At 37.8% G+C, this 121,896-nt stretch overlaps 3 protein-coding genes across 9 annotated transcripts; 1 reads left to right on the forward strand and 2 right to left on the reverse strand.

The window, feature by feature from the left end:
- Window positions 1-8,109: 8,109 nt before the first annotated feature.
- c5h18orf54 (chromosome 5 C18orf54 homolog) lies at window positions 8,110-61,080 on the reverse strand. 4 transcript variants are annotated; one of them, XM_028802566.2, is made up of 8 exons: window positions 60,916-61,080; window positions 38,311-38,608; window positions 33,857-34,747; window positions 32,933-33,074; window positions 29,253-29,361; window positions 12,008-12,151; window positions 11,772-11,833; window positions 8,110-8,362 (listed from the first exon to the last, which is right to left on the reverse strand). In XM_028802566.2, exons 2-8 carry the CDS (start codon window positions 38,588-38,590, stop codon window positions 8,251-8,253), a joined length of 1,740 nt encoding a protein of 579 aa, XP_028658399.2. In that variant the 5' UTR covers window positions 38,591-38,608; window positions 60,916-61,080; the 3' UTR covers window positions 8,110-8,250. The 4 variants fall into 4 exon arrangements, with proteins under 4 accessions (XP_028658399.2, XP_051783979.1, XP_028658398.2 ...); XM_051928019.1 differs by lacking the exon at window positions 60,916-61,080 and adding an exon at window positions 44,620-45,057; XM_028802565.2 differs by lacking the exon at window positions 60,916-61,080 and adding an exon at window positions 40,861-41,081.
- Window positions 43,832-65,844, forward strand: LOC114652261 (stAR-related lipid transfer protein 6-like). Of its 2 annotated transcripts, none has more exons than XM_051928026.1 (8): window positions 43,832-44,177; window positions 48,558-48,628; window positions 49,486-49,560; window positions 49,667-49,716; window positions 53,695-53,821; window positions 60,332-60,449; window positions 62,411-62,504; window positions 65,229-65,844. In XM_051928026.1, exons 2-8 carry the CDS (start codon window positions 48,581-48,583, stop codon window positions 65,374-65,376), a joined length of 660 nt encoding a protein of 219 aa, XP_051783986.1. In that variant the 5' UTR covers window positions 43,832-44,177; window positions 48,558-48,580; the 3' UTR covers window positions 65,377-65,844. The 2 variants fall into 2 exon arrangements, with proteins under 2 accessions (XP_051783986.1, XP_028658401.1); XM_028802568.2 differs by having other exon boundaries at window positions 49,466-49,560; window positions 65,229-65,843.
- A 14,326-nt stretch (window positions 65,845-80,170) lies between these two features.
- poli (polymerase (DNA directed) iota) lies at window positions 80,171-118,593 on the reverse strand. Of its 3 annotated transcripts, none has more exons than XM_028802572.2 (11): window positions 118,414-118,593; window positions 111,524-111,640; window positions 108,564-108,728; window positions 107,793-107,942; window positions 104,745-104,981; window positions 94,194-94,372; window positions 87,575-87,666; window positions 84,359-84,492; window positions 83,832-84,037; window positions 82,051-82,176; window positions 80,171-81,377 (listed from the first exon to the last, which is right to left on the reverse strand). In XM_028802572.2, the coding sequence occupies exons 1-11, from the start codon at window positions 118,559-118,561 to the stop codon at window positions 80,583-80,585; spliced, it is 2,349 nt and encodes a 782-aa protein (XP_028658405.1). In that variant the 5' UTR covers window positions 118,562-118,593; the 3' UTR covers window positions 80,171-80,582. The 3 variants fall into 3 exon arrangements, with proteins under 3 accessions (XP_028658405.1, XP_051783974.1, XP_028658406.1); XM_051928014.1 differs by lacking the exon at window positions 118,414-118,593 and adding an exon at window positions 118,365-118,383; XM_028802573.2 differs by lacking the exon at window positions 118,414-118,593 and having other exon boundaries at window positions 111,528-111,642.
- Window positions 118,594-121,896: the final 3,303 nt, after the last annotated feature.

Genomic DNA, 121,896 nt, shown 5'->3' on the forward strand with positions numbered 1-121,896 from the left:
TGCCGCACCCACCACACGACAAACCACCCGGATTGGTACCCGAGTGCGGCTAGTGTGCCAATCCAGCCACCAACCCCCGACGTTTCGCAGCAAGTTAGAGGACCTGCTTGCACAGCTAGATGCAGATTACTGTCATACCTAGGACAAAGCAAATTGTAAGTGAAGTCAAACAGAGTCACTTCTGGCGCTTATGGGATTCGAACCTTTTGATTAGCGGCCCAGATCCCCAGCCTCAAAGCCACCACTCCACCCTAATACAAGAGGCTGACCTTTTAACCCGTTGCGGGATGAACATCAATGTTGCGACCCACAAACTCTATTCCTAGCAACCATGGAAGCAATCCAGCAATAAATAGCGATACTTGCGAAAAACAGAAATGGCATCCAAAACAATTCAAAATAAATATTCATAATTCGAACCGTACAAAACGTTCACGCTTGCACCGCCAGAACTAGATTACTAGACAAAGAAAACCCCTAAAAAGATCTAAAAATGTTTCAAGGACACAAAGGGAAACTTGTAAATAATAAACAGCCACTTCATAATACTTTCTTTCTTTTCCTTTTCAGTGGGGGAATGTTTTAACTTTTTTCCTCAACATTATGATCTCACTAATCCCAAGCAACACAATTACAAACATCATGGCGAAGTACAACAAATTTTGCTCATATCCATCACCAAATGCATAAGTGTATTTAATATTAAATTATTAAAAATGTTGCATTTTAAAAAGGAATTGATTACTTACCGGCTATTCTGCATGCTTTAACTTACACATGGTCCGAAAGAACAGAAGCGATCAACTGCTTTAAATCGTGCCATACCTTCCAATGCATTCAAAACTATTTTTTATAGTTTCTCCACATGATTACACAACGTGGTCCAAGAGTGGCGGAGTCCTGCAAAAATACTTTCTGTAATGTAGTAATGTAACCTCTGTGCTTGTATTTTGGACGCCCTTTGATATTTCCTTTTTAGAGCGCCGTAACTGATTGATCCAACGTGCAACAACTTCATGTTCATTGGATGAATAAAATGTACACGTGAAATTGACTGCTCTTAAATTTTTTAAATTAAGGAGGCGGCTGAGTGACATTTTACAGTCACAATTCGGATGTGTCCTCGTCATCGGGTTATCTGCAGCTAGACTCTGTTTTCATAGGCTAATGGAGTATTGAAATGCAAATTGATGTATTTGTATTTAAAAAATAGCACACAATATCAAGAAAAAAATATCCAAAAATGAAGAACTGCTTCTAAACCATTTTAATCGCGCACAAAAGCTTTAAAATGCCTTAACTGTAGAGCTAAACAGTCCAGTCTGTCATCAATGGCCGCGTTTCAGTTTCGCTGTGAGAGACCGCTCCCGCCCGCGCCACTTTGAAGTTTGCTTAGCTCACGTGGGGTCAGGGGTTACGGCTCCCGCTCACTCCCCACTTATTGGATTTAAACAGACACACGCGAGGATCCAAACTGGACAGTTTTCACGCGTCGGAAGACCGACCGATCGATCTGGAGAAGCACCCGTTTGCTGAGATGTAGCGCCTTGATGTTAGTGCAGTTTTAGGGGAGACGTGTTATAGATGTGGATAGAAAAACACACGTCAAAAGAGAGTTGCAGTGTATGAGTGTGTATTTTGAAAAAACAAAAAAAAACAAAACACTGAACATCTTATGTCAGGTGAAGCATGTGGATATCGTTCTCACTAAACTCAAACCACACTAACCCCTGACATTAACTTCCGTCCTAAACTATTCTTGTGCAGCGGCTCTACAAATATTGTGGAACGTCTAAATAGGTGAGTACTGTTTGTATGACCCCGTTCATTGTAATGTCTTTATTTCTCTCTCTGGTGCCGTCCGGCAACATTACAACAGTCCAGTACCCAGCATATCACCTGAAAGATAGTCGCGACTGGACAGGTGATTGACCGCAAAATGTTCACAGGTGTGCTGGGCTCTCCCATTCCAGGAATCTCTGGAATATTCTCGTTGCAATTCCGGGAAGGTTTTGTGGAGACTTTGGGGTCATTATAAATGCAGCCTCAGGTGGAGTGCTGAATGTGTCACGGAATAGGACACGCCACGCTAGACGATGATCGATGAAACCAGAGGCGGATCTACCACCAGGGCGATCTGGGTATGGCCCATGATTCCGCACACCCTGCTTAATGAAACGACTGAGAGCCACCGAAATAGCCAGGGGGGACACCAACCGTTGACCCCATTCGCTTGATAGAGCGATTGAGTCTTGCGCCATAATCAAGAGGGAAAAAGCAGCGAAGCATTAAACAACCTAGTGTCCTCCATTTTTAAAAGCACGATCTACTCATGGGGTGGGATCATAATCCGGTTTTGGGGAACGCTAAACGAGTGGAACAGCGTATTAAGTGACTGTCATTTGTACCCGGCGTTTCCAGGGTGATTAACAGTGAGTGGATGACTCTGCTAGAACAAGGGTGGGCAAACTCAGTCCTCAAGGGCAGCAGTGGCTGCAGGTTTTTGTTCCAACCCATTTGCTTAATTAGAAAATAATTCTTGCCAGTAATTTCATTTTATGGCTTGCTAGTGCTTTATTTCTGTCATATCAGGTCATTTTTATATCCTAGATTTTTTTTTTCCTTTCTAATGAATATCTTCCAAATGATGAGTGGAAAAAGTAATCGGGGCAGATAAAGGCTGAAGTACACTTGCTAAGCACATTTTTAGGAATATAATACTATGGGGGCCTCCTTTTGCTCTCAAAACAGCCTCAGATCTTCATGGCATGAATTCCACAAGATGTCATTTGAGATTCTGCTCCAATATGACAAGATTGCATGAATAAGTTTCTGCAGATTTATCAGCTACACATTCATGCTGTGAATCTCCTTCTCTACCACATCCTAAAGGGACTGCACTGAAGAATGTCTTGTCATGTTCATTACACCAGTTTGAAACCACTTTTGCTTTGTGACATGGTGCATCATCATGCTGAAAGTAGCCATTAGAAAACTGGTAGATTGTGGGCCTTGAAGGGACACACATGATCAGCAACAATATTGAAACAGGCCATGGCAGTCACACAATGATCGATTGATATTAATGGGCCCAAAGCATGCCACACCATTACCCCCTATCACCACCACCAGCTTGGACTATTGGCTCATGGCAGGCTGAGTGTATGGTTTCATGCTGGCAGAACCAAATTTTGACCCCCCCCCCCCCCCTCCGTGTGCCTTATTAGAAGGCGAGTATTCATCAGACCAGGAATGTTTTTCCAGGCTTCAGCTGTCCAGTTTTGGTGATCCTGTCAATTGCAGCTCAGCTTACTGTTTTTGGTTGACAGGAGTCAAGCTGTAATCTCCTGCTGTTGTATTCCATCCATCTCAAAGCTTGATTTGTTGAGCATTCTGAGATGCTTTTCTGCACACAGTTACTGTAACATTTCTGTCAGCTTGAACTAGTCTGGCCATTCTCTTCTGACCTTTCTCATCAGCAAGGCATTTCCATCCACAGGACTGCTACTCACTATTTTCCACACAACTCTGAGGAAACCTTAGACACTGTAGCAGGGGTCCTCAATCACAGTCCTGGAGGGCCGCAGTGGCTGCAGGTTTTTGTCCTAACCCCGTTGCTTAATTAGAAAGCAATTCTTTCCAATAATTTAATTTCATGGCTTGTTAGTGCTTTAACTCTACTATGTCAGGTAATTCTCATGTCCTAGATTTTCTTCCCCTTTCTAAGGATATCATCCAAATGATTTGAAGGCTAAAATGGATGAGTAATTCTCAGTGCTTCACTTTTTTCTCTTCACTTTCCATCCAAGTATTTAATTAAACCCAATAGTGCATGATACATACACACAGGTGGAAATGGTAACAAGCTAAACGGAGAACTGCTGGTCTCTTTTGTCATTTGCATGCTATTGCTAATTAGCAGCAATTAAAAACTGAGAATACAGCTGTTTAAGACTAAAATAAGCAATAAGGTTTAAAAATCTTAACGAGTGAGACAACTAAAGTGAAGCAAAAATGTTACTTGAGCAATAAGTGCTTCTTATTAAGCAACTGGTTTGGAGCAAAAACCTGCAGCCACTGCGGCCCTCCAGGACCGTGATTGAGGACCCCTGCACTGTAGGGTGTGAAAGTCCCAGGAGGTCAGCAGCTGTAGCAATACCCAGACCAGCTGGTCTGGCACCACATTTGAAAACACTGAGATTAAATTTTTCCCCATTCTGGTGTTTGATGTGAACATTAACTGAAGTTTCTTTATCTGTAGCTGCATGATTATGCTGTTGCCACATGATTGGCTGATTGAATAATTACATAGATAAGGAGGTAATTTACAGATTGAGAGTAGTTTATTAACTACTCTACTAACATAGAGAATAAAACCCTTTGCTTATCATGGCCACTCTTGATTATTCTGCCATAGTGTGCATTTTTGGCGGCCATTAGTGCTTCTCTGTAAGCCCTTTGATGATTGGAGAAAGCCTAGGCAGTCACTATGAGGCCAGTCTTAGGTGATACTCTCTTAAGGTGTCGACCAGCTGCCTTCAAAATCCATAGTGCTGAATTATACCTTCAAGCCAGACATTTAAAGGAGACTTCCCTGTATTTTATCCAGTGCTGACTACAGGGCTGAGTTATAGGGGTGAACAGGACGTATCATGGGATTGGAAAAGGGGAAGAGAAAAGGTCAGAACATACTCCGCTTCGCAGCGTTTAGATTACATTTGTCAGGGGCCCAGATCAGATGGTATACTATAGTATGTTTAAAAGTTTGAGAGCCCCTTGCCAATTTTAAATTAGCCCCACTGTGAATGTGGTTGATTTGCAAATGTATGGATGGCCTCCTGCCCCCTGAACCTGAATTAAATTACACAGCTACAGAAAACAAATGGATGAACTGACCCTAAATATTTTAATACATTTTAATTTGGATACGTATCACACCTTCCAGATACATATAATTGTATGCGGTTTTGACCTGGCACTAATTTAACATAGTCAGGTCATTCCTTACTTTAACTTTGACTCCTTACCAGCCTTCAGTTGTGGCAGGCCCTACAGAGGTTCCTTTTTAAAATTGATCAGCTACACATTTGTGCCACCTAGTGGCCACAGTGGGTATCAGACATTCCAGTCCAAACTCTTCAACAAACAAACTGCACTCAAAAACAGGATAAAGAACTGAGGATCTGTAAAGGTAATGAGCAACAACTTAAGACACTCAACTTATACAGCAATTTAGAGACATCCTGCTTTATTTATTTAAGGGGCGCAGGCAGTCATTAAGTATTTGTTCATTTTTATTTCCTTTTATGGGTTTCCAAGGTGAAAATTTCACAAATGATAATGGCCCTGTTTTGTTTTAGTCTCTGTAATATTCTGATAGTGTTATGGATGAGAACTGCTAGGGTTCAACTAAAGGAGAATGAAGGCTGTTTTCAATTTAAGTATTAGTTTTCTTATTGTCACAAGACGTTGAGTACAGTGAAACTCTTACTTGTATGTCCAAACAGCATGCAACATTCTGGCACCATGTTAAATGAGAATGTATCAAATTACAGAGCTTCATTTTATTGAATAGAAATCCCAAGTAATCTTACCCACTGTACTCAGAGTCCTTACTTCTATTTCTGTGCTCACTTTTAGTACCATGACCCAGTAAGTCTGGTATTTCTGTTAGGAATACCAATATAAGTGCAGGAGTTGGGCCGGGTTTAACATGGATGGAAATTCTGTACTCAGGTAGCTTCTTCCCCTTTTCTACTAGCTCCGTTGCTTCTCCATCCATCCATTTTCCAACCCACTGAATCCGAACACAGGGTTATGGGGGTCTGCTGGAGCCAATCCCAGCCAACACAGAGCGCAAGGCAGGAACCAATCCCGGGCAGGGCGCCAACCCACCGTAGCCGTTGCTTCTCTTCCTGTGATAAATGATGAGCCTTGTGTGTGAAGACTGCTGCTTGCTCCGACAGTCCAGTTGTGACGGCTTGTTTTTTTGTGTGGGTTGTGCCAATGCTGCTGTTGGTAGGTGGAGGTTCACGAATTTTACCCAGCATTACAACCCACAAAACTGGATCTTAACTTTTAACTGGCAGGAGACAAAGAGTACAGATAAGAGGAGAATGCTCAATCCCCAAAATGATGAATAGATCAGACCACAGCTCTAGCTACTGGGACTCAGTGTTACCCTTCCTACTGATGGTATTATTTAAAAAATCTTGTTTTGCATCAACATTTCAATGACAGGATAGATAGATGGACATCGTTTTTTTTTTTTTTTTTTTTTAAAGATGAAAACGGTGTTTATTTATGAGATAGTTGAAATGTACAAACTGAGCTTGATCGTCAGTATCTTTCAACCCCCAGCCCCCACCTCACGACAGTAAACAGCCCATTAGTGAAGAGCATCATTACTGGTAACTGTTTTATTAAAATGGACATCAATGTTTTTAAACCTTCTTCTGTAGCACAGCTCTTTTACTTAATTGATCACTTAATTGCTTGCAACTCAAGGCCTTTTCTAGTAAAGTAGTGAGGTTCTGTGTTAGTGTCTAGCTGTGCTTTAAATAAATTCAAACACACTGTCACTTTATTTTGCAAAAGTTATTAAATATTTATCAGTAAGTGGTTACCTCCTTTTGGGAGTCCCTCATTTAAGATGTGATGTCAAATAGTTAAAGGTGACTATATCTTTAAATTCTTCACGCCTGATTGGATGGAAGACTACACTACTGAGGTGGTAGAATAACATTCCTTTACCCAAACCTCAGATTGTCACTGTATACGGGACTGCACTCACCCTCAGCTTGAACAAAGTGAATTGTTCTTCTCTGATACAAACATCATAAGAAGTCTACCCAAGAGTATATGGCAAGGATTCAAACAATAACTACAGTAATCCCTCGCTATATCGCGCTTCGCCTTTCGCGGCTTCACTCCATCGCGGATTTTATATGTAAGCATATTTAAATATATATCGCGGATTTTTCGCTACTTCGCGGGTTTCTGTGGACAATGGGTCTTTTAATTTCTGGTACATGCTTCCTCAGTTGGTTTGCCCAGTTGATTTCATACAAGGGACGCTATTGGCAGATGGCTGAGAAGCTACCCAGCTTACTTTTCTCTGTCTCTCTTGCACTGACTTTCTCTGATCCTGATGTAGGGGGTGTGAGTAGGGGGGCTGTTCGCACACCTAGACGATACGGACGCTCGTCTAAAAATGCTGAAAGATTATCTTCACGTTGCCATCTTTTGTGCAGCTGCTTCCTGAAACGACATGCTGCACAGTGCTTCGCATACTTAAAAGCTCGAAGGGCACGTATTGATTTTTGATTGAAAAACAAACTCTCTCTCTCTCTGTCTGCTCCTGACGGAGGGGGTGTGAGCTGCCGCCTTCAACAGCTTTGTGCCGCGGTGCTTCGCATACTTAAAAGCAGCCCTATTGATTTGTTTGCTCTTCTCTCTATCTCTGTGACAGCCTGTGCTCCTGACAGGCACTCCTTTGAAGAGGAAGATATGTTTGCATTCTTTTAATTGTGAGACGGAACTGTCATCTCTGTCTTGTCATGGAGCACAGTTTAAACTTTTGAAAAAGAGACAAATGTTTGTTTGCAGTGTTTGTATAACGTTCCTGTCTCTCTACAACCTCCTGTGTTTCTGCACAAATCTGTGACCCAAGCATGACAATATAAAAATAACCATATAAACATATGGTTTCTACTTCGTAGATTTTCTTATTTCGCGGGTGGCTCTGGAACGCAACCCCCGCGATGGAGGAGGGATTACTGTATTAATGTCTACATAACTAAGGTCCCTTATTTTAAATTATGAGGCCTACAATTGTTAATTTGGTATGTACTGCTGTAATACTGTATAAACTATGACACAACATGAAGATGAAAGAGGACTGTAACGTCTAAAAAGCTACTTGAATATACTGCATTATATTTATGAAGGTTAAGAAAAGCATTCTGAAAGTAAGTTACATTAAAAGAATACATTCATATCACATAAATAAAATATTTTTATTTGTACATTATAAACAATTATGGCATATGGAAAGTAAAAAAAGGGTGTTAAAGGAACAGTGATAAAAAGTATTTGCTTACAATAACGTTCTTATGATGGTGCCAAAGCAGCACCTATTACAGTATATATGAAGTACAAATTTTAATATTCCTTTATGATTTTGTATTTACAGTACTGTTCAAACGGCAGGTCATGTGTTTGTTGCTTGCTGATGCGCTGTAGTTTTCACTACTTTCCATCACTAGTCACATGAATACCATTGTGGATCACAGAATCCAGATCTTTCTTCTCATTCATATCGTCAACAAGATTCTTTAGGCGAACCAAATGATGCAAAGCTCTGAAAGGGAATATTAGAAAATAATAGACTTTGAAATTGTTACAAGTACAGTTACAGTATATGGTGTTTAGAGTATATTTGATAAACTTGAAACTTATGACATGTTCTTGGATTTGCGAAGTTGATGTAATCCATACAGTTATTATACTGAGGTGATCAATCAGGTTTTGTTAGTGTTGAAATCGATCACTAATTTCATGTTACTAGAATTGGCCGATTCTGAAATTGTTTTTTTTTTTTGTTTATCCTTTTCAATTTTTATTTTTTTCTCTCACTAAGTTCCTTCATAACCATCCATATAGAAGCCTTATTTTTCTATATTAAAGTGTTAATTGTAGGATTTGTTTTACAATTTAACTGCAGACCACTGGTCTTACCCTTTTATTTTTCATTACCAAAATTTAATTCTGTAGGGTTCTTAATCAATAACCATATACAAAGCTGTAATAAATAAAATCCTCTTAAAATACATTTTTAACTAATAAAACATGTTCTTCAAATATTTGCTCATTATACGTGTCTTAAAACCAAAATAAAATATTTGGTATATTTACAAGCCACAATTCAAATAATTTATTCATAAGACTTTTATCAAGAAAATACAAGTCTAATATGCTTAACAAGTTTACAAGTAAAACAGACAAATTTGACTCTTAAACTAACAAGCCTATTGCCTGCTAAGCAGTGAGGGCAATTCTTCATTATCTGTTCTTATACAATTCAGAAAAGTACTGCTGTACTAAACACAGGCTCAATTACCGTCGGCACTCAGACAAGGTGTGTCTGTTGAAAGTAAAGGATCAAATCATATGGTCTGAACTTCTTTTTAATTTCTGCTGAAGATGTGCCTCTCTTTTGTTCCACTCCAAGTTCAACCAGACACCCTTTTATATCTGGCTTTCCTTTCAATGCAAGGCTCCTTTTTCTCAGATTATTACTTCACTTTTTTAAATGTGAAGTCCATATTCTGTTTTTTTTTTCTTTCTTCTAAAGGCTGCCTGGCTGCTCTCAGTTTACAGGACATTCCAGCAGCAAAACTACATATGCACTCCCTTTGGCACAGTAATACTTTGCATAAAGAAACACTACAACTAAATTACCATAAAGCTTAGGAAAGCAGATACTAAAAAAATGCTGCCAATTTACTAATCAAGTCATTTGGACTGATTTGGATCAATGGCTGATCAATCAAAGCATTACAGTGTACTCCATAAACCCATGTGATCACCTCCAAAGCTATAGCTGCATACACTTAGAGCATAAATATACTGTAGAAAGTCATATGCACTCTGGGTGACAGCACACAACTAGAGTGAAAATAGGGGAAAAAATGCATTCAGGTATCACAATGTACATTTCTCACATCAAAATCCAGGTCGTGCTGAACTGTTGCCTACCCTGGCAACATCAGGTGCAATGTCATCGTGGGACACACTCCTAGTTATTCATACAGGGCTCATAATATCAGTATGCTGCTTCTGGAGTACGTGAATTTCCCCTTGGGATTAATAAAGTATCTATCTATCTACTGTATCTATCTATAAGGAGATGCCAGTCATTTTAACATGAATGCATTTATGATGTGGGTGGAAATTATGAAACTCCACACATATTCCAAACAGGTCAGTATTCAAACTCAAGTCTCTTAGTATCTTCAAGGATAAACGAGTCATAACATGCATCTCATATAGCTGCATAAATACAATTAAACTAAGGTCAATTTACAGAATGTGCTAGATGTTGAAAATGTTAGCTATAAGTTTGAAAATAAAAAATAAAGAAAGAAATCTGACTTTTCATGATGCTAGCTGTCTGTTAAATCCTAGCCATGCCATTCATAAGTAAGGCTGAGGATATACCTAACCGTTACAGGATGAGTGCGCTTACGGATGCTGCTGCTATGCTATGCAAGCAGAGTACTGACTATACTTGCACACATGCTTGATGTAAATTTGGAGGATTCCAGCAGGTGGCAGTGTGAGACATCATCACGATAAGAAAACAACGTCCGGTTTTGCCGTGTTGAGGGAGGAAGGATGTTAAAGATAAAAATTGTTTGCATTCTGATGAGAGAGACAGTAACAGCAACACCAGAAGATGGTATGTGTGCCTGGCGAGAAATGGATGAAGAAAAGCACCATGAATATTTCTGCATGTCAGCATTTAAGTTTGGTGATTTGCTTCACAGCATCGAAACATTCATCAGACATCGAAGCACGAACATTGACCCTGTTGGAGCTGCAAAATCCCCAATTCTTTTCAAACATTTTCCACTTTGCATACACATATCTGTCTCAAATTTGCTTCCATTTCATCTTGCACATTTCCACATTCACTTTCAAAGAGCTGGCAATTTGATACCAGCTGTTCTGACAAGAATGTCCATCACTATGGAGATGTTGATAGTAAAAACTGATACTGATGTCATGTACCAACTTGAATACACTATGCCCCCCAAATTTTAGGTGGTGCTGCAACTCGTGCAAGGCCCTTAACCTGCAATTGCACCGTCCTGGGTATGACGTTAATCTGCATCCAGCCCTACAAGTAGGCCCTCCAACCTGAAGAGAAAACTTGGGGGTTGGTGGCAGAATTGGCACTCTAGCCACTGCAAAAAACCTCACCCTGGTTACATTCCATCTGAAGTTGTGTGGTGCTGAGGTGTCACCTGTTACATGGCTACACTTGGGTCCCAATGTGGGATCCTGAGTTGGTTTGTCATGTGGTGGATGTGGCAATGCATTGTATCAGCGCGTGCTTCTAACCTCTCTCTCTCTCTCTCTCTCTCTCTCTCTCTCTCTCTCATTTTTAGAGCCTGTTATCTCTTGGTGTTGCAAACCACCGTTCAGTATTGAGTAAGTGATAACGTGGTTCATAGAAGAATAACAATCTCTTGAAGATAATGGCTACAGCAGTCATCCAGTAAAATTGTAGGCTGAAGATTACCTTGGGAGTGCAATGAATTTTATGTAAAAAAAAATTAAAAGATGGTTGATAACACTGCTCCACACCGCAGCATTTCACAAGCTGAGATTCTGGGCAAAAACTGCACTGCAGCTTCCAAGGGAAACGCACCACTCAGGCTTGGTTATTGTGCACTTGCTATAACATGAAATGTTTCAGTTGCAGATTCACTAAGAATCTTAACAAATTTAATGTTAGTTCATCCCTCTAAATTGAACATTGTCACTTAGCTGATTTGCTACGCACACTTTATACCCCAAACACAACAACTTAAGCTTACAACTACAAATAAGGTGGTTATACTGTTGCATATTAACATGCATATGCCAATAGCCTGCAACCAATAGCCTTACAAATTATTGGTTGTACTTCATATATTTTTCTGCTTCTTTTACTCGACTTTCAGGTATTTCCCTGTGTTCCCCTCCACCTCTTTTGAACATACCTTTGCAAAGACTGACTCCCAGCAGCGGTTTCAAAATTCTCCAATGGCTTTTCCAAGTCCAACTTTAAAAACAGACAATTGGCACAAATAAGTCAGTACTATCACACAGAAAGAAATACTCTTCTTAATTTTAAGGAATGTTAGTTTTTAAAAGGCATCTAATTGCAAAGTTAACTGCTCTAGAAAGTTGAAAACAACAGATTACTGGGAGCTTCTCCCGAAGTCATAATACTTACTTTATCAGACATTTCCTGTAGATGTGTTTGCTCACTGTTAAAGCACTGCTCCACAGATTGTAAGCTGAACATCATGTGCTTTAAAGTTTCCACAGGGCCATGGTGTTTTCGGAATGAGCCTCCGGAAGAATTAGAACAAACAGCCTTAAAACACAAGAATTTTCTTAGAATAAATTTACTTCAATTAAAGTTGGAATTTCTCTCATTGTTTCAGTACGAGATTAAGGCACTTTACCAAAAGGTGATTTTTACAACCCTTTTTACTCATCTTTACCAGGAGTGCCTAAAATTGTAGCAGGATGCTGTTCATCAACTATATATGAGCCTTCAAAATCATTGTGCCCAGCAGCTTGGTGATGAATCCCAGAAATGTTGGTTTGGGCAGCTCCATCTGTGGCTGAATGTTTGACTTCCTGAAAAAAAGGCCAGTCAGTGAGAACTGGCAAAAATAACCCCTCCATGTTGGTTACCAATACGGGCATTCCACAGATTGATGCCTCAATCCAGTGCTATTCAGTCTCTTCACCTACGACTGGGTACCAATGCATGAGGACAACACCACCATTACGTTTTTGGGCAACACCACTGTGATCGGCCTCATCCTTACAGGAGGGAAGTAAAAGATCAGACTGTATAATGTCGTAACAACCACCTCTACCTGAACGGCCAAAACAGGCCATTGTTGACTTCAGAAAGGACACACATGGTCACATTCCACTGCACATCCACAGCTCCCCTGTCCAGGTGGGACCCAAAACACTAATCAACTTTTAACGCTGCACTACTTTAAGTATCCTGACCGGATGCATCACAGTGTGGTTTGGTAACCTGACTTGCTAGGATTGCAAACTCCTCCAAAGGACTGTCAGTAGAGATTTTTAAATCATCGGGGCTGAGCTTTCACAGCTAAATATCATTTACTCAACTAGGCATCTGAGTAGAGCTGAATATATCATCTCTTATGACAGCCACCCAAGTTCATCCCAGGTTTTCACTTCTGCCTTCTGGGAAGCACTACCTGAGCCTTACATTTACACCCCTCACTTCAGGAAGAGCTTCACTCCCCCAGACCACAAGGACACTGAACTCCTAGTAACTATGATCCTACCTGCCCTGCACTGTGTTATGTACTCACCTGCGGTTTTATGTGTAACTGTACTGCACATTGTATTTATTTTCTGTTACTCTTATTTTTTCTGTACTTATTTATTCATCATCATCGTAACTAGGGCACAACAAGTTCACTATGCTCTTGTATGCAACAAGAAAGATCTCTAATCTTTAACATGTGCAATACATCTCCAGTCTCTGGCACCAATAATCGTGTTAGTAACATTATGCAATATTTTAAACATGATTAAGCTAATTTCCTTTAAAAAGAACTGTTTTTAAGAAGTCACCTTTAAAAAAAATGCTACAATTCCTGGGATTTACTAAACTCCTTCTGCTTCACTGCAATTCTTAACGACTTGCTTGTGCACTCTAGGGGAAATTTTAAAATAATTCTACCTCATTGTACAGGTTTTAGAGTAGCATCAAGGTGAAGTATTTAATGCAGTTTGCTTACAGCTCCTAGGATCTGATATGAACACACATTACAGTCATGGTCTCTGTGGGCAATTCAGTTCCATTCCACATCCAAAAGATGGTTTGTTTGGCATATTTGAAATGCAGACCTTAACCAGGATGTGAGCGTATACTTGATTCCCGTTTCAGCAGTTCAAAGACATGACGCTATTGTATGGGAGATACTTTTACCTGAAATGTGTTGTTTCAAAAGGTTAAAGGCCCAAGCCTGAAATTCTTGTCAAACTGAATAGAAGTGCAATGTACAGTGGAACCTCGGTTCACGAACGTCTCGGTACACGTACAAATCAGTTTACGACCAAAAAGTTTGCAAAACTTTTGCCTCAGTTCACAACCACACACTCGGTATATGAACAAGCCAGTTTCTCTTTCGGTTTGTACATGTTCAGTCTCTCCCTGTGCATTTCCTGTGCAGCGAGCAAGAGAGAGAGAGAGAGCGAGAAAGCGCGACACACACACACAGGCAGTGCGAGAGAGAGACGCACACACACAGGCAGCGCGAGAGAGAGACGCGCACACACACAGGCAGCGCGAGAGAGAGAGACACGCACACACACAGGCAGCGCGAGAGAGAGAGACGCGCACACACACAGGCAGCGCGAGAGAGAGACGCATACGCACAGGCAGCGCAAGAGAGAGACGCACACGCACAGGCAGCGCAAGAGAGAGACGCACACGCACAGGCAGCGCGAGAGAAGAGAGACACACACACACACAGGCAGCGCAAGAGAGAGAGACGCGCACACACACAGGCAGCACGAAAGAGAGAGAGACGCACTCACAGGCAGCACGAAAGAGAGAGAGACGCACTCACAGGCAGCACGAAAGAGAGAGAGACGCACTCACAGGCAGCACGAAAGAGAGAGAGACGCACTCACAGGCAGCGAGAGAGAGAGAGACGCACTCACAGGCAGCGCGAGAGAGAGAGAGACGCACTCACAGGCAGTGCGAGAGAGAGAGAGAGACGCACTCACAGGCAGCGCGAGAGAGAGAGAGACGCACTCACAGGCAGCGCGAGAGAGAGAGAGAGAGACGCACTCACAGGCAGTGCGAGAGAGAGAGAGACGCACTCACAGGCAGCGCGAGAGAGAGAGCTGGACGCATAAGGTAGGAAGGCAGTTAAAGAATGCACTGGGCTTGATTTTGTTTTCACTTCTGTTTACAGCGTTCGGTTCGTAGCGTGCATTGTTGCAATGTTACTTTTCTTGGTGGTTTATTAAATTATGGATTTTTTCAAATGTTCATTTTTGTTCCCTGTGCTTAAAACTCATTAAAAAAAAGTGTTTTTAGCCAGCGGTTGGTAGCACTATAGCGTGAACTACTGCAGTGTTAGTTTTTCTCTGTTGTTCAAGGTTTTCTCAGTGTTATTCAATGTTTTTACATTTAGTTTACTATTACGCTGTACATTCTATGATTTAATTAACTATATTTGTGCTTAAAAACTTAAAATGTATTTACATACAGTTCGTATGGTCTGGAACGGATTAATTGTATTTACATACAGTCCTATGGGGGAAATTGCTTTGGTTCACAACCAGATCAGTTTACGACCAAAGTTTTGGAACAAATTATGGTCGTGAACCGAGGTTCCACTGTATTCTGAAAAAGATAAAGGTCAAAGTATGATTCAGAGTATTCTATAAGTATTCTGGTTAGAAAGTGAAGCAGGACCTTAGAATGTTTTGTATAGCCATCATTTTTGCAAGCTTTGAGTAGGCTTTTATTCCCATGAAAACTGACCTTGGATTGTGTGATAATGATTTAGTAACAGTCATATGTTTTGTGATAATATCTGTGTTTCTATGAGAGATGGTGGGGAGGGGTTCTTCGGGTTGTCTCAGTTTAGTTGCTGCTTTTGTTGCAGAAATAGTGCTTCCAGTTGTTTTTGGGACTTTTGTAAAGAGCTCAGCTGAGCTGCAAATATGGGCACTTAAATGGAGCTTGCTATCTGCTGTTTACTGCTCGACACTTGGAAAGGAGCTCAGTCTTCAGGAAGAAATCTTTCTTTTCATTAAAAAATATACAATTTGTAAGTAAGGAGCTAAACCACCTGTGAACTGTCATCTAGAACTGAATGAAGACAGATGGAACCACCTATGTTGCGTTATTCTTTGTGTTGGTAATTCTGTTCAATTCAATTTAGTTTATTTTTGTATAGCGCCCAGCACTGAGTGCAGACACAGAGCTTTATGTCAAGTTGTCAGGTAAAATGCAGACATAAGACTTTACAAATTCCTAAATACAGAATTAGAACACATAAAAACACAATATGGTATATTTGCTGCTATGTTATTATTCAAATGAATGATTTTTTAGTAAAAGCTTAAAACCAATCATTCCTTGATTGTTACTAGCGAGTCAAGTACTACGACTGATCACTCCTTGTCTATCTGCCAATCTCCAAAAGGCTAAAAGGGACATTTTTGGGAAATCCTCTATCTGATGGTAAACCGGGTTGAAGTACAGGAGTGAAAATAAAAGAAAGTCCACTTAGTGAAGCAGCCTGTTGATAGAGATCCCTAGAGATGAATATGTGGAGTACAATAAGGACAGGAAGACAGGTAAGAGGTTGCAGATAGCAGTTACATAGTCTGTTTTGACATTTCTTCCTATACCCCATTATGAAAAAAAAAAACCTAATAGGTTAGTTGGTGCCTTTTGTGTCAGGGGCATGCCACAGGTGATCTGATACATGATAAAACAGTCATGATATATCAAGCATGTAAATTGATACAATTTAAGAATGTGCAATTGTGTGTATGTGTGTAGGTGTATGAGTGTGTTCTGTGATCTGGCATTTGGTCCAGATTTGGTTCCTACCGTGGTCTCGATGCTGTCGCAAAAGGCTACTGGCCCTTGTTACCCTAGAGTACTGTATTCTACTCCCAGGTCAGCTCTGATACACTGAACAGAAGTATAAAAACTGTCCTAAAAGACTGGTGTGATTTCCTTGTCATTTACACATGGAGCAGTGGTGTGGCATTTATATTCAATTTCGGATTTTCAAAAAAAAAAGTCATACAGTTGAATAACCCATCCTTAAAATAATTCCTGAAATTAAAATAAAATTGATTGAATTCTTAAATACAAATATATTTTTACATTTAAAACATGAACAAAGCAATAAACTTTATGGTATTTTTATTCTTTTACATCATAGCCATAAACATCTAATTGCTCATTTTTCCTAATAGCACCGGAACATCTCATGTAAAACAAGAAGTGAATGTGGGAAAAAACCCAAAACATCTGCAAACAAGCACCTGGTTTGCTTTTCATCTGCCTGATGTCACAAAAAGTGCAAACACAAAAAATCTGAATCTAAATTAATGACAGACAGACTAATTAGCCACATAGGCATTTAGAAACATTTACTAAAGGGCAGCGTCATTTTTTTTTTCCTTCAAATTGACAGGATCTTCATCTATTAACACCAGTAATCAGCGGTTAGCAAAGGCATCTTTGTAAGTGGAACAGCAAAATGACCCCAGTATTAGAAAGGCTGCTGAACTAAACGGAACAGTGCAGGATTGTGTTTAAGAAATGCTGCTCCTCGACATAATTAAAAAATAAAACTGCCAAGATAAATCCTCAGCAAAAGAAACATTTCCTCAAAAAGTATTGTGACTTTTCCATCTGTTTAACCCTTGAAAACATATGAAATTCTTGTGTTTCACACAACTTTTAATATCAAGGAACTAATTTTTCTCATTGGATCTCCTCATTACAACTTTTTACAGTTTAAAGCGTAATACAAAAAGAACACATTAATTCTATTTAGTCCTGCTGTATACCAAAGCCAGCTTTGAGTACCAATGAGCAAACAGTAGTATCACAAGACACAGAAGAGTGATTTGCAAGGCACATACTATAGATGTAAATTTGCAAATACAGTAACAGTATTTTGGATAACAGGAGGAGATGGAAGGATTGAATAAACGTAAATGCTATGGAACATTTCAGGATTTTTTTCTGACCATAACATGTTTAAACTTAAATGAATTTTCAACATTTAGTAGTCTGTGCTGCTACCGAATAGAGCCCCAAGTTCATATTTGGTAAAGATTTCTGTTAAGTTCATTCTTCTAGGTCTAATGGATTTTATCTCCAAGAACTTCATCCCAAGCACCAACTCCAAAAATTGTATGTGTGAGTAACAAGCTAATTGCTTGCTCTAATGTGGCCCTTTATCAATGCATATGTGTGTGTGTGTGTGTGTGAGAGAAAGTGTGCCTAGAAAGGGACCTCGTCAAGGGCAGGTTTACACCCTGCATTCAATGATCAAGTAGGTTCAAAGACAAATGGGTGGACCTTAAACAAAGGTAGCCAATCTAATGTACAGTAATAAATCATCAGTACGTCACTGTGATTTGTGCTTTAAATGGTTATGAAAACAATTTAAAATAAGAATATATTTGCATTACAACAGTTGTGACAAGGACAGGTCATCCAGTCCACCATGCTTATCCATCCTATTCACCAAAAAAACATTGAGTCGTACTTTAAGTTCCCTAAAGTCCTACTCACCAATACACTACTTGATAATTTATTCCATGCGTCTATGGTTCTTTGTGTGAAACAACTTCTAATTATATCGCAGTGTTCTTGTTTACACATTTAGCTTGAATTTATACACAAATAAAGACATATTAGCTTGCACCTGGAAAAGTATATCAAGCTAATGCAGACACTATGTAAGAATCATTTTTAAGACTTGAGACAAGACCCTTTGCAAATGTTACCACCCAGAGCCAAACTACAAAATTAGATGAAGCTGAAAATCAAGCGCAAGATATTTTATAAAATTTAGAATTTGTCAGAATGAGCTGGGAATGGAGAGGACCAGAGGAGAGAAGGACAACTAAACCATTTCCCCGGATTAAGTTTTGTAATTAACATGTAATTAACATTTAAATTAGATAATAAAAATAACTCCCACCACACTCTGCTGTTTACTGGCTGGCTGGCTAGCACAATGGTTTAAACAGTTAAGGACTGTGTCTTAAAATTCCATAAACTATCCATTTTGATGAACCGAGCCACCTGGACACAGCTGACAAGCCAAGCTCACTTATCCATATACCTATTCTAATGATGTGTTGCTATCTGCAGTTTTACTGTAATGGTAAAGTGTTTTGTCATCAAGGCATCTTTTAGGGTGAAGATGCGTGTACGTTTGGTCCGACAATAGATGATTTTAACTTGATGACTATTTTCAGAGAGTGTGTACAGACCCCTCTGCAAAATACAGTAAAGACCCTTTTCCTGAAATGCTCACCATTACTATAGGACAATCCTAAAAATTTTGAATAAATTATTATTTAACATTTCATATATGGCAGCTAGCCATATGCTGGCTGCTGCTACATAAACTATAACAGCATTTAAATATTGAATACTTTTTTTTTTTTTTTTAATTACCAAATATCCCATTCCTGTGAGCAAGAATATTTTGGTATATTTTGGAACACGACCTTTACCTCAACTTTATATAAAGCACTGCACTCAAAACAATGTATGGATTCGTTTATTGAGTTTGCTACTGTTGTCCAATCCATGGATGGCTCTTGCTTTGCACCTGAGGGTGCTCTCCTTGAACCCTAAAACTGGGCTAAGCCAGTTTGATTCATGGAAGAATATAAGATGTATTTAAGATTGAGAGCAATATCTGTCCAGCCTAACACAAAGACATAGTGGGAGGTCTACCACTGCCAAGTAGATCAAAGACCCCAAGGGACTTGTTAACAGCCTGCTCTTTTATATTTTATACTTTAATGTTCTTGCAGCACATAATGAATCATCTCAACTCTGCATCTCATTTCAGCAAAAATGGTTCATCTCAGACCATTCTGACATATAAGGCCTTGCTTCTATTTATTTAAGGAAAGGAAATAATTCATAGATAAATTCCCTCCTGACTTTTAGAAAATGCTTCCTCTTGGTCCATAGCAATAGTTATGTGCATTTCATTGTTATACTTAAAATAGCTTTTCAAACAGAATTATTATAATTATTACAACAAACTTAAATATGTCAAAGGGATAATTTAGTCCACGTGTTTTGTATTCCACTTCTAAAGATCAATGTGCGACTCATATTAATAAAAACTGCTCCTGTTTAAGTATTTATGAAAATACCTCAAATAATTTGAACTCTATTTCATGGATTTTGTAACAAGATCAAACAACAGAAACTAGTATGATAGACAAGTACAAGTTATTTCAAAGAACTGCCATCTAAGGCATTACTGTTCTAGTTCTGTGGTCAGGGAAGAATTATCAAAATTACTCCTTTGAGAGAAAAAAAACACACCTTATATACTTAAAGAGAAAACATTCAGTTTTTTTTTTTTTTTTAATAAATTCTGTACCCTAATAAAAGTAAGTTATTTAGTAAATACACAATATAAATATTGCCAAACCTTCTCAGGGGCACAAAGCCTACCCAGTCAACAGGGCCTACTTTTGTATATATCAACAAGTGCACTGAAATAATTTAGAAATGCCAATTAACTTAAATTACGTCACAGAAGATGTGGAAAGAAACACTGTGCAGACATGGGGAGAACTTGCAAACTACACACGAACAACGACTGAGCATGAGATTCAAACCCATGATTCTGGATCCGCTTCCCTTATTATTTTTTATTGAAATCAAGTAACATTCCATTCAAACAAGTTTAACTTAACAAAACTAAATTCAATTCAATTCAACTCCCCCCCCCCCCCCCCCCCATAAAAAAAGAGAAGGCCAACAACCAGAGTAAAACTTTCAAGAGTAGAAAGGAGGGAAAATAATTCCCCCCCAATATAAAAGCTTACTCTCAAATGTTATTCATTAGATCCTGCCAGGTTTTAAAAAAGTTTTGAACAGGTCCTCTAAGTGAGAATTTGATTTCAAATAGTATATATCATCAGTTACCCATGGACTTAAAAGAGGTGGCTAGGATTCTTCCAGTTGAGCAACAGAAGTGTACGTGCTAATAGTGAAGTAAAGGCAATTACAGTTTTTGTCCTTTTCCACTTTAAGCCCATCTGAAAGTCCACCAAACACAGTTGTTACACAGGCTGTCTGTTAGGCATTTAAAGATCTAGAATGATGTTAATTTGGCGTACGCCTAAAACGTATGGCCCAATGAGGCTGGAGCTCGGTTGCAACATTTGCAGGTTTGGATCTTGCCCTGGAAACATTTTAGACAATTTTAAAAGACACCAATGTGCTCGATAAAAGATTTAAAGTTGAATAATTGTATGCTTTGCGCATATGGAGGTAGACTGAATTCTGTGCATGGCTGCCTCCCACTCCTTTTTTGAAATGTTGAGTATGAAATCTTTTTCCCATTGTACTCTGGGATTTTTGAAAGGAAGGGACTTTAAAAGGGTTTTATATATTATAAATATGCTGTCTGAGTCCTCAGGTTTGAAGAATATTCATTCCGGAATAGAAATAGGTGGGACGTGAGGAAAATTGGGTAGATTTCGTTTAGCTAAGTTTCTAATTTGGAAACAGTACAAAAATTGTGTTGATGGGAAGCTAAATTTGGAATGTAATTGTTAGTAGGATGCAAAAACCTTATCTATGTACAAATCTCGAAATGACTTAATCCCGTACGCTTTTCCAGACATTAAAAAATTTTTGATAGGGTGGAAAAAGGTGCTTATTATGTAGAGGTGCCACAGATAAAAGCTTCTCTATTTTGAAGTGCTTCCTACCTTGGTTCCATATTCTAAGTGAATGAAGGACAATTGGTATGTTGGCGATAACTTGTATTTACTGGGGTACAAAGCAAGGAATATAAAGAAGTACTGCAGGATTTTATTTCTATTGCAGACCCAGCTGGTGTGTGTTCATCTATTTGTGTCAATGTCCAGGTTTTTATAGCTTGTACAGTGGGGCAAAAAAGTATTTAGTCAGCCACCAATTTTGCAAGTTCTCCCACTTAAAAAGATGAGAGAGGCCTGTAATTTTCATCATAGGTATACCTCAACTATGAGAGACAAAATGAGAAAAAAAAAATCCAGAAAATCAGTGTCTGATTTTTTGAAGAATTTATTTGCAAATTATGGTGGAAAAAAAGTATTTGGTCAATAACAAAAGTTCATCTCAATACTTTGTTATATACCCTTTGTTGGCAATGACAGAGGTCAAACGTTTTCTGTAAGTCTTCACAAGGTTTTCACACACTGTTGCTGGAATTTTGGCCCATTCCTCCATGCAGATCTCCTCTAGAGCAGTGATGTTTTGGGGCTGTCGGTGGGCAACACGGACTTTCAACTCCCTCCAAAGATTTTCTATGGGGTTGAGATCTGGAGACTGGCTAGGCCACTCCAGGACCTTGAAATGCTTCTTACGAAGCCACTCCTTCGTTACCCGGGCGGCGTGTTTGGGATCATTGTCATGCTGAAAGACCCAGCCACGTTTCATCTTCAATGCCCTTGCTGATGGAAAGAGGTTTTCACTCAAAATCTGACGCTACATGGCCCCATTCATTCTTTCCTTTACACGGATCAGTCGTCCTGGTCACTTTGCAGACAAACAGCCCCAAAGCATGATGTTTCCACCCCCATGCTTTACAGTAGGTATGGTGTTCTTTGGATGCAACTCAGCATTCTCTCTCCTCCAAACACAACGAGTAGAGTTTTTACCAAAAAGTTCTATTTTGGTTTCATCTGACCATATGACATTCTCCCAATCCTCTTCTGGATCATCCAAATGCTCTCTAGCAAACTTCAGACGGGCCTGCACACGTACTGGCTTAAGCAGGGGGACACGTCTGGCACTACAGGATTTGAGTCCCTGGCGGCGTAGTGTGTTACTGATGGTAGTCTTTGTTACTTTGGTACCAGCTCTCTGCAGGTACATTCACTAGGTCCCCCCGTGTGGTTCTGGGATTTTTGCTCACCGTGATCATTTTGACCCCACGGGGTGAGATCTTGAGTGGAGCCCCAGATCGAGGGAGATTATCAGTGGTCTTGTATGTCTTCCATTCTCTAATAATTGCTCCCACAGTTGATTTCTTCACACCAAGCTGCTTACCTATTGCAGATTCAGTCTTCCCAGCCTGGTGCAGGTCTATAATTTTGTTTCTGGTGTCCTTTGACAGCTCTTTGGTCTTGGCCATAGTGGAGTTTAGAGTGTGACTGTTTAAGGTTGTGGACAGGTGTCTTTTATATTGATAACAAGTTCAAACAGGTGCCATTAATACAGGTAACGAGTGGAGGACAGAGGAGCCTCTTACGCCTCTTACAGAAGAAGTTACAGGTCATGTGAGAGCCAGAAATCTTGCTTGTTTGTAGCTGACCAAATACTTATTTTCCACCATAATTTGCAAATAAATTCTTTAAAATCAAACAATGTGATTTTCTGGATTTTTTTTCTCATTTTGTCTCTCATAGTTGAGGTATACCTATGATGAAAATTACAGGCCTCTCTCATCTTTTTAAGTGGGAAAACTTGCACAATTGGTGGCTGACTAAATACTTTTTTGCCCCACTGTATATTTGCCACTGGACCCGCTTTCCTAATTATGCTGCTGTGCTGTCCACTCCTTAATAAACATGGTGGTCTAATTTTTATTAACAGTCCATTTAAAAATGGCATATTTCTACTAGGTTTCAGAAAAGAAAAAAAATGTAGCAATTAAAAATATCACTACAATTCACTTATGTCATATTGTAGCTCTGGGCCACCATGGTGCTCACCTCCACAGAGTGGCAATGGATTATTGCTCTTTTACATGGCTTTTAGGTAGCCTACTTGCCACTGCCACACTAGTTGAAATTCTTGACAGATTTGCCGTTCGTATCAGCTTCTATACAGCTGGCACTGAAGCTGCTTATTTGATGTAATGCCAGCTCATACTCTGGGTGGCTCATCCCTCAGCAATGAAAACAAAGAAACAATTTTTCCTTTTTTCAGCATATGAAGATGCAACTTTTTTGCTTGCACACAGCAAAATATTGGCACAAGCTGGCTCTGGGCTTAGGATTTAATAACAAATGCTAGACAGTGAAATACTTTTTCTTTTTTTGTGTGAAAAACCGTGTAAAGCAAAAGTAATGCACTGTTTGTAATGCATTATATTTGATACTAAGTCACTAAACAATCTATTTAGTTACTTTTTTTTTGGGGAGTAACTAGGTAACGTTTAACAGTAATGTTCCACAACACTGCCACTGACGGTCCAATACACTTTAAGCTGTCTATGACGGATATTGCAATTGATGCCATGAACGTGTTCCTACACATAATTTATTATGGATGATAGATGATAAACGGTTGATGTGTGAACTATAAAAGCCTCTTATGTAATCCACTATGCTTCCTTTGGTTTTGTTCATTTGGGCCTTCTCAGATTACTTCTGATGCCAGCTCTCCATTGCACTGTATCTTGCTGTCACTTTTCAAATGTTCAACATGTACTGCAGTGTGTTAGATTGACCAGCTTACCTTACAAAGATGACAATTCAGCCCTATTAAAACTCTCTGAATTGTATGGACAACTGCCAAATGCACATGTGAGGCACACCTTTACCATGTCCTGACTTTGTCCAGCTATTGCCCTTTTATAGCAAGCCTAACATCACCTTTAATGGCTGCTGTGAGCATAACAAAGATGCAAATTTATAACCAGTTTCATGCCAGTTTCAAAGAAACATTAAAAAAAGCTATTCAGTGAAAGCATATTCTGGTTACTTTCTTAATGAAAACAAGTATTTAGCATATATAAACCAAAACACAGCACCACTTTACAAATGTAGCATAACATTAATAAATCAGTCTGTAATAGACACATGCAATAATTGAGATTTTAATGAAAGACGTGACATTTTAAACATAACTCCATAAAATGCAATAAAAATACAAATGTAACCACATGGGAATAACAGTGTAAGGACAGTATCCTGCTCAGGCCTGTTTTATTATACCAACAGGTGGGAGATGGAGTTGTTCACTGCTTTGTTCTGTCAGACTCAACTTGTAAGTGAAAATGAACCAAATGTAGACAGTACTGCAATATTGGCAAAACAGAGAAAACAGCTGCACTTCAGAATTAAAATAACATACTTGATATTCTTAATTACCCTTGATTACATTTACCTTTCCAAGTGAAGGAAAAGAGGCACACCACAAAAAAGATTCAGTGCTTCGTGCAGAGACCTCAGCCCCCAGATGGACTCAAGGCAGATTTTAAATACATAAAGAAAGCCATGAAACTTCCACATGGGAGGCTGAAATCTCTGCAAACCATACTGAAAGGAAATGCAACATTAAAGAGATCATCACTGCAGTATGAATGGGGGAAAAAACTTACAGGATTTAAGACTGGCAATACTATACACCATTAGAATTATGAAGACCATATTTATGGGGCTGATAGGAACAACTGCTTTGTGTTATAGAGGTTGCACCTGGTTTGTTCTAAGCACCCCACAATACAAAAAGACCAGAAGCAAAAAAAAATTGAGAAGGGGAATTAAATACTAATACTGCCAGGAAAGGCTCTGTCTCACTACAACCTTGAATTGGACTAAGCAGGTTTGAGACTGTCATATCATGTTAACCCATTTCCAGATTGTGGGGGTCAGGGCCGACCCCAAGGCTACTGATAAAATAATACAGCATCCTGTATTCAGTTCTGTTTCAATAAAAATAGATTATTAGTCATCAAATTTCATCACTTATTAAAAGTATTTGCTACATAAAGATTCAATGTACTAGGCCTTAGAATCATAACAAGTTACATGATGACTAAAAGAAATCCTTTTTCACCATTAGCAATATTTTAGTTAAAAGATCTACCATAAAGCCAATAGTAATACTGCGGTCCTAGTTAAACCACCAGTTACAATAGCGGACAGAAAGTTTGCTTCTACTTATTTACCATGACTGGACTGTTATTTGACATGTTTTGAACTTTAGAATGAAAAAAAAGTATTTGCAGGGGCTTATACAAATGAAAAAATGATCAATGAAAAAGGAGAAGAAACTTGCATCATATTTTTCATTATAATTTATAAACTACTTACTTAATCTTAAGTAGCAAGTGGAAACCTTGGTGAACAACAAAATAAGAGAGTCTTTAGGACCATACTAGCTGTGTTATATCACCTGGGATATTTCGTGAGACAATTGCCATCAGTGCTGTCAGTACATCAGTACAATGTAACTAACAAAGTACTTTTCTGTATATAATATTTGTAGGGGCGGCACGGTGGCACAGTGGTAGCGCTGCTGCCTCGCAGTTTCGCTTCCCGGGTCCTCCCTGCGTGGAGCTTGCATGTTCTCCCCATGTCTGCGTGGGTTTCCTCCGGGCGCTCCGGTTTCCTCCCACAGTCCAAAGACATGCAGGTTAGGTGGATTGGCAATTCTAAATTGGCCCTAGTGTGTGCTTGGTGTGTGGGTGTGTTTGTGTGTGTCCTGCGGTGGGTTGGCACCCTGCCCGGGATTGGTTCCTGCCTTGTGCCCTGTGTTGGCTGGGATTGGCTCCAGCAGACCCCCGTGACCCTGTGTTTGGATTCAGCGGGTTGGATAATGGATGGATGGATAATGGATGGATGGATATTTGTAGGTTTTTTTTTTTTTTTAAACCAAGGGTTAATATTAGTGGCAGGCAGTGTAGTGTACTGGTTAAGGCTTTGGAGGTAGGATTTCAAACCCTGAGGTTGTGTGTTCAAATCCTGTTACTGACACTAAGTGATCATGAACACATCACTTTATCTGCCGGTAAACCTCTTGGATAAAGGCATCAGTCAAATAATAAGTAATAACAATATTATTAGGTCAATGAAGCGGCTTACTCTTGAACATGCTACACTTGATTTTATTTTGTAAAAATTAAGTGGAAAAAGCTGGATGCTAAAGAAACAAGACAGAAAGGAGATTTGACTCATTTGAGCTTTGGTACTGGAAAAGGATTCTATGCATGTCAGGGACTGCCAGAAGAACTAACATCAATTTTGGAAGAGGAGAAACCTACTCAAAGCCAAAATGATGAACTTACACGAAGTCTTATGTTGGTCACATTGTCAGAAGAGAGAGACCACTAAAGAAGAACATCATGTTTGGAAAGACTGAAATGACCAGGCAAAAAGGGTGACATGCAAGCAGATGGCTGGACAAGTTGACGACTTGTATTACTGGGATTACTGTATATATTATTGATATTAGAGGTTTACAATTTTAAATTGTTTGCATTGTTCACTTGTGTAATTCTTTACATGCTTTTCGCTAGGCCTTCTTTTAAAGTCCTCAGATGGGAAGGTATATGTAAAAGAATTATGGACAGCAGGAATTTTGGTGGGGAAGGGGGGGAGGTGGCGATGGGGTAGGGGTAAGGGACATCCCCATTTAAACTAAGCAGATGTGCATATAAATGTAAATGATTTCGGAGAGCAGGGTGGGGGGTTCCCCTTTCAAAGTCTACAGATGCAAATGGAGTACCTCACATGGGACCCATTAAGTCTGCACTGATGCTATTCATCCAGGCTTGGAGGATCAGAGGATGCCATATCTACTTTTCTCTCTCTCCCTCCTTTTTTATTTCTAGACAAAGCAGCACCTACAGTATGCTCACAGCTATAGCACCTGACACCCTCACCCTCACTGGAGTGGGCTTGCTAACCATTGAGCTTTGCATCTTCCTTGAGGTTTCCCAAACATTCTAATTCTACTTCGCTGTACACTTCAAATGTGAGAACACCTCTCTTTTCCTGTCCAGGACACCACCCCCTAAAAAATCATCTGTCCATAATTATCTCTGAAATATCTTGAAACTGACAAAAGTAATTGCTGCCCATTACTGTTTATTTTGTATTTAACAAAAACCAGACTTTGCTTTATAGTTTTGATTTAACAGAGTATTTCAAATAATAACACAAATGAAAATGGCACATACAAAAAAGATGGGACCCTTAACCCAATATTTTGTTCCACAGCCTTTAGAGGCAATCACTGCAAACAAGTGATTCCTGTAGACCTCAATGAGATTTCTGCACTTGTTTAACAGGTAGTTTTGTTCCACTCTCCCTGAGTAAACAGCTCTAGTTTTGTCATGTTTGAAGGGTGCCTTCTCCAGACTATATGTTTCAGTTCTTTTCATAGATGTTCAATATGATTCAAACCAGAAGTCATAAAGCCACTTTAGAATAGTCCATGTCTTAGCCATTCACAGCTGTTTTTGGTCATTAACCTGTTGGAAGAATCCATGACCTGTGACTGAGACAGAGTTTTCTGACACTGGGCAGTACATTTTGCTCCAGAATATCTTGCCAGTCCTTTAGTTTTCATTCAGACTCAAGGCACCTTGTGCCAGATATAGCAAAGCAGCTAACAAACATAAAAAACCTCCTCCGTGTTTCACAGCAGATTTGTTGTTTTTTAAAAGTTGAGCAAGAATGGACAATCGGTGAACTCGTAATAGGGTCATAATGTGTGTGTGTGGGGAGTTAAAGCTAGCCCGTCTGGTCCAATCGCACAAATTGCTGAAAAACTTAACTAGGGCCATGAGAGAAAGGTGTAAGAACAAACTGTGCATCGTAGTTTGCTGTGTAGCCACAAATCAGTCAGAGTGCTAATGCAGACGCCTGTCCACTGCCTATTCACCACCAAAAGTGCCTACAACGTGCACATGAGCATCAGAACTGGACCATGGAGCAATGGAAGAAGGTGGCTTGGTCTGATCACAATTTATTTTAGATCATTTGAACGGCCAGGTATGTGTATGTTTAACTTGGGAAGAGAGTGCAACAGGTTGGACTATGGGAAGAAGGCAAGCCGGTAGAGGCAGTGTGATGCTCTGGGTGATGTTTCCCTGGTATTCATGTTGATGTTACTTTGACATGTATCACTACCTTAGGATTGTTGTAGACCATGTGCACCACTTCAGTGGCCTCTTTCAGCAGTATAATACACCCTGTCACAATTCAAAAATTATTCAGGAATGGTTCAAGGAATGTGAAAGAGAGTTCAAGATGTTGAATTGGCCCCCATATTTCCCAGATTTCGCTCCAATCAAGCATCTGTGGGATGTGCTGAAAAAACGAGTTCGATCCACAGAGGCCCCACCTCTCAATTGGAACTAAAGGATCTGCTGCTAACATCTTGGTTCCAGATACCACAGAAGGTCAAAGGTCTTCTGGAGTCCATGACTAAATGGGTCAGAGCTGTTTTGACGGCATTAAGGGAATCTACACAATATTAGGGAGGTGGTTTTAATGTTGTGGCTAATCGGTGTATAGATTACTAAATATAAATCATTAGTTGTTGTTTTATTTTGATAAACAACTGACCACTTCTCCAGTTTTTATTGCTTAATCCTGTTGTCATATTTTAGCTTAGGATGCTTTAAACAGTATGCAAGAGAAAATCAGTTATGATTATGAGATCATCCTACTGAATTTCAAACATGTTATCTAATGTAACTGTGAACACTTCAATAACAATTAAAATCTTAAACATGCGCTTAAGATCATCCATACATTATTTTAAAAGTATCCTTTTATTTGCATAAGGCTTAAGAAATCAAATGCCACATGCTGACAGTTGGTACTTCACTGATTATAAATTGTGTCTAACCCATTTTTTTTGGCTTGAAGTGTATGCTGCTAAATGTAAGAAATTACAAATACATTTCTACATTATAATTAACTGCTGTTACCTCATTGGTAGAGTTGATACAGTCTGTGAGATAGTTTTCAATCAGTTTGGTTTTTCCTCTTCTCTCTAGTTCAAGCTCTTCTTCCCCATCTACTGGAACAGGCGGATTACTGCAAAGGAGAAATGGTATAAATAATAAATACTAAAAAAAAAAGTTTTTCTAGAATATTAACTACATTTAAAACCATCTATTAACATTCCAGATAACGTTAAATGGTTTTTAACACAGGATGTCAAGTAGTGATTTGAAAAGCTGGGTTGCTCAACTTGAAATCATATTACCATCATAATGACTATCTTGGATATTACCAAACTTATCCACATTTTGAGGTTAATGTATTATTATTAATGATATTATTATTTACATAATTCACACCGAAGCTATTCACTGCAGTGTTCGGTCAAATTCAGCTTGCACAAAAAATGAACTAAAAGTGATTAGTACTGCAAGACTGTCACAGCAGTGAAAACTGCACAAGTGTTATTATTTTTAATACATTTGAAAAGTGTTTGACAGAAAATCAATTATGTTTGTATTATATCCTTCTAAACTAGACATATGGTATCTAACACAACTATAAAAATGTATTAATAACCATAAATGTAAATATTATTTTAAGATGATGATCCATACAGAATTTAAAAAATGTCTTTTATATGGTATCTAACACAACTATAAAAATGTATTAATAACCATAAATGTAAATATTATTTTAAGATGATGATCCATACAGAATTTAAAAAATGTCTTTTGTAGTAGATACCACTGGGAGTGGCAGTTCTGGGGGCAAATTATCAAAAAATCTAATTAATAGTAATTTTTGTGATTGGGAATGGTGTTTATGGAAGGATTTAATTATCTGCTAATCATTGTACCACTATACCAAGACTCTTGGATATAATGTACAAATATCACCTCCAAGAACTGTAGAATAGTAATAAAACATGTGACAACTGTAAAATAAAAATAAGAAAAATTATGGAAGGACGAACATAGCAAAACTGATTAATTAATAAGGTTATGAGTTTAAAGCACGGGTAAGATAGTACACTGACCACAAGTGCCAGAAGTTAAACTTCTACAATTCTAAAAGAGAATCAATGCGCATTAAAATGAAAACAAATGCATTTTTACTTTTAGTTCCTTGTGGCCAACTAATCACAGAAACAAAAAGTCAGATGAAGCTTCAGAATTAGAACAGGAGGGTACCACTCAATAAAAGGACTGGGCTGTGCACAGATGGATGCCATGAGCTATATTTTCAAATTATTTATCTGGCCATTTTATAAGCATATTTGAGGCCCAACACGGGGTACAGGCTTCCCTTTGATTCAGTAGTGTTTTCAATTTTTTTTCTTCTGCAGCATCTTTAAACATTAAGTTGAAATGTTTTATAAAAAGAATATGTCATTACGTTTTAATCTTTGCTAAATTTACCATGCTGCTCTATATAGTGAATCCTGTTTACACTTGTTTTGGTCCTTCAAGAAACCTAATACAGGTTTTCTATGAGTCTTACAGTTCTACTTTTCCACTAAGAAATAAAGTCTTTACAAGACACTGCTGGACCTAAGGTCTTTATAATAAGCATGTTAGTGTCAGCCATAGTTAGCTATGAAGCAGACACCATGTGAATGAAAAAACATTTTGTCAAGTACCCCTCACCCTGGTGGACTAGGCAAAAACATAGGATGTGAATTCATATGTGGGAAAAACATTAAAACAGTATGCAAACACCCTCACACTGCTGTCACAACTGGTTAGCATGCATATGTCAGGTGCTGGGAGCTGGGGGGTAACCTTGGGTGTGTGAATGGTTAGTGCAGAGCATTAGGCAGGATAAAAACCACAAGCAACCAAGTATAATGCACAAAATGGTATTCCTTTTACAGGTCAGTGGCTAAGCTTTATTAAGCTTTTTGTTACCCATCATCACTGCAAAAACTAAGTTCCATACAATGTATGAAAGTAATGGCATTCACACACATTCCTCATGTGGCTTTTACTCATTGATCACTTAGCTGTTGGGTTTTAAAAACTGCATGCAATTGATAAACCTAGTGCTGATCACTTTGGACAATAAGCCTTTCTGTATAGCATGCAAGGTGTGTAGAACAAAAGAATAATCAGTATCATCATTATTGAAGGAAGTTCATTATGTAACATAGGAGTTAAAGATCAGAAGTACTCCTGTTATGTATTTTGAAATGGTTTTGTGTACGCTTCCTTTCTCTGAACAAGGAAATATAGGTTGTGCACAAGTGTAGGAAATGCTGGATACCTTAGTGTATCGCTAATAATGTACGGTGTCCGTTTAAGATCTGGTTGGTAGAGGACAGCATGGTGACATGGCATATTGTATTGAGCTGGACATTCCATCAGGGATCTGGTCTCAAACACTCAAGGGTACAATACAAAAACTCATCTGATAAAAGGGTCAAGACCCTCTTAGGATGCCAAAATAAAGTAAGGTTGGGAGACTTAGGTAAAGGAGTTGATGGTCCTCCAAACAGACAGGTGGCATCGGAGCAATTCTGATAAGATGCAACACTCCCCCGGGAATTCCTTGTACTGTAGTTATAGTTTTGTCAGGAAACTGTGCTGTAAATGAAAACAGAGGCTGCTGGAAGATGCACTAAGAAAGTGACCTCAGATCTACTATGGCTTGCCAGATATCCATGATATACGTCTTTGAATATGTGCATGACACCAGAAATACTGTCAATCCACCTTTAAAATGGCCCCTGCAGACTCTCACACGTCTCTAGAGTTGGGAGTTGAATTCCGCTATTTAAAACTAAAAGAAGGAAATAAGGTTTGGTAACCTTAACATGCAAATTAACTAAAATGAAGCACAAAAAATTTTACTGCTTCAGCAGAATTAATTTCCCTTCCAATTAAGAAACTGGGTTGGAACAAAAATGTGCAGCCACTGCTGCCATACAGGATCAAACTTAAGGACTTCTGCCCTATCCTCTAGGGCTTATTCTGGGTACTGAGTTTAGTCCCCAGCACATACTCCACAAAACACCTTGTCACAATGTATTTTCAGTCTTCATAAAAACAGAATGCCTGATTGCTGTCAACTTACAACTAATTTAGATACATATTTTATTTTGATATAAAAAGTCCTGGAGAAATGAATATAAAGGTCTTCCTGTTTATATAAAAAAACAAATACTGCATTCAGCAAGGAAATTTTAGTTACCACAAACAAAGGAGCCCTCCATGTCAGTTTTCTGTGTTGCATATTCAGCCAATTACCATTTAAACATTTACATGTTAGTTCTGACATACAATATTTAATAGGACGCATGACTTCAAAGGGGCTGTTGATATTCTCTTTTCTTTAAACAAGTAGCGATAACCCAGAAAATATCTTGTTAAGCCAAGTCATCTATTCTGATGTCAGTGAAGTGAAAGAAAAAGCAAGCAGATTTACCTCTAATACGTCAATAAACACAATGTTAACATCACCACCAAAGTTCTCATTCATGTAATCGAATAACTCGGCAGTAGAAACAGAACAATTGTCACGGTGATTTTAAACTAAAAGCTATATTCACTCACTGATGCAAGATAAAAAGGAAAGTGAGAAAATACATTAGAAAGAAGCTCAGGCTCTAATTATAGTAATTTGTAATTCTATCCCTTTTTTAATTAAAATAAGTAGATCTTACAATATGATAGGAGGATTATCCCAGGATCGGTCAGCATCCAGAACATCTTCTGTTTGTATACTGACATTTTCTTTAATATTGCAGCTTTGCCTTAATGATCGACTCTTTTCTGCTTTATGGCTCAGCAAATTCATTTTGTGATCTGGGGGGAAAAAAGGTATATATTGTATATGTGGTTATTGTATGCAGAAAAACAACTAGAAAAATTGTATTGCAAGCCTTAGCAAATCATTTCATAATTAATACCATTATGCAATTTTGGAAAAATCTTTGAAACACATAAACCAGTTTATTTTCTACAGCTAATAGACAAGGTGACTAAACAATTTGTGAGTGACAAAAATACAGAGGAAGCCTGTAACAAATTAACTAAAATAAGTTAGATGTTCATATATAAAAAAATATAACAGCAAATATGTCATTCTAACAAAAAACTAAATTGTTACAATATTTATGTATAGTCACAATTATTAACTAGGTAATTTGAAGAGCACCCATCCAAGGCTTGGAACATTAATGTATGGCCCCCACAATGTATCTATTTTGAAAACTCTTCCTCTTCCGCTGAAGACTCTCCAGATTTTATCCCAGCAGCATCTATCACAAAGGAGGAACTAACACTGAATGGAACCATAGACTACCACTGTGGGTTTAGTCACATATCTAATGCCTAACAACACATGAAGAAAATACTGTAGCACCCATGGAAAACATAAGTGAAAACACTGAGAAAGTACAAGCTCCATGCAGGTATACAGCTTCCTTGAAATCCAGCCTAGATTCGTAAAATCCAAGGCAGCAGCATTGCCATACTGTACAATACTAGACAGCACACAGTTAAAACATACATCCTTTTAGTTCACTTTCTATTATCTATGTTTACAATTCAGATTTTTTAAATGGAGGAGCTGGTTGTTGTATTACCTTGAAAGGGCTCTGTAAAACCATTTCTTCTTTCAAATTCAAATGGTGATCCGATTCTTCCATTCCGTGTTGTTGTGTCAAGTTGGCCTTTGCCCAAAACAGAAACATGTTTAGGGGTTAGCAGTCCATTACTTTTCGTTATGGTCTCCCTTGCACAGTTAAGCAGATTATTGAGATTATCCTGATGCAGGTTATCCCAGACTTCTTTTTGCTGATTATTCTGCCAGTCGGCGTAACGCTTAAAAGGATGATTTTTGTCCAGGGTAACATCCTCCACTATTTGCTTGTTAGACTCAGTATTACCACTTGCCTCAGATGCCAGGTCACATTCTCTTAACCAAAGAGGATACTTTGTATCAGGCAAACTGCTAATTCCAGAAAAATCCATTTCTGATTTCCAACTAGTCAGCCACCTTGGATAATTATTAAAAGTGAATGTTGTTAGTTCTGGCTCTGTTTGTTTGTGATTGGTCAATGTAGAAGGAGCTGAAAATGTATGCTTCAAATGTAAGTCTGTCACATCCATATATTTCCTGAATGTACTATGCTTTTGGTCAAAATCCTCAGAATTGTTTTTTGTTACATGTATTCTATTTCTCGGTGAGGGCAATCTAACCTCAGGCAACTCCAGATCCTTCGATGAAAATTTGGACGCATTAAGAGAAGTTGGCCTCCTGTAAGTTGTGGAAAAGGAACTAAAATCCAGAGACCGAAGCCTGTCACTCCTTGACAGAGCAGCAGAGGTACGTGTAACAGGAAGGGAGCCATCAGGCGGGAGGGCCAGGAGGTCATCAGTTGTGAGACTAACAAGGTCAGAATTCCTAGGAAAAGGCTGTCCTATGGGTAGGTCCAACATGCTTAATTCTTTATTTGAAAGACTCCCCTTGAGAACTGAAAAAGGACAAAAGAAGACACATTGGCTAAAGTTTAATGCAAATAACATAGCATGGTGATTATTTTTAAACCTGTACTGCCTTCAAAAATAACTTTAAGACAACTTGTTTGCATTCTATTATGTGTGCTCCTCAGGCACACCTAGCAAACCACCTAACCTGTCACAGCACGATATACGTGTATGTGTCCCTATAAAGTTGTGATGTACATTTAAAGTAGATATGGGCAATATGAACTCAAATAACCCTATAATTTAAATTAACAAATTACCAAAAGTTTAAATTTATTAACGACCCTGATTCAAAAATGACAATTTTTAGTTGTTGTTTTAGATCCCAGGTAGCTAACCATTTGCATTAGAAGTGATATGCCAAAAGATTATATTTCAAACATGCAAAAAATAAACAAACCTGCACACACCTCATTTTAATGTCTTACAAATAATTTTAGAAAAAGGAGATTCAACATGAAGAATGCTTATTTACCATTTATGGAACAATCTACCATACATACGTAGTTGATCTGTCACTTAGCAGGTTTTGCTATAGAACAGCACTGTATATTTAAAACATTTTTATTACTTGCATTCTGACATACAGCACAATGTACATCTGCATAGTAAGAATATTTAACAGACTTCAAATATTTATGAATTGCAAACTAAATCTCTAAATTAAAAATAATTTAGGGGGCTCTGCCTCCTGCCCACTTCGCTCACCAACCTTCATTAAATACAATCGCTTCCTCTAAAGAGAAGAGTAAGCGGGGCGCAGGACGAAGACAGTTTGGTGCTTAGTTATTACAGATAGAAAAATCAGTTACTTGAGTATTTCACTACAACTGTCGATTTTAAATACCAATTAGTAATAAAATGTAGTAAAAAGTAAAATTAGAAGTAAAACATAACAAAAACTAAACAAAAATTTACACCTCATCAAAAACAATATTATGAATTACTTTATCCTTTAACTTACATTCTATAAACGTTGCATTTTTGCATTTCTGTTTGCATATTGTTCGGGATATTTTTCGCTTTTTTGATAATTGGACGATTCTCTTTGTTCATGATTTTTATTATATGCAGCTCTTTTTTGTTCACTCTCTTTTTTTCAATGTTCTTTATCAGCTCTTAACGCTCTTTTTTTTAATCGCAATCAACGTTCTTGAATAATTCGCTTTTCTTTTTCTGCCTTGCCATTATAACCGACTGCACTGAAGGGCGAGTTAACACAGAGTGTCACGCCGTGGTACGAAGAGAGTAGGAGTAACCACTGGGCGAGTGGTGTGGAGGGGTATGGTCAAGGCTAAATATCGAGGACACGAAAAAGCTTATTACAGAGATATACTAGAAATAATATACATCTTGTAGAAAAAAAGATATTTATTTTTCCTGTATTTCCCCTTGGGATTAATAAAGTATCTATCTATCTATCTATCTATCTAATAAAACTCAATGTGTTTAAATTCTCCAACTACTGGTAATACCAATGGTAAATATTATCATGGCCTGGTCAGAATTATTCTTGATGTTTTAACAATTGGTCTTCTTTAAACTAAGTATTTTAAATATAATAATTACTGAAAAGCTTTAGAGAAAGAAAAAAAAACACCAAACAAAAAAGCATATAAACAACTAAAAATGCTTAATAATTACTGTAGCACTGTAATGACAAGTTCAACAGTGAGAATTTCGGTTTCTATATTTTTCAAGAATACTATGTGAAATTAATATTATATGCCCATATTCTCTTTCATAACTGAAGCGCATGACCTTGCACTTCACTAACCACAACTATGAACCACGTGGCATAATATTTATTCAGAAGAAAGAAAAAAAAACTTTAAAAGGTGATAAGATTCTGCCATGGAGAAAACAGTCAGAAAATTGAGAGGTAACAGTACAAAGACCAGTACAGACCACTTTTTGTTACAGGAGCTCCCCCTAGTATGGACAGCACAGGTAAAGAGCTAGCATGGGGCTGCATTCATCCTAAAAACATGAGAAGATGTGTGCCCATGAGCATGGTACTGAACGCTGGCAACAATGGCAGGGCTGTGAGCCCAGGCACTAAGCTAACCAAAGGTTTATGGGAAATGATTAGAAGGTTGGTGGATATCCTCCAAACCACTGGGTGTAAGTGTGGGGCAATTATGAGAATGCAGATGGGATCCTGCAGGCTTTGTACATTGGGGTTTAGGAACCCAAGAAGATCTGTGGCAGTCAGTGGGATTCTTTTTTTGGGGGGGGGGGTTAGCACTCCTGACCCCACAAGTGGTTCAGTGGATTGCCCTGGAAGCAACCTCCAAGAGGGATATAAACCATTCTCTTGTCAACAGGGCTCTACAGACGTATAATGCAAATTTTTAGAAGCATTATAAATGAAGAGAGTCTTCCCTTTTTCTTAATGTCACTTTCTGAAGTTAACTTTTTGAGCATTACACTAGAAAACATCAGTACCTGATAGATGAATTTCATTTAGAGAAAATACTTTCTATTTGCAAACACCCTAACTCCGACACAGACAGGCAGGACACAAATTGTCACACAGCACACCTTTCTTTATTTAGAGTTGGGGAAGAGCTTTCTTCGCTCCCCAGAAGAGCACAGTGTCCACAAGACAAATCACAGTCTTTTCCTTCTCTCTTTTTCTCCACCTTAACTCCTCTCTCAGTGAGCATCATCCACTTCTTCCTATTCTACTCCTGGAAGTGCTCCAGGTGGCTCATCAGTATTACATGGAATCACTCCCAGGTGTGGTGGAAGTCCATTGTAGGGCTCTGCAGCTCTCCCTGGCAGCCCCCACAGAACCCAACAGGGCTGAGCCTAACTCCACGTCCCAGTGTGCCCTGCGGGAATCTGTGGTGCAACAGCCACCCAGGAGGGCTGCCCTCTAGTGTCCCAGGGGAGGTAGTGCCTCAGAAATGCCGAGGCCACCCCTCACAATATATATATTATATATACACGCGCACGCACACACACATAATGAAAACCCACCCTGTACAAACATAGTTCTGAGAGGGATGCAGTGTCTGCAGTTTTTTTTGCAGCAACTAATTATTAATTGTTTACCTATTTTTTGCATTGAAATGAATTGCCATGGGACATTTTGGTAGAGATGTGTCTGGTTTTTCATATTACTGCAATATTCAATTACGGCAAGATGATTAACTAAAATTAAGTTGACTTGTGATGAGCAGGCCTTACTAGTAGTAAATAAAAAATCATGCATTATTCACACAATTATGTGCTCATCAGAGATTCACGGATGTGGTCCGACTCAAAGCAAAAAATAAATAAATAAAATAAAAACTGACCAGTGATCTCTGCTCCAGTTCAAATCAAAAATATTAATTATATAATTTATAGAAATAATGGAAAATGTAAAGGGAAAAAAAATACACCTAACAGCAACAGCTTCTGAGACACCCTTCCCTACATATATATGATCTATGGGAATACTGCCCCTTATTTTATTTTTTATTTTTTTTTAAAAAACAGAGTGTAGCCCTCTTAGGGAAGAAGAAAATGAAGAAATACAGAAAAAAATGACAAGGTTTACCATCCTTGTTCTTCATGTGTAATCCAAATCGATTAGAGTTGTTTGATGAGCTCCTGCTGAGCTTGAGTTTTCCAGGGCTCTTAACTGAAGCTTCACAGCTTTGTTCAAAGTCTTCAATGTAAGCATTTAGGGCCTCTGTAGCAGACTCATACTTTTTGTCCTTAAACATAATCACTGCGCTATCCACATCATTACTGAGAGTGCTCTTCAAATATCCAGAACTAGCAAGTAGTGCAGTGACTGTAGATTCAGGTGAGCAAATGTTGCTTCTAACGTCCATACTGTTTGACGAAGAAAGCTAAAACCAAGAAAATAAAAATGATAGTTACTACAAAATACTGACTGCTATTTGCTGTACTTTGAACCTTCAGCCCAAATTTATCATACAGACTTGATTGAACAAATAATATTTCTATCTCTTTCTGTATCTGCTTTCTCCAGTTGAAATTGTAAATAAATCTGGAGTGAGTGCCAGTCAAGCACTGGATACACTCAGTCACATCAAGCCATTTAAGCATTCCCAATTAGCCAAGTATGTCTTTGAACCATAGAAGGAAACCCAAATGGAAAAAGGAGAACACTTGGAATTCTTCACATAAGAAGTAACTCCAGGAGGGAAAGGACCCAGGGATTAAAATTAAAGAGGTATTGATGCTAATCACTGCACCACCAAACAGCCCAAGTCCTAAATATCAGATATTCAGTGGCTACTGGTAGGTACACAATCGCTACTCAAAGTAATACTGTTTAAAGCAGGAAGGCAAATACAAATGGACTGTGCATTTCTCTGAAATTTAGAATGTGATATATTATAGAAGAAATAACTGGCTTTGAACATGACATGGTAATAAAAAGAATACATTTTATTTATATAGCACCTGGGTGCCAAATGAGATGGACGAAGTTTACCAAGCACCAGACCTTACATGGGTTTCCCCTCATATCACAGTTAACAATCTCAATAATGCATGTTAAAAGAAGAAACCCTTTTAAGACTGAAAAAACATTATTTGGTTTGACGAATCCTGGTCCCTGTTGGTGGAAAGACCAGAACATGGAGAAAACCATTGATCTATCCTACCAGAGGTTAGCACTGAATACTTAATCGACATGTCTGAATGCAGTACAATACCTGAAACATATTGCCAATCAGATGTATCCTTTCACGGCAACATAGTTTGCACCTGTTGTGAGTTTTTCTAAATTCTGGCCCTGGAATGGCTTTAATACCATGGCACTGAATCCATTTTAATGCAGGTTCCCCACTTAGTTGACACAGAATGAGCTAAATGAGACATGATCAACTGATTTACAGCGACCACAGCACACACTGTGGAGATGACATCAGTAGGATCACTGTATGGTACTTGCAAGTTTGTTGATGCCATGACACAATAGATTTATAGATTTTTTGAAGCTGGGGTCTTAGTTATGTGGGCAAAAAAAAACCCAAGGGTTATTTTATAAATTTTAATTCATTTTTTAAATGGACCAGAAAATCAAAAATAATCTTTAATATAACGATAATTTACTGATTTATTAAACGTTAACTGTGGGGAGGCCCTGTGGTAGAGCTCATGCCTCACAATAAGGAAATCCACGTCCTGGGTGCTCCATGTGTTGAACTTGACATGTGTTCCTGTGTTCACATGGGTTTCCTTAGGTTGCTCTGGTTTCCTCCCACAGTCCAAAAATGTTTAAGTTAGGTGAAATGGCATTTCTAAATTGGCCCCAGTGTGTTTTTACTCTGTAATAGAGGAGGGGGTTATGGTCACTATATATATATATATATATATATATATATATGCAGATATAGGGAGAAAACTGAAGGAGTCAGAGGAAAAACCATGCAGACAATGCCAACTTCACAAGGATGGTGATCTGGCGTGGGATTCACGCTGGATGCAGGTTCAGTGAAACAACAACATTGTCCACTTACTGCTCAAGTTCCATCGGTGTTGGATATTTTGCAGTTCTTTTACAGAACAACTACACTCTGAAAATCCGAAAACTGTTGAGGTCGTGTTACGATTTAATGTCTAACACTTTCAAGCCCCGTTGTTGAATTCTTATCCAGTGGGTCACAGTGTTGTTCTCCCTGTGTCTTCTTCTCTTGGTCCTCCGGCTCTTCACCCATAACCCAAAACGTGTTTGTCTGGTTCACGTCTGTAGGTGTACGCAGATGGATAATCATTCGACAATTTTTTTTATTGGTTTTGTTTCAGTGAGCGTCGCAGTTTGCTTTCTTCCGTTATTTAATTCTGTCTTCGCCTCCTGCTGTCATAGCATCCGCCTCCGCCCAACGGAGAAAAACGTGCAATTTAAATGAACACAAACTAAAGTTTTTTTACTTATAGTTGCCAAGTCACTGTAGACTCCACACAGTGAGCAGACCGAAATTCAAAACAGTCGTTGTAAACCATTTAAGACTCGTTCTCCAAAAGCAACACTGCACTTAAACAATATTTCTACTTCATAAGAAGTTTACTAATTTAGTAATGCAAATTCCACTGATTTAATCACTAAAATAAATCCGAATTAAATTCTTACCTCCTCGTAAAAAACGCCATGAGGTTTCTTAATCGTTACATGCCACAGTTAATCATACTGGTACTTATAAATATTATCGGCTTCAGTAATAAATGGATTATCCGTACAGTTGAGTAAGCCAACGTACGAATCGCCGACGCCCCCTGCTCTCGACACTCCCATTTCTTCTTACAGTTTCCGATTCTGCGTACTCCACATGCACCAATCAAAGTGCGCGCGCCTGCCTCATGGCCAAACAGAAAGCAACCCTGTGTTTGCACGGGCCGTTCGCTGACAGAAAAGGCTGGCAGGAAGACACGTGATCCGGACGCGCACTTTTCAAACAATTGCACAATGTGACGCTACACAGTGACTGCTATTGGGCAATTGGTTGGAGCGGACCTCCCAGAGAACCGTAAAATAGGGAACAAGAAGAACCGAGGAGTTAAGTGTATAAATTAATGGTGGTGTTGAACAGTGAAGTTGTTGTTGAACAGTGAAGATGTTTTTTCACAGTTCGTTAAGGTATCAATATTAAAATACATTAGCAATTTATCCATTACCATATATTACAAACATTAAAAATAAAAAATAATTTACAAGCACCACAACATAAACTATTAAGAGAAAGAGGTACTCAAAGAGTAACATTACAAACTGTCAAGATAAGGGCTGAGAATCTTTCTCATTTTTATTGCCTTTGAGTTTTTACTAATTTTTTTAATGCTAATGTCCATACAGGAAAGTGCAATAGAAGGTCTAACATTCTGAAAGTTAGACATAGGCCTACATATATATGATATTTACCAAGTATGGAAGCTACACTATATTTTCTATCACTTTATCTTCAGCTCAATAAACAGAAAAAAACAACGTGTAAGCAGACTGGAACAGATTTTTGGGCATACTAGAAAATAATAAAAATATATCTTTCCAAAATATTTTAGGGTAGGTGCAAAATAAAAAAGGTGTGAGAGAGATGTATCTTCTTCACGGAAGCTACACTTTGGGATTATATTAATTGATTAACCGGGTAAAATTAACTTATGATTTTGAAATGGACTTCTTTAACTTTGTTAGAAAAAATGTACAGTATAGACTACGGCACAGACCTGGCCATTTTCTTTCGTGAAATTCTACATAGTGGAGGCATTAAGAGATGGAGTTAGCCGATATAAGAATGGCTTTCCCGATGAGAAGGTTGTTACATTTGCGTTCTAAAAATGAAACTCATTTATTGAAAGTGGTGGAACCTTTTTCTCAGTCTGATAAAGTAGTCAATTACATGGGAATTGCATAAACAACCTTAAAAACATATTTAAGATTAGTGCTCTATAAATTCTTGGTAAGAGTATAAAACGGTTCCTTATTTAATAAAAAAAAGGCCAGACACAAAAAATATCCCTTTATTATACAATTATTTTATGAAAATAGATCTATTCCCACATACAATGTATTGATTATTCCAGATGAGAGCTGAGTGAGGTGATAAGTTGTGCTTAAGAGCAATTCTCCAAGAGTCTGGGGCTTGTTTGTGAAAATGAGATAACTGGATATATAATTTGTTGCACTTCGATTCACCAACATTTATTTATATAGCACGTTTAAAATTTAATTTTGGAATCCAAAGTCACAGGGTACTACTATTAGTGATGCATCAGTTTTAAAAAAAATATAGTGTTGAAATTAAGAACATTTACTCCCTCCTCTAAGAATCCTTTAACTGTGGTATCCATTTTTACGTATTGGGGCTTATTTCTTCAAATAAATTTGAGTATAGGCAGAATCGATGCGTTTGCTTTATGAAACTGTAAAAGTTTATGTTTATGTGCAACTCTGAGTGCTGTTCGATGATGTAAAGAAAACTGTGTAAACAGACAAAAGTATATAATAATGAAGGGCAATTAAATACACTTGGTAATTCAAACTGGATTTTCTCGAGGATTTCGTCTTTTAAGTGCGTGTGTGCCCTTCGACGGACTGCCTGCGCCCAATGCTTTTGGGACTGACCCTGAAATAGATTTAAAGGGTTTAGTAATTTTTGCATATCAGATTAATTTCATTGTAATATATAGAGACGTTATTACCAGCAAGTTAAGAAAAGCGCTATATAAATGCAAAGAATTAATTAATATTATTATTAATGGTAATGTGTAGTTTGCTTTGTAGAGTAGTAACGCCGCGTTCATGCTGGGACGGTGAGGTCTGCGTGACGTTACGAGTCGGCGAAACCCTGTGGCAAAATTGCATTTGATTTTTTCATTTCGTAATTTTGCATTAAAGGCCAATTTGTTAAAGTTTTCCTCTTTTTTGAATTCTATTCCCAAATTTGTTTTTGATCAGCTCTTAGCAATGTACTTACTTTGGACATCAGTTAACATAGCTATTAGAAATTAATAAACGGACATTTGGCATCGAAGATCATTTTCAAGCACAATGTTTCTTCTTAGCATTGTTATATTGGGAATAACGGATATATGTTATAAACAAATAAGTGTATTTTCCTAAAGAGTTGGTTTGGAATTCTTTTTATAGGTCAGTTGTTGAGCACTTGGGGCATTATCATGAATTATAATCAATTTATCTCTTATTTCATTTTTTTCTGTTACAGTACAGCTAAAGAAGGTGCCTTTGTAATGAGGGCTACACATGTACATATACATGTTGTTTTGTGCAGACTCTGCAAAAATCTTCATATAGATGTATGTATAATTTATTATACCCCTTAAACAAACCAGCTACACGTGATAAAATAAATTAATAATGTAAGTAATTCGAGCCTTCGGCTGGCAGCATATCATTGTCATTGAAAAGGATGTTCAGTTACAAATATCGCATGCAAGTACTCGTGGTCTGTAATAACTGTGTTTTAGGATACAGTATACCTTTTCCTGCTGTCCACGACTTGTAGTGGGCGTATCTCAACTCCATAACTTTATCCCAATTGGATCTGAAACCAGCGAATCATCCAACATTCGATAATAGAGGGAGGATCGTCGGTTCTGTAACCGGAATCGAAGCGGAGATTGCCTTTCTCAGTAAGCTACTCCGGCTAAAAAATACCGTGTTGTTGAACGATAAGGTGTGTTGTCTTTAAATATTTAAGCACAGAAAACTGGCACAAAAATAAACCAGGACTTGGAGCTAACCTCTCCGGGAAGCTAAGCAGGGAAAACGGGTAGATGGTATGACATGACTGACATGAGAAGAGATTGGTCAGAACAGCACTGACTGCTTGCCGCGGTTTTATTTCTTTTGACGAATAATTAAACATCATCCAGCCGAAGAGTGGTGAACTTTTATTATACTTCAGGTAGACAATGAAAAATGATGTAAAGGTAAGCGCACGAAAAGACTCGTTTATTTGTGTTTGGATCAACGGGAGAACGACCGGACGGGCACGGGGTACGACGTATTACCGACAAGGGCTGCCAGGTTACTAATGACTGGCATCATACAATACGTCTTCGAGTGTACGGTCAGTCACAGGCCAGCGACCTGTAGCATATGTTTTTAGACAGAAAGACTGGCAGGCAGGGGGTGTCTTCTCACTCTTCATAGAGATGGATAAGAGGAAATATCCCATACATCCCCAACCCTGCTGGAAACACACTGCGCTTTCGTGCCTGCTCATGTTATAATGACCCAAACATGCATAATAATCTATTTCTGAAGGCTTGCTTGCCTGCTGCCCAAATTCCTGTCTTACTGCTTTCTTCTCAAGGGTGCAGGCAATCTGGTCATGAGAAGGACCATATGCCCCCCAAAGTTGCCACCCACCTTTGGGCAATCCGTCAGTTAGCCACAGCTCCAGTCCTGGGTCTGGGTCCCTTGTCCATCTGGCCCCATCTACAGGTCATCACTTCTTAGCCACTTCTGCTCTAAGATCAAGTGCCATATCTCATCAGTTTAATATCTGATGTGGGGCAGGGGGCCACTCCATGTTAAACAGATTTCTGCTGATGTTTCTCTGCTCGACCCAGGATTTACCCTGGTATTGAAGCATCCTCATAAGTGGCATGCCCATTGTTCTCTGCCAGTTCCAGAAATAGATGTCAAAGCTGCCCCTCAGAGGGGAAGGGGAAAAGAGATAGGTAAGTAATTTGTCCCAAGGGGAAATTTAGCAGAATTTTACAGAAGCTCAAGAAACAAATAAATATTACAGAAAGCAACAACAACATGGATCAGACACACACAAGAAATACAAAAAAAAGAACAAAAATGTCTGACTTGGCTAAAGATAAGAGTGCAATCACAGTGGGGCATAATGGAGTACAGTACTGTTGTAGATATAAAGGAGCCCTAGGGTTGTTTCTTGACACACTTCAGCTGAATATTTTGGTCAATATCAATACTTAATGCTAGGGTGCCTAAGAGAGGACGTGATCATAACAGCCATCAGTTTTGTCTTCACACTATCAGTTTTGTCTTCACACTACCATCTTAAGCTAGTTGAAAAATGTAAATGTTTTTAAGAGTTATTACAATAAGGTCAATTATTTTCATTGAACTATTGAAGTAGCTTCAGACATCATTACAATTAACAAATTTCTTGTAAATTTATTATGGCTGAATAGGTTTCTCCAACCCATTTACATTCGTAAAAATTAAGGTGCCAATGTGGCTGTTCAGTGTTTATTCCAAAAAGAACCTTTATTTATTTAAATCTGTAATGATTCCATAAATAACCGTAAATAGATGATAACAGATTTGTAAAATACCAATAGCTTTACGGTTTTAAAAGGACTCTCGCAGTTAAAGTCTCCTTGATCTGTTAGTGTCCTACTAGGCAGTCTACTATACATTCATTTTTCTGTTTTGTTGATGAACCTTTTCAAAGCCCTAAGAACCAATTTAATTTACAAAGAACCCTTCTCACAATTAATTTTTTTTGTGAAGAAATGGATCTTCGTGGAACCACACAACCCAGTAAAGTGACATTTTAGAACTGTTATTTTTAGAAGTGTACCTCCTCTTCCTCCTTCAGCTGCTGAACTATTTTCAGTAACTTCAACTTGCTCATCAACCCTCTCATCCATTGTCTTTACCTGCAATTTCCTAGTCATGACCACTGCATTTGTTACGGCTGCAAGGTTACAGTCAACCCTGGTTACTTTATGACACGATAATTAAAAGTGCTGCTAATGGTTAAGACTTTGGCTTTTATTGTAGTTGTCACTGATTATAAAACTAGCGTAACTAAGAAAATTATGTTACACCACATTTAATTGCTTGCACTGTACAGATAGGCAGAACTATATTTGTCCCCAGGAATATTTTGGCATTTTACAGAAGCTCTTTAAATAAATAAATACATAGATAAATATAGAGACACATCAGAAAGACTAAAAAGGAAGAAAATTCAAAAGAAAGAAAACGTCTGACTTGGCAGCCCTATTCCCAGTGAGGCATTACACAGGCATATTGTCAGTGGTACAAAGGAGCCCCTGTAGTGTTTCTTGACACTCTTCTGCTCAATGATTTGTTGTTGGCTGAAAGACCTCACTGTTAAGTGTGTCAGAGATAGGATGTGCAGTATTGTTCATAATGGCACTCGGTTTTGTGTTTTTTCTTTGGTACTATCTTCAAGGGTCTAGAGTTCCTTCCTTTTAATTAGCTGGATGTAGTTAAGTATGTAATTTCTATTTGATGTGAAAGATTTGCAGAGATCCTAGTTATTATTAATCATTTTGTGAAATTTAGCAAAGCAATGTAATCAAGAACCTCCTCTATATAATCCTAGTGGAATGTCAGCTCTATTATGGCTCATACCTGCTTTAATGGCTTTGGTGTTAACAGAAACTTTTCTTGGTTGGCAGCATGTGAAGTTATAGCACATGTTTGTATAATATTAAATAGCTATTTTTGCTTACACCACGTGGAACAGTAATGGTTTTAGTATGTTTACATTATCTTTAGCCAAGGTAAATAGAAAGCCACAAAGCTATAAGTAATAATTTGTCATATCTTGTTACATTAAATTTAAACCACTTTGAGATCATGAGTCTCCATAGAAGGTGCAATGAAAAACTGACAAATTATTTAAATAAATAAATAAGTGTGCATATGTATACCCATCTTGGGTAAGTGTGGGTTTTTTATACGTTTGTCATGATTGAACTACCCAGTAGCGTGCAGGGGGGGGGGGTTCTGAGGGGGCGACAGACCCAGGCATCCAATCCAAAGAGTGTTGTTCTCTAGGAGAGCCCTGTTTCGAAAAGAATTTTAATTAAATTTTAACAAATTTAAATTATTATAGCTCATTCTCAGTGAAGCACTATGACTTCTAAGCGCTATAAGTGATCGCACCGGGCCTGACCGGGCCCCGCACAGCGGAAAGAGGCCTTCTCTTGAAAACATTACGAAAACTATGTTTATTTCATATGGGACAGGGTATTGAACCCATGAGTCAAACAGCCTTGAAAAGGGCTTCAGCACGAGAGGGATGCTCCGCTCCCTATCCCTCCTTCAGTCCCCTATGTGCAGTGAACGTGTTAAGGGTCACTTGTCCAACCTTGGTGCAGTGAAGTGTTTTTCCGAGACTGAGTTTACCTCACGTATTTCATCTCTCGTGTTTTTTTTTCAAGCTAGCCTAGTCAGTCAAGTCTGAGAAATATGTAGTCTGTGTAGCCAGAGCAAATCTGGGTTATGTTAGAATTCTTGCATGTACAGGAGTCCGGTTGGGTTCTTGACCTTTCACATGCAAACTTTATAAGCACACTAAAATCAGGCACTGTAATAAACAGTGACAACTATACATTAAAATATTTAATTATTTTTAATTATGGCTTCAAACAATGAATTATTATTAAAAAAAAAATCTACAATAATTCTAGTATAAATTCTTTCATAAGGGCGCCAGCCCTGCATACTTTATTTTCTGTATTGATACAGCTACATTAGATTTTAAAGAGAAGCTACAGCTACAGTAATCAATTTTTATTTTCGCCAGGGAAGACATTACTCAAAGTCCTGACACTGATGGGCTGAAAGGTTTAGTTTAGTAATAATTTAACAGTAAATCATTGCATTTAATTCCAGACTATGACTTGTCGAAAGAGAGGGAAAGTTCTATTCAATAATATCCGACTGTACTCCTTCCTGACATTAGCCACGACTTGTATTGCATACAGATTACTGCTTACCATCGCATTTTCAATTGCAAGTTGTGAAAGATCATTTTCAAATGCGAAATTAATAAAAACTCATCTGAGATCTTCCATGCCACAAGAGCGTCTGACCAACCTGGCTTTAATCAGCATTGAAAAAGAATTCCTCACAGGTGATGTAAAAAATAAAGTAGTATAATTGTTTTCGGAGAGGAGATCTAACTTGGGGACACAAACTTAAATGAATATTTAATTTGAATGAAGTGTTTATTTCTTATTTAATTTGCTTTCTTTACCACTCATCATGATACCACCTCATCTTATGGGGCATACAATCAAGGAGTTTGCCCCGGGCATCTTCTATCCTCTGCACGCCACTGGAACTACCACCCCTACAACACAAAATGTAATACGGTATTAATATAAAACACTTTAATGAAATGATGATTTGTTAAGTGGAGTTGTGTAGGCTTTTAGTTAGTGTCCACTGCTGCCAGAGGGACTTTAGCTTCCCTCTATATTTTCCTTTAGTTATTGCTAATAACTTATTAATGAAGAACTTTAAAAATAAAAGATGCTTTCTTTGCATTTACTTTAACATTTTCACAGGTGCAACATGTGGAAATACACAAATGACAATACCAGTTACCATTATTGATTCTTTTAAACAGTTCTCTTTGGTAAGTATAATTTTCTTTCTGAATGTTATGTAGTAAAGCAGGATAAATCATATGGTGTGTTGCCCATTCAGAATTTTATAACTTGTCATAACAGATAAATTGTACAACTGCCTAATGTCTAAGAGAAAACTCACATACATGAAGCGGAAATCCAGCAAAAGTTCCGCATTATATATTAATTCTGATTTTATTTTCTGCTCCCACCATCCTGAATTAGAAAAGAGTCTAGGTACCATGCATGGTCGTTTCTTTGCATCCAAAGCATGTGTGAGTACTGTAGTCTCAACCAAAGTTGTTTGCTGACTTTGCACTTGGTGTGACTAGAAAAGGCTGATGCTTCTCCATAACTCTGTATTGGAATAAAAATCAGGTTCAGAAAGGTGATGAACCTATATACATTTTGGAGTGTGTTCCTTGTGGCCACACACGATTAGGTTAACTTTGTTTTGTCTCATATGTGCTATATAACATTGTGGATGTGAGACAAAGTCAGAGAACAGAATGAATGCTCCACATGAACATTAGCTCCCCCATAATTGGAAGTCATTTCTGTGGAGCTCTGATGCAGCCATAACAACTGCTGTCCAAACCCTAACACAATAACACAATAACACACAATGGTTATCACAATGTAATCTTGCATAAGACCCCAATAGAGCAATCCCGGCCTTCTGCTGGACCATTTCTCAGAAACAGTTAACACCTCTAAAATATTCAGTATTTGCATTTGGACCAGCTTTGCTTGCAGTAACAAACTGTGATTCCATGAATTTTGTAAATTAAAAAACAAATTGGCATATACCAATATCTATTTTTCCACACTATTTTTTTTTTTAGGAAGTATGGATTTTTTAGAGATAGCAGAAAATGTTTCCCACAAGATCTGGTCATATAATCAAGACTCTTCAGGATGGAATTTGGCAAAAGGTTCAGTAAGTAGTGTCTGCATTATGGTTGTACCTATGCTTCTGTACCATTTGTCTTTTGTAATGAAAGTATTGCAACAGGTAAATAAACGGTCTGTTTTTTATTATCTAGAGGAATGTTACAGTGTGCTGGAAACCTTCAACTGAGTTTGGTGGAAACTTGTAAGTTGCAGCCATTCATTTCAGTTTTCTCAAACAAAACATTACAATGTACAGTAATTGACTAAACAACTATGCTTTTCAAACCTTTAAGCTTTTATGTATGAAAGAGCTGACATTTAGATTTTACTTCCTCCATAACTCTGAATAATATTTAGTATGCTGTAAAAATGTTCTTTTTTTCCTAAAGTTTTGAGTGGACTATTGTTAGCATTTGTTTGTAGTTACTAATTAATTCCAAAACATTTAATGATGAAGACCAACCTTCATCAGGCCTTCGTAGACCCTGCGGCAGACTCGGTTGGTAGTAACAGTGTATTTAACTCATCACTACCAATAACTTTATAATGACCGTTAAAAAAGAAGTGAGCAATAGCCTTCAAGGCAAGGAAGACCCTATAAACTTACAACTAAGCATCATATGAATATGCAATCTAGATGGATTTGTAAAGAAACTCTTGCAGTTTTTTCTTAATCTGACAAATGCTCAGTATGCAGCCATTAATGTCACATAACAAGCGTTAATCTTGTAATCTAATTCATCCCAGACCCTTTCTCTTTAAATTACACTGTGCTACTGTATGAGTTTAACAGATACTTTATGTGTAATTTTTTAATAAGTTTGTTTCCATCTATATATTTACACACCCACATACACACACTCATTCCCACTGGCCACTTTATTAGTTACACCTTCCTAGTACTGTATTGGACCCCTTTTTGCCTTCAGAATTGCCATAACTCTTCATGGCATAGATTCGACAAGGTACTGGAAACATTCCTCAGGGATTTTGGTCCATATTAACATGATAGCATCTCACAGTGGCTGAAGATTTTTTGGCTGCATACCCATGATGCAAATCTCTCGTTCCACCACATCCCAAAGGTGGTCTATTCGATTGAGATCTTGTGACTGTGGAGGCCATTTGAGTCCAGTGAACTCATTTTCATGTTCAAGATGCCAGTTTGAGATGATTTGAGCTTTGTGACATGGCACATTACCCTGTTGGAAGTAGCCATCAGAAGATGGGTATACTGTGGTTATAAAGGGATGGACACGGTCAGCAACAATATTCAGATAGACTGTGGCATTTAAACAATGCTCAGTTGGTACTAAGGGGCCCAAACTGTGCCAAGAAAATATCTCCCATGCCATTACACCATCACTACCAGCCTGAACCGTTGATACAAGGCAGGATGAGTCCATGCTTTCATGTTGTTGCTGCTAAATTCTGATCCTACCATTCAAATGTGGCATAAGAAATTGAGACTCATCAGACCAGGCAACATTTTTCCAATGTTTTATTGTTCAATTTTGGTGAGCCTGTGTGAATTGTAGCTTGTTTTTAGCTGACAGGAATGGAACCTGGTGTGGTCTCCTGCTACTGAGGCCCATCTGCTTCAAGGTTCGACGTGTTGTGCATTCAGAGATGCTCTTCTGCATACCTCGGTTGTAGCAAGTGGTTATTTGAGTTACTGTTGCCTTTCTATCCGCTCTAACCAGCCTGGCCATTCTCCTCTGACCTCTGGCATCAACAAGGAGTTTTCACCCAGAAATCTGGCACTCACTGGATATTTTCCCTTTTTCGGACAATTCTCTATAAACCCTAGAGATGTATGTGTGTGAAACTCTCAGTAGATCAGCAGTTTCTGAAATACTCAGACCAGCCCATCTGGCACCAACAATCATGCCACGTTCAAAGTCACTTCAATCACCTTTGTTCGTCATTCTGATGCCTGGTGTAAAATTCAAGAGGTTGTCTTGACAATGTCTACATGCCTAAATTCATTGAGTTGCAGCCACGTGATTGGCCGATTAGATATTTGCATTAAATAGCAGTTGAACAGGTGTACCTAATAAAGTGGTTAGTGAGAGTATACATACACACACACATATATACAGTATATACTGTATGTAAAATGCTAAAGGTTGTATGCAAAAACTCACACACTCCTGGCCTTTGAAGCTTGATCTTGGTCTCAATCAACAGCTTATGCTATAACACACACAATGCAATGCATGATTTTTAAGTCCGGTCCATGGTGGTTTTGAAAGTTGGCTTTGAGTCCTTCTTATGGCCAGCAAAGATGCATCAGCACGCATCACCTGACTAAAAATATACAGTTGCATACCTGCAACATAGCTGACACAAAAACTATGGCTTAGCAAGGATGTTGTATGTCTGAGAAGAATGGAGGGGCAGTAAGATCAACCTACGACCTTCACCTCAAAACACCATGATACGCACCATTAGGCCGAAGAGAGAAACTACACTCATGATCACTGCTCACAGTGAAGCATATACCACACGCCAATGATACAGAATGCAGGTGTGATGAAGACTGACAGTTACCTGTAGTTACTTTAACTTACACTGTGCTCACACAATGAAGTTATACACACCGTTTAATCATGAAAAACAACACAACCCACAACCTCGGGTCACTGCCAGCTACAGTGAGAGAGCAAGGCACTGCTGTACACACCAAATCAGATCAGTCTGAACATACACAAGAAGTATGAGGATAAATATTATACAACACATACATCATCAACAGCTCCATGGTTTGTATCCACAAGAATTGACTTTTAGTGTATTGTTACACCTGAAACTCCAACAGGACTTTGCCCCCCCATTATTCAAGTGAATGTCACTGTGTCAGGGCTCTTGAAGCTCCTTTTATTTGAGGACTGGAGGAACATATACATATTATCAACAGGTCCTTATTTTTGCCGTCCATGACAGCCTTTATTGGTAATTCCCCAGTACTTAGCGCCTACGTGTCCAGAATTCATAATGATGTTGCTCATTATATCAGTGGACGTCACCCCTTTCAATTCCCTTTTATTTCAGGACAGGAGGTTTGAATTTTCAGCTAGTGCATAACACAAAAGTGAATGATTACTCACGCACAGTTCAGCAAACATTTGAACATGTTGTTCTCAATTGTCTAAGTGGAGGTCAGATGATGGATGCTGACTTTCAGTTGCTAAGCCGTTTTCTGTCTGAGCACTGGAGGTCTGTTTTGTTCTTGAGGTAGTCTTTCTGCATTTATACATTATTATTTTACCCATCACCTTTATCTAAGACAGCTTAAAATACCTCGATATTTTATAACCGCTTATAAATATTTTTTACATTTGGAGCAAAGGCTCCAATTGATTCAGAGAGAGTCTCACAGCGATGCTGAGACAAGAATTCAACCTGCAACTCTTTGTTTTGAAGTCCAGTGCTCAGCCGTTACATCACACTGCCTGCATTATGGCTCTAACTGTACTTCAGTGGAGCCCCAGACAGTTGATATTTCTTCCCAGACTGATAAACATCAACTACATGTTTTTTTCTGGAAGTTTGTAGGATTTTGTTTTTCATTTTGACATGATAAGCATGTAAAACGTGTGCTGGTAACTTCACTCGGATGCTGTGGTCCAACATTAGTTAGGACAAAAATGAATCCTGTTGTTAATCGGGGTATTTAAACCTAACAAAACACTATGGTGTAAAAAATATTCTGACAGATTTGGTCACAAGGCAGAAACCAACCATGGACAGCGCAGTACTCATAGTGCCCACTCATGTCCACTTCCCACTCTGATTTATTTCTTTAATTAAGATAACATCATTATTTTTTCTTGTTTGATTACAGTACACACCAAAAGTTGACTGCAACCTACAAACACAAATCACTCTCTTAGTGTAGAAACTGAGCCAATACCTTTTCATATCACTGTAGATAGGTGGAGTCCAGATTCTTTGCAAAAAAAGCTTTATTTTATAAATCTTTTTTGTAAATTAGAACTAATTGATTTAAAGCTTTCTTAGAGTACAGAGGTGAACATTAATTTATCCAGTTTCGCTTTTCTCCCATCATCTACATGACAATCTCTAATCATTAATCTCTGAAATGCTGAAATATAATTGCTCATAATTACTTGATAGCTTTATAGAGTCTGAAAAAAGTCTGTCTTTTTTATTTTAGATACCGTGGGGAAGGTATAATAGAGGACATACCTGAGAAAATCATTCCGTTCATGTACCTGCCGGAGTATAGGATGAAATGGGACAAAGCTCTGAAGTCCTACAGTATATTAGAGAGACTTGATGAGGTACAACAATTATAATTCAGTTTAACTTGTCATCTTCCAATAGAAAACACAATGCTTTCAAGAAATAGTGGAACAGATCTGAGTAATCTGTTGCTGTAGAAAAATTAGACCATTCCTTAAATCTCATAAATGATAACTGTTCCTGGACTAATGAGACAGCAGTTTTCAGAACATAGTGAAATCCTACTATATAAAAGCGGTCGGGATTGTCCTTCCGTCCCGTGAGTGCAAAGCGTAGCGGTATTCCACTTATCACAGACTTACTACTTGCGGCTTGTGATACGAAGCGGCGCGATGTGAGCAGAGTTCTGGTGCTCCCATTGTTCCCTTGCTTTTGTGCGCGATGCGCTGGAAAAATAGACAAAATTATGTCTCTAGAAATAATTAATGTTGATGGAGTACAAATGCCTCACTGCATAGTAAATATCAGGGGAGATGGTGCTTGCTTATTCTCATCTATAGTTTATTTAGTGCATGAAACTCTGTCTTTAGCGGTACAGATTCAGGCTGACATTGTACGACATGTTTTAAGTAATCGGTCAAGCTTTCAGCCATTTACAATGATGCCGTCAGGAATCTCTTATACAAATGAGCTTCAGTATCTCACTGAAATGTCGAAGTCTCAAACTTATGGTACCATTTCTGAGCTAATGGCAGCGGGAGAGTTGTTCCCCTATGAGTTTCGAGTATATTATTATGGAGTCCTACACTCCAAGTTTGGACAGGCACTCGAGGGGATAAAAAAAACTTAGGTTTTTGGGAGATGTTATGAATGGGCACTTTGATGTTCTCATTCCCTACACTTACATGCCCGATGTACACATGGAGCGCACACAAATTGAGGATAAAAGTCGGTCGCCTTAAAAGGCGGGTTAGCCTAGTATATTGTAAAGTGTCATTATTTATTAACATTATTTATAGTCCTTGCAGTTTGTTCTGTCTACTGTTTTTTTTGACTGAGCTCTTGTAAGAGGAAATTGGGAATTTTTCTTTTGGTGTAATCGCTCAACATGATGAACTGTGTCCATTTTGTAGCTGGTCTTGTGGTTGCTTTGCCAGAAAATAATTTGTTGAGCAAACCACAAATTTTCTTGAGATAAATCATTTTACTTTAAGACCTCATGTACCAATTGTATTAGTCTGAAGAACTTATCAAATAAAACTTGGACCAAGTTTCACCCATTTGAATGGCTGTCTGCCATTTGCAAGGACTATTTCTGGGGGCGATGAACAGATTTTAATTCTGACCTATTAACAGAACCACCAAAAAAGTTTTATTTGTCATAATTCCCTCAGACAATAATACTAGTTGCCAAAAAATGTTTCTTTGCCAATCAAAACACTGTCTTGATAAAGAACCAATCATCTGTAGATAACTTGACATCTTTACCATTGGCATAGTGTTTCTCATGGTGGGAGCCTTTCAGATTGAGGAATGGGTGACAGTCACACAGGAGCAGGTCTGGAGAACAAGGTGGTTGTGGCATTTCCTTGAATCCACAATTTCACTTAGCAGCCTTTGTAGCATATGTAGTTTGACGATGGACATTGTCATAAAGTAGAAGGAAGACAGTGGACAATTTTATACATTTCAGTGACTGACTTCTGTAAACTGCAAAGCAAATGAGTGTAATATTGACCAGTTAGGTTGGTCACTGAGGTATGTAATCAACATGGATTAGGCCTTAAAGTCATAATTCTTGTGCAATGATCATTCAGGCACTGGCTTGGACCTTGAATTTCTTTGATGTTGGGCAGCTACCAAGCTTCCATTCTTTTCATGTTGTTTGGCTTCTGGAACACAGTGACCTAAATTTTTTTTAGTCCAAATTCATTAGCTTGACATTGTCTTTGCAACAGTATGTGCAGTGATGCTTTATTTTAGGGAACAACATTCTAAGAACCCAATGTTCATGTTTAATCATTCACAAAGACAGGATTCAAATGACCCATAACCAGTCCCTACATTGTCTGCTATTTCACGCACCGTCACTCCGTGATTCTCCATTACATCTTACTATACAGTGGGAACACATTTTTCTGTCATCAGTATCAAAGCCCAGGCAGAGCTTGGGTTAGTGCTGAGCACTGAAAAAGAACCAAAAACCCAATGCTTAAAACAGTATGGTACCAGCATTTTTGTGTTTTCAGTACCAGAAGTAAACATTCGTTCTCCTCCCTGGTCACCCCATCTCACAGATGCCAGTCTATCATTGGGGGTTTATTTGAGAATAATCTATTTAAAAATGTTCTGGGGAATTCCGTTTATACTGTTCTGGGTAATTCATTTTATAATGACATAATCAAAGACATTACAGAAAATACAGCCAATAGGGAGTTCCAAAAATCGTCCAACATACATTGGAATTTTTACACTAAATTACTGAGAAAAAAAAACAGAATTTAAACAATAAATAAGTAAGATAAACTGATCACTGGGGTGGCATTAAGGTGCAGTGTTTGCTTCTCTTGTTTGATTCTCAGCTTGTCTGCCCTTGTGGGGAATCTCCAGTCTGCAGCCCTCGATTTTGTTCTCCAGTAATAACAGATTGTTCCTACTGATGAATACTGTTGAACGGTTTGGCTCCTTTATGTAGGTTCAATGTAAGCAAGTGTATGTAAATGTGGCCAACTGCAGGCCAACAGCCCTCTTCATATTTGATACTTCCAAGATAGAGTGTTTACCTTAAAGATAAGGTAGAAAACATATATAGCAGAAGGAATCATTTAATGACAGTGGCTAACATTACTTGGCAGAGTTTTAAATAGTGTGCAGTCACCCAAAAGTTAAGCAGAGATCAGTTTTGCAGAATTAAGATGCCATAACCGGTGTAAGGGTATGAAATAAAATGGCAGCAAACAAACTGTTTAAGAATTACATTTTTATAGCCATGTATGGTGACATTCCAATTAATCACTTCCATAATCAGACAATTTGTCAATTGTCTCCATTAAAGGAATACTTCACCAAAAATTGTATTGTTTATATGTTTGTTACCCAATGTAGTTAGCAGTTATGAAGGAAAAAATGTTTTTATACAGAACTGAGATAACAAAGTTTATGATAAAACTCTAACTATGGTGGACCATGCAGAACACCAGCAAACAGTAACAAAAACATTCATGAAAAAAATCTCATGATGCATAATCCACATGTCAGTAATCTAGTTGTATGCTCACAATGTGCAAAGTGCAGACATTTTTTGCCAAAATTTTGCTATGTAAATACCCCTGGACAACTCAGTGTTGTGCGTGAGCAGGAATTGTATCTACAGACGAACACACTTTTGAATTGCTGACAGAACTCTTGACTAACTACCATCATAAAATTTGTAGATGATACAGCTGTTATGGGTCTCATCAAAAACATAGACGATGACAACCCACAGAGAGGAGGTTAAGAATGTTGCTCAGTGATCTGCCTCAAACAATCTGGAACTTAACAAAAAGAAAAGAAAAGAGCTTGTTGTGGACTTCAGGAATCACAGACAACAGCTAATCGGGCCAATTTCAATTAATGGAGAACCTGTGGTGAGAGTGTCCTTTAAATATCTTCAAATCCACATCTCTGAGACATACACAGCGGCAGTAATCAAAAAGGCACAGAAACGATTGTACCCTTTAAGGATATTGAAAAAGACACATATCAGTTATTAGTGCCATTCTATCGGCGTGCAACAGGGAGTACGCTCACTTGCGTTATTACTATCTGGTATGTCAGCAGTACAGCTGAAGACACACAGTCACTCCAGAGAATTATTAAAGTAGCCCAGAAAATCATTGGCACCCAGCTCCCCACACTGGAAAACATATAGAACATCTGCTGTTTTTTGAACAAAACCAAATATTTTAAAGGATCCTTTTCACCTTGGTTTCCATCTGTTTACCCTGCTGATCTCTGGGAGGTGCTACACAACAATTAAAGCCCACACAGTGCGGCTCAAGAACAGTTTTTATCCCTGTGCATTAGTGCGGTTGAATCAATCACTGCACAACCAAGTGGGATTGTAAGACCTGTTGGGAGTCACACTGTGCAATGCATGCTTTATGGGTAGTACTGATTTACCTTTAATTTGTAATATACAGTCATATGAAAATGTTTGGGATCCCCTCTTAATTCTTTGGATTTTTGTTATCATTGGCTGAGCTTTCAAAGTAGCAACTTCCTTTTAATATATGACATGCCTTATGGAAACAGTAGTATTTCAGCAGTGACATTAAGTTTATTGGATTAACAGAAAATATGCAATATGCATCATAACAAAATTAGACAGGTGCATAAATTTGGGCACCCCAACAGATATATTACATCAATACTTAGTTGCGCCTCCTTTTGCAAATATAACAGCCCCTAGACACCTCCTGTAGCCGTTGATGAGTGTCTGGATTCTGGATGGAGGTATTTTTGACGATTCTTTCATACAAAATCTCTCCAGTTCAGTTAAATTTGATGGCTGCCGAGCATGGACAGCCTGCTTCAAATCATCCTATAGATTTTCGATGATATTCAAGTCAGGGGACTGTGACGGCCATTGTACTTCTCCCTCTGCACGAATGCCTTTGTAGATTTCGAACTGTGTTTTGGGTCATTGTCTTTTTGGAATATCCAACCCCTGCGTAACGTCAACTTTGTTACTGATGCTTGAACATTATCCTGAACAATTTGTTGATATTGGGTTGAATTCATCCGACCCTCGACTTTAACAAGGGCCCCAGTCCCTGAACTAGCCACACAGCATTATGGAACCTCCACCAAGTTTGACAGTAGGTAGCAGGTGTTTTTCTGGGAATGCAGTGTTTTTCCGCCATGCAAAGCGCTTTTTGTTATGACCAAATAACTCAATTTTTGTCTCATCAGTCCAAAGCACTTGGTTCCACAATGAATCTGGCTTGTCTAAGTGAGCATTTGCATACAACAAGTGACTCTGTTTGTGGCGTGAGTGCAGAAAGGGCTTCTTTCTCATCACCCTGCCATACAGATGTTTTTTGTGCAAATTGCGCTGAAGTGTATAACGATGTACAGATACACCATCTGCAGCAAGATGTTCTTGCAGGTCTGTGGAGGTGATCTGTGGGTTGTCTGTAACCATTCTCACAATCCTGTGCATATGCCGCTCCTGTATTTTTCTTGGACTGCCAGACCTGCTGGGTTTAACAACAACTGTGCCTGTGGCCTTCCATTTCCTGATTACATTCCTTACAGTTGAAACTGACAGTTTAAACCTCTGAGATAGCTTTTTGTAGCCTTCTCCTAAACCATGAGACTCAACAATCTTTGTTTTCAGATCTTTTGAGAGTTGCTTTGAGGATCCCATGCTGTCACTCTTCAGAGGAGTGTCAAAGGGAAGCACAACTTGTAATTGGCCACCTTAAATACCTTTTCTCATGATTGGACACACCAGTCTATGAAGTTCAAGGCTTAATTGAGCTAATCCAACCAATTTGGTGTCGCAAGTAATCAGTACTGAGCAGTGACATGCATCTCAAATCAGCAAAATTACAAGGGGACCCACATTTTTGCACAGCCAATTTTTTTGAAAGTAAATTATTATGCAGGTTGAGAGGGGTTCCCAAACTTTTTCATATGACTATAATTTATAACTCATTTAACTATAATTTTATTTTATGTGTTTTTTACCTTTTGTATTTTTAGTTATCTATTTTAAATTTTTTACATAGGTGCATTTTTAAGGGAAATTTTGTTGTATGTTATATAATGGCAAAAAAGTCTTCTTCTTGAATGAATAAGGAGGAGAGGTTAATATTCACTTCCAAAGCATATTTCCTGCTCATGGACTGCACAGAGTTTTCCAGAAGTATAAAATTATGTAAAAAAAAATGGTGTGGAGTATTCCTTTAATAGTAAAAGCCAGGACTTTACTTTCTATTCCCAATGTTAACAGTTCAGCTAGTCAGTTTGACATGATTATATGTAGTGGCTTTCAGTTTGAGCTGAAACGCAAAATGCATTATACAAACCAAACCAATGTTTAATTTTATCCATCAAGTTGAAGCCTACAGTTGAGCAGAGTGTATGCAGGCATCAAATGGTGTACAGCAAACACCAACTCTGAATAGAACGCCATCCCGTCATAGGGTGCACCCACGAACACACTCATGGTTACTTCTAATGGACCAATTTGGAGTCGTTAGTTAGTGGATGGAAAGTCCCAACAACTTGAAGAAAAAAAAAAAAACATCATACAGACTACACAGGCAGTCCCCCTTTGCCTGACCAGAAACCAGATGCTAACCACTGGGCCACCACACAGCTCTACAGTAATGACTAAACTACAATGAAAGAAGACCATGCTTCTGCCTGTGTAGACCAGGGTTCCAGCTTTGCTTACTTTTCTTCACCATTTTATCTTATTGATCACTACTGTAGCAAGATACAGACGGTGTAAGTAAACATAACCTGTTTTAAAAGTCTTAAAAAATGGTTTGTGTTCATTGTTTCCTAAAACTAACAAGTGCTTATTGTGATTGGTAATGCATGTACATTTACAGGACACAGTTATATGCCACACGGTAACCCACAGTTATGGCATGGGATTAATTTCTTCAAGAGACTTTGTCGACCTTGTCAAAATTAAGAAGTATGAGGGTGGCATTATAACAACAAACTGTGAGTATCTCAATGGTGTATTTAAGTTATTGAATGATTTAAGGTAGATGACTGAAGATTGGTGCAAGTAACAGAAAATTAAACAACAAACTGGGTCTTGTGTAGTGTGTGCATGAGTGGGCCTTTCAGTGGTCTTGATTCCCATCCAGGTTTGCCTTGTACCCAGGACCTGCCAACCCTGAATTGGTTTAATCAGGTGTGAGAATATTATATTATTGAGTTTAGTCATGTATACAGTATGTTAAATGTTAATCAAACCAATCAAAGTTGTTCTGTTGAAGGACTGTAAAGCATTATTAATTTTTTACATTTTTAACAGTCTTGGAGGCTTGAATAGGAAATTTTCTATTTTTATACAGTTTCCTAAAGATTCTGCTTTAATAAAAACAATAATGTGCCTCTATGTATCAGAAAACTAAGCATAAATAAACTTTGTGGAAACATTATTAATACAGTGTCCACTTACCTATCACAAAGAAAGAAGAGAAATTCTTAATTGTGGGCAGCTGCCAACCTTCCCCTTATTTACAAAATGCAAGCCACTTTTTCCAGGAAAGAGAGGACTGTGCCCACACATTTGGAGGTCTTAATCCTCTTCCCAGCTACAGTATATCATAGTGTGCTGCAAAGAGCTGAAAAGATCCCAGGCAGATAAGACTAAAGGACAACATGATCTGCAAATAGGAAACTCACAACCCTCACGTCCTCAAATTGGATACTGTCCAGGCTACTCTTCTGATTTGACTCTTGTCCATGAATATCGCAAATGGAAAATCACAGATTTCTGCCCACTTTTTAAATGGATTCTACTTGCTACCAAGAATGAAAATACCATTCTAGGAACTAAGTGGCATGCAGCAGTGGTCCCAGGACTGCATATTCTTCTAATAAGTTTCAAAAGATACCATAAGGATATGGTCATAGCCCACAAAATATGTAGACGAGACTGGATAACCCTCCAATCTTGGTGCAAGGACAAAGATTTGCTACATTATTTCACAGCTGGAGCAAAATTTGCATTTCTCATCCTGGATCTGACTTTCACCCACAAGTCTCTATTTCAGTATCTTGACACAGGCTTTCCCAAACTGACTGAGGAGTGTAATCCCTGAATAACAGGAACACAATCCCTTGTCTCATGATTTAAAAACAGGAGCGACCTCTGTATTATGCTATTGCTCACATATTCTTCCAGCTTTCCACACAACACTAAAGAGGCATATTATCCAATACCCCCCACCAGAATCTACTAGTTTCAGTATTTCTGCCCTAAATTTCATCTTTTCCTTTAGCCTTCCTGCTCTGAGATTTTAACCACCTCAATAACCACAGCCCAAGAAATGGGGCCAGTCCTGTAAGATGTTTCTGGTAATGTTTAGAGGCGCTTTCTTGACCTCAAGGTTGCCTGGCTCTAGTTGGGAACAGCCCGAGTGATATCCTGCCTACCTTACCTGAGCCATCTGCCGGGAATTTGAATCAGCATGGCAGTCACCCTGCATGGCCTTAACAAACTCGTCCTACACACCATCCAGAATTTCAGCCACAGATTACAAAGTAATGCTTGGCCTACTAATAACTGTCCTTCACATGCAAAGTTTTTCCAGTTAGTATTTTATGTAAGGTGCTATTCTTAATAGCTTTCCTCGCCATTTTTGGCTATGAATGGGTCCCATCAATAACATTTTCAAAGATGTCAAGACAAACCCTCAGATTCTTGATAAGTACCATGCAAACATTTCTTTGCAGTTCTTCCTAAAATATATCACAAATGTTCATATACTGTAATCCAAATTTCAACTCAAAAGTTACTGTTGCCTTATTTGCTTTTCAGACCTTGTCCAAAAAAAACCTACAACATGGTTCCGGAGGTGGAGTTTTTTTCATTACTAGTACAGTGATAAGAAAGTCTTTTCATTTTAGGAACTTTCTCATTTGATGCCTAGTTCTGCTTTGCTTTTCAGCTAGAAGTATTGACTACCAGGCATGCCTCCCGTCTCCTTCATGTGTGCGTGGTTACAACAATCCCTGTGGATATGTGTGTTCATCTTTACCACAGTAAGTACATCTTTTAATAAGTACTGATAAAGAATTACCAAAGAAACGAGTGAGCTAGTGCTCACCACCTTCAACAGGGGTGAGATCAGCACAAATGACGACTGGAAAAGTCACGTAATGTCACATGGCCTTAACATATAAGTCTTTTGGAATATGGAAGGAAAAAAGAAGTATCAGAAGAGCAAAGAAATGTAGACACAAGGAAGACATGCAAACCTCACACCCAGGATGATGGTTTCATTATGCATAGGAACAATCAACTGTGGCATTAATTATTTGAGGAAAATATCAAGGGAACATTATATCTGAATATACATATTCTGCTGACATTTTTAAATTTTAAGTAATTTAGAACAGTCTTTATTTCTATACCATATATACAGTCATGGCCGAAATTATCGGCACCCCTGGAATTTTCCCAGAAAATGCACCATTTCTCCCAGAAAATTATTGCAATTACAAATGTTTTTGTATATAGATGTTTATTTCGTTTATGTGCACTGGAACAACACAAAAAAACAGAGAAAAAAAGCCAAATCTGACATCATGTCACACAGAACTCAAATAATGGGCCGACAAAATTATTGGCACTCTTTCAAAATTGTGGGTAAATCGTTTTATTTCAAGCATATGATGCTCGTTTGAACTCACCTTTGGCAAGAAACAGGTGCTGGCAATATAGCAGTCACACCTGAAGCCAGTTAAAATGGAGAAAAGTTGACTCAACCTTTCTGTTGTGTGTCTGAGTGTGCCACACTAAGCATGGAGAACAGAAAGAAGAGCAGAGAACTGTCTGAGGACTTGAGAACAAAAACTGTGGAAAAATGTCAACAATCTCAAGGCTACACGTCCATCTCCAGAGATCTTAATGTTTCTTTGTCCACTGTGCGCAACATAATCAAGAAGTTCACAACACATGGCACTGTAGCTAATCTCCCTGGACGTGGACGGAAGAGAAAAATTGATAAAAGACTGCAACGAAGGATAGTCCGAATGGTGGATAAACAGCCCCAATCAACTTCAAAACATATTCAAGCTGTTCTGCAGACTCAGGGTGCAACAGTGTCAGCTCGAACTATCCATTGACATCTGAACGAAATGAAATGCTATGGCAGGAGAGCCAGGAGGACCCCACTGCTGACACAGAAACATAAAAAAGCCAGACTGGAGTTTGCCAAAATGTACTTGAGGAAGCCAAAATCCTTCTGGGCGAACGTCTTGTGGACAGATTAGACCAAGGTAGAGCTTTTTGGTAAAGCTCATCATTCTACTGTTTACAGAAAACGGAATGAGGCCTACGAAGAAAAGAACACAGTACCTACAGTCAAACATGGTGGAGGTTCTAAGATGTTTTGGGGATGTTTTGCTGCCTCTGGCACTGGATGCCTTGACTGTGTGCAAGGCATCATGAAATCTGAAGACTACCAAAAGATATTGGCGCGCAATGTAGGGCCCAGTTTCAGAAAGCTGGGTCTGCATCAGAGGTCTTGGGTATTCCAGCAGGACAATGACCCCAAACATACCTCTAAAGTCACCCAGAAATGGTTGAAGACAAAGCGCTGGAGAGTTCTGAAGTGGCCAGCAATGAGTCTGGATCTAAATCCGATTGAAAACTTATGGAGAGATCTCAAAATTGCTGTTGGGAGAAGGCGCCCTTCAAATCTGAGAGACCTTGAGCAGTTTGCAAAAGAAGAGTAGTTGGAAATTCCAGTTGAGAGGTGTAACAAGCTTGTTGATGGTTATAGGAAGCGCTTGATTTCAGTTATTTTTTCCAAAGGGCGTGCAACCAAATATTAAGGTGAGGGTGCCAATAATTTTGTCCAGCCTGGTTTTTGAGTTTTGTGTGACATGATGTCAGATTTGGCTTTTTTTCCTGTTTTTTTATGTTGTTCCAATGCACATAAAGAAATAAACATGTGTATACCAAAACATTTGTAATTGCATCAATTTTCTGGGAGAAATGGTGCATTTTCAAGGAAAATTCCAGGGGTGCCGATAATTTCGGCCATGACTGTATTTCTAATTTCTACCATAAGAAGCTCTACTACAGTGTACTTAGCAAAATAATTAACTGCATTCCAGTACAGGATTAATTAAATCTTGTGATTACTGTAGGTAAATGATGACTCAAGAGTGTAGTCATTGGAGAAATAAAATCTACAACATCAGTTTGAAACCGTAGTCTTCATTTATCATATGAATCAAAATGTGTTAAAATTGTAAAATACTAGAATAACTCTAATCTAAAAAGGTTTACAGGCAGTCTAAATTAAACATTTCTCAAGATTAACAAAAAACGAAAACTGTTTTATTAATATTTTGATTAAACAACACAACTAAAAGAGTGAGGATTAGTTTGGACAAAAGGTTTAACCCACACTATTTAGAAATCCTATGCAACTGATCAACCTGCTCAAGTTGATCTGACTGTGAGGAGCCAAAGAATGATCAGAGTGAACATTCTCCCTTAAACAAGCAGATCAGCTATCTAACCACCATGTTATTTGCTGAAACGTTGTGATTAGAAAGTAGCTGAAGCTTTAAAATCATTGCAGATACCTAAATCCAACTCTAAACAGTGCAGCTTTCTCCACTGAGATTCTGTGGAGTTGAGAAGCTGGTTAAAGGCTGTGAAAGAAAATACATACAGTTGCCATATACTTTTCCTTTCTTCCTGCTCAAAAATAATCACTGACAGTTTGCTTCACTTTTCTAACATAACAGGTCCCCTGGGCACTCCCGGCTTACTATCTTCATTCAGCCTGACCTTGGAGGGATGCTGCCAAGATCTTTAGTGGAGTCTGCACTGCCAAACAACATCATCAATTTAATCAATGATGCTCAAGCAGGATTAAAGTCAGCAGGCTACTGAAAAAAGTTGGAAATAGAGGACATTCACTTTTTTTATTTTAAACACCTGCAATGAACTTTCAGATTTTTTCCAAACTCCAGGGATAGACAGGATCCACCAGTATAACTGACACTTAGGTGTTTGCTCATCATAAAGAACCCTGAACCCCCAGTGTTTTACTTTCTTCAGAAACACTGTCAATTTGGACTTTTGTTTTCTTCTTCCCCATTATCCCCTGGACATCTCTCTATTCGGAACACTTTTATGTTGCCATGGTTTTGTTATGTTTATGCATGTATGCAAATGTGGTCGGGTTACTCTCTTGTAATTGTGTTCTTGTTGTACAGTACCTTCAGAAAGTATTCAAACCCCTTCACTTTTTCACATTTGGATATTTTGCTGCTTTGTGCTAAAATTGTTGAAATTATTTTTTCTCACATCAAGCAATACAGAATACCCTAGAACAGGGGTAGGCAACGTCGGTCCTGGAGTGCCACAGTATGTGCAGGTTTTTGTTCCAACCCAGTTCCTTAACGAGAACTCAATTATTGCTGATGAAGCACATATTGCCTAAGTGACATTTTAATGCTTCATTTTAGTGGTCTCGCTTGTTAAGGTTCTCCAACCTTAATTGCTTATTTCAATCTTAAACTGCTGCATTCAGTGTTTTAATTGCTCCTTATTAGCAATAAGATGTAAAACAGGGGTAGGCAACGTCGGTCCTGGTGAGCCGCAGTGGCTACAGGTTTTCATTCCAACCCAATTGCTTAATTAGAAACCAATCATTGCCAATCTCAGACCTTATTTAATTTTATGGCTTGTTAGTCTGTGCAATGTAAGGCTTTTATATCGTAGATTTTTTTTCTTTCCAAGGATATCATCCAAATGATTTGAACCCTAAAACAGATCATTTTCAGTCTGTCACATTTTTCTATTAAGTGTTTTATTAAATCAAACCGTGCATGATGAACACACACAGATGTAATTGGAAAAAAGCTAGCTGGAGAACTGCTGGCTGCTTTGTCTTTTACATCTTATTGCTAATAAGGAGCAATTAAAACACTGAATGCAGCAGTTTAAGATTGAAATAAGCAATTAAGGTTGGAGAACCTTAACAAGCGAGACCACTAAAATGAAGCATTAAAATGTCACTTAAGCAATATGTGCTTCATCAGCAATAATTGAGTTCTCGTTAAGGAACTGGGTTGGAACAAAAACCTGCACATACTGTGGCACTCCAGGACCGACGTTGCCTACCCCTGCCCTAGAATGACAAAGCAAAAAGAAAGTTTCTCAAATTTAATAAAAACAAAGAAAACTGAAATATCGCATTGACCCAAGTGTTTCATCCCTCTGCTATGACACTTGTAATCTGATCAGGTGCATCCCATTCATTGAGATGTTCGTACAGGTTGTTTGGAGTCCATCTGTGATCAGTTCAATTGACAGGGCATGATTAGGAAAGACACACGCACCTGTCTATAGAAGGTCCCACAGTTGATAATGTGAATCAGAGGTCAAAGGACTGAGGCACAGATCTGGGGAAGATTACAAAAAAACACCTCTGCAGCACTGAAGGTTCCCAAGAGCACAGTGGCCTACATAATTCTTAAATAGAGGATGTTTGGAACAACCACAAATCTTTCTAAAGCTGGCTTCCCTGCCAAACTGAGCAATCATGGGAGAAGAGCCATGATAAGAAAGGTGACCAAGAACCTGATGGTCACACTGGCTGAGCTGCAGAGACCCTGTGTGGAGACGGGAGAAACTTCCAGAAGGCCAACAATCACTGAAACAATCTACCAATCCGGCTTTATGGCAGAGTGGACAGACAGAAGCATGCTTGGAGTTTTCAAACGGGTACCTAAAGGAATCTCAGACTTTGAGGGACAACATTTTCTAATCTGAAGAAACCAAGACAAACATCACGTCTGGAGGAATCCAGGCACTTCCATTCAGCTGCACAATACAATTCCAAGAGTGAAGCATGGTGGTGGCAGCATCAAGCTGTGGGAAAGTTTTTCAACAGCTGGGACTAGGACACTAGACAGTTTTAAGGGAAAGCTGAACGGAGCAAAGTATAGAAATATACTTAACAAAAACCTGCCCCAAATGGCTATGGACCTCAGACTGGGAATTGCCCAGCAAGAGCCCTCACTTAAACACAACTGAACATCTCTGGAGAGACCTGAAAACAGCTGTCCACCAATAGTTACCATCCTCCTTGACAAAGCCTGAAAGGATCAGCAAAGAAGAATGGCAGAAAATACCCAAATCCAGGTGGGTGAATTTTGTCATGTCAGACCCAATAAGAACTCAGGGTGGAATCACTGCCAAAGGTGCTTCAACTAAATATTGAGTTAAGGGTCTCAGTACTTGTCTCAATGGGATATTTCAGTTTTTTATTTTTAATATATTTGCAAACAGTTCTAAAATCCTATTTTCACTTTGTTATTTTGGGGTATTGAGTGTTGCTTGGTAAGGTGAAAAATTAATTAAAATTATTTCAGCATAAGGCTGCAACATAACAAAATATTAAAAAAATAAAAGGGTTTTAATACTTTATGCTTCCCCTGTAAATTTGTTTAGGCTCTGTACTCAGTGAAGACTGTTAGACAAGAATAAACAAACATTTTCACCAAATGTATCTTACTGGTGTTGTCCCTTGTGGCGTTTCATACTGAATACTAATGGCCTATTCTTAACTTACTATTCTTGTTAAAGCGTTGGAGATTTGTTGCTTTGCAGCTCTTCTTCCACTTTTGTCCTAATAATCGTTGTAAGTCATTTAAGTCTGACTTTTACATTATGGATAATATTGAAACTACACTGTTGTAAACTGTCTGTTTATAGACTTGGCCCTAAACATTATTGTCCCCTGACTTATTGCCCACAAAGTTTAAAGACCCGGGTCTGAACACCCCCCCTTTGTGTCTGGGTGCTGGATTTTCTAATGGGCAGGCCTGAGGTGGTGAGCGCCCGCAACCATAATTGTCAACACAGGAGTTCCACAAGGCTGTGTACTGAGTCTTCTGCTGTACTTACACACATAATTGTGTGGCTAAGAACAGCTCTAACACCATTAAGTCTGCTGATGACACAGTGGTCTTAGGCCACATTTCGAACAATGGCAAAGAGGCCTATCTGGATGAGGTAGACAACCTGGCAGTATGGTGCTAAGCTCATAAACTCTCACTGTATGTCAACAAGACCAAGGAGCTAGTGGTGGACTTCAGGCGGATGCAGCAGCAGTCCCATCAGCATAAATGGAGTTCCTTTGGAGAGGGTAAGCGGATTCAAGTACCTTGGTGTGTACATCACTGAGGACCTATCATGAACCCAGCACACACAAACTCAGGTCAAGAAGGCAACACAGTGCCTTTATCAACTGGACCAGCGTTAGGAAATTCAACGTCTCACCAATTATTTTAGAAAACTTTTTACACTGGCACCACAGAGAGCATACTAACATAGAGCTACACATCATGGTTTGGGAACTGCTCAGTCTGAGATTGCAAAGCTCTGCATAGAGTGGTACATTCAACAGAGTGTATCTTAAGGTTGGCACTGCCCTCTCTGGAGGACATCTACACCAAACGCTGCAGGAACAGGGCAATTAAAATAATTATGGACTGTTCAGCCTACTCAACTCAGGCAAGTGTCTGCTCTGTCTAATGGCAAAGACCGAGAGACTCAAGAGGAGCTTTTACTCTCAGGCCATCAGAATCCAGTACTCTGACATGCCAACTGAAAATTTTAAGTTAATGCACAGTCACTTTATGCTTTTTACTGTTTCATTTTTTAAGTTTAACTTAATTCTAATCTAGTTTAAGTTAAATGAAATTAGTTAATCTTAATTTTTTTTTAAATTTAGAGCATTTTTCACCCTTTTCTCATTTTATTATTTACTAGCAAAATACCCGCGCATATATACATATACACATACATACATAGTGCGTTGTAACACGGGCTGTGATTGTAACATGGGAGGGAGACGACAAATCACAGCTTCCCGCTTTCTAATTGGGCCTGTGATTGGTGCTTTGACTGATGCCTAGATCCCACGGTATCTCCCCTTAGGAGAGGCGTTAGGCAAGTGTAATTGAATAGCGGTGCTACAAGTTTAGCTTTACACCTGTTTTTAAGGCTTATTGACTGAAAGGGGCTTTCATGAAAAAAGTTAGGGCTTTGCTACAGGATACACCCTCCACAAGTTAAGGAAGTAAAAATAAAGGTATATATTTCTGTTTTATTTAAACCTTTTAAGTTTGTATGCGGGCGGCATGGTGGCACAGTGAAAGGTGCCAGTTAGGAGACCCGGGTTCGCTTCCCTGCGTGGAGTTTGAATGTTCTCCCCGTGTCTGTCTGGGTTTCCTCCGGGTTCTCCGGTTTCCTCCCACAGTCTAAAGACATGCAGGTTAGGTGCATTGGCGATTCTAAATTGTCCCTGGTGTGTGGGTGTGTGTGGGTGAGTGCGCCCAGCGGTGGGCTGGCACCTTGCCTGGGGTTTGTTTCCTGCCTTGTGCCCTGTGTTGGCAGGGATTGGCTCCTGTATTTAGGATATAGCGGGTTGGATAATGGATGGATGGAAATTTGTATGCATAGCCCCATTTGCCCGTTTTCGTTTTTTTTCTTTCTTCAGTAATATTTCAGCAAACCCGGAGCTTGTCAGTTCAAATCCTGGTACTGACACCACTGTGTGACCCTGAGGAAGTCACTTCACCTGCCTGTGCTGCAAAACACAAAAGTAATGTAACAAATTGTACCTCAGATGTTGCAAGTTGCTGGAATAAAGGCATAAGTCAAATAGATAAATATGTATTATACACATAGGAACTATTCATTTATTTTCAGTTAAGTCATCTGCAGCAAACCTTTATAAATGAAGGTTTCTCCTTTTTAGATAGTGCAAACTGTTTCTTCTTCATTGAGGTTTTCACTTGGAGAGCTTTTTTCATTTCATTGAAAATTAAAGCAGCAGCTGCCAAAATATGTAGCTTTCTTATTAATTTTTCAACATTGTGTAAAATAACTTTATAAAGTAACATAAAAGGTTTAAATACTGGTTATCCTTTTACAGTAAAATATTACTAAAGAGAAACAAAAAAAGTAAAATGCATATGTTGTTTTTCTTTAAGGAGATTAAATATTACTGAAAAAAAAAAAAAAAAACTAAAACAGCCAAATGGGGCTATGCATACGAACTTAAAAGGTTTAAATAAAACAGAAATATATACCTTTATTTTTACTTCCTTAACTTGTGGAGGGTGTATCCTGTAGCAAAGCCGTAACTTTTTTCGTGAAAGCCCGTTTCAGTCAATAAGTCTTAAAAACAGGTGTAAAGATATTGACAATAAGCTACGCAAACCCACCAAGACATGGAATCGTTTAAATCAAGGCACTGCGCTACCTTCTTCCAGATCGGCCCCAAGACGTTCATATTTTTCCAAAGCAGTTCTGGTCTCCATCGGCATCTGTAGCTGAGTCGAAAAACACCATCCCATACTATTAGTTAACGATTAACACATTTCTATATGTATTTTAAGCATACAATACAACTGATAATATGTTGAGCTTTTTTATCTGGTGTACCGACATTTTTGCGTGTTTAACGGCTGAAATCCAACGTGGTTTGTGCCCTTCAGAATGAAAACAGTTTGCATTTACCTTTTTAATAAAAGGCGAGCTTTTAAGCCTGAGAAATCACCCCGTACATGCACACGTGTAATTGCACGTGTGTTAATATGTATGCTTACACACTGTTTCTTCTTCATTGAGGTTTTCTCTAGCATGTAGATCGGGGTAATTGTGATTCAGACTACGAATGCCGTGAATGTAATCTGATTGTATGGGTGGTTACCTACCAGGTAACGCTTATGGTTGGCCAGCAAGTCGGCTAACATCAGCCACGGTGCCTTCAGTTGTGAGAAGCAGATCATAGAATGGTTGAAAATAGTTTACTGTCAAATAATGCAAAGAGTACGCGACATGTGTTTTGCCATAATTTTTGGCTCATCAGGCGTACACACTCACTGCACTCCCTTACGGGAATTGAACCTCGGACATCAGCGCTAGAGGGGCTTCGCAGCGGTGAAGTATTGCTTTTAAATTTTAATTAAGAAGAAAAGAAAACCTTTTTAAATTGAGGGAAAATATACCAATAACAATTTGTTAAGGATCTGTTTTTTTGTGAAGCTGACTTCACACAGCCTGTCCGCTGTTTTATAAACGAACGCCATATAAGGCTATCCTTTCTCCTTCACAGTCAGTTCACGTGATTACGTGGGAGGCGTGATGACGCGATACGCAACCCCCGAAACCCTGCCTCCCACGGCCAGCGAGCTGCAGTCCATTACTGTATATGGACAAAAAAGAGGTTCCAGTTATGACTGTTACGCTTTGAATTTCGAAATGAAACCTGCCTAACTTTTGTAAGTAAACTGTAAGGAATGAGCCTGCCAAATTTCAGCCTTCCACCTACACAAGACGTTGGAGAATTAGTGATGAGTGAGTGAGTGAGTGAGGGCTTTGCCTTTTATTAGTATAGATTCTACTCAGTGTTTGCTTTTGTTTTGCACAATCTTGGGGTGAACCAGCTTTTCATTTCACTGTACGTTGTACCTGTATAATTGTGTGTGTGACAAATAAAACTCTTGAATCTTAAGTAGCTGATTTTGGTACAACAACCATTTCAATTTTACCGCCACTGAATGTGTCTTTTGATACTGTCAAATAGTGCTGGGAGGTATACCGGTTCATACCGAAAACAATTTTTTATTTTTGTTATGATATGGATTTTTCTTATACAGCAACACCGGTTTAAATAGTCTAAACTAATAAAGTATCTATCTATCTGTCTATCTAACTATCTAAACAACGTTTGGAACGTGGCGCATCGGGAAACTGTTTAAGGGGAGGCCTTTTTCACTGCTACACCACTAAACACATGCAACGGAGTACATGCGTTAGTGGAGGTATTGCACTGTGAAAATGGACAGAGACATTCTGAAACTGAAGCTGACGATAAAGTTGAACATGATGACACAGAAGAACTTTTGCTGAAAAAAGGAGCCGTGTCTGTTGTCTGGAGATACTTTTGTTTTAAAAGGTCGGATGTGGACCAAAAAACTATTTACTGCAAATGCTGTCATCCTAAAGTTGTCAACACGAGCAATTTGCTGCACCACCTTAGCCGCAAACATGCCTTGTACCATGAATGCATTGAACTAAGATTGGTACCCTCCACGTCCTGAGGTAAAACTGAAAAAGTTAGAGGACAGTCAAGTCAGATGTCACTTGTAGGCGTGTTTGCTAGAGATACTGCCTACGACAAAAAAAGCAAGCGGTGGATCGAGATAACCAACGCCATTACAATCCATATAGCTAACATGTCAGTGGACAGAGATTGTTAACATGATATTTACTTTTTTATTCCTTTACTAAGACATGTTCAGTGAAATACAACTTTTGACAAGCACCTCTGGATATTTTACTAAGTCTTAATGCCTCTTTGGATGGTTGAAATTATGTTGTCAAAATTATGGTTTAAGCTGTTTGCAAAACTTGTTCAATAAAAAGGCTCTATATTTTGACTGCAACTGTCATGCAATGTGATTCCTTCTCTTCATTAGTGTCACCCCCTTGAAAACTATCACTTTATGGGGCCATGCAGACCTGTATTAATACTTGCGTACAAAATAAAATGTTTTTTTGTACAATGCTTGTGACAGTGGAATAGGTCATTCCTGGCCAGTCTACTGCAGTAATTGCAGTGGAAAATGTAGTTAACATCCACTCACGCATGGGAAAAAAATACTGTCGAATACCGCGAAACCGGTATAATGTTGAAAAATACCGTGATATAGAATTTTGGTCATACCGCCCAGCACTACTGTCAAACATGTCTGCTTAAAGTTTATTTTAAACATTCAATGACATGAAGTGAGTCCAGGCCTCTTTGATTGGTAGGAAATATGTGACCCTTGACATATTAATTTTTTCAGATTAATTGATTTTTAAATATTACCCTTTAATTTACAAGGTCATGTTTTTATACACAGTTACAAAATAGTAAAAGTAAATGCACTGAAATGCATAAATACAACATCATTATGTACATAGATCAATACATTGCTATAGACCTTTTTAAACTGTCTTTAGTAAATAAATTGAAACATGTGACTATAATAAAAACTACGGCTAGCCAGTAGAAGAGTAAAATGAAATACTAGTCCACACGTATTCCATCTCATCACTATGTGGGCATTCAACAATGCACTAAGATGCAGAAAAATGTCAATAGGTTTAGTTTTGATAAAATAAGATTACTCACCATTAACGGGTCTATCACTGGTAGTAACACATCTCTTCTAACACCCTGTTCCAACATCAAAAGGAATAAATTGATCAAGATGCCAGTAATGTCTGCTCACTTCCAGGACAACAGGAAAAGATAGAGAATGTTATCGACAATGGGAACGATCATCCAGTTCATTAAAAGTAAGCCGAGCAAGAATGGCACCCAGTCATCTTTGGGTGATGTTATTTATTATTTGTGTCTCTGGATGAAATTATCGGGTACTTTGTTACTAGGTTTATGCGCTATATTAACAAGTCATAAATTTAGGAGTTGTCTTTAAGAAAAGGTGAAAAGTCCGTTTACTAAGTCAAGTATTCCAAAATGGACAATGGAGAACTTTTTGAAATATAATGGTGAGATGATTAACATTATTATTAAAGGCAGCAGTGACTTTCATCTATCAAAACATAAAGGTCTTAGTGTTGACATTTCTATTTCCATTATTAAGGGTTATTATGGGTGGGATTGCACATTTGTTCAAGTTAACATCTGAATATGAAATCAGTTTTTCTTAGTTCTGGAATAAAATTTTCTAATGGTTTATCTTGTGGTTGTTTACAATCACTTTTGTTCAAACTTCAGCCTGTTCAGATCTCAATGATGTTATGCACAATGGATGTTCTTGCAGCACCCAGTCTTAGCATTATCAATAGCTCATTATTGCATGGCACAATACCTGATGTACTAAAAGTATCAGTCATCAAACCACTACTTGAAAAGTCAGACCTAGACCCACATATACTTCATAATTATATACCCATATCAAATTTACCCTTTTTCTCTAAAACAATTGAAAAAGACGTCACCAGTAACACCTTACACATCACAATTTTTTTTGAGAAATTTCAGTCTGGCTTCCGCACTGGTCATAGTACAGACACTCATGTTGTAAGCGACATTCTGATATCCTCTGATGAAGGACACTCCATTGTAATTATGTTGTGAAGTGAGACATGGTGTCCCGCAAGGCTCAGTACTGTGACCTTGACTGTTTTCACTTTACATGCTTCCCCTGGAATCTATCATTAGAAAACATAACATTAATTTTTCACTTGTATGCAGGTGACACCCAGTTATACCTTCTTTTAGACCAAATGAAGTTTCTGCGATGTTGTCTTTAATTAGTTGTGTTAGTGAATTAAAAGAGTGAGTGATAGAGAACTACATGTTTTTTAATTATTGGAGGGAATGATGTTGATCACAATAATATTTTGTCATCATTTAACTCATTTGGAATCACCATTGGTTTTACTGAATCAGCCCACAATCTATGCGTTATCTTTGACTCTAGCATGTCATTTAAAGTGCACATTATAAAACTGTCCAAAACATGTTTCTTCCATTTTACAAATGTTGGGAAATTAATACGTTTTCCAGATATGTGGGATACTGAGAAATTAATTCATGCATTTATTTCTAGAAGGATTGACAATTGCAATGCGGTGTTTACTGGATGTTCAAATTTTTCTTTAATATCACAAGAACAAGAAAATAAGAACACAACTCCAGTTCTTAAATTCATGCACTGTCTTAGTTTAGAACAGATTTTAAAATCCTGTTTTTAACATATAGAGCCTTAATGGCCAAGGTCCGGCTTACTTATCTGAGCTTATCACTACTTACAAAGCAGAGCGGACATTAAGATCTCATGATGCCGGTCTTCTTATGATTCAAAAGATTAATAAAATAACAGTGGGAGGTCGTGCTTTTAGTTACAGGGCCCCTAAACTGTGGAGTGGTCTGCCTGCTACTATAAGAGGTGCTCCTTCAGTCTCAACTTTCAAATCCCAGCTGAAGACTTGCTACTTCAGTTTAGCATACCCTGACTAGAGCTGCGGATTAACTATGCAGACAGCATTTCTGTTGTTATTCATTGGCACTAAAACAGAAGTATAGTAATATGATAGTTATAATTTGTTACTAACCCTTACCTATTCTGTTTCTCTACTCGGTACTCAGCCACTGCCTTAATGCCAAGTTATTTGCCTGCCTAAGGAAAAAGTCATCTCTGATGGAGAAGCACTGGAATCATTCAGTAGAAGGGTCCTTCATCAGACTGGCCAGCCCAGCACTGACTCAACTATGGAATGGCCAGTAGGGGCATCGACTCTTTCTGACCATTTTGAGACTTGCCCTGACATAATTAAACTGGTTTGTTTTTGTCTTCAGTCATAGGGGTTGTCTCTGTGTGTGCAGGAGTTAACACCAATGAGCGCTCAGGCGTAAATACAGTGCATATGATGCAGCTACAAGTAATAAACTATGAGAAACAAGGAACATGGCTTGGGACCTAACAAACAAAAGAGACTTGTCTGTGTGAGGCCTTGTGATTTATGTACCACAACAGAACTGAAAGAAAAAAACGAGCCAAGACCGCAGCTGAACTCGCCATACCTGAAAAGCTTTCATATAGCATTGGCACAATCAGGCAGCATGTTATTGTCTGTCAGAAAAAGAAGGTGAGCTTGCAATACTTTGGAAATGTGGGACTGTGCTGGAAAGTCATCATGGGAGTCTTGTAGTTTGTCATCATCAGCGATTGCTAGTCACGACATTTGACATCCTCTGGGAACAAGGACCGCAATCGCCATCATCAAGTTTGGCATCTCGTCTGACTTTATTCAAATTAACAACACTTCTTTTCTTCATTAACTCTTTCCTGTTTGCTTAACCTGTTGAAAAAAGAAAAAAAAAAGAAACCAACACCTTGCTACCTATGCTGGTTCCATTTGCACCTGTGGATATTCATCACAAAATGATTTTTTCATAAAAGCACTTGGAAAGAATACAAATGAAGGACCAAGAAATGCTAATCTGCTTTACTCCATAAAACACTATAAGGACATCCACAGAAAAATTAAATCACTACAAAGACAGGTCTGATGGTGCAAACAGGACATACAGTAGAATTAAAGAACAGCGGGGACTAGCTTCTTGTGTGGGGATTACGCTGCATTTCGTGTGAAGTTGGAATTTCCGAGTTCTAGTTGTAATTTTCAACTGGAACACCCCTTTAAGTCAGATTTCCAACTCAGAAATTCGAAGCTAGTCTGTCAGGCCTGAGTTTGTCTGACTTCAGATCATGAACTCAATCCAAAATGCAGTGAAAGCTGTAGTATTATACTGTTCATTAGCACTTGTGTCTATTAATGTCTCATTAAATCAGTCATACACACAGCAGTGTCCAGTTCCTATCTATTGCTATCAACTGCTATTTATTCCGATGGATCAAACACAACAAAGTTTTTCCTGTATGCGTCCATTTCGTTTTTCCGAATGTTTTACTGGATGTCAGTCAACTCAAGTGTGACGTTATTCCCAGCTCTGACATCTGATGTAAATGGGCGCAGCATTAGTTTCAGCAAAAAATTGTGAGTACAGCACCTCTCTAAGACTGGGACTGGCAATCCCCCTTCTAGGCACTCCTTGCTTTGTCCATGACAAACCGTTCTCCTTTTGGGGATTTCTCTACCTTTGCTCTTTAATTGGGATTCAACTTTCTATATAAATTCTTCCATGTTGTTTTAATTCATTAGATAGATAGATAGATAGGTAGATACTTTATTAATCCCAAGGGGAAATTCACATTATGTGTGATGCTTAATAATTTTGCTTGTATTTTGAATAATAACTTGTATATTTTACTGAATCTTTGAGCATGGGAAAGGTGCTATATAAATAAAATGTAATTTTTTTATTTAATTATTTGTTCAGCAGCCATAGGTTTTGGTAAGACCACTTCACTATCTTCACCATTTACTTTTCCTGGTGAGGTTCAAAGCAGTGTGGCTGGTCCACATCACTGTATCCCCAGTAGGTCTCCTGGAATTACCGGGGAATATCCAAGCCAGTTGACAGAAATAATCTCATCAGAGAGATTTATTTTTCTACTCATTAACAAAAATGTTAGCTGTTTACATTTACTGTTAACAACAATACAACCTCATACAAAATCAAAACTGAGGACTGTTTGGCATCATCAGGAGCCACAGAGTCAGAACCTGAAGAATTATAGGGGTAGATGCACAGACTAAGTCCAGTTTTGTGCTCCTCTTTTATTCTTTCTAATACATGAGAAGTCCAGTGTTAAAATCGGGCTAGCCAAAGTACACTGGAGTGAAGCAAGAAGAACAAAGTGTCAAGCTGTATAACCTTTGGCTCTTACCTTATTTTGTTGTGAATAATTCATCTGCTTTTTAGCCAAGTCTGCTTAATCCAGTTTTAGGGTTGTGGGACGCCAGAGCTTATTTTAGCTGTGTTGGCCACAAAGCAGGAATCAACTCTGACTGGGAATCTAGTGCTGTGAATAATAATTGTGATGATTACTGATACTTGTTCTGTAATATTTAACAAAATACTATAGTATTTGTAAAACACAAAAGGGATTTATTCTTAAGAAATTAAATCATAAAAATGTACAAACTGCTTCACCACATTTCTACAAAAGATCAGGCTTAACCAAGCATTTTTGTGCCTGCATAATAGGTAAGAGTGCTCTCTCATGGACCCAGCACCCTGGGTCACACATTTTCCTGTTCTGAGTTAAGTTTTTCTTTTAAACCAAAGCCATTAAGAGATTAATTGGTGATTCTAAACTGGCCCGGGTAGCGCTGCTGCCTTGCAGTTAGGAGACCTGGGTTCGCTTCCCAGGTCCTCCCTGCGTGGAGTTTGCATGTTCTCCCCGTGTCTGCGTGGGTTTCCTCCCACAGTCCAAAGACATCCAGACTAGGTGCATTGGCGATCCTAAATTGTCCCTAGTGTGTGCTTGGTGTGTGTGCCCTGTGGTGGGCTGGCGCCCTGTCCAGGGTTTGTTTCCTGCCTTGCGCTCTGTGTTGGCTGGGATTGGCTCCAGCAGACCCCTGTGACCCTGTAGTTAGGATATAGCGGGTTGAATAATGGACGGATGGATAAACTGGCCCCATGTGAGAGTTGGCATGGGCTGCATAATGCCTTAGTGCCTCATCTGTGGTATATTCTTGCCAAATGCCCAGTATTGTTCACCAGAACTCTAAACTTGGTTAAGCAGGTTTCAAATGTTACATCATCATATCATAATCTGAACAGACCTCTTGAAATGCATTTGCAAGATAAAAATGTAAATTCTGAATCACTCAACTATATTGTTGCACAGTGCAATGAGGAAAGTACCATTAATGCCAATGAAAGAAACAGATCCCTCAAATCTAGATTAATACATTTTAAATTAAGATATGCTGGGTCAGATTCATTCTTCTATCTACAGTATGTTCTTGTAATCAGCATGCAAAATCTGGGGGTCTCATTAGTCCTCTAGTATTAGCTGAACACTGACACTTTACTCTGGTACTGTGCAATACACTGCACAATAAATTAGTTCTGGATTATGCTATCACTTAGTGTATATATTTATTAAGTACACAAATTACACCCTACATAGATGTTGAATCATCAAACAAAAGCCACGCCACACTGTACTTTTGACCAAAATCAAACAGAACAGCCACTTCTCATGAAAGATTGTGAGTGCATTGCTAAAATGGCTATTTTCATCCTGTCAATTAACATAATTCAACCCCCTGAATGAATTGCTGTAGCTCTTGTAAGAGAAGAATGTGGAAATAAGAAGCAAACCATTTCAAGGTAGCATTCCTCCACGACATGAACACTGTTGGCATCACATTATCCACCATTACACTTTACAACATCATGGAGACCAAGGCAAGTGTGAGGTACTGCAATTTACTTTTTCTCTGAAAGTATCCAACCTCCATTTTGAATACTCCTAAAGCTTTTCAAAGATGTTGTCCACTCCTTTGCCTGACACGCTGCTGCCACTCAAGCATCAAGTCTTGCTCAGCCTGTGTAGAGCCTGCAGACAGATACAACACTTTGTACAAACTCAGGAATGGCCATGGAGTGATTTATAATATCGTAAATGCTTTTGAAATTTAATTTCAGGGCCTATCTTTATGGTTTAAGGAAGCCACAGTATTTCACACTAGGCCTGTAACATGTTCCTTGTAGTTCAGCAGTGACTATTTATTGTAACTGAATACGGAATCATCTGACCTTACTATCCGAGTAGTGTTTGAAGATTTTCATCCTAGATGACATGTCTGTAATATTACCTCGCACGTTGTGCTATACACCAGTGTTCCTCAGAGGATGGTATGCAATCTAGAATTTGTTAACCTTCTCACCTGCAATTGTACACTGACTGGTTAAGGATGCTGAATCTACTAATTCTCTTCAGTGTTTCTCATTAGACATGCCATACTGTTCTGGTAACAATATTGAATATTTCTACTTTGAAAATGTAAAATATTAAAGGTATTTGCATAACAAAATTATAGCATATTTGGCAAACATGTCCCCTCATTTCAGTCCACCAACACACCTAAACTTTACAACAAATCATATCCCTCTATTCCATTACTGATTCCATTACTTTGCCTGCAATTCACAAAAACTGGCCTGTCATATTAGACATGGGGTTTAATTAGGATACAATTACAAAAATATTTTAATAAAAATAAAATACTTATACATACATATTTACTACATGTATAGCATTAGCAATGCTCATATTAGAACCTGAAAATATGACACAATACAGTTATACCGCAATATAGGGACAGTATCCACTTATGTAAAACGTAAGGATGAATGAAGACTGAGAACAAAGAGAAATTGCAAATAAACAAAAGCCTAACTTTGTTAATGACTAATGATTCCTGATGCCTAACAATACTATATGGACACAAGATTTTTTTTTCCTAATGGCAAAGCCAAAATAATAACGGATTGAAGAAAACCGTGCACTTCTCTCTGTAAGAACACAGATATTAAAGACAACGCGTTAACAAACGTATTCATTGTTCTGTCAATTTCAGGTTTGTTTGAAGTATTTTAATAAACTGTTGGTCTGACTGCGTTTGGATGAAGCTGGTTTACCATCCTTGGCTGTGTTTTTACTCATATGCTTATTCACTGAGATCTTAGATGTGTGCTTCTGCTGTTTCCACTCTGTTAACAGTTCACGTTGGAACTCAATGGGGAGTTCTGAAAACACTTTGGGGTCCACACTGGGAGGAACGTCAGTTACCATACTGTGATCATTTAATCTTTCCCGATGAGAGTCATCCTGTGACAGGTCTGATGTGATGCTTGCAGGAGTCTTACTGACCACTTGCATGTTGATTTCGGCTTGCTTCATTGAAAAAGTTTCACTATTTTTTTTGTTTTCCCCATATATACAGTCTGATATTTTTCCATCTGGTATGGAATCAATTAAATGTTTCTTTTGTGGCTGATGCTTTTGAAAGAAAGACATTTTCCCTTTTGCACCAGGCTGTACTGACTGCTTTTTGTAAGTCGAAAAACAAGGAAATGAGGATGTAGATTCTGGGCTTGATGTCAAAGAGCTGCCAGCAATTTCCCTTTGGATGTCTTCAGGGAGCTGACTGAACACCTCAAGGTCAATTTCTGGAGGCAGGCGGCCGTCTGAAAACGGAGTGCCCCTGATGCTCTCAGTCTGGTCCTCCATTGATAAAATGTTAGAGGTAAGTCTGGAGTCTTCATTAACCATTACTGCGTCTTCCTCTGGGTCACTAGAGACCATCTCAGGATGCTTGCATGTGTTTAAAATAGAATTCTTTGGATCCGCAGTCCCCTGAGTATTTCCCTTTAAAACAGAAAATAAAAATGAAGCATTGGCTTTCCCATTTAATACCCATCAATACATAAAACTGCAAATCGACGCAAATATTTTTTTTGTGAATCTCTTTCTAAGCTACTGGATACCTGTAAAGCAGATTTTGGAAATTAATTTTAGTAAATGCATGGGTGTTTACTATTTCACACATACACTAACACAACTGAAGCAATTTAGCAAAAAAAAAAAAACGAGTTCCATAATAAATCCAGAAAACATGCAATCTTCATATTACTTATTCATGCAAAATGTAACAGAGCTCCAATACCAAATACAGTCTTACACTGCATTAGTGGGAGTCTAAAATATGAACCTTGGGCAGGGAGTACTTGCAAAAATGTTTCTGAAAGGAGAGCTCCTGCATCTGTGGTGCTGCAATTTACAGCACAGCCACTGGGTCCCCATAGAAGTACCTATGTAGTGGAGCCATTTATAAGACATTGATGACAACGAGGAAGAGCTGGGTTTCCATGAAGTAACCTAATAGATTGTCAATTTCAGATCATCATTTACTTTCCTCAACATCACTTTGCAGTGCTACACTATGACCAAAAACCCAGTAATGGACACCGATCTGTATTCCAATTTATGTTATTCTCCCAATAACTCCAATACCAATGTTAGATCACCACAGATATTTCACCTCTTGCCAGAAACATGCAACAGATCTGAATCTCGGATTCTTTTTAGATTCTTCTTGTCCGGTTGAGTAATAATTATTCAGTGTAGGATTCTGGGACTTTCCAACTTCACTCGGCTGGAGCAAAACCTGTGATTCAAATGGCACAGTATAACTAAGTATTCAGCTCTGTGAACAAAGTAGCACGCTTTGAAAACAAGTAACAGTTCTGAAGCTTTTCGACACAAGGTACTTTTATGTTTTGACTGGACATATACGTTGTACACAGCATTAAGGCCAGAAAAACAGACTGGGCATATCTCTGTATTATAATGACTCAAAAGCTGCAGTGTGCTTTGTAATGGTGTTTTTAAGGAGTAGGATCCAGCCAAGCACACATTTTAGTTTTGTTGTTTAGGTACGTAAAAAATAAATGGATATAATTAAATTATATTAGTTTAATTGGTGGTCTAGGGCTGAGCAGGGACATTTATATTCATTGTGAATACATATGTTGCTTTGTTTCGACTATGTTTCTAATTTATCTTTTTATTCTCTGCTTTAAACCTGCTACTGCATATATCTTTTATACCAAGAGAAAATAAGGAGTAGACTAAAAAACACAAAATGAAAATAATTGTTTTATATAATTTTTTTATCATTGTAATTGTTGGTACCATTAGACTGTTACTGGTTTATGTGTGTACTGGGTCAATATTGTCAAATGTACACAATATAGTAAAATTGAGGGTAGCAATACTTGCATGAAATACTTCCAATTTCACAAATGCTTAGAAAGTCAGTCTCATACCCCCATAAGCTTCTTTTCCATATCTGCATTTTCTGTTGTAAAGTTTCAGTCTATTATAGCTTATCACTGGGTACTATGATGTGAGCTAGTGCATCCAGTGGTGAACAGAAAATAAGTAACTGGATATAAAATTAACTTAGTTTTAATGTATTCTTCAATAAGGTGACAAAAATGCGCTAGTATCTGGAAGGTTGTCGGTTCAAATCCCGTTACTACCAAAGGGGACCTTCCTACGTAGGGACCTTGAACAAGGCCCTTAACCAGAAAATTGCTACCGGAGCACTGTACAATGGCTGACCCTGCATTCTGACTTCCAAAGGTCATGCAAATAGACAATTTGCCTTCAAGGAGTAATGAAGTGTATCAAATCACTAATCAAAATGAAAAAGATCACACATTTTCAAATTCTATGTATATTCTTCACACATGCTCTAGGTGGTGCTGTTAAACAGAAACTGGTTTGTGGCTGCAGCTGCTGAGCAGGTTAATAAACTGAATAGCAAAATTCTGAAATTTCTGGAGTCACAAATTTAGGCAAAACAGGTGTCAAACTGGCAGTTTTAAAGTCTTCTATAACTCTTTACTGTATTTGATCTGTTCATTAAAACAAGAATATTAATGGAAAAATGCAGATTAACAGTACAATTTACCACAACATATGTAAACTCATAATTTACCCCATACAGGCTCACAAAACATGTTATGATCTCTTAAGTAAGCAGATGAATAAAGAAGCTTAAAAAAGTTACAAGGAAGAGGATTTGGGGCCCGTAACTGATGCATCGTCACTTCATCAGTGTGTTTATAAACAATTAAAAAAATAAATGTTTTTTGAGACATTAGTATGTTTCAGCAGTTTACTTGTTCTAACTTCAGCTTCACACTGCTATTTCTTTCTTTCTTGACCTGACAGAAATTGTCCTCATTATACGTAAATGTCCGAACATATACTAGAAAATGTAAACTAGCAGTATATTATATTATCTTTACCTACCTGTGTGCTAACAGTGGATTTCAAAGGACTTTTAGTTCCATTGGTAAGAAAGAATCCAATGAACCCTTTAGATGAAGTAGAAACAGGCTGCAGGTTGGACAGGCACACATTTAAAAGAGTGATGTGAAATGGCATCTTCAGATCAAACATTTTAGCAAAAAGCTTCATGCAAAGGTCAACTAAATGAGCCTTCACTTCAGGGCATCCTAGCCAAAAAACAAATAAATTAATAGATTACCATACAATTTCTAATGTGAGAAAAAGATCAGTTTCTATGAGTATAATGAATGGCAAACATCATTTATGTTTACCTTTTTAAATAATTCCTATTGCTATAATATTTCTATGCTTTGAATAATTTATATGTGTGCATTTGTTTGTCAAATAATAAAATATTGTGATGTTGTTGACAGTATTATACTCTAGAATTATTTACACCACATGTGCATTACACAAAATATCCTAACATTTGGGCAATGTTAAAATTAACATTAAATGTGAAAAGTATAAAAATGTCATAAATATACCTGCAACAATTTTTTGTCCAATATGATTTGGAATAGGACACTGACGAGCCTCACGATTGAACCATTTATTGCCAGCGGTGAAACGTCTGGTAGTTAGTCGTATGGTACGAGGCTGCCTTCCATCTTTTTGCATTCTGGGGTAGACAGAAAAGAGACATCAATTCACAGAACAACAGAGATAAGACAAAAATATCTAAGAAACGGCGCAGTGATAATTAACCTAGTTTTAATTCTCTACAGTTGTTTAAGTTCCTAAGTTTATTTTGTAAATTTCTTTCAAAGTAATGAGATAAAAACAGCAAAAATTATAGACACATTCCATATCTTGCAATCCATTTCATAGGGAAATTACTGATAATTTAGATAATAATACTTTCAAATAAAATTAAATACTTAGAATAACAATCCACTTCTGAATACATCAACTTTATGACCAAGTTTTAATATACTTAAAGGAAATCTATCTACTCATTCATCTATTCCTTTTCTAATACCACTTCATCCATAACATGTTATTGGCTGCAACATTTGTAAGGTAGCAACCGGCTCTGGTAAAGCATGCCAGTCCTCAGCTGAACTCAAACACACACACACGACTCAGACTGGGCTTGACAGATTGCAATTACGGAAATTCCACACAGAAGTTACCTAAACAAAAAGACAATTCATTTCACTATACTAAATGAAACTTAGTCATGCATGCCTAAAATAAAGCGTAAAAAAACATTTCAATTTTTTATAAGCATTGTGATATATATGAATGCAAAAGTTCAAAACAGGGTAGCATGGTGGCAGCACTGCTGCCTCTCAATAAGACTGAGGTTTGTGTCTCGAGTGCTCCTTGCATGGATTTTGCATGCTCTCCCCATGTGAACTGTTGTTGCTAAAGTGGCTCTAGTGGGTATATGTTTGTATTTTTGCCCTGTGATGGACTGCCACCCAATGACTGCTGGGATAGGTTCCAGCTGTCTCACACCCTTACCCTGGACAAGCAGGTTACGAAAATGGAAGGGTGGATGGAGTTTAAAACAAAGATGTTATGTTATACTGTGATTAACACGATCTATAAAAGTTTATCTCATGATTCTGTTTCTGTCATTTGCAAGCATTACAAGGCATGAGAGTTTCAGAATAATTAAAAAAAAAATAATAATAATCCTTGTCAGTAGCCATGTCTCCATTATATGCTACTGGGATTGGGATTTCTAAAAGCAGTGGTAAAGTTTGTGGTGCACCATCTGTTGGAACAATGCATTTTATTAGTACATGCATTATAAAATACATTCCAAAAGATGGTGCACTGCAAACTTAGATTTCAGCCCATTTTAGATGGGCAGGACAGCTAGTATTTTACTAAAGAAATAACAACAAGCCAAAAATTATTTTGTGTAATTTTAGGACATTATGACATTAGGAAATTATGAGGAGAACATGATCTTGATATGTAAAATCACAGAACTGAAGAAGGGTGTATGTATAGATCACGAAACTGACTTACTTACTTTTATTTATATATATATATATATATATATATATATATATATATATATATTTTCCCCACAAAAGAGCTGGTGATTTGTTTGCATATTCATAAACTGTATTTACAAAAAAGACAAGCTGGCTCTACTTCTGTTGAACCCCAGTTTCAGATTCAGTTTCATACTGAGAGCAGAATGCAAGCTGTCTCCTGGTATATTACATCCTGTCTAGTGTATTAAAAAAAGATCCGCTTGAAGTCTCACAACTGCTCGATGTTTAATGTGTAACATATTAAATAGCAGAAAAACATATCAATTTTAAACCCCAGTTAACATTTATCACAGAAAAAAGATGAATTACTCAGTTAAATAAATAACTTCAAAGATTGGTTCTTTAAAATCGGGATAAAATGACAGTATAAATGTGTGTATTCATTGAAAGTGTATTGGGGTGAAGGTGCAGCAAGATGCTCTAGAGGTATTGGAAGATGCTCTGCTGTGGGCATTCACTGCTGTGTTGTTCGAAGGTATACTTTTTATGAGTAATTAACAGTATTGTATCTCTTGCTGTATGAAAATATCCTCATTGACTAATTTATCCTTTCTGAAATTGCACACAATAGTGCATTACACAGTACTGCTCTTAAGACCTCTATTAAAAGAAAGCATTAGTCTTTACACCAGACCATGCCACAGAACACATGGGTACTGTATATAAAGTGTAAAGCACTTTGCGTTTTATTAACATTTGTGTTTTATTTTCTTTATTCATTATACAAAGGTTCAACTATATTTTTTTTAACATTACCCCCATTATACAAAAATTCAATGTTATAAAAATACTATTTTTTTCAATAACTGCATCTTAGCCACTCAAAATGAGTTTTTTTTTTGTAAAGGCATTTTTAAAATAATTTATTTTATGCCATTGTTACAAGTAGGCTTCACAGATACATCTTTATGAACAGTATCATGTTCTCATAAATGCCTTATCTCTCGGCTTCTTAGGCTATCTTAGAATAAGACATCTTTCTCAATAAAGCCAGGCATTTATGTGTGTTGACATTGGACTGCCACTGCACATGCACTTGTGAATTTTCACATGTCTACTTTTCTAAGAATTACACTTGGCTGAGGGACCAACTGTACTGTATTTGGCAGTAAATTCTCAATTCACCTTCTGAAATCATTTGGGGGTATGTTCTCCTGTTTAATGCAATAAGAACACTCATTAAATATTTATAACATGTCAGTAGTAACCCAATAATTTAAAAAATGAGCATTTATTTTTCTATGATCTTTATGTTAAATAAATGCTGTGCATGGTAGCACCTGTCAAAAACTTTAAAAATACAGTGGATTAGAAAATACTGGAATAAAATAAAAAATATATACACTATATGTAAAAAATGGTCAACTGGAAATGGATCACATGATTTTGAGTTGGGAACATTTCATTTTACAGAAAACTTCAGTTACAGTAAAGGGATTTCTTTGATTCCATACACTCCTTAAACACAATTCTTCATTTATTCTCTGTGCTCGTTTAAACAACACGTTCTCTCAGGATACTTTAGCTGGGCAAATGAGAATATCCACATTATTATGCTATACTTCAGACCTTTTGTATAAAGTGAATAATCTACAATTATATGGTAACCACACAGTAATAAGATATGGACATTACTTAACAATGTAATTTAGGTAACAAGGTAAGGTGAAATCGATTCTAGTGTACCTGAAAAGCAGACTCTCTAAAAGGTCATCAATCTTCTTCATTACTTCTGCTTCACTGGAGACCTTCCTGAAGGAATCTTCATCACTCAAAGACTATTAGAGAATGATTAAACTTTGAATAGATAGTGATCTATATATCTTACCATTTTTAAACCCACTCTTTCCAGTTAAGAGTTGCTAACTGCAGTGCTTCAGTCAGGATATCTTTGGATAATTAAAGGAAATCGGCAGTTAACCAAACTAAATTTATAACACTATTTAAATATCTCATTAGTTCGCAAATTAATAGTTCCTGAATGCTGACTATATTTGTGTGGGTTACTGCCATAGTCTCAAAATATGAACACAACATTCTCAAATCACGTTAATCCAGTTCAGGGTAACAGTGAGACCCAAGCCAATTTTGGCAGCTTTGGGAAAAAAAACAGAGAGCAGCCATGGGTGAGGCAGCAGCTCACTGTACAACACACCCACATACACAAGTAGGGATGTTACAATACCAGATTTGTATTCAATGCCAATACCAGTAAAAATGTATGATACTTGATATCTTTCAATACCATGGCAAAAACCAAAATCTCATTCAATGGCTTTTTATTAAAATACCTCTTTTGCTGCAGTGAACAATATTGTGGCCTTTTCTGTAATACTGTATAAAATATATAAATACTAACAGTAATAACAGTTTTAAAATACTAGTACAGTATATCTATTAAGTAGTTACCCAACTATAATCTAAATAAACAAGTACTAGCATTCATAATTATCAAAATACAATACAGGGCTTGAATTTTATTGCATGACAGAGGTTGGCATCGCCCCAGTGTAAAAGCAAATATGGAGTTTATAATCTTGTGAGTGATTTCAATATAAAGATTATAAAGTATGAACTACCCAATTTATTTTTGCATGTGTACATTGTAAATGTAGTCTAACATTTTCTATCCAGTAACTGAAAACTACTGCTTATAATCTATAATAAATATAAGAATTCAAACATTACTATACATGTACTGTTTAATTAGTGAATTCCAAATATTTTAACCAACTCTTTCAAGCTGTATTTTGTAACAATATGTTTTTCAAGTCTGGATTGTCCGTGAAACAATCATTTAGGTTTGTGATACTTTCTGCTGTAAGCTTTATGTTTGATATTTAGCTGGTTGAAAAAATATTACTAAAGAGTAATATTGAATGGATTCATCAAATTAATTTTAAATTTCAAATGTCAGAAACACATTGTGTTTAATTTTCCAAATCTGTCCCTCCATTCTTTTATATTTGGCCCAATTTTAAAGCTTTCTTGAAATTAAACATGTCAGTTTTCCATGAATCCTTAATTTCAGAACTTCTGTTAAACAGCCTTTGTTTTGTGATCAGACTTTCTTATTTGTTATGCCAGTGTACAAAACCAGAATTTGAAAATTACTATGGTTGTCGTTACCTGTACACAATAAATTTATAACTGTTGAGATTGCACTACATTCTTTAGTATAACATTCAAATATATGATGTGTGTTTTTCTTCCTTATGGTTTATACTAATACTGTAAATATTAGTTTGCCTTCAAAAGTCAATCGAATCACACAAATTCAGAGGTTGCATATTAATATTTAGCAATGAAGTACGCTGATTTGCTTGTCCTGCTCACTGTATGTTTCAGTGATTAAGTGTCTGTTAACAAGGTACATGTCGTATTAATAGGGAGATGTGTTTTGTCCTTGGAAGCATCGGAAACACTACATACATTTCATGTTGGTATTAACAAATGGAGCTATCATCTCCAAAGTAGATAAGTCAAATAACCACTTTGTTTGTATCTTTCAGCGATATTTACTTGCTACAACTGTTGTCTGCACATCCAGTCCTTGCACATCCCACAGTCCTAAATGTGTAACTGTGGATGTGTGTAAGTCGCACCTCAGGGCGACCCTGAACTGTACAAACACTGGTTAAAAAATGGACAGATGCTTGGACTGATGGACATCAGTGGAAGTGTTCATTACAATAAGAGAATGAATGCAAAGCCTCCCTTCATTTATCAGGACTGTATATGACACTATTTATAAACAACTAATCGTGTTATATTTTTATCTCCTCTTACAAATGCATGACAATACAAGTTAAACGATTACACCTCATTTGATCAGCGCCATTGTTTTGCTCTCGAAGCATGTACAAATCTACTTCTGAACTGATTCCATATTGCGATAAAAGTGGCAATAATTTGAACCTGTGTTGTGTGCGTTGTTTTTTTTTTTTTCCTTTTTTATTTTTTAAATAATACGTACGATAATTTCACTCGGACACTGAAATTCTCATTTGTTAAAACAAAAGCATTTTCCAGACATTATGTCTTGTGTTTTTCTTTTTGACATGTGTTGATGAGGTACTGCATCATTCAACACTCTGAACCATTTTATACACAGTTTTTATCATGTATGAGTGTGCTTTCCAGAGCAGTTTGCCTACTTGCAGTCATGCCTGAGTGCATCATCGACTTCCTCGGTTCTACTGATACTGTAAAAAACATGGTACTGTTACGTTTTTGGAACTTTAGTATCGAAGTATTGGTTTTTGTGATATCCCTACACACTCGATCAATTTAGGATCACCAATCAACCTAAAATGTTCACGTCTGAAGACACGGAGGAAAAAAACCTATTGAGACTCAAAAATATGCAAACTACACATAGGCACTGACTGGGCATGATTTGAACCCAGGACTATGCTCTATGAAAGAGCAGTATAAATGAATGAGCCAATAATAATAAGAAGAAGAATCCTCTGGGACAGAGTCTGGAAAAAACAAGGAACTGCTTATAAGTTCATTTATGTTACGCAGAATGCCCAATGGAAGCTGGGCAGTCATTTAGTCTTGGAACTTGTTTTTATTTTTTTTTTTCCTTTCTCTGTACTCATCTTTATCCAACATCCTAGCCAGAGGATCAACTTTAAACTCTGAATATCTCTGGGTCCACGAATCTTGAGGATGATCTTCCAATTAGTTGTGAAGCACCCAATCTCATTGAGATTGCATAGGTGGTGAACCAGCTGAGAGTAGGAGACTGCAGGGATCTGTGATATCCGGGGTGAACTTCTCCAGGCTGGTGGTAAGGCTGTCCTCCTGTCATTGCAAGCATTCTTTGCTTTCATTTGGGAAATGGGCATCATCCCAACGGACTGAAAAACGGGACCTGTCACCCCTATCTGGAAAGGGAAACTTGACCACCTGGATTGTGGCAACTACAAGGGGATAACACTGCTCTCAGTGCCGGGTAAGGTCCTTGCTAGGGTCATCCTCAATAGAATACATGATCACTTGCTCACCTACCAGTGACCGGAGCAGTCTGGTTTTATGCCTAAGAAGTCTACCATCGACCACATCCTGGCACTAAGGGTTCTCATGGAGCGCAAACACAAATATCATCAGAGTTTCTTTGCAGCTTTTGTCGATTTTCATAAAGCATTTGACTCAGCTGATCGAGCTGCCCTGTGGAACATCCTGAGACTTCATGGGATCCCCTCAAAGTTGTTGGATCTCATGGCTGGCCTGTACACTGGGGATTCTGGGGTTTGTCAGGGGTGCGGTCTTGCTCCTACTCTGTTCAATGCTTGCATGGACTGGGTGTTGGGCAGGGTCGTGGGGTCCAGCAGCTGTGGGGGGCATCTGTTGGTGAAGAGAGATTCACTGATCTTGACTTTGCAGACGATGCTGTGATGTTCGAAGAGACAATGAAGGCTCTGATCTGGGCTCTTGAGAGACTGAGCAAGGAGTCTTAGTGTCTAGGTTTGCGAATGTCCTGGATAAAAACCAAAATCCAGGTCTTTAATGACCTCATGGTCAAAGCCACAAGCAGTGTGTCTGTCTTGAGGTTTACTTACCTCGGCATCGATATTCATGTCTCTGGTGGCTACTCCTATGAAGTCAGTAGACGGATTAGGAGAGCACGGGGGTCATAAGGTTGCTGGAAAGGGGTGTGTGGCGCTCCTGATATCTATGCAAAAGGATGAAGGTCCAAGTCTTTAGAGTTCTGCTGCCTCCTGTTTTGCTATATGGTTGCAAGACATGGATGCTATCCAGTGACCTGTGATAAAGACTGGACTGCTTTGGTACTGTGTCTGTTTGGAGAATCCCTGGGTACCGTTGATTTGACTTTGTGTTGAATGAGCGGTTGCTCATGGAGTCCCAGATGAGGCACATTACCTGCATTATGAGGAAGCGTCAGTTACAGCACTATGGCCCAGTGGCGCAATTCCCTGAGGGTTACCTGGCTCACAAGATCCTCATTGTTGAGGACCAAAGCGGGTGCACTAGGCCAAGGGGATGCCCATGTAACACCTGGCTCCGGCAGACAGAGTCATTTTAGAGGGAGGGACTGGACTACGTGTCTGCCTGAAAGGCTGCCAACTAGGACCCTGAGCTTTTTCGTCGTGTGGTGGGTGTGGCAACGTGCTGTACTCCTCTTTAGAGACTTAGAATACGATGATAGATAGATAGATAGATAGATAGATAGATAGATAGATAGATAGATAGATAGATAGATAGATAGATAGATAGATAGATAGATAGATAGATAGATAGATAGATAGATAGATAGATAGATAGATAGATACTATATGTTCTACTAATTATATATCTACATTATGCATGCCTGTATTGATGTACACTTTAATTTTGTTATTTACTCATTACTATTCTTGCCTAATTTAATTTCTTTGGGATTTCATACAGCTCATAGACCTACATCCTATGTATGAAAATGTGCTACAGAAATAAATTTTATTGTTGCTGTTAATACCCTGCCATCAAATCGTACAATAATTAATTCCAAATTGGTCTGATGCTTAGGTGTCTTCTAAGAAACAAAAATGTTGGAAGTGTATCTGTAAATAATAGGAAATAGTAGAAGCAGGATGATAAAATATCTTTTGTACAAATTTTCCCTCTGTCTGACTTCCAAAGTCATTTGTTCATCATTATATGAATTGATTGTGCACTGGAGGAAATAACAGCACATTAATCTGGCCAATTATTCCCAAGCCAGGTTGGCTACAGTATATTGTAACAGCATCTGGTAAATTGACAATAACATTGTGAAAAAAAGGCACAATAGCTTGGAAGAGAAATATAAGGTGACTGAGTCAGCTCTACGGTATTTAACACAGTGGAATATTCTTTGCACAACTCTTTCGGTCTTGTCAGCCAAACTGAAATAGGCTGCCTGAGGTTTTCTTCCTTTCTAAAAGTGAATATTTTTGTCTTTATATCAGGTTTGTCTGTTGCCCATTTATCTTAATCAAATATCTAACAACAAAAAATAAGACAGTGAACAGTTATACCAGTGTTGCCTGTGTTGTTCATTTACGCTAATGACATTTTTTTATGTGAACAGTGCATTGCTTCACTACAAACAATAGCCTGTAGGATATGCAATAGTCAAACATACTTGTTTGTGTTTAAAGGTGTAACTATTTTTACTCAAACAACACCTTAACTGCAAACAGTAACCTATAAATAAATACAAATTACAAGCTGTAACTGTTTTGCATATAAAATTAATCTTAACAAAAGTACCAACAAAATAAAAAATCTAAGGTGATACATGAGGAGCAAAGCATCGGATTGATTGTATTTTAAGGGTGTCCAAACATTTATTGTATTTGACAATTTAACAAGTGTTTTCTGAAAGCAGTACAAGCAAATGGCCTCTTTTATGTTCTGAGGCTCTTCTTTATCACTTGGTTGAAACTGAAATGAGTGTAGGTATTGCATTTGGCTTTGAAATAATAACCATCTTCAGTGTCACTTCATTTTAGTATTCTTATCAATGGTAAAGCACTAACAGGGTTTTTTGTAAACTCCCAAGGTACTGTAAACTCTATTTAAGGGCAAAAACTCTCTAATCATTGCTCGGAAGAATATTATGCAACAAAAATGGTTTTTGAAACTTTGGTCCAATCAGTTGGTTAATGTGGTAATGTTAATGTGTTCTTTACTTTGGTCAACTTCTGTTGTTTTTAAATGTGCTCTATAAATAAAATTGACTTAACCTGACTTTACACCCTTGCTTATTTTTGATATTAGCATTTTAATTGCTACTGCTTGAATGCACTTTAACAATGCAAGTTAATGTGATTTTCTGTACAAATTTTGCCATAAAGAAAGAAAAGGTGAATTAATGTGTGAACTTTTCAGTTAACTATTAATTATATGAAGAGCTAACAAAACAGCAGTCATAATATAGTTACTGTTGAGTTTATAAAGGTGTCTGCAAGGAGCCAACAACTGAGCATCTGTCAATGATAGAACAAAGTCATTGCTAACATGAACTGTTAGAAGAGTGTTTCATGCTTTTCTATAAAGCATGATGCCCAGAGGCTCTACTTTTGAAAAGGCAAATAAATTCTTTCAAGAACACTGTGCTCGAGATAAACAAAAATGTAGGCAACAAAAAAGGCAAGACCTCTTTTTAAGCTGATGCCAGAAAAGAACACAAAATCCTGTGAAGAGTAATACATTTGTTACATGACAAGGAGAGCAAAATTATGAAAGACGAAAATCAAAATATATGAAGAAAGGTGCTGTTATACAAGAAACTCTGCTATGGCTGTAGTACCTGCGGGGGCCCTCTGGGGCTCACAGGAGAATCATCAATTCCATGGCTAAGGCTATGCATACGCTGGGCAAGTGTGGCTCCAATCTCCTTCTCCAGAGCAGCCAGAGGATAAGCCTGAAGGTCCTGAACACAGGAGAGTCCCAAAGATTGGAATTTCTCAGCTGTTCTGTACCCAACTCCTAAATATTGCATGGATAAAGTTAAGTTTACATTTAGCTTCCTTAGCACAAACATATATAAATATTTATATATTAATTATATGCTTGACACTACTAAAATAGATAAATATCCTACTGTAATGTAACTTAAATGAAATGCAAGAAAATAATAAAAGGGACAGTTAAGAGTTGAAATGATTAATTCTTTACTTTTTTGTTACAATTAAACATCACAGATATAATCCTACAACCATCCATCTATCATCCAACCTACTTAGCAACTTAAGGTTTGCAAGCAGCCAGTGTCTAAATAAGCTTATAGCAATGTTTATTGTCATGTGTGCACTGTACAATAAGTATACTTGTATGTCTCCCTCAGACTGGAGACAGCAGTATAATACAAACAACACACAATGAATATAACAACATACTGAATGCGGCAACAGATGCTAATCACCTGTATTAATACATAACATTCGCCTGGCACAATCACAAAGTTAGCAGTATGACCTGAATGTAAGAACTATATGTGAATCTAATGGTCCAAGTGATAATTGTCCTGTACAGTTTGTCAGGACAGAGGATGATGGAAAATGACTATGTTGGATGGCCAAAGGCTTTGATAATACTGTATGCTTTTTTTAAGGCTGTGTGCATTATATAATGTACATCCTGGACAATACAGCTTTGTGCCAGTGATATTTTGTCCTACCTCACCACTCTCTGTAGTGTTTAGCCGTGTTGAACAGGTGCTGTACTAGGATATAATGCAGCCAGTGAGAATGGACTCCATAGTACAGATGGAGACATCCAGACTTTCCTCAACTGTGTGAGCAAAAGTTTTGATAAGCATACACAACTATAGCCAAGATGTGCTGTGCACAAATCTGGTCATTAGTGTTGGTTACTCTAAGAAATGTAAAGCTACTGAACCTCTTCATAACATGCCTGCCGATACAGACAGAAGTGTGGTCTGCTTCCTGTTTCCTGAAATCTAAAATCAGCCCCTTGGTTTTGCTGGCATTAAAGTCGAGATAAATGCCCTGGCATCACTGTGGCAGAAGGCAAACCTCTTCTCCATAACCTGTCTAAAAAGTGGTGACATCAGCAAAGTTAATGCCAGTGATAGAGCTGTGTCTAGGAAGGAAAAGAGTCAGAGCTCAGCAAGGGGCTGGGGGATGTCTGTGTTGGGATCTGCCAATCAAGGCGTCCAAACTCCAGTTCAATGGGTATTTGGTGGAGTTTGTGCTTCTTTTCCAACATTGTGTAGAGTGCAGATGCCACCAGTCAACTTTGACACATGACAAGAATTAACAATGAGGTTCACTGTCTGAAACTCCCTGCACTGGAATTTATCAGTAGTACACAGACACCAGCCAAAGAGATTTTCATTACGTAGGTTTTGTCGAGTGTGAAAACAATTAAGCAGCATCCACTTGCTATGTGGGAGTTTCAAAGCTTGGCACTGACAGAATTTGACGGAACAACAGTATTAAATGCTGGCCTGGTCTTTTCACCTCAGTGTGCTGTCACTGCAAGCCACACCAGTAAATGTGGTTGGAAATTGAGGAAGGATACTAAGCTCATCAAATCATATTTATACACCTAGTACAAACTGATACTAATTCAAGATATAAAGGCCAGGTTGATGAAATTTTCAACTACACTGTTGGTCAGTTAGCTCCCTGGATCTAAAATTATGTGTATGTAAATATTTTTGTAACATATGAAATTTAATATTGACCAATTGTCATTTGTATATCAACTCTTGACTGGAAAACTCTAATTAAATTAGGAACCTTTCAAAATAGTAAACACCTCTATCAAGCCTCAGGATTCCACAAATGAAAAAATAAAAATTTCTTTACTCTTTCCTTGAAACTTATAAAATCCAGTCGTAACCCAAGTATCATAGCTCTTCTTCAAATTTTCTTGAAGGCTGTTATGCCTTTCTTGTGATAAAAGAACAAATCTGACAGACCCCAGATGCTGCGTCAAAACTGCACTATATACTGTAGCTAAAATATAGTACTCTGTCCTCTACAGATATCTTCTTATACTGAATTACACATCTTTATTTCTTTTTCAAATGTTTTGGCACACTGTCTAGTTAGAGGTCCAGTTAGGTAACAGTACTGAAAAGTCTTTTTCATATGATGTACTTTCTCTCTCTCTCTGGATCCCCCATGGTATAATTATATTTTAATATTTTTCCTTCCGACATTGAGCACTTTACATTATCTACATTAGAATTCATTTGCATTTCATCTGTATTTATTTAGCTCCCTTTAGACTACCTCTGATCAACCTAATTTAGTTTCATCTGCACATTTAACTAATATATCTGAATCAAGAGAAATTCCCAAATGTGCACTAAACCTACCAAGCATTCTGTCTTACTTTAGACAGGCAAATCAACACCTTCATAAAACAAAGTATGCAACAGGGAAAGAAACCAAATGAAGTAACTAAAAATTCTAGAGTAATGTGTTATAACTGAAATGATTATGAAAATTTACACAAGTGTAATCCCAAAAGAAAAACTAAACACAACTCTGTTTGCGGCTTGTTAAGGAAGGGATTATTCTAAGATTTCATGAGTGAGAATGTGTTAAATCAGTTTAAGTAAGCAAAGCGATGTATATTACAACCAGAACAAGCAGAGTGATCAAGTGTGATATTATGACCTGATACTGGACAGATACAGAAGTTATAGATCATGCAGTACAAAAATAAACCATGCTGTGTATGTCTACTTTGATATCTTGTAAATTACATTAATAGAATTAATGATTTTTGAACTCTGTCATCAGATGACTTGTGGAATACTTCAAAGTTATAGAAAGATTTAACAAATTTCTACTGATGCTTACGTTCTGACTGCATAATGCATTAGTTAGCAAAGCTACCCTTGCATCCCATTGGATCAAGACTCAATACTTCCTTTGTCAGCTCTGAAACTAAAAACCGCAGAGCAATTGCCTGAGTTGTTTATTCTGTGTGAGACAGTGAAGAATACTCATTTAGCTTTCTACTATCCAGTCTCTAGCTGAGAGGCTTAATCTTGTTCATATTTTCAATCAAGAAACAGGCGTTTCATAAAAATTCTTCTACTTCGTTATTTTGAGCTCTCTAAGCAGTAAGACGATACTACACTATATACAGGGTGAGCCAAAATGAAATACCACTTTTCTCAAGGTCATTGCACGAGGTAGAGGCAGTTGGGGTGGGGGTCCTTTGATAGTCGTTCCAGTTTTCAGTCAGCAATATGCAATTGGTCCGGTTCACACCGTCATTTCACTTTTGAAGCGTTCTTCAAAAACAACAAATCCATCATCACTACACAACACTTCTTCCGAAAGCACTTCAGCATTCCTCCTAAAGGTGACGTCCCAAATCGGAAAACAGTTGTTCAGTGGGTGGCTAAATTTAGTCAAACACGTACAACATTGAACAGAAAATCTCCAGGCCATCCTCTGACTATATGAACGCCTGAAAACATCCATGCTGTAAGGGTATCAATTTTGCTGTCTCCTAGATGTTCAGCACGTAAAACATGCTTCTGCCTTAGGCATTTCCAACACGTCTTTGAGGAGGATTTTGCAAGACGACATTAATTTCCAAAATGATAGTAGTGCAGGAACTCACTGACAGAGACTGGGAGAGCCATAGAGAGTTGTATGCGAACATTCAGCAAACCTTTCATCGAGATGCCATTGTCATGTGCAGCAACGAGGCACGTTTCCATTTGAATGGTTGCATAAATAAGCAAAACTTTCACTACTGGGCTGAAGCCAACCCTCGTGAACTTCCTCAGTGACCCCTGAACAGTGAGCGTGTTACAGTTTGGTGTGGCGTTGCAGAATTTGGCATTGCAGACCCTTACTTTTTTGAGAAGGGGGGAGCAACTGTCACCGTCACTTCAAAACGTTACATTGAAACGCTATAGATCTTTTTGAGGCCCCAACTGGAAGAAATGGATGTGGTGAATGCGTGGTTTCAATAGGATAGATCAACAGCTCATACGGCATGGAGATCCATGCAAGTTTGGCAGGAGATGTTTCCGGGGAAGCTGATCTCCCTGCGCAGCGATGTTGGGTGGCCTTTATGTTCGCCTATTCTTGTAAGTGTTATCTCAAGTCGAAGGTATACACACACCGACCTCAAAACCTTGAAGCCCTCAAGGACGCTATTCACCACGAAATCACCGCTCTTTCCCTTGAAATGAGTCATGTGAGTGTTCAAACATCGTTTCGAAGAGTGTATCGCTAATGAAGGCCACCATCTTGAAGAGATCACTTTTAAAACAAACTGAAGAGACTCTATTTTGTATACCTGTTCTTGTGTCATAATGGAATTTATTTTATCTTGTTGCGTTTTTGCAGAATAAACGTTTGAAATGTGGTACTTCTTTCTGGCTCACCTTGTTACTAATAACTATCTCTCTGTTTCTTGAAAAAAATTGATTAAGACATTCTAGACAAAGCACTGTATCATCATAGTATATTGATACATAATAATTCTCATTATAGAACACACTGACTGAAATACATAATTTGTGTAGGACAAAGCTTGGTTTTTGCATGAGTACAACATAACCTGAAACAGAACATTTTTAATATAACACTTCAACTGGAATGCATTACATGTAGAATATTAGCCAGGTTTGTCAGTTTCCTCCCACAGTTATGAGGCACAGTGTATAAGATAACTGACTACCATTAATTAGTAAATAAATTTGCAATGAAAAAGAACTACAGAAACTAATTAACAAAAAAGATTACATACATATAAGAAGTACGCAATGAAGTTCAATATAAAGAAAACAAAAGTGATGTGTTATCAAAGGAAAAAACAAGAAATCCAGTAATAAAAAAAAAAAATTGGAGGACATATCACGTAAGAAGTGGACATCCTGTTAAATATTTGGGAATTATGCTGTCAAGCAATGGAAGAAGTGAAAAAGAAATAAAAATATGTTTAGCAATGGGATAAGTAGACTTCAATGTGAAGTGAAAATTGCTAACAAACAGAATTAATAGGATGCTAAAGAAAAGAATAATAAAAGTAATAATCTGGAGTATTTCATGTCTATAGCAGTTCACCACTTCCTACAGAGGTCCATCCTACCACTGCATTCAAGGAAAGGCCCAAGTAATGTGTAGTTTTAGATTTATAACTAACAAGCCACATAATCATTAGCATCTATTCCTCTGGTGATTGAAATCATTAGAAAAAGCTCAACAAAGAATGAACTGATAGAACGGCTGAAAAAGAATGACTGGCAATAAAAAAAACAGTGAACAATTCACAAAACCCTCTCTCAGATAAAACTATGCTGAGATATTTAAAAATGTGACAGCCTTATAAAAGTTCCATTTTATCTCACCAACTCTGACAACTACTAAAGGTAGAGGTGACATATACAATTGTACAACTATATGTAATACAGTGATCCCCCGCTGTATCGCGGTTCAGCTATCGCGCCCCCACTATATTGTGGTTCAGCTATCGCGCCCCCGCTATATTGCGGAAAAATTCAGTAAGTACATCTTACCTGTAGTGTACTTTGCAGCCAATTCATAACAAAGCATACAATTTTCAGCAGTCACTACGGCAGACAAAGAGTTTCGCGTTACAATACCCAGATGATTTCTTACAAGACCCGTTATTGGCTGAAAGAGGAGACTCAACCAATCAGAGCAGGATTTTCATTCTCTTGGGTTCCGATTGGCTGTTGCTAACGTGGTGTAATCTCGCAAGAACAGCGAGTGTGGGTCCCAGATGCATCTCAGTTCTCTGCGTATTGTTACCATGCTTGTGGTCCAATTGTTGTGAGCAAACTTTTTGTGAACTTTTCATTTTGTTTTAAGCCCTACAATGGCTTCCAAGCATTCTGCATCTTCTAAGAAGGAAAGGAAAGCGTTACGCAGATGTCGCTCGCCATTATGGCTTGAATGAATCGACGGTACGCTACATTATTATATTATTATTATGTTACTCATATCCTTAGCCCGACATCCACATATTATATGTGTTTACAAAGTGTGTTTTAATAAATTTAAATGTGTTTAAAGCGTGTGGGAGGGGTATATTAAGGATTACACTATAAAAAAATGTTTATTTATATGGTCTTTCTATATCGTGGATTTTCACCTATCGCTGATGGGTCTGGAACGTAACTTCCGCGATAGGCGGGGGATCACTGTAGATCCATTGCTATTCTTACTAAATCATCATCCATTCAATCATAACTTATAAGGCCCTCTCTCTCATACAGAATCTGTACAATCGGTTCTTTATTCTAGCACTGCCTATTTAATAACAAAACAAAATGGTTAGTAACCTACACAAACAGTGCAATGGTGATCTAAATTGACTAAAAGACTAAATTGGAGTTTGCTTTTACTTAATTTAAAATGGAATTACATTTTATTTTTTTACTATTTAACAAATTAAGGGAGCACAATAACAGAATAATCAGTATTACTGTATCACAACATCTGTGTCTGTTTTTTTAAGGATGAAGTGGCCTTTGGTGTGAAGTGTACATGTTTTCTTTAAGTTTAATTTGTTTTCTCCAGTGAACTCCAGTTTTCTCTAATCCAAAGCGATGCTATTAAACTAACTGAAGAGGCAAAATATAATTGACTAGACATTGCATATATGTTTGAGTTTGTAGTATAATGAACTAATCCAGTACTATTTTTCCAAGACAGCTTTTTGCCTCCTGCGAATTAAGTAATAATTTAACTTTGATCCAGTGCATGTGAATAAAACAGTAATTGCATTGTCTGGTTTGCCTGGAGAGGCTGCAAGAGATGCCCTTATGCTAGCACACAGCTTCTGCTAACATAGCTCTGCAGTTCTCTTCCTCACACAAGAGGGAGTCTGACAAAAACTAAGACATAGCTGGAAAATGCTGAAAATTTTGAGCTGGTACATTTCCAGCTTCATGTGCTAACAGAAAGAAAACCTTTAAAAGAAGATCTCAACAAAAAAATGGCTCTACTATTGCGGTTAATAAAAGGACTGTGTCTTAGCCTTTTCTGTTTTTTTAGTGTGATATGTTTAAACTCTTTGTCCTATCTGACTGAGGTAACATCTTTGCTGTAAAGCACACAAAATGAGCTCTGCTTCGTTGCAGGGTAATTTCTGCCTTCCTGGACACTTAAGCGATCCCTACTTTTCCCACTGCTCTCCTAAATTTGATATAAAGTGTGAGCAAACATTCAAAATAAATTTAATGTAGTTTATGCATCGCAGAACCTATTATAGTTACACTCCGAATCTGTGATTAAAGTAATGTCCACATTATTACATTTTCATTTAAAAATGGCATTTTTAAACAAAAATAATCGCTGTTCACACTAACGCTTTCACATCATTTATGAAAACATCTCCACCCACAGTAAAACAACTGCAAACACATATGACGTAAATGTTTGACTACACTGGGTGTGCACTCATTGTCAGAAACAAGAAGAGAAAGTGTTTTCGTTGAAGGAATGGTTATCCTGATGGGCATGGGATTTATCGCAACACTGTAGCAACTGGTAAATCATTTACCTTTTGTACATATACACAGCATTCAAACTATACAACACACTATTTAGAGACATGCAGGTAAGAAACTCAACAAGCACCATGGGAAGCAACTTCACTATATTGGAATATAGTTTTCTTCCATGAAGGGTGCCCAATTAGGGAATGAGATATTACAGTGTCAAATCAAATCAAAAATAAGCAGGATCCAATCAGGGAAGGACAACTATAAGCACAAACCAATCACAGCACAATTAGAGGCTGCGTTTTAAAACTCTTCATTTTCACCCATCCGCACTACAATGCTGAAATGGCACTTTCAAAAATGGTTTTCGAGAGCATTTTTAAAAGTCAGTGTTTTTTGTTTTCCAGATGAAAGGCAACAACAGGGAATAATGTCTGTGTGTTTAAACAAAATGTAGTAATGTGGAGGTAGCCTAAGTTAAAGTCTGTTTTTTGCCTTGTATTCTCTTTATTGTCTATAACTCCCTATAATCCCTAAAAAGGAAGGATTAAGTGGGTATGCAAATGGTACTATGCAGGTAACAACACCTATGCAAATATACATATAATTATATATTATATATAATTGCACATCACAAAACACATCACTGGTACCAAATTATATTTGGATTTTATATCTTCCATATTATTAAATACGAAAATTTACACTATTCATTACATCTACTCTATATATATAAAATCCTAAGCCTAAAAGTGCAATTATTTTATGTGACATTTTTATGCCACTTTTTTTGTCACACTTTAAATCAGGCTTATTTTAAAACCAACACATATATATTTTGTATCATTCTTTTCAGAATTCATCAAACTTTAATGTGATGTTTTTAGATTTTCAGATTATTATTCCATTTTCAAATTATAAAATAAAAAAATATCAAGAACTCACATCCCGTAAGACGTGACTTAACCAAGAGTGCCAAGAGATTTAACCACACCCTGGGCCGGAAAAAAAAGACAACGAGTAGGACAGCTGCTGTACAGGCTTTTAAATGTTCGAACCGCGGCATGAGATGCAGATCATGTGGCACGGCAGCTGCAGCAAGCCAGCAGCTGATCGAGCGAAGAGGAGGTTAAAAAAAAAAAAACTATTTGTTTCCCATTGTATCACCGTTTAAGAGGGGGTTTCGGAGGAGCAACCACGTCTCCTTGAGGTGCGTTCAGCCCCCCTCTTCATAACGCAAGTGGCAGACTGGCCGCAACTGGGGATCATGTTGCCCCCCTAGTATATTCTAAAAAATGGCTACTTTTACAACTATTGTACTTCAAGATAAAAAGCAAAATCAATTTCTTCCAATAACTGATTGTAAAAGATACAAAATATTACAAGGAGATTTGAGTCAATAACATAAAATATTTTAGAAGCATTTTGTGCAATTAAAGACAAGTTGAAATGTCACATGTTTAACCATAAAGTACTTTTTCCTCTGCAGCAAGACACATTCTGTGCCAAATAGTGTTCACCTCAAGTTTAAGTGAAACAGTGGCCTTGAAGTCTCTTCTAAGAAAATGATTGTGTCCTTTCTGTTACTAAAAAGTTTTGCCAACTGACAGTAAAAATCAGCCCATATTTATCCAAAGACTGCCCCATTATGTGACAATTACTGATTCCACTACTGAAAAGCAGTAACTGTATAGGGTGGTCCAGATTTAACTATGCAACTTTTAATGCAATGCAATAATTGCAAAATTAGATCTGGACCACCCTGTACTAACAAGTCACATTCAGTATGAGTATATAGTGAACATATCCAAATGGTGAAATGTGAACTAGTGCATGATATCACTACAGGCAGACAATACCATTTTTAGAAAAGGCAGTATGACATCATTTAAGCAAGTGAGCTGATTCTGCTCCAATCTAAGTGGAGTCTGATAAATTCATGCAAAATGGCTTTTAGTCAGCCTCAACGAGATACTGGCAAACCATTCAATGAAGCAGGAAAGGTAGGGTGGAATGTCACCGAGGCTGTTTTTTTCTTTAACAAGGCAATATTTTGGACAGCAAAACAGCCATGCTTGTTCAGTTCTCCACCAACCTGTCATGTGTAGCTTTAGCAAACTTCTACCAATGCTCCACTGAAAACCTAAGAAATTTGCTATGTAAAATGCTTTCTTGTTGCAAATTAAACTTGTATTCATAAGCCCTATGTAAATTCTGTAATTACTCCCTTCATTATTAAGTTCAGAACTATGTAAAACAGATAATTTATAAGGTAGGGTATCCAACTCTTATTCCAGGAAAAACAGATTTCTCAAATTGCTTCATTTTAAGTTTAATATAACCTTTTAATGGCAGCACGGTGGCACAGTGGGTAGCGCTGCTGCCTCGCAGTTGGGAGACCTAGGGATCCGGGTTCGCTTCTCGGGTCCTCCCTGCGTTCTCCCCGTGTCTGCGTGGGTTTCCTCCCACAGTCCAAAGATATGCAGGTTAGGTGGATTGGCGATTCTAAATTGGCCCAAGTGTGTGCTTGGTGTGTGGGTGTGTTTGTGTGTGCCCTGTGGTGGGTTGGCACCCTGCCCAGGATTGGTTCCTGCCTTGTGCCCTGTGTTGGCTGGGATTGGCTCCAGCAGATCCCCGTGACCCTGTGTTTGGATTCAGCGGGTTGGAATATGGATGGATAGATAACCTTTTAATAATATTTTGTTGAACATAATTTGACCACCTCATTACAAACTTTAAGCTACTGAGAATCTTAAAAATCTATTTATTGATAAAGCTGTTACACAGTATAGAAATCAAACTAAAAAGAATGTAAATAACTTTCTCCTCACATTTTTCATCTGGGAATGAATGGTAAATTGTAAACAAGCATAGTTTCCTTACCAGGAACTTTTTGCAGGTGAGGCAGGCTCTTCATTAAGTCCAGAGTACTTTCTGGCAGCAGTGTGGTTTGCTGGTTGGGCTTGAATGTTCCAGATACAAGCTTTGCCAGTATTTTATTAGTGGCTATTCCAGCACATCCTGTAAGACCCAATTTGTTGTACACAGCACTTCGTAGCTCTGCTGCAATCTGTGACCCTACAGCAAGCCTGATGTGCTCTTCGACTTGTGGGTTTATGGCTGCAGAGAAAGAGATACTTTTATAAGTGGCTCATTATATATAAATTGAAAAAAGGTCTTCTGAAATTTAAAAAGCTTGTTTCATTTAAAAACTGTGACAAATTCTGATACTAATAAGTAATAATAATGAGTTTCAAATAGTAAAATCCATCACCTATCACTTCTTCAGCCTTGCAAAATAATGCATTATGTTATCTTTAATCTTAAATATTATTTAACAGAGTAACCAAATTCAGAGTTTTGAAGAATTACTACAATAAGTCAGTTCCACAACAGAAAAGACGCCTGCCAATGACTGGAGTTTTGAGGAGTTAGTTGTCCATGGTTTCTCTATAAATATATGCAAACTGAAATCTTATAAACTGTAGTTATGGTGCATTAAGAGATTGCTATTAACATGTGTTTTATCCTCTGATTTGTCTAATTACAAATGGCTAATGCTGACATACAATACTACTACTGTCAGTCATCAGCAGACCCTAATGTCTTAGCATGCTTAATCTTAATAAAGCAAATTTCTAATATTCAGCATTTCAAATAAAAAAAATTTAGGCAAAACATCTGGAAAATCATCTGGACATTGTGCCTCCGATTATGGCTATTCCTGCACTGGCTGAGCATCACCGTCTGGTTACCTTACTACTTTGGATGTTGGCTTTGGTAACAATGATACTGGAGCCTCTCTATAGGAATTACAATTTGTATAGTCAACTATTCATTCTCTCAATAACTGTTAACAAGTGCACCAATCAGTTTAAATATTTGTCAGTTTAAAAGATGGGCATCAGGAGCATGGAGACATCTGTTTAGCTTAACATATAAGAACCAATTAAATTTTCTAAACAGATCTGTGAACTACCACATAAAGCTTTAAAAGTCAACATTAATATTTTAATTTGTACCTGTTGATCAAATGGTATCCAGTGCGGTGCTGAAATAATGCTTTTTTCACAATCATGTTTGTCAATAAGCCAGCTACTGAATTCTGAAACCATCATTCTCTTGTTTAAGACCATTGTAAAGAACATTGTAGTAGGCCAGAAGCAAAAAAATACAAACATGAATGTGTGCCTCGGCAGCACAATAGTCTACATAAAGTGAAATATGTGAAAAGTTCACAAAGTGAAAAAAGCACAAGGGCTGTCAAAGAATTACTATTTTTAATCGTGATCAATTTTAAAATGTGATTCAATTATTTGCATATTTAACCAAAGAAGTTCAGCAATGTCCAGTAGCACCCTGTTCATGCTACAGCTGTACAACTTCTTAGCTGCTTAAACTGTGAGTACTTGTGTCTTTTATATAAATCCTTGATACGTGACATATTTGTCCCATGTGAAAGTTTTAAGAATTGTCAGACCTTGCTGAATATTGCCTCTCAATCCTGTATCTTCACCTATATACAGAGGTCTGCAGTTTGATTTCATGCATTTTGCAATAAACAGCATCAGTTAACACCTTGGACACCTTCCAGTTCTGAAGGGAAGTAAGCTTGGTCACCATAAGAGAAATGCATTTCTGTGGCCAACATATGCACTTCTGGTCCTCAACCTTGCCAGTTTGTCTGTGCTTCTTCAAAAGGTCTTCAAAAGAGACTGGACAACACATTTGCCTGCCGTGAAATTTCTGCTTGGGAAAAACCTTGATGATGCAGGACAACCAACTTGTGCCTCGTCACCATGTTCACTTTTGCCATGAAGTAAGACTTGCAGGTTAAACCTGCACTAGTACTACAGCCTCACCTTTTCTGGTATGGTTACCAATTACTCAGTTTTATTCCATCTACACGACTGCTTCTGGTTCAGGGAATCACTTTGGTTCAATCTATACACTATGTCATTGATCATTTGCCCCTGTCTGTTATATTTGCTTAATCAAACACTAGGCTATATGCGTACAAAGATCTCTTTTTTTTAAATGAAGAAGTGCTCTATGACTTAGTTTTCTTCTTTTAGGAAATTATAATATCTTATTGTAATGCTTTACGTTTTGCAAAAGGAATGTTTAGAACTCTAAAATATGCTCTTTTCTATTATGCCACTAATCCAAAAGACATAAAATAACTCTCTCAGAAAAATACTTTTATGAAGTCTCTTAAAAAGCATCTGATTTTGTTGAAAGCAGAGCTCCTAGTGTGCTGAAGACTGTTTGCAAACTAATTGACCAAGAGGATTAGAGGAAAAATAGGTGACCAAGCGGATTGGATAAATTAACATCACCTTATAAACATGTGTCATTTACCCTGTTTTCCCCAGAAAAGTAGCGAACCAAAACCAGTGTAGTAGTTAGTCAATATAGCCAGCAGCTGACTCTTGGACTACTCATTACGTAATTGTTTTATAGTTAATTTTTAGCAACATGCAACTTTCAGAAAGCTATCCATTCATCCATTTTCCAACCCGCCGGGTCTGCTGGAGCCAATCCCAGCCAACACAGGGCACAAGGCAGGAACCAATCTATTGCTCATCTAAAGGTCTCATGCATGTAATAATGAGGTAGGTATGGAAGAAAAGGTTAAAGGAGAAAAGCAAGAGAGATTAAAAAATGAAAAAAAGCATGCACATCTTTAAAGGAGGGAGGGAAAAAATACAGAATTTCCTTAATTTTTTAATTACTTTACATGTTAAGATTAGAGGTTATTCAGTAGTTTGTATTATCCTCGTATCCCAGCTATGAATTATCAAACTTTTAATCTTTTTTGATTATCTTATTTAAATATCATAATCATGGATATTACAAATAAAAAAAAAAACAGTATATGATGTATTTATTGGAGGTTATCTTTTTATAAGAAGTATTCTTTTAACTTACACATATCATTATATATGTGGCCAACCACTGGGACATTTAAATGTGTATCACCGAGAATTGTTACTCTTTTTTCCACCATCTCAGTTACATCCAAAAAATTTTCATCAAACCCCAGCCTTTCTACAAGAGGGCAGTATTGTTCTAGGAATTCTAAAGAAAGAGATAGACACATACACATAGCAGAGAGACATTTTTATTCAGCTACTGCAAAGAAATGCATATAATAAATAATTCACTAGACAACCCTATTAGAAAACATTTTCAACTGTTTACAAATAGCTTAAGATATCAATACGTTCCATTCAGAGTATTATGATCTAACATAATTGTCCTAGCAAAACAATCATACTTGTTAATTTTGTTGCTTTGGAAATAAGTTGAATCATATCTGCTTAACAAACTATCTGCCTAAGCCAGCACACAGTGTTTACTAATTATGAAGTCCAATCTATTGTTTTTTTTTAATTCACTGAAAATAATTAAAATGTTTAGTTTCTTATTTGCATTCAACCATAATCAATAATTCTTAATCTTAAAAACACCATAAGGCACATTTAAAAGGTTATCCATTTTATACTCACTGGCAGTTCTCATCTACCCTGAATACTATAGAACAGTGTTAAAAATGTGTGATAATCAAATTCTACAAAATGTCAAATTACACATGTCTATATACAACTAACTGGCTACTTGCACTGACAAGAAATGTGAACAAGCAAATGATTTTCCTTCAGTTACCTTGCATTTTTACCTGTATGTACATGTTTATACCTGTAACTTTATATGACATTTCCCTATAAGGTGTCAGGTCCTCTCCATTGACAAGTACTAGCTGTGGACATTTTTCTTTAGCTTCTCCAATAGTCATTATCTTATTCACTCCAAGTTCTCTGGCCACATAATTGCAAGTTACCATAAGGTACTTCTGCTGAACACCTACCAAGAATAAAAATAAATATATACACAAAATACAATTAAAAATATTTTTTTATTAGAATCACAAACTGAGATAAGCATTTGATCAACATTTTTATCGTCTACTGAACAGGAAGTTGAAAGTTCCTTCAGTAATTTATATATCACGAATAATTGGAAATGACTCTTTTCAAGATTCACTTGAGTTACACATACTATTCTTACATCTGAAGCAGCAAACAACCACTTCTTTTTCAATAAATTATGGATTAGAATTGCTGTCCAATATATTTTCTATGTTAGGTCCTAGTTTTCATTTTCACTATTAGTTTTAGTAGACAGATTACTTCTATATTTTTCACACAGATACACATATTTTCTAAATTGTGCCAAAAAATGGTGCATCAATATACTTAAACATAGTAGCAGTAAATTAACTTAACAAATAAACATAGAGAATTTAAATATTATCGCCTTAAAGGGATAATTTACTCAGTTTTAACACAAAGCTCAAGAAAATGTGTACCTCAAGTGAAACTGATGGACAATCGTACGCTGCTCTTCAAACTGTCATATAGAATTTGTACACTTTTTAGTTCTATGCACTTCCATCCATTTTACCATGATTTCTAAAAGGCGTTGCCAGAGTTTGAAACTCTTGGTTTTGCTGCTTATAATTTCAGGAAACTCTGGGGAGTCATTCACTTTGCAATTAACTTTCTCTTTCACATTACAGAATACAGCAACAAACACAATGCAGTACTCTATTTCTCTAGAACCTGACAACTAAAAAGCATGCATGCTATTAACTGTACAACATACGAAAAGCAAACTTTCTTCCATTATTGTTTGTTGTGCTCCTAATAAGTATGGACACCTGTCCTTAAATATTAATATAATGTAACACTCCCACATGCTTGGACTTCAAGAAACTACTTTTAAAAATACTTTGGACACAAGTGGATAGCTAAAGTCTAACAGATGTTTCTTTTGTTCATGCCTAATCCAAATAAACTTTGATCTAGACCCAGACCAAAATCTAATTTTACATGTTAAGGTATTGTTAATATAAACCTATCATTATTTCTTTCAAGCGGTGTGTCTAAACTTCTTCAGATCAGGTCAGTTTGGGGAGCATACACTGCTACAGCACGCTGCCGTACCCACCACATGACGAAACAGCTCGGGATCCTGGTTGGCAACCCTCCAGGTAAACACGCAGTCCAGTCCCACCCTTTGGAAATGACCCTCTATCTGCCGTTACGTGGGTGTCCAGCCACTCAGGTCCTCAACAATGAGCATCCTGCGAGCTGGGTCACCCTCAGGGAAGTGCGCCCCATGGCCGTAGTGCCGAAACCGATGGTCCCTCACAAAGCAGGTAATGTGCCTCATTTGGGACACAATGAGCAACTGCTCATTCAACACAACGTCAAACCAGCAGTACTCAAGGGTTCTCTGAAGATACACAGTATCAACTGAGACAAATCTTCAGCTCAAGTCACTGGATAGAGTCCATGTCTCACAACCATAGAGCAGGACAGGAAACACCAAGACTCTAAAGACTTGGACCTTCGTTCTTTTGCATAGATATTGGGAGCACCACACACCCTTTTCCAGCGACCTCATGACCCCCCATGATCCCCCAATCCATCTATGGATTTCATGGCAAAAGTCACTAGAGACATAAATGTCACTGCCGATACAAGTAAAACCCTTGACAAGGTCGACACTCTCTCTACAGACAGACAAACTTCTTCTTGCCTGCACAAATTGCTCCACCCTATTCACAATATCAAGTCAGCGGTAAAGCTAACCAAACATCAGCCAGTACAGACAAATTATTTTCAAATGGAAAATGGCAAACTCAAAAATCACAGATGCAATATTGACAGTAATATATCATGTATTTAAAGAGCGGACAAATCAATGTGTTAATTTTCCCAAAAACAACTATGATCTCATGAATTTAACTTGAAATAAGCAGATAGCCTAGCCACTGTAAAGAATAGCAACATTAAGAATTACAATGACTTGAAGAACATTCAGTTCAAAAACAGCTATTCCAGAAAACCAGATAAACTAAATTATTTAAAACTGTCACACCAACCACCAACAGAATCTACATAACATCTATGGAGCACAGATATACTTTCCTATGGGAATCATTTGTGACTCATGTGACCGACTTAATATCTTGTGGTGTAGAATTTAATTTTTGTGCTGTAGGTGGAAGTATGTAGGAGCAGAATTAGTCCTGTGGTGCTCGCTAATATCAGAAACAGCATGGAATCCAAGTTACACCATGCTTGAAAGAAAACATTACGAAAGTAAAGGTAAATCCTGTTGTTGCATGCCCACTGAAGATTTGAATGACCAATTTACCTATGAAATTAAAAATACAACATTTATTTTACTCAAGTGTCAGTACTGATAATGCTTAGGCGATTCTCTCACATTCTTTGGAATTTTGTGGATGATGTATGATACATAACACCAGAGAAGACATTTATCATTCAATACATAATTCGATCAATCGATAGATAGAACTTTATTTGTCCCCAGGAGGAAATTTAGCTTTTACTGAAGCTCTGAAAATAAATAAATAGATAAATAAATAAATACACACCATAATGACTACAAAGAAAGAAAATATAAATTAGTCCTGTGGATTAGGGAAGAATTATCATAAACTATGTCAACACTAATGAGATTGGTCATCTGAATCAGAAATCACTTATCTTATAGGGTTTACAAAACTACTTTAACTCTTTCTCTTTCACCCTAAATGTGAAAGTATTAAAGGTTTAAAAACATACCTACTGGTTTATTTCTCAGTGATGGATTACGAATCATTTCAACTTGAGCATAAAAGCAATCCAGATCAAAGTGTAAGATTACTCGATTTTGCAAAGATTTTCCCAAAGTCATCTTCCCTGAACAACATGGAAAAATAAAAATTAATATCAAATAAAAGTGTTTGATATGAGCCATGAGTTAGAGGTTTCCAAATTTTATCAGTGCCTAAAATTAATTTTTGGTTCAGGGATTTCCCCTCCATTTAACAATGTGATGGATTTTATACACCTACCACACATCACGGAGGATGTCCATATAGGTATTATAAAGAATTATAAAGTCATTATGAATTTCCATTATTTTCCCTAGTATGTACATGCACCATTTCTGCTTGACATTTTCTGCTTGATAAGTAAAAAATAAATACTGCTTAAAAATCAAAATTAAAATTAAAACCTTACTGTATTAGTTGCTATATGACTTAGCAAATACCACAGTTACAAAAAATATTTTCGACTTACAACATCTTATTTGCGAAACTCTTTAAAGCTACATTTCTAATAAATCACTTTGTCAGTATGTCATTTTGTAAGCTTTGTAGTATCTGATGTAGTGACACTTATGTTTGCATTAGTACATCAGGATGCTAAGGCAACCTCTGTGAAAGAAAAATTCTCAACTGAAGATTACATTATTATTTTAGAATCCCTGTAAAATAGCCTTTGTTGTAATATTTTTAGGGTATCTAACATAAGTGGTAAGGTTTTTTATAGATTATATTTTTGGACTGATTCAGAATTAGTCAGTAAAATAGACTGGCCTTAATTGCTTTAATGTACATGTACAGTAACTACAGCCTACAATTCAGTCTCTCACCCTTCAAATGTGAGGTGTAAACTGTATGTTTTCATTGTTTTCCTGACATTTTACTTATAATACTAACGGGCACTACTCTTCTTAGACAAAAATTAAAATGAAGAAAAAAGGTAGGTGGAATTTTGTAAATTAAAAACATAGTTTTGTCAACACTAAGAACCAATGTTCAAAAAATATTGTTAAACCTCAGTGCACTTGACAAATATGTGAATGTTAAAATAATTATTTTGAAATACTAACATGTAGCACTATATTTCTCTAGAAGCTGCCAACTAACTTTAACCCACATTCAAATGTACTACAGACATTTTAATATGAAACATTAAAATTTAAATAATTGAACTTGCATTTTATTGCCAGTCGGCATAGTTACTAGAAATTTCACCTGATGTTACATCCATACAAATACGAAAAATAAAAACAATTAATAGCACAATGCACAATATATGACAATATCACAACATTTTACACAACTCTAATGAATGATAACTTATTGCACACAAAGACACCATTACTGTATAAAACAATCTGAATGCAGAACTGAAGTCATGCCCAGTGATATGTAATCTTTACAATTTAGGTTGGTTGGAGGAACTTGGATATCAGAAAGAGACAGGTATGAATCACAGACTGCGTTTAACCAGAGTGACTGTAGTATGTAGAAACTATGTGCTGTGTGGTTCTTGACTTTACTTACTTGTAAAATTTCCATGACAGCAATAAATGAAAGAGATGGTTACAAACAGGTGAGTGTAGTCTTTGATTATACTTCCTAAATGTTTCCTAACCCATGATATATACAGTTTCAGGTTTTTAATATTTTCTGCTGACCAAATGACACTCTGCAGCTTATGTTTTTAATGAGCGGATGCACCAACATACCATAAAGTAACAGAGAAAGTGAGTATGCATACATTGACTACTGTAAAAAGTTGGCAGGGAGAAAATAAGTGCTGCTGAGCTGTTCTGATAAGAAACGTTATGCTTTCACCTTAGAACAGACTGTGAATGATAAGTAGTGCCAAATGATTTCACCCTGTTAACACTGAAATCATTTATAACCAGGTGAGAGGTAACGAATATTTAGGCTAATACAGTTGAGAGTGCTAATCCACCTCAGAAATGGCACCTATCCCCCATTTGTGATCATTCCTATCATGGATGTGTCATCAGCAAACTTAAGAACTTTTACAAATCAGTCATTGCAGGTAAAGCCATTGATGTAGAGGGAGAAAAGGAAAGGATAGAACACTCTCCTGAGAAGACTGACATTTACCCAGCTTCATTGTCTGACATCTATTTCTAAGACAGTCAGAGATCCACACATGTGGCATAGTCTACACTCATATTAATGTATTTACCTCGGAGAAGCTCTGGTAAGGCTGTGTTAAATAATTAACTAAAATCCAAAAATAAGACTCTTGCACATGTAATCAGAGAGTCAAAATGCTGCACAGTACAGTGGAGAACCATGTTTATTGCATCTTCAATTGACCTGTTGGCACACTGAGCAAACTGTAGTGGGGTAAGGAGAGAATCTGTGACAGATAGACTTCAGACTAGTGTTGAATCAGTACTAAAATTTTGACTTCAGTATCAATACCAGCTTTTGGACCTCAGACTCATCACTCATCTCATCTTACCACAGCCTCCCTAGTAAGCCACGTCAACACACTGTACTTTGCTCCTCTTCCTTCTTGGTAGCATCTAGTGCAAGTCCAAGTAAATGGGTGTCGGTCTTGCTTAGGTGTCCCCGTGAAGTCTCGATTACATCAAGGCAAGAAAGGATCATCCTTATAGTTTCAAGCACATTAAAGCTAGGAGGGGGTGGAAGGGCCTGCTGCGTGTCAAAGCATATTTTCCCCCTGTATAGTCTACCGTGCATCGATGGGGAATAGGTGGGCGAGTAGAAAAGTAATGTTTACTTCCGGTACCGAAAATACAGAAGTGCCGATACCAAACCATTTTAAAAACTGGGGTTTTCAGATACTTTTTCAGAACCAGTTTACTGCACAACCCTGCTTCACATTCTAAAAGTCTTCATTATTGCAGAGGTCAATGCCACTAGCCTGTCCATTAAGACATAAACAATCTCACTTTATTGTTTGGCAGCCTGCAATTAAAGAAATAACTTGTTTTGTTGAGTTTATGCACAGTTAGTAAATTGTTTTATATCTCCAGCCTAACCAAATATTTCAGAACTCTACAGTGAGAACTTATTATAATCTAGAAATTTGAGATCAAACATCAATCTACACACATATACTGTACAAAACCCCTTTACTATTGTTATCCCTTAATATCTCCTAATTAGAAACAGTATTCTTTACTGTTATAAAAAATGTGAATGATCTTCCTGTTATCTTATTGCTGCCTCTTTACTCACCTGCTCATTACATATTAAAAAATAAATATACACTGATGAGCCAATTATGACTGCCTGCCTAATATGGCATTACTCCTCTATGTGCCACCAGAACAGGTAAGACCTGACATCATATTGACTCTAGAAGACCTCTGAAGAGGTCCTGTTGTATGCGGCACGACAATGTTAGAAGCCAGTCCTCTAACTCCTGTAGACTGCAAGGTGGAACTAGTCGTATCCCACAGATACCCGAGTGGATTGAGATCATGGGGAATTGAGAGGCGGGGTTAAAACCTTGAACTCTTAATCATGTTCCTCAAACCATTCCTGAACAATTCATGCAGTGGGGCAGGGCCCATTATCTTGCTGAAAGATTACACTTTAATCGGGACATACTACTACTGCCATCAAGAGATATATACCTGGTCTGCATTGATGTTTAGGTAGGTGGTAGATGTCAAATTAACATCTACATGAATGTCCGGACTCAGCGTTTCCCAGTAGAACATTGCTCAAAGCATTACACTCCCTTCACCAGATGTCTTCTTCTCATAGTGCATCATGGTGCCATATCTTCTTCAGGTATGACACTTGCATAATTGGCTGTTCACATGATACAACATAGGACAGGATACTTTGGACCTAATTAGCTTCTTCAATTGATCCAAGGTCCAGTTCTAATGCTCATGTGCCCATTGTAGGTGCTTTCAGCAGTGGATAGGGGTTGGTATGGACACCATGACTGGCCTATGGCTATGCTGTTCCATATGTAGCTCGGTTTGATGCACTGTGTTGTGACTCGTTACTTCTGTAACCACCAATAAAGATATCTGCGATTTGTGCACAGTAGTCCTTATAATTAGTTTGTACCAGAGAGTACAGCTTTTGGTGGCCTTTCAAATCAATGAGTCTTGGCCAACCAACACCCTGTTGGCGGTTTGTGGGTTTTACTCATAGGACCAACATCAACAGATACTTACCATAGCTGATCATGCAAACCCCACAGGCCTTGACATGTTGAAAATGCTCAGTCATCTGGTCAAAATGATTGATCCTAATCGAAGTCATTCAGGTCTGTGTATCTGCCCATATCTTCTGTATTTAATGCATCAACTACAAGTACTTAATGTCAACTAACCATCTAACATAGCCTGACCTGTATATGTGTCATTGTTATGACACAGTCAATTTCATTTCATTATATAGGAGTGGTCATAATGTTTTGGCCTTTCAGTGTGTGGATGGATGGATGGATAGATAGATAGATAAATACATAGATACATGCATACATGCATCAGCGATATGAGAAGTGGGTACTGATCCTGATAGCATTCCGCGCAAAGTCACAATCATCCCGGGATGTTGGGGCCAACCCATTACAGTGCACACTCACAAATACTTCCTCATATGTGCCAACTTTTACAACCATTGATTATATTAACAAAAACATTTTTGGGATGTGGAAGGAAACCCCTCACACAAAAGGGTATAATCTGTGAAACCAGGAACTGACCCTCTTCCCAGGAGCATTAGGCACTACATGGGAATTAGCCTTTCACTAAGCACTAGTCTACAGCATGGATCTCTTAGGCATACAGCTACACCTACTCACATAGGCATAATTTATTGTTGGCAACCAATATATTGTTTTGTTTAAGAGATGTTGGGTTAGTTAAACACCTTTACAAAACACTGTTCACTAAATCTGATGAAATTTGAAACCTTTGATTTGAACTAATTCCTCATACATGTCTGTACTCTTTGAATTTTTGCCAGCTGCTGAAGGGCTACAAACATAGATGTGTACTACACAAGCAAACCCTGAAATGAGATAACCGGCAACCTTTCATGCTGATGCAAATATCAGTGGTTTAGATGCTTAAATTCCAGAATCTAAATGTGTCATTTAATAGGCATCTTCTTGTTGACTTTCAGTTGGCAAATTGTGGTGGGTGGTTCTGAAAGAAAGAACTGCACATACAAGACAGATGTCACTTCATATTTAGATACTAGTCTGAGGGTAACTTCAAACACACCTGTGGAAGACAGGTCTGCGGCCACAGCTGCAGGTTTCAAGAAGGGCTCTTGGGTATTCACTATTCTATTGCAATCTGATAAGGAGCCCTTATATGCAGTTAGTGGTGTGTGAGCAAATGTGGAGCAAACGTTTAATGTTTAATTAGCTTTAGCAGAGCAACTTAGACAACTCTTACTGGCAATGGATATGAGATGCTCAAAAAATGACAGTAGTTGATAGATAAGCTCAAAGTAAAAGTACACTAACTCCAATAAAATGAATGAATAAAGATGAATCGTAAAGTATGTAGGAAAATTGACTGCAAAACACAATTTTAGAGGCAAAATAAAAGATACACTGCAGAACAGCTATTTGCAAAAATTAGCAGTGCATCAAAATAAATGTTTACCAGCCACTTTAAAGAAAAATAAGACATAAAAAGTTAATTGAAATTGTTGGAAAAAAAGTACAAATAGAAATCTTTACAGAACAAGCTAGGATAAAAAAACATAGCTGATGTCAAGAAAAAAGAAACCCACAGCAATCCAGTGAAAGACAAACAAAAGCCTATAACACAATAAAAAGGAATTACAAGCCATTGAAGAGATCAAGAACAATAACTAAACCCGAGAACCAAGCAATGCTTTGCTTGCTGAATATCGTGACGATACATATGTGTTTATGTTATAAAGATTCATAATGCTTCATTTTTGTAGCATCCCATAGACAAAGCAACTGCAAATATTTTAAAAGCACACATGCAAGTGCATACAGACACTCCTTCCCATTTTAATATACAACAGAGAAATGTGGGCCTGGTCAATATTCTCTGTGTAGAAGCAATTGCAAAATAACTAGTCTGTTAAAATTAGTCTGTTAAAATACTTTTCAAAATTCATTCAGTGGACATCTCTGGAGGCTGTGGAGTTACCTAGCTTGTTAATTCAGCCATTAATCATTACTAGGAGTTGTATGATGACATATAACAGCTGAACCCAGAAACTGGTCCAACATCATCAGAAAAATTCTTACTGAATACAAGTAAGGAGTGTATTGTTATAAAGTCATATTTATTGTCTAAATATTGCACTGTGGTCCTGGGAAACGTAACTCCGTACCACTGTATAATGACGAAGTCATCAGTATATAATGACCAAGGTATCCGTATAGATGTATTACAATGATGCCCATTTGAACTGACTTGCATTCCAAAAAATGTGTTTGTTCAGTTTACTGTAGTAGCAATTCTAAATGGGCCTGCAGCGAGTAAGAGAGGGATTGTGCACGACTGTGCCCTGCGATGGGTTGGTATTCCGGACAGGGCTTAATTTACATCTAGCCGAATCTGGGAACCTCCCTGAAAACGGGTTCCGTTAATAGCCGGATGGAACTACTGTTTAAAACTATTCATTTAATTGTGTTCAAACAAAGCGTGTAACATACAAGTATTTTTTAAAAAGTTAGTAATCTTACAGTAGCAATAGCTTCATTCCGCTGCAACGAAAGGGACAGTCAGGACATGTAAACAAGCATTGCAGAACTTGGCGTGTGCCGCAATGGGATTAAAGAAGCCCCCAATGCAGAAAAAACAAAGTAAGCTCACACGGCAAATTGTTCCGTCTGTCACGGCGGATTACATATTGCAAATATACCTCGGCTGGCAGGGCCACAACGCCCGGCAAACTGCGGACAGACGTCTGTTGTAAATGAGCTGTCAGTCCTCCATTCATTTTCATCGTCAACTTCTTCGTCTGTCTCCATGCCCGAGCACGACTCTTCGGCACTGTCGCTATACTCCATGGCTGCCGTATGTCGCGTTCAGGCCACGCCCCCTACACGCAGACTCGCCGAGTGGCACTCGCCGGCTCTGACTTTACGCCTGCCACCTGCTGCCAACAAGGAGAACAAACACTCAGCTCAATGTACTGTATTGTAGCAGTATATCACTTTATTTTTGTCTGTTCCACTTTATCAATACACTATAGATTACATGTGGAGTGTAGGTGTCTGGTTAAGTGGCATCTCTAAATTGTTCCAGTATGAGGGATGAGTCAGTGTTGTATGAGCGCGCGATCTATCCACGTTTGGTTCCTTGCTTTAACTAAAAATGTCGAGAATCTGCATAGGTTCCAGACTGATTCGACCCTGAACTAAGTAAGCGTGTTAAAAAATAAATGGATGATTTTAAAACTTGACTGATATACACCCATCTTTACTGTGTTATGTCTGTTACTTAGAAAGTCAGAGATCCATAGGCATGTGGCATACTGAGAAGTTTGCTATGGTGAAATTTTGATGTGATTGTAATAAATGCAGGACTGAAATGCATAACTATGAACCTGGCATAAGCAGCTGAGGTGTCTATATGCTCCAAAATGTAGGAAAAAGCCATGCTCTCTGCATCCTCATCAGCTGTTGGCACAGTAAACAAACTTTACTGGGTCAAGGAGAGAATCTGTGACAGATTTTAGATGCTGAAGAATTAGACGTTCAAATGATTAAATTATTACAGAGGTCACTGCTACTGGTGTATAATAATTTAGACTATAAGTCTAAACAATTCTTTATCAGATCTATGATTCTGCAATTTGCTCTTCTGTAGTTTCCAACACATTGTTCAAAACTGCGGTTTTTCATTGTTTTGTATGAATTTTGCTTGTAACCCTGTTTATTCATATACATTGTGAGTGGTGGTGAGCCAGATTCTGTTTCTGCAATGTGCTGAGGTGGTTTACTACACAGCACACTCATGCAAATACCCACACTCACTCACTGACTCAGGAAACATGCATGCAAGTTCCTCGCATCCATCCTTGAATATCTCTTTAGAGATAGCATTCATGATGAACACCTTGTTATGGCCCATTTAGAGTTACCAAGCAAAACATCTTGGAATATGGAAGAAAATAAAGTGCCCAGTGCATTAAAACAGAAATGGGGAATACTGTACTGTATATACTGTATATATATATATATATATATATATATATATATATATATATATATATACAGTGGTGTGAAAAACTATTTGCCCCCTTCCTGATTTCTTATTCTTTTGCATGTTTGTCACACAAAATGTTTCTGATCATCAAACACATTTAACCATTAGTCAAATATAACACAAGTAAACACAAAATGCAGTTTGTAAATGGTGGTTTTTATTATTTAGGGAGAAAAAAAAATCCAAACCTACATGGCCCTGTGTGAAAAAGTAATTGCCCCCTGAACCTAATAACTGGTTGGGCCACCCTTAGCAGCAATAACTGCAATCAAGCGTTTGCGATAACTTGCAATGAGTCTTTTACAGCGCTCTGGAGGAATTTTGGCCCACTCATCTTTGCAAAATTTTTGTAATTCAGCTTTATTTGAGGGTTTTCTAGCATGAACCGCCTTTTTAAGGTCATGCCATAGCATCTCAATTGGATTCAGGTCAGGACTTTGACTAGGCCACTCCAAAGTCTTCATTTTGTTTTTCTTCAGCCATTCAGAGGTGGATTTGCTGGTGTGTTTTGGGTCATTGTCCTGTTGCAGCACCCAAGATCGCTTCAGCTTGAGTTGACGAACAGATGGCCAGACATTCTCCTTCAGGATTTTTTGGTAGACAGTAGAATTCATGGTTCCATCTATCACAGCAAGCCTTCCAGGTCCTGAAGCAGCAAAACAACCCCAGACCATCACACTACCACCACCATATTTTACTGTTGGTATGATGTTCTTTTTCTGAAATGCTGTGTTCCTTTTACGCCAGATGTAACGGGACATTTGCCTTCCAAAAAGTTCAACTTTTGACTCATCAGTCCACAAGGTATTTTCCCAAAAGTCTTGGCAATCATTGAGATGTTTCTTAGCAAAATTGAGACGAGCCCTCATGTTCTTTTTGCTTAACAGTGGTTTGCGTCTTGGAAATCTGCCATGCAGGCCGTTTTTGCCCAGTCTCTTTCTTATGGTGGAGTCGTGAACACTGACCTTAATTGAGGCCTGCAGTTCTTTAGACGTTGTCCTGGGGTCTTTTGTGACCTCTCGGATGAGTCGTCTCTGCGCTCTTGGGGTAATTTTGGTCGGCCAGCCACTCCTGGGAAGGTTCACCACTGTTCCATGTTTTTGCCATTTGTGGATAATGGCTCTCACTGTGGTTCGCTGGAGTCCCAAAGCTTTAGAAATAGCTTTATAACCTTTACCAGACTGATAGATCTCAATTACTTCTGTTCTCATTTGTTCCTGAATTTCTTTGGATCTTGGCATGATGTCTAGCTTTTGAGGTGCTTTTGGTCTACTTCTCTGTGTCAGGCAGCTCCTATTTAAGTGATTTCTTGATTGAAACAGGTGTGGCAGTAATCAGGCCTGGGGGTGGCTACGGAAATTGAACTCAGGTGTGATACACCACAGTTAGGTTATTTTTTAACAAGGGGGCAATTACTTTTTCACACAGGGCCATGTAGGTTTGGATTTTTTTTCTCCCTAAATAATAAACACCATCATTTAAAAACTGCATTTTGTGTTTACTTGTGTTATATTTGACTAATGGTTAAATGTGTTTGATGATCAGAAACATTTTGTGTGACAAACATGCAAAAGAATAAGAAATCAGGAAGGGGGCAAATAGTTTTTCACACCACTGTATATATATATATATATATATATATATATATATATATATATATATATATATATACACAGTACTGTGCAAAAGTTTTAGGCAGGTGTGAACAAATACTGTAAACAAAGAATGCTTTCAGAAATATAAATAATCATTGTTTATTGTTATCAATTTACAAAATGCAAAGTGAACGAACAAAAGAAAAATGTAAATCAAATCAATATTTGGTGTTACTACCTTAAGTTACTACGTATAAACCAGCATCAATTCTTATAGGTACACTTGCACAAAGTCAGGGATTTTGTAGGATTATAGTCAGGTGTATGATCAACCAGTTATACCAAACAGGGGCTAATGATCATCAGTGTCACACGTAGGTTGAAACACAATCATTAACTGAAACAGAAACAGCTGTGCAGGAGGCTTAAAACTGGGTGAGGAACAGCCAAACTCTGCTACCAAGGTGAGGTTGTGGAAGACAGTTTCATGTCATGGCAAGATTGAGCACAGCAACAAGACACAAGGTAGCCTTGGTTCA

The sequence above is a fragment of the Erpetoichthys calabaricus genome, chromosome 5, assembly GCF_900747795.2.
Source record: "Erpetoichthys calabaricus chromosome 5, fErpCal1.3, whole genome shotgun sequence".
Classification (NCBI taxonomy): Eukaryota; Metazoa; Chordata; class Cladistia; order Polypteriformes; family Polypteridae; genus Erpetoichthys; species Erpetoichthys calabaricus.

What these genes read in the sequence shown, in the direction of transcription:
- poli (XM_028802572.2), bottom strand. Translation starts at nt 118,561, where the DNA reads ATGGAGTATAGCGACAGTGCCGAAGAGTCGTGCTCGGGCATGGAGACA. An exon ending in AATCCACTGTTAGCACACAG is followed by an intron (nt 82,177 to 83,831) that starts GTAGGTAAAGAT and finishes TTTGAATCACAG; the next exon opens with GTTTTGCTCCAGCCGAGTGA. An exon ending in TTGCATGTTTCTGGCAAGAG is followed by an intron (nt 81,378 to 82,050) that starts GTGAAATATCTG and finishes TCTGTTTTAAAG; the next exon opens with GGAAATACTCAGGGGACTGC.
- c5h18orf54 (XM_028802566.2), bottom strand. Translation starts at nt 38,590, where the DNA reads ATGGACGTTAGAAGCAACATTTGCTCACCTGAATCTACAGTCACTGCA. An exon ending in GATAATCCTCCTATCATATT is followed by an intron (nt 29,362 to 32,932) that starts GTAAGATCTACT and finishes TCTCCTTTGCAG; the next exon opens with TAATCCGCCTGTTCCAGTAG. An exon ending in GTATCAACTCTACCAATGAG is followed by an intron (nt 12,152 to 29,252) that starts GTAACAGCAGTT and finishes TTGTGTTTTAAG; the next exon opens with GCTGTTTGTTCTAATTCTTC.
- LOC114652261 (XM_051928026.1), top strand. Translation starts at nt 48,581, where the DNA reads ATGACAATACCAGTTACCATTATTGATTCTTTTAAACAGTTCTCTTTG. An exon ending in TATTAGAGAGACTTGATGAG is followed by an intron (nt 53,822 to 60,331) that starts GTACAACAATTA and finishes GTACATTTACAG; the next exon opens with GACACAGTTATATGCCACAC. An exon ending in GTGTGTTCATCTTTACCACA is followed by an intron (nt 62,505 to 65,228) that starts GTAAGTACATCT and finishes CTAACATAACAG; the next exon opens with GTCCCCTGGGCACTCCCGGC.